At 45.7% G+C, this 144179-nt stretch overlaps 1 protein-coding gene across 1 annotated transcript; it reads right to left on the bottom strand.

Annotated features, from left to right (window-relative positions):
• Window positions 1-41359: 41359 nt before the first annotated feature.
• LOC144686332 (NACHT, LRR and PYD domains-containing protein 3-like) lies at window positions 41360-98289 on the bottom strand. Its single transcript, XM_078551414.1, is given in 13 exon segments — window positions 41360-42332; window positions 42431-42546; window positions 43482-43649; window positions 53190-53360; window positions 54836-55006; window positions 63886-63972; window positions 68263-70000; window positions 73511-73576; window positions 73682-73853; window positions 79763-79929; window positions 83709-83804; window positions 95347-95467; window positions 98272-98289. Coding segments are annotated over 10 exon segments (2892 nt in total). The 5' UTR covers window positions 83773-83804; window positions 95347-95467; window positions 98272-98289; the 3' UTR covers window positions 41360-42332; window positions 42431-42458.
• Window positions 98290-144179: the final 45890 nt, after the last annotated feature.

Here is a 144179-nt window from a genome sequence, read left to right on the forward strand (position 1 = left end):
TGAGTGGAGGATTCCGCAATCTTCCTCGCTGATTGATCGCGCACAGGCTGGAAATCCCGGATTTGCCCAGTTGAAAGTTCAGGTTACCAGCGAGCTGTGAGTGTATGTTTCTCCCAGAGCTGCTGAATGATCCGATCTTCACAAAGCTGTTCAGCAACAGATACCTTCTCCTCCTTGTCAATGATGAAAATAATCTGCTCAAAGCAAACCTTAAACTGCAAAATCTCCCGTCAATAGGCTGGTATCTATGCAATCTCTTTTCTATTTATTCCATGGGGTGTGGGCATGTCGCGCATGACCAGTGCAAGTTGCTCATTCACAATTGCCTTCGGAACGATGCTAAATTATATAAAATGTATAAGCACTTCAAACACTGAAGTAAAAATAGTGTGGGAATGTTGCAGTATCTCTAGGATGTAGGAATTGCAGCGTGTGGATTTCATGGCGAATTGGAAGGAAGGTGCTCACAATCGGGCAAACTCACGGCGGGGGCTTCAACGAGAAATTACCGAGTGCCTGTTGAAATTTACATTTGATGCTATCATTCGCGGGAGTTGCAATGTCAGGGAACAAAATATATTTCCGCCTGGCTCTCAATCGATGACTTGAGGCGATCAGAGCAAGTTGGGAAAGCGGCAAGTAACAGGCCAACTGCCACTGTGATTGATGTATTTATCTGATTAACAGTCATACAACAGCGCCGCTTCACAATCCGCAGAACAACATTGTGGGGGGAGCTCAATCTTGTTTTGCCTCGGGTTTACCCTCTTCTGGCTGTCTTCATAACGAAGCGTTCGGGATGGGTTGGAATTAGATGGGGGCGGCATTGATTTCTGAGCCCAGGAGGTTATGTGTCACCAATCAACGGCGTGTAGTTATAATGCAAAGGTTTCAAATCCGTTGCACTGTTTTGCTGCAAAGATCATTGGTATTTGTTTATCGGGCTGTATGGCAGAGCCAATGGAGAACTTGCATTTAAAACAGCGCCCGAGCACCGACGTGAATCCTGAAAACATCAGCGTTATGGGTATTTGGGAGATGGATTTGTACCAACCAGATTTCTCTCCTGAAAAAAAAAAGCCACATGTATATTTAGCCGCGCTTTTCATGGCACATATTAACTATTTGGAAATATATATAGGGGGAATCTTCATGAAGTTTTTAGGCAACGAGAAAAGTGGCTGTGTTTGATAGTGAGGAGGTTTGATAGCAGGGAGATATCAATTGACTGGTTAGATGGTCATAAAAATGCCAAATGGAATTCAACCCGGGGGAGAGCAATGTAATGCAGCTGGGGAACTCAAACAGGTCGCAGGGAATACACAATTAATGAATAGATTATTGGGAGGTTTCGAGGAAGTGATGGACATTGGAGCGAATCTCCACAGATTCCCGAATGTTACATGAAAGGCCGATGAGGTGTTTAAGAAGTCAAGTAGAATCATTTCGTTTATTAGACGAGGCTTAAATATACTTGCAGGGAGGCTATGGTGGAGCTGTATGAATCATTAGTTAGGCCACAATTTGAGTACTGTGTGCAGTCCTGGTCACCTCATGGAAATTACCAAATTACAAATCGATGGTGGAGTTCCGGCATGATGAACGTGGATATCCTGTGGTATCTGCTGCTAAAAATGGGAGCCAACGTTAGATAAAACTCGTCATCCCAGATTCAGCAGTGACCCTCATCAATATTCCATAACCCGAGCTCTGACCGGAGGGATATATTAACTTTGAACGGATCCACACAAATTAATTTTGAAGCCCGCTAAACTGAACAACACAGCAGAATCTTCTATGTATCTATTGCATTTCACAAACTCCCCACCCCTCCCCTTGCCAATGTGCTTGAAAGGAGCGTTATATATCAACATTTAAAACGAAGTTTCACAAGGAGGTATTTAGGAAAATGACGAACTTCTGACCAAATGGGTAGATTTGAACGAGTGTTTGAAAGAAGAGAGAGGTAAAGTGGGACAGAGCTTAAGGGAGGGAATTCCAGATGTCGCGAACGTACAATAATTCTCTTAACATTATTGTGATTTATTGTCAAGGTAGGACATAGTGGGATTTGATTAGTTTCTCTGAGTGTGTGTGGGATGTAATTGAATTGGAAACAGCTTGTCTGGAGTCTTTGACTCATCAACTGAATCAAGGTTTGAAATGCTAAATGGGAAAACATGGCTGAAGTCTTAGAATGTGAGGTGAGCAGAATTTGCAGTTTTAGGTATATCACAGTAGTTTTAATTTCAAAGAGATGGTTGGATGTTGCACTTAGCCGGAGAAGGCAAGCAATCAGCATGTTTATTTTTCCAAATGTTCCTGATAATATTAGCACTATGATTAGCAATATGATTCATATTATGAGAAAGGTAAGTTTCAAAGACATATGGGAACAATGAGGTTTACATTAAAAAAGACAAACATTTATAAAGGAAAACGATGCCAGGGAAGGCATTCTAAGGTCGACGGGAAGTGCAAACAGCCTTCAGTATTTGTGCATTAAGCCTGCTGTCTACACAGACCAAAGCTTGGAATAGCCACTTTGAATACTTCTGCCCAGGGTATTGTGTCGACTTGCTGGGGTCTGTTTAAATATATTTGTTTTTACTGTTTCCTTAACGGGAGTGTAAGTGGAAGCGAGGTTAATTAGGGGTTTTAGGAGTTAATATACTAGTAATTTATAGACTTGTGCTGTGCTTGAAATCCTCCTACATGTATTACATGTTCGGCACACAACATCAGACAATTACCTGTAACCATTCGGTCATCACCTTCACGTCTTCAACCATTTTCTAATCTCCCGGTCAACGCAGAAATTAAAGATGTGATTCATCAAATCCTGCAGCTCAGAAGGAGGCCTGTCGGCCCATCACTCTGTGCCCGTTCTTGGAAAGAACTGTCAATTTAGTTCCACAATCAAGCTTCCCACGTCACCCTGTAAATTAGTTCCCTTTAAATTCAGATTGAATCTGATTCCACCAACCTTTCAGACAGTAAAGCAATGCACCGTAATTGCTGGGAATATTAAAAAATAATCCTGTGAATACTCAACCGGTCAGGGAGCACCTGTAGAGGCAACAGAGTGAACTGTGCAGGTCGATGACTTTTCATCAGAAGTGAAGAAATATATAAATATATTAAATGTTAATCCTGTGGAGAGGAAGAAGGGGCAGGACAAATCGAATGTCTGTGAGGGTGGAGGGAAGGAGGAAAAAGGTTTCTTGATGTAAAATCCATAGAGAGTTGTAATGGGCATGATAAAGAAACAAAGGATATGTCCAGATGGGGCTGTGAATGGCTGCATTGCAACCGTCCGAAAATAACATGAAGGAATAAAGATAGAAACGTGACAAAACTAAATCAGTAAAACCCAGCAAGACATCAACTGGAGGCAGATGTTATGAAGTTTACATCAACGTAACAAAGCCCGAAAAAAGCATTTGGGTTTACGTGCCAATATTAAGAAGCCCAAATGGACCAATATTACCTTTGGAGGTGTTTACTTAAGGAAGCACTTTGATTTATTCCGGGTTTAGCAGAGCAAGGGAAGATGTTGATTGATCTATGTTACCGCACGTTATGCAGGAAAGAGTGGGGAGGGGTGCATGGTGAATCTTTTTAATCGTGCTCTCGGGCTTGCAGATCGATTTAGACACCTACACTTAGTGCTTCACACTATTTAAACGTTACTCCGAATGAGCTGTCTTGATTTTAAGGGGATGGTATTACGCTTTCCCACATCAAACACCATTACAAATCATTTACCCACTCGTGAAATCCATCCCTGTGACTTTAGAGCTTCCCCCTTCAATTTCTGCAACTTAATAGCTCCCTGAAATGAATACACTCTTCAAACCTTTGAAGGTCTAATGCACAGACCAGGATAACAACAATCATCACATCACACGCCACTGGTTAGGAGCGAATAGTTGATGCAAGTTGGAAGGTTTGTGAAATGAAGCCAAAGTGACGCTGCCGGTCTGTCTGTGAGGGAAACGCGTTGTAGGGGCTGAAATACAAAGAAGGGAATGGAAAAAATAGACGCTGTAATAACTCTAGTTAGACAGTGAAGGCTGCTATGGGAAACATGCTCAATGGAGGCCGGATAGCCGAGTCGGTACAGCATCAGACATTTAATCTGAAGGTCCATGGCTCCAGTCCTTATCCAATTGCATCCTTTTGGGACAAAGGTTACAGTCCCATTGAAATGTCGGGAAAAAAGAGCAAACTAGGCTGAATTATTCAAGAGAACAGAAGAGAGGTATAAGTTTCTTCGATTTGCAACAAAAAAAACTTTCTTCTCGAAATTGTGGCGTTCTCGATGATTTTTAGGAATTATTTGCAGATTTCCAGCTACTCTAAGTGTGAAAGGTTCTTCCAGGCTTTTCCCTTGGCTGGCCGAGGCACTATCGCTATGAATCAGTGACAACAATATGTTCTGATTCAAAGCGGTGAAAGCAGCTTCTCCCTATTTAATCTAACACTAGATTCTAACAAGATAGAAACCTCGATCAAACCACCCTTCATTCTTCTTTTCTCAAGAGATTAGAAACAGTTAGAAGACCCGAAAACGAAAGAAAGTTGCAGGAAACGTCGAGGGATTGACACTAGGTGATCGTCTCCTTCAGAGAAGCAGCACAGAACGGACGGGCACCTTCTGTGCTTTACCCACCCTATAATTATACAAATCTAGGATTACCAAAACTGAACTTCTAAAGTGACCTACTAAACTCCGGAATCAGCACTGCTTCCACTCCAGGGTCAATGTAATCCTGGTGCTTCCTCTGAGTAGCGTCTGGAGGAACATGAGAAATAGGGACAGGTGTATTATCTATTTCACAACTTCTCAATAATTCACGAACTTTCTGGCTGATCTCCTGTTTCAATTGCACCATCCTGAGAATCCTCAATTCGCACCTTCATGCAGCACCATCACAGGTAAAGAATTCCTAATGCGTTTGCGGCCCCAGAATCATGTTCACAGCAAAATAGTGGGATGCAATTCACAATATTGCATTACAAAACTCGCTTGTAGCTTTTATGCCACTCCATCTGTTACATAGATCTGCGTAGCTGCAGATTTAAGACAGTTGTCTAACTACCTATTGGAATGAGTGGCACCTCGGATATTACAGCCTGGAAGTCCAGATCTTAAAATGATTGTTTGTGCATGTGCACTGGCGATTAGTGAGCCCTGTACCTGTAGAACGAAACCCTTTTGCTTCTCTACGGTCCCCTGTTTCTCACCACCTAGAAAATACGCCCATTGCTCACTGGATAAGCTCTTTGTGTACTCTCCACATGCTTAATGACTGTCTCTACATCGACTGTTCAGCTGGAGGCACTAAAATCGTTTGCTTCGATGTGCTTTACAAGCGTCGTACGACAGGGTAATAATTTATTGCGAATTGCTTTAAACCACGTCCGAATGAAACAAAACACCGATATTGCAAAATGTACTTCATAGCTCAGATATTTGTCGGCGACACATAATTCACTGACTGAGAAACCAACGCTTTCGCCGTATAACGTTTTTGAATTAAATTTAACTCGGTTCACTTCTTATAAAGAACACACAGCGCAGCGCAAATACTAGCGGAAAGCAGTGAGAACTCTCCACAGTGTTGTCTTCTCTTCTGTCAAGCGGTGCTGCCACAAGCTGGCACTGAGATCAACGCATAAATGACAACTGCAGTTGGATTATTTTTCTTTCTGGTTAGTTGTTACCATATTTGCTATAAACACAACAAATCTCTGACTGAAAGCCAGGTAGAAAGATCTTCCAGTTCCCTCTCCTTGCAACTCCGCCGAATGCTGGGAGTGAATTGAAAATTCACCGCACAGTCGGTGACCCACTTGATTTTGCTCTGAACCGCCGGTCAGTAATTCATCTAATTTCCCGACATGTCCTTCCAACTTCAAGACATTTCTCCAGCCCCCTCGGCTCCTTCATCTCATTTAGCATTGACTAGTGTACCTTATATCGCCATTCCTCGCCCTGCCTGAAAAAATGTACAACTTCACTCTTCTCCGCGTTAAATTTCACTTCATGCCATCTGTCCCATCAGCCTGCCTCTGTCCTCTGGAAGTTTATCATTATCCTCCTCTGAATTTTACAACATTTCACAAGTTTTGAAATGGTGCCCTCCACGTCGACGCTTCGGTCCTATGTTGAAGAAAAACAGCATTGATGACACTGCTGATGGCTGGAGAATCCCATTATATAGCAATTCACCACGGCTCTTTGTTTCTTTTCATTCAGCTGACTTGGTGCCCATGCTCCACTGACAGTCTTCATCCCAAAACAATCGAGTTAACTGAACGCTAACTGCTTTTAACACATCCAGACATGTTTACCTGAATGAATCCGCACTTATCCATGTGGTAATACATTTTGTCTCTGGATATCGTTTCCAAAAGCTCTTCCAGCACTTGAGGTTAAACTGGTGTGTGTGTGGTTTACAAAATGATAATTAGCTACATTTTGTGAACAATGGTATACCATTTGCAATTCTACAATCCTCTAGCATCGTCCGTTAAAACTAAGCAGGATTGGAAATTTGTGGCCCACTGCCCTCCGCAATTTCCAAACTTACTTTCCTCAACACCCTGCCCCTGAACCAATCCTGGTGAATTATCAACATTTAAGTAAAACCAGGTTTATAATGCCTCCTCTATCTACAATTGTCGTCCACCCAATTTCACAACTACCTCGTGTTTCACTCTGCCTTTGGCAGTGTTTTTCTTTCTTGGCAAACACAATATAAGTCCTCTGGCTCCAGGCGCGAAATTCCGTTATAGTCCCTATTCGGCCCGTTCCTGTTTTCGCAACCTTTTATATTTATATCCATAGAGCAAAAAAAAAAAAAATCTGATAGTCTATTCTCCCAGTCTCCCCTTTCTACCTATATTTATTCTTCACTTCCCCAATGAATTTTCTGTTATTTTCCATGATTCTCACTTGCGGTTTAGTGTCCCCAGGGTAGTGTCCTCGACCGAAACATCATCAGCTGCTTCATCAATGATCTTCTGTCCAACATAAGGTCAGAAGTGGGGATGTTCGCTGATGACTGCAAAATGTTCAGCACCATTCACAATTCCTCGGATACTGAAGCAGTCCATGGCCAAATGCAACAAGACCTGGACAATATCCAGGCTTGGGCTGACAAGTGGCAAGTAACATTTACAGCACACAAGTGACAGGCAATGATAATCTCCAACAAGAGATAATCTAACCATCGCCCCTTGACGTCCGACTGCACTTCACTGAATCCCCACAATCAACATTCTAGGGTTTAACATTGAAAAAGAAACTGAACTGGACTAGCTATATAAATGCTGTGGCTACAAGAGCAGGTCAGAGGCTGTGGATCCCGCGACGAGTAACTCACTCCCTGACTCCTGAGAGACTATCTGCAATCTACAAGGCACAAGTCAGGAGTGTGATGGGATACAACCCACTTGCCTGGATGAGTGCATCTCCCAAAACACTCAAGTAATTTGATACGGTCCAGTTCCACGCAGCCAGCTTGAGTGGCACCCCACGCACAATCATTCACTCCCTCCACCACTGACAGACGGTAGAAGCAGTGTCTACCTTCTACAGGATGCACTGCAGGGATTCACCAAGTCTCCTTATGCAGCACCTTCCAAACCCACGACCACTACCATCTAGAAGGACAAGGGCAGCAGATAAATGGGAACACCACCACTTGGACGTTCCCGTCCAAGTCACTCACCAACCTGACTTGGAAATATATTGCCGTTCCTTGACTGTAACGTGGTCAAAACCCTGGAACCCCCTCCCTAACAGAACTGTGGGTGTACCTACACCAGAGGAAGTGCGGCTGTTCAAGAAGGCAGCTCGCCATCAACTTCGCAAGGACAATTAGGATGGGCAATATAGGCTGGCCCAGCCAGCAAGCCCTCATCAGGTGAAGGAATAAAAGAAAACAATCTGACAGCATTTACTTCTTTCATTTTGCTCGATACATATTTCCTCATCGATAATCTTAGGTTTTGTCTGGCCTTCCTTTCCTAATCGTGGCAAGGAACCACGACTGCACCCAAACAATCTCTTTAAAGGCTGTCACTGTGGCTTTCCTGAAAATATTTCGTTTCAATTCGTTTGGGCCAGAATAGGAATAAAGCGTGTTAGCATCAGTGTGCGTTTGTGTTTGCGTGTGTGCGCGTGTACGTGTGTGTGCATGTGTGTGTGTGTGCTTGTACGTGTGTGCGCGTGTACGTGTGTGTGCGTGTGCGCGCGTGCACGTGTGTGTGCGTGTACGTGTGTGTCCGTGTGCGTGTGTGTGCGTGTACGTGTGTGTGCGTGTGTGCGCGTGTACGTGTGTGCGCGTGTACGTGTGTGTGCGTGTGCGTGTGTGAGAGAGAGAGAGGGAGACGTGTTGAAGGGGGGCAGGGATGTTGGGGGTTGAGAGGGAGAGATACATAGAGAGCCAGAGGGAGAAAAATGGAAAGAGAGAGATAGAGGGATATCGAGGGAGAGAGAGCTGGAGAAGAGACAGAGAGGTTGATGCAGAGATGTTTGCTATTCATTTTATCCATTCGCCCCGTGACACTGGAAGTGGCTGGGCCCTGTGGAGTGGGAAGCGAATAACCCAGAGAATATTGGTTGATGCCTGTGACTCATTCAGTTCAACATCAAACTGTGCTCCTTCATAAAATGAAAGCAGATAAAATTCTGGGGTCACGTCAGTAAAAATCACTTTGGCAGATGAATAAACATAGAGCTGGTGAAGCAAGAATAAGATGGCGGCCGGAGATGAAGTGTCACCGTATCTTTGGGAAAAGTTAGAAACTTAAATCGTGTCCCCGCCTTCCACACCAGAGCTGTAATAAGGATTGTGTGTGAGGTTATTGTCATCTCTGCCCGGTGCTGAATAATTTACATTTACAGCGTTATCACAGGACGATATCACATCGATCCAGAACTCAGGCGACTCTGAAGCACCCCTGTCGACACCTTATGCTACTGTGACTCTGTGATCTGCCAGTAAATTCTTAATCAGGAGCGATCTGATGCTAAGTCTGTTACCAGCAGCTGAGGTAGTGGAAGCTGGAATAGTCTTTGTTAAAGCTGCTGCAGTTATATATTTGGCAGATGGATCTTGGATGGAGCTACTGGTCAGCACTGAGATGATGGAGCTCTTGTCGCAGCTCCTGACTCTGGTGTTTCCCGTGATTCTGTAACCTGGAGTGTTCTGAGATTCAAATCTTACTGAAAATAAAGTTTTCAAAGCAGGCCGGTCACCTGAGTACAGGCCTAGCTTAAACAGTCCCTCCTCACACACAATCATCTCCTCCCTTGAACCAGTCCAATGAAGATACATTGTCCTTTCTGTGAGGGAAAGCTGCCCTTCCTTAGGTAAGGAGACCGAAACCCTGGCAGGTTGGATCTCTATGTTATTCTGCCAGTCAGGGATCAGAAGGAAGTTCAGGACCGAGAATGCACTGTTCTGCCTACAGTAGGAGATACTGCACCAAGAACCTGCTCCAGTTAAACAGAAGTGACAAGGTTTGGACCAGGCACCTTGAAAGAGCGGGCATCATAGACTGGGGAGGTGATGATCAAGCAAGATCATACCTGTTATATACTCCAGAAGGTACAATCCGCTGGAACATGATTCTCCTCCTCATCTGTTGAGAAGAACCTCCTATCATACTTTTAAGTTAATCAGGTAGAGACAGTCAAGTGGGTGTACCTACATCACATCCATTGCAGCGGTTCAGTAAAGCAGCTCAGCACCACCTTATCAAGGGCAATTGGTGATGAGTAATAAACACCGGCCTAGCCAGCCGCCTGCCAAATCCAATGAATGATTAAAAAAATGTGCCAGAAAGAAAGGATACTCTGATTTTTCAACTCCAAACCAATAAAGCTGGCCCAAAACAACTGGGCCTACAACCCTCCAGATGTGACCAGAACGAAATCTGGTAGAATTGTCAGGCCTCCAGACTGTCTGAATTTATAAAGTCATAGGCTTGAAGAAGGAGAAAGGGTAGCTGTAAAAAATATTGTAATGCAATTATGTTGGATTAAGAGTGGAGGGAACGGTACGGCGGGTATGTTCGGCATAGCAAGAGTTAATGTGAGACTGGAGAACAGCACTGCCCACAGCGTGATAGAAAGAGTGACATGACAGTATACCTAAGATAGACAGGTTAGCGCATGGGACAGGCATGATCAGGAGACTTGAGCAGATGTCAGCATGGCGATAGCTCTTAGTCTGGCCTATAGTTTGTACACAACCACACAAAAACACACACACACGCACGTAAGCACACATACGCGCGCGCGCACACACACACACACATACATACAGTTATGTGTTGCCAACAAACGGCTATTGTTCAACATTACAAGCCTCTGAACACCTACTGAAAAGAACTCTTACAACACAAAGTATCCAAGTTTACTGACGATGAAAAATGGCGGGAAAGTGTGTGTTGGAGATAACGCAGAAAATTTGCAGAGGGAGATGGATGGGCTGAGTGTGTGGGAAAGAACAGGGCAGGTAGAATACAATATGCCGAAATGTAAACAGATTCAGCTTGGTAACAGAAACTAGGAGAATTAAGTTCTACCAAGATTATGTGGGACATTGCTCAGCTCCTGCCTGTTGCACTGAGGCAAGTTCGATCTCAATGTTCAAAGCGTCTATGGGACGTATTTTCTATATCTCAGAAGAGGGTTTAATGGTGGGCCGCCACCTTCCGCCTCACCATTTGATTGTGGAAAATTTAGGGAGCAGCTAAGTTGCTGAAATCCGTAATGGATGGTGAATTGAGTGAAGCCTTCACGAGTGAATTGCGGGCCGTTATCGGACACCACCAGGTCCAGGATGCCAATGGACTCTCCAGGTTGTTGGACTTGTTGTTGAACTTTCCTCGCACTAAAATTGTATTCCCTCTTAAATTAAAATAGGTATCGAAAGATTTCAGAACAGCTTCAAATTTACCCGGAGATTCATTTATTCCTTGACTCACAATGACGTCATCGGTTATCGGACCTTCTGTTTCCAAAAGTGTTTTCAGTTCTTCAACCTGTGTCTCCTTATCTAACCCTAAAGCTATGGTATATCTTTTAAAAATGCCCGCCAACGCCACCAATTCTGTGCCTGAATTGCCCCTTGGATCAGCAAAGATCGACCTGTTAGCTCTGATTTATTATCCAAGGCTGTGTTTCTTTCAGCAGAGGGGAGTTCAGATTTAAATGCTGTTGCACTTTTAAAGATGGATTTGCAGAAACCGTTTAGTTCACTTCACCCCGCGCTTTTTGGGGTTTGGCGGGCTCCAGCGGCGATGTCGGACCCGACCTCAAAGTGATCTACTTTCTTAGCAGCAAGTCTTTGAATCGAAATTTTGGGTCTTCTCGCGAATTTCCCAGAGTAGAGTCTTCAATTCATCAAAGGGGATTTCCGGCTTTCACTGAGGCGTCAAATGCTTTTATTTCAACGGTTCTAGGCTGCCGACTCTGGACTTGGGCTGGGGGCGGTGATTGAAAAAATAGACAATTCTGCCTGATTAATGCCCTCAATTCTTTTAAAAACCCGTTCAGCCTTTGTACCGATTTCTAAATATTATTTAGCTTGCTCACCCTTGCGATCTGGCTCGGTTATTTGACTCTGTATTGGGTGGGGATTCACAATGCCCGGGGCGGGCTCTGCTGGAGTCCTTCAGCTACACAGTGGATTTCTCTTCTGCCCTTGAGCCTCCAGTTCTGCAATGGGGTTTCTTCTTAGGCGATCTTCATCTGTTCTCTTCAGTTTTGGTGAATTCGTCAGGTCAGGATGTTGTTCCTTTAGTTTTTCAGATTTTGGGGTCTTTCCCCAGCTTGTCTTGAGTTCTGGGTTCGGTCATTAGTTGCTACCAAGTTGTAAGAGTTCTGTCCATTGGTCTTACGAAGAAAGTTCAACTGTTGAACAGTCACTGTTTATTGCTAACATACAGCTGTATACATAACCACCAGTATAGCCCAGACTAAGAGCTATCTCCATGCAGTTTTCTACACGAGCGTCTCTAGTTCACGTCTTTCCGATGTCCGAACCTGTCTATCCCAGGTTTACTGTTATGTGACTCTTTACATCACACTGTGGCGGTTCTGTTTTCCAGTCTCACATCAACTCTTGCTGTGGGAAACAACTTTATCCTACACTTCGAACTCAGTTCCATCATCTCAGCCATTAATATCGAATGTACATAGCTGAGACCGAAGTATTCATCCATCCAGCACCCCACTAATTACAGCCTGCCAAGGTGAAAATGTCACTTTTCTTCCTACTCTCTGTTGTCTGTCCATTAGCCAATTCATTTTCCATGCTAGTATTGACGCCAAATCCCACAATTCCTAAATTTGTATAAGAACCTTTAAGGATTCTTTAATGGATGCTTTCTGAAAATCCAAATTTAGTGCATTCACTTGTGTTTCCTTTATCCCCCTCATAATTACATCCTCAGAAACGCTGATAAGATCGCCGTACTCAATTTCCCCTTCAGAATCTTGTGTGGAGTTTATTGAATAACATTATGATTTTCCAAGTGTTCTATTAGCACATCCCGAAAAGAAAGGAAAATATCATTTTGCCTGGCAGTGATGTGAAGCTAATAGTTCCCCGTTTTCTTTCTTGTCCTCTTCCTAAATATCGGGGTTTGTTACTTTCCAATCCTTGGGAACTGTTCTGGATTCTAAGTAATTCTGAAAGATCGAATCCAATACATCTGCTATCTTTGCAGCTACCTCTTCTGTCAAACTCCATGTTGCAAGTGGAAAGGTCTAGGAGATTGCTTGCAACTTACCCCATGAATGTCTCCAGAAATCTTTCTTTCCTGGTACAGATTTACACAAGTTCAATATATTGACTTGATATTTGGTTTCAGGTTTATTCTGAATCGTTTTTGAGCCAAGTCCCGATTCCCCATTATAATTCCACCTTTCTCTGAGTCCAAAGGGTCAATGTTTACTCTCACAATTATTTTTTTTCATCTGCATAATTTATAGAAATGTTTACAAACTTTTTTTAAAGTTAGCAGTTGGTGTAATATCATATTCTCTTTACTGTATCCTTGTAAATTGTAGATCCTCTTTGGCTGAAATCTAAAAGCTTTCGATTTCCGCGGTTTATTACTATGGTATCTTTAAGCACTCTTGTTCGTAACGGTTGCGCTGTTCTTCTTCTGTCTTGGGGCTCATACATCTTAAATGGATGTATACGTGTTTAAAATTGTACAGTAAGTATTTTAATGAGAACCATTGTTTGTCCAAAATCATATCTTTAAATGTGGTGACCTAACTTACATTTGACAGCTCGAATTCAAAAGCTATTTGTTTGCTATTTTGAGACTCATCATCCGAGATTGAGCGTAAACCAAATCATTTACAAAAACAAAATCTAATCTTCTACCTTATTATTTTCAGTCTCCCTTAGAAATCGCGTTCTATAAGATTATTAATTAAACCGTCTTCATTGCACACTACTAGATCTAAAAGGCATCTAAACTAGATCCAGAACCTTTTTTTGGGTCGTTGAAATGCTGATCCACAAAATTATCATGTATATATTGAGGCACATCTCCCCTGGGATTTCATTCTGATGATGAATTTCAATGGCAGGCGTTTTGTGGACTGACCTGCTCAACTTTGCCATTGCCGTTCTGAAGTCACTGAAGGGGAAGCGCTGTTTGTTTGTTAAGTGACTGAAACTAACGCCAAATGTTATGCAAGCTGCTTTTCTCAGCTGGGCACGGATTGTAATATAAAGGGGATCACTTGAGGATCTCAGATACATTCCAATGGGAACTGCAAAACAGGGCAGGAGGCGAAGATTCTTCTAAAGAATGGAACGGTCAATAATTCTACAGATCAAGGATATTTACTATCCCGTGCTGGTAGCCATTGGTATTCATGGTAAGTCAGTATTTCCTGCTGTCTGATAGCTGTTGAATATCTCACTGTTAATGATTATGTAACAGAATGAGAATTTCCTCCTTGCCTTGACACTTGTCCAGCGGGATCATTTGATGAACATAAGCGGGAAATTTAGGTGTCCACCTCGCCGGTGAGAGGCTCTGCTGGTGGGCAAATTGGGAGAATCGATTTGCTCTCTATGATTTTCGCTACTCCATTATTTTATCACAGCATAAAATCCAGTGACTTTATTTATTCATTCCTGGGATGTGGGCACCGGTAGGTCTGTCTGCAGATGGCGTTGACCAAGACATCCCCCTCCATTGTTTTACATTGTCTTGTAGTGAACTGGGACCGCACTCTCTTGGTTCAATTAGCATGGATCGATTCTTTAATGGATAATCTTGTTCCACGAAATTGCTGCAGATTTTTTTAAAGAGCTAACAGAGACGGTTGATAAGGGCACCACTTTTGATATGGTGTTCATGGTCTTCCAAACATCATTTGACACAATATAACGCAACATAATTGTGAGCAAGTTTGCAACTCGTGCAATAAAAGGGACAATAACAAGGTGGAGATGGAACTGGCTGAGCGAAAGGAAGCGGGAAGTTTTGGTGAATGGATTTCTTTTCGGGCTGGATGAAGGTTTGAACTGGAGTTCCCCAGGGGTCTGTGTTGGGACACGTGCTTTCCCTGATATGCATTAATGACCTAGACCCTCGTGTATAGGACAAAATGTTAATCCTTGCAGATATAGAAACCCTTGAGGTATTCCGAAATGTGTGGAGGATAGTATAGAACATCAAAGGGACGTCGAGAATTTGGTGGAATGGCCGGACAAGGGGCAGATGAAGTTTAATGCAAAGTGATGTGAAGTGATTAATTTTGGTAAGAAGAAAATGGAAGGTCATTATAAAATAAAGCGTACAACTCTGAAGGGTGTGGAGGGACAGACAGACTTGGTTGTATGTGTTCATAAATTGGTTAATGCTGAAAAAAGGCATTTTGTCAAAGATTGTTGCCTTGCAATGAGAATGATAATGACAATCGCAAGACTACCAAAGTCAGGGAAGTAACAACTTTATAATGTCTGATAAGAGAGTGCTGAGTGACTGGCAAGTGGACTCTGATTGGTAGAGGTGTTGCCGTGGAGAAAGCACTGGTCGATGGCTACTGAATTGTTTCAAATTTTAAACCACGTGGCTTGGAATTCACCAAGGCATTGCACCGAGGAAAGAAGGAACGAATGGCTATCAGTTATTTTGTTTCACTGAAACAGGCGCATTGTGTGTACATGTTCTTTCTGGCTGCAAAGAACACTGCTCTGGGTATTGATATATGTAGCTCTTTGTACACACAGAGCCCAACTCTCAGTCTTAAATTGGTTTTCAGCATAATTTTTTTCTCACTGAGGAATATTTAGCAAATGTTGTTCAATCGCAGAATCACATCTAATTTGGACACTGTGTGTTGAGTTTTGCGAGCACGGGCTGGTTGGGTACGGTCTGTACCTTGCCCATTGTGAACAGGAGAAGGGAGATGCTGTTTGATAGGAGACCTATCAAATCGTATCAAACAGCACGTCACTTCTGCTGTCGGAACGGGCAAGGTACAGACTGTACCCTAACAAACCGTGGTTGCAGAACTCAAAATACAGTGTCTGACATTAGATGTGATTCTGTGATCGGTCAGCATTTGCCAAAAATTGCCCTGACATTGTTATTCATGTGATTGTCCACATGAGTGCAAGACGAAAAGCATCGACAAAATGTCTTTTTTCAACAGTACTCAAGTTCTGTATTACTAAGCGACCGATTGTTCATGAATATTGAAGGGAACTGGGCATGTTGACAGTGCTCTGTCGTATCCTTGGGTTTATCAATAGAGTGCAATAGCAAGAAGTTAAAGTTGCATTTGTACAAGGCCTCAGTTCGGCCTCAGCTACAGTATTGTGTCCAGTTCTGGGCGCCACGCTTCAGGAAGGATGAGAAGGCATTAGAGAGGTTGCAGAACAGATTGACTGGAATGGTTCCAGGGATGAGGAAATTTGGTTATGAAGATAGATTGGATAAGTTAGGACTGTTTTCCTTAGAGAAAGGAAATTGAGAGCAGGTTTGATGGAGGTGTTCGAAATCATGAGGCGTTTGGACAGAGTAGATAATTGTCCCATTCGTGAAAGGATCGAGAAGGAGAGGGAAAATGTTTGGAGTAATTACTAAAAGAAGGAGAAGTGATATGAGGAGAAATATTTTGGTGCAGCGAGTGTTCGGGATTGTAGTGCACTGCCCGAGGCTGTAGAGGAGACCGATGCAATTGAAACACTCACAGTTAATTAGACTGTTATCTGAAAAGGAAGAATGTGCAGGGTTACGGGAAGTAGGGGTGGGGGTGGGGTAGGGTGGAGGGGGGGAAGGTGGGATGCGGGGAATAATGTTAGATGGGTTGCTCATTCAGAGAGCTGGTGCAGACACGAGGGGCCGAATGGTCCCCTTCTGCACCATAACAATTCAGTGATTCCGTGCGATTCCTTTTCATGTAATCACAGCCAGAGCATCGATTGCAAGGGCTTCTCTTCCCTTTTCTGCGCCATTACCTCTGATATCGAAACCGCCGCGAGGACCTATTCCTGTCCGTTTCCTATTTCCCATCAACATGCTGCCACTCGCCGACATTACGCTCAAACAGAGCAATTGTTTTCACATGAACAGGGACTCAATCAGGAACTCACCCAGACTCCTTCGGCCGCAGCTTCAAAATCCACGACCATTTGGAAGGACATGGACAACAGAATCGAGGGAACAACACGACGTCGAAGTTCCCCTCCAAGCCACTGATCATTCTGACTTGGAGATCTATCGTCATTCCCTCATTGCCGCTCGGTCAAAATCCTGGAACTCCCTCTGTAACAGCACTGCGGGTACACCTGCACCACATGGACTGCAGCCGTGCAAGAAGGCGGTTCACCACCACCTTCGCAAGCACAACAAGGGATGGGCAACAAATGCTGGCCTAGCTCGGAAATGAATAAAACAAATGTCCGCTGTTGACACCCAGATCTGCCTCGCAATCGAACCTGTAGATTGCTCCACCTCGACCGATTCATCAGGCTGCTTATCACAGATCCAGCAGCGAATGATCCTAAATCTCCACCCATTAAATATCAGGAAGACAGAAGCCATTGTTACTGGTCTCTTCAAAACTCCATTGCCTAACTTTGACTCCTTTCCCCTGCTGAGAAATTGTATTGGACTAAGGAAGTTTGTTTTCAAACTTGATGTCAGAATTTCACCATGAGGTGACTTTCTGACCACAGTTCCAATGTATTTCGTGACCAGTCTTTGATCATCTCCGTAACATTGTCGGACTTTGCCTTGTCTCAGTTGATCTGCTGTTGAAATCCTCATTCCAGCCTTTGTCACCTGCAGACTTTGCTATTCCAATGCACACCCGCCCGGCCTCCTACATTCTGCCTTCCATTAGCTTGTGGTCATAAAATCTCTGCTCCCGAACCCTTATCCACAACGAGTCGTGTTGACATATCATGCCTGTGCTCGCTGGTGTAAATCATCTCCCGGTCAAACAATGCCTCGATTTTAAAATCCTCATCCTTGTTTGCAAATCGCCACCTCCCCCACCCACCCCCACCACCCCACCGGCTCCCCCCCGCCCCCCACCTCTCTACACCCCGGCCCCCCACCCCCGCCGCTCCCCACACCCCAACACCCATTACTCCCTGGTCTTGCCCATTGTAAACCTGAAATCCCCTGCAACCCCACAGACCGCGGTGAAATTTGCAATCTTCTAAATTTGGCATCTTGGATATCCCCAGTTTTAGTTGTTCCACGATTCGTTCCCGTATCTTTGGTGCTTAGGTCCAAGTCTCTGAATTTCCCGCCAAATCGCCCCTTCCCCCGCCTCTCCACGTCTCGTCGGCCTTTCAAGATACTTGTTAAAGTTTCACTCTTTGACCAAGCTTTTCGCCACCGTCCTAAAAGCTCCCCACGTGTTCCCTGTCTAGTTTGCTTTTACGGCACTTCCTTGAAAGCGCTAGATAAGTATTTATTGTTTAACTGTTGCTGTTCACACCCCATCTTTCCTTAATCGCACAGCAATGGAAGTTATGTGGACTTTTTTGCAGTTTAATTGTGTTAAGCATGGAAAACAAACCATTGTAGAAAAATGACAGATAATTGACTGATCCCTCATGTTTTACTATATCGTCCCAAGTCGGTTAACCTCCGCCGCCACCCCACAGTGAACCATCCCCCTCCCCCCGCTGCACACCACGGCCCCAGCACCCCGACCCCTGCCATGTGTTATCAGCGTCTGGGCCTCAATGTTGTGGACCGTTCTCTTTGACCATTCCCCTTCCTGAATCCGAACGAACCTGTTACCTCCTAAATTAAATGTGTTTGAAGGTAATTGAGTCTTCAGTGATTTACTTGATTCAAAAGAAATGTCATCAATGCTGGCCGAATATTCTAAAAGGAAACCGTGTTCCCAATTGAAAGTAGCAACAAATCTGTACGTTGCCCCACAAATTGTGACCGGAGGTTTCTGAGTGCCACCCCCACTCCCCAACCTTATTTAACTCTTCTTCCTCTTTCTTACGGTGAATCTTCTGACAATAGTGACCGTCTGCAGAGGAAAGTGCCACCTTCCAATAAGTATCTCCATTCACATGGTGGCCATGGCGGCTGTGCACCTACTGGCCACGCTCGTCTATAGAGTTGCTCAACAAATTCTCAAGAAACGTTTTCCATATTCATTCCTCTCCTACACTGTCATTTGCAAACTTATGGTGTACATGACTTGTACCAACGTCGGCTTGTCCGTGTGGTTTACTGTCTGCTTCACATTTGACCAGTTTGTAGTTATATGCTGTGAGAAACTGAAAACCAGGTATTGTACAGTGAGAACTGCGTCCATCGTCATAATAATTGTTTCTGTGATAATGTGTTTAGAGAACATCCCTTTCTGGTTTGCATTTGAACATAAAATAATAATGAACAATATTCAGTGGGGTTTCAGCACCAATGTGGCCTTTTTCAGATCGCCTGCAGGCGGAGCCTACTTCAGATTACAAAGTTTTCTATTTTCATTGGTTCCTTTTGCATTGATATTGCTGTGTAATTGTTTAACGGTCAGGCGCATTGTAGTAACCAATATTGCCCGCAGGAGACTCCGGACTCCCAGGACTTGGAATCAGCGCGATCCAGAGATGGAGAACCGAAGGAAATCCATTATTTTTCTGTTCGCCGTGTCGGCCAATTTTATATTGTTGACAAAACAAAAACAGAATTACCTGGAAAAACTCAGCAGGTCTGGCAGCATCGGTGGAGAAGAAAAGAGTCGACGTTTCGGGTCCACACGACCCTTCAACAGAACTGAATATATTGTTATACTGAATATATATATTATATTGTTGAGTCTGATATCAGTGGTGAGTCAGTGGACTGGTGCCCTGGTCCTACGTATCCAACCAGTATATACAGATCCTAAATATATTGCCAATGAGACCGGATATATGCTCACCCAGTTGAAGTCTTCTATAAACACGTGCATTTATGCAGCGACACAAGCGAAGTTCGTGGAAGAGCTCATTAATGTTGTAAAATCTCCTTGGATATTTATTTTGTCCGTGGTGAAAAATATAAAAAAACAAAGCCAAACGACCTGCCCAAGTTAGAGCAGAATTACAGCCCGTGATTCCGTACAGAATGGCCACCTTCCGTTTGGATCAAAGGGATTTGTTGTCATTGAAAATGATCAGGCATCAGAAAACATTTCCTGACCTTAGAGCCGTGTGTTTCATGTCTACTCTCCGAAACTGTGCAGCTCAATTTCCTGCTGAAACCTTCCACCTTTTACCCCACATCCAAAGGGAACAGTCATACTTGAGGTTCAGATATGGAGTCGAACACGTGGGAGTTAGCGCTTAGTGCCTTCCACTCCAGCTACAGGAATAATACTCTCTGTAATATTAAGTGATAGATTCCTTTAGAATAGAAGCAACGAAGTGGGTGTTGAAATCGTGGTTGTTTATAGTTTACCTGTAATATTGATGTGAATGTTACAAACCCTGGACCCCAGTCAGGTTTCACTCTCCATTGTTTCCAGAAGTAATAGACGAGCGTCCTGTCTCCTGATCAGTATCTAATTATAACGGTAGCAAGAACTTGACTCATCGTATTAACTTCAACTCTCAATTGGTCGTGAACATGTCGGTATTTTGTAACAAGGAAACAGATCTTTCCAACCAGCCAAACCTTTTGGGCCTTTACCCTCCAGCCAAGAAAATAGTCCCAATAAATTTTACCCGCCTTGTAAGAACATCACCTGCTTATTTTTAGTCACCAGCTTATTTATTTTCCTCTTTATTTTGGAATAGCTTCTGAATTTGCGAATTCCACCATCTCCCAGTTCTCCAGTAAAGACCATTCTTCACCATAATTTCTAAATCGTTCTGACATTTAATATTTTATATCTGGCGTTTAGTTCTTGATCCCTCGACTGACGGGCTCTATCTGCATCTATTTATCCAGTCCTCCTGAATATAATCCAGATGGTCACGAATCGACAAATAAAATCAACCTGATATCAATAACCAAACTAGTGCGTTTCTGGGAAGTGGAGTTAAGAGAGTTCATTCATAGCTCTGTCTTGCAGTTGGTTGTAATATTGGTTATACTGATTAATGTGAACATAAGCTTTCATAACTTCAACAGTACCCTAAACATCTGGGGAATGGAGGGCGAGATTCCAAACAATTGACTCCAGGCCACCCCCAACACCCCACCCCCACCCCCAACCCCACCCCCACCGCTATATTCTCCTAGACAGACAGAAAGGAGAGCATTTTCTGTATTGAACATAATGATGTCCATAATCTTGAGGCTATCTATGGACACGCAAAAGTGAAACTATGATCACGTAGCGCCAAGGATGATTGAAATGTTCAAAAGAGCAGTTCCAATGTAAGACCATAACTACCAAATTAAATGCTTAACCTGGTTCTGAAGAGCGGAATTCACCAAACGAGCGGACGGAGGACACAGACATAATATAGGTCGTAGTAAGTATATGATCTTGAGGAGATCTAATTTAGTGTTGAATTTAAATACTTTAACCTCAATAACAGGCACTTAAACAAAAAGGTTGATCAGTCTATCCTCTGGTGCGTTCAAGCTATAGTAGTTTTCCTTTATTTTTCAGCTATATTAACATTAATCTTTGCCGGTTAAACAGGGAAGTAACAGTCTATAGAAAGTACTTTTGGAATGGCCTGAGCCGACCCTGCAACAATAGTCAGTTCTAGGATGAAATAATAAGGTATTTAATTTGATCCACCCATTGCCTATGACGTCAACATTTTAAGAGGACGGAATGACATCGCGATATTTTCACTAAATTAGTATTCAGAGACCTGGGGCAATGTTCTGGTGACCGGGGTTCGAATCTCGCTAAGGCAAATGGTGAAAAATAAATTCCTCAAAATAATCTGTAAGCAAAAGTTTGATGATGACCATGAAACCATTGCCGATCGTCATAACAACCCACCTGCTTCACTGATGTGCTTCAGGGAAGGAATCTTCCAGACATTAGCTGGTGTGGCCTACGTGTGACTCCAGACCCACAGCATTGTGGTTGACACTTAAACGCTCCCTGAACAATAAATGGGCAATAAATGCTGACCGAGACCCTCACACCGCATGAACGAATAAAAAAGTCAGATTTGAAAACCGTCTTGTGTGGTTCTCCTGAGGAAACACCTGAACGGGCACCGTTTTATGTAATATGATAGATACAAAAATAAGGACAGACTTGCTTTTAAAATGTTTTATTCTTGGATATTTATCACGAGTGAAATTATCAATAAATAAATATTTCAGCTTCAATGCAATCAAACAATGCATGTTAGGGGCATTGTCTAGTACGCGGAAACAAACGTCCACTGACTCAAAGCTTTACTGTCTATTCGGCTTCAGATACTGAACTCAGCGCTCTGCTATGTTTGGGTCGCCCACCAACAGTAGCTCGGAGTGATTGCAATTTCAAATCCCCCCTTGTGTATTATTGCATCCTTAATAAACCTATGGCAGATCACCTCAATGTTCAAGAATGTTATTGTAAACCTTACATGTACAATGGATTTTGAACTTCAATTGTGAAAGAGCTACTTTTGTTGAGTTCGGTGACCTAACCCTTTACCCGTCACACTTTAATGTTCCACATAATCGTGAGGCTCTCCGAAAGCCAAAGTTTAGATTGTTGGCGGATCCCGTGGCGGCCAGACTCTGCCAATCCCACTGGCAGCCTGATTTGGGGAACTGTTGATGATCTTCTTTTATTCCTGCGCAATAACGACATTTTCCTTTAAGATAAAAGCAAAATACTGCGGATGCTGGAAATCTGAAGCAAAAACAAAAATTGCTGGAAAAACTCAGCAGGCCTAACAGCCTCTGTGGAGAGAAAGACAGAGTTAACGTTTCGAGCCCGTCTTCTTTCAAACTAAAGAGGTGAAAATGTGGTGAAGTGTAAACTGTTTAAGGCGGTGGGATAGTTGAAGCTGGGTAGAAGGCAAGTGGTAGGTGGCGGCAAAGGAGAGATTGCAAAAGATGTAATAAGCATAAATCCGAAGTGGTGATACTGGCTAAAGGTGGTGCTAAAGGTGGTGCTAAAGGTGACATTAAGAGTAGAAAGCAGAAGAAAACAACGAATACATTTTTTTAAAAGTAATTGAAATAGGTGGGGAGAAATTATATATATAAATTAATAAAAACATATTTGAAAAAAAGGATCAAAAAGGCGCGAGGTTGCAGGAGAGAGTTCATCATATGAAGTTGTTGAACTCAATATTCAGTCCAGAAGGCTGTAAAGTTCTTAGTCAGAAGATGAGGTGCTGTTCCTCCAGTTTGCGTTGGGCTTCACTGGAACAATGCAGCAGGCCAAGGACGGACATGTGGGCATGAGAGAAGGGTAGAGTGTTGAAGTGGCAAGCGGCAGGAAGGTCTGGGTCATGCTCGTGTCCAGGCCGTATTTGTTCCACAAAGCAGCCACCCGGTCTGCGTTTGGTCTCTCCAATGAAGAGAAGACCGCATTAGGAGCAACGAATGCAGTAGACTAAGTTGAAGAAAGTACAACTGAAGCGCTGCTTCACTGGGAAGGAGTGTTTGGGCCTTTGGACGTTGAGGAGGGGGGAAGTAAAAGGGCAGGTGTTGCACCTGCTGCGATTGCATGGGAAGGTGCCGTGGGAGGGGTTTGAGGTGAAGGGGGTGATGGAGGAGTGGACCAGGGTGCCCCAGAGGGAACAGTCCGTACCAAATGCCAACAGGGTCGGTGAAGGGATGATGTGTTTGATGGTGGCATCATGCTGGAGTTGGCAGAATTTGTGGAGGATAATCCTTTGAATGCGGAGGCTGGTGGGTTGAAAAGTGAGTACATGACCTATCAAGGTTCTGGGAGGGGGAGGAAAGTGTTACGGCAGAGGCGTGGGAGATGGGTGGGACACACTTGAGGGACCTGTCAACCACCGTGGGTGGGAAACCGCGGTTCAGGAAGAAGGAAGAAATGTCAGAAGAATTATTTAGGAAAGTGGCATCATTGGAACAGATGCGACGGACTGGAAGTAACTCAGAGAATGTGATGGAGTCCTTATATGAAGCAGGGTGTGAGGAGCTGTAATTGAGGTAGCTGTGCGAGTTGGTTGGAGTGTAATGAATATTGGTGGACAGTCTATCACCAGAACTGGAGACGGAGAGGTGAAGGGAGGGAAGAGAAGTGTCGGAGATGGACCATGTGAATGTGATGGAGGGTGGAAATTGGAAGCAAAATTGATACATTTTTCCAGGACCAGAAGAGAGCATGAAGTGGCACTGAAACAGTCATCGATGTACCGGAGAAAGAGTTGTGGGATGGGTCCTGAGTAAGACTGGAACAAGGAATGCTCCACATATCCCATAAAGAGACAGGCATAACTGGGGCCCATGTGGATACCCATAGCCACACCTTTTATTTGCGGAATTGAGGTGAGTTTAAGGAGAAATTGTTCAGTGAGAGAACAAGTTCAACCAGACGGAGGAGAGAGGTGGTGGATGGGGATTGTTCGGGTCTCTGTTTAAGAAGAAGCGGAGAGCACTCAGACCATCCCGGTGGGGGATGGAGGTGTAGAAGGATTGGACGTCCATGGAGAAGAGGAGGCGGTTGGGGCCAGGGAACTGGAAATTGTTGATATGATGTCGGGATCAGGGGAATCGTGGATGTCGGTCGGACGAGACTGGAGAAAGTGAGAGAGAACGGGGTCAAGATACGAAGAAATCATTTCCATGAGGCAGGAACAGGCTGACACGATCGGTCTACTGACACAGGTCTGTTTGTGGATTTTGGGGAGGAGGTAGTAGCGTGCTGTCCGAGGTTGGGAGATTATGAGGTTGGGAGACTATGAGGTTGGAAGCTGTGTAGAGAAGATCCCCAGAGGTGTTCAGGCCAGGCACCGCCTTGGAAACAATGTCCTGACGTTTGGTGGTGGGGTTATGGTCCATGTGGAGGTAGGAGGAAGTGCCTTTGAGTTGGCGCTCAGCCTCTGCGAGGTAGAAATCAGTGCACCAGACAACAACAGCGCTACCCTTGTCAGCAGATTTGGTAACATAGTTAGGGTTGGGCCTGAGAGAATGGAGTGCGGCAACTTCAGAAGAAGACAGGTTAGAGTGAGAGAGAGGAGCAGAGAAATTGAGACGGCCGATGTCACTCTGACAGCTCTCAATGAAAAGATCAAGAGCAGGTAAGAGGCCGGAGAGAGGGGTCCAGGTGGAGGGAGAATACTCAAGGCGGGTGAAAAGATCCTTTGAAGGTGGTGGGGGAGAGCGGGGGTGGGGGGGCGGGGGTTGGTGTGGGGGTGGTGGACCCTTGCCCAAAGAAGTGAGCACAGAGACGAAGGCGCCGGAAGAAGAGTTCAGCATCGTGCCGAGCCCAGAATTCATTGAGGCAAGGGCGTAAGGGTATGAACCTGAGTCCTTTACTGAGCTCTGAACGTTCAGCATCAGAGAGGGGAAGGTCAGAGGGCATGGTGAATACACGGCCGGGGCTGGGATTGGAAGACTGGATGCGGCCAAAGGGGTGGGGAGGGGTGGAGGGTCCTGGCTGGGCTTTCATATCAATGATTTGTTGGAGCTTGCGCCGCTTAGCACCTGAAATAGAGAGACAAGGTTTATTTTTAAGGCATCGGATGAGGGGAAGAATACAATGAAACTGGGGACAAGGACAGCTTTGAGATAGGCTAAGTCGGTGGTGTTGGATGGAAAGGTCGTGTGTGATCATATAACAGCGCACGGCACTGAGTGTGGATCTCAGGATGCAGCGAGAACAGCAGCCCAAGGAGGGTTGTATGTCCCGGGGATACCTGTAACCCTGGGCGGTTTCAAAACATGAGGGACGGAGCTTCAGTTGGAACCACGAGGGGTAAATTGGAGGCGGGGACAGTCACTGAGGAAGGAAGAATGGCTGTGAAAGCGAGTTTTACTGAACACCTTGTCAAACACCAGAAGGGAAATGGAAAGCAATGAAGGTGAAAAGAGGAAAAGAGACTCGCGGAAATCCTGTCGGAGTGAAGAACAGTACTTCAGCAAGGTAGGCATTCCTGGAAGAGAGCGGAAGTCAATTAAACACTAAGTTAAAACCTAAATAATGCGGATGCTGGAAATCTGAAACAAAAACAACAATTACTGGAAAATCTCAGCAGGTCTGACAGCATCTGTGGAGAGTAAGACAGAGTTAACGATTCGAGACCGTTTGACTCTTCTTCAGAACTAATGAGAAGTGGAAACTTTTTTTTTCCTCTCCACAGATGCTGTTAGACCAGCTAAGTTTTTCCAGCATTTTCTGTTTTTGTTATGTATAATTAGACGTGGAGTAATTGAGACAAAGGGAGAGGGGACCAGAAGGAAACATGTCACTAATTTGCTGAATTTATGGCAGAAATTTCGTAATTATACGCAGATGAACAATAATGGGAGGGAATATCTCCTGTTGTTCTCGGTGCGGTAGCATTCCACGTCAGGTATAATACATCATAAACTAACTCTGTCAAATATTGAAACTGATGGAGCAAATGAAACCGCGTAACCAGCCGGATTTGAAACTACGCAGGCAAACCCTGATGGACTTTGTAGGCCATCGCCTCAACCACTAGGCCATGACTACGCTATGGGGGAGCGCAAATTACCCTGATATCGGCTCAAAACAATTCTCAGCGCGAGACTCGCGATGTGATTTTGACTTGATCTGCTGGATCTAAATGCGTTACAACACTCTGCTGCTTGCATGGATCTGTATTTTTCCTCATTTCGGCTGAATGTGGTCTGATCTGGGAAGATTTTTATAGTTCATTATTCTCGAAAACTGCATGTGTACCTGTGGGTTATTTTTCAATGTATTTGAAATGTAAAGGAGAATTAAACAGGCAGAAAAAAACCCTTGCAGATTGAAGTCAGATGCAGCCGGAGAAATGAACAAGAATAGAGGAACACGTAAACAGATCTTTAAATAGCAGATTCATGAAATTAATTTTCATTTAATGCACAAAATCAAAAGCACATCCAAATCGTCATTTCAACTACATTTAGGTATCCTTCCCTGCCCACCTAATGGTTAGGATTTCCGCGGTTCTGGTTCGATTTCGATTCAGAAAAGTGCATTTTCCAAAACGGTTAACATGTCAGATCACATTGTGGATGAAGGACAATTGCATTCAGCCTATGAATAGCCGCCGCATGCGGAAGCAGATTTCTCTCAAGTAATAAGGGTCCTTTCACGTGTCAGGCGAAGCTGATAACATCGACCCGATGTAAACACCCATGTTTTTGGTCTCAGCTCGAAGAAAATGTTAAGAGAGGCAGTGAAATGTTGAATCCACTGCACTCACTTCAGCAAGTGTCACAACGTTCAAAGCCATACAAGTCACAGAGGGAAAAAATATACTTTACATTTTTTTAAATTCCTGACTCAACTTCCGAATTTCCTTCCCGGAATTTTCGGCAGGAGATCACTCTCTTTCGGATACATTTGGATGGAAAGCGACCGCCCTCCGGCTCCGGAAAGCTCCGTTCCAATTCTGTGAATGGGGTAAACTTTGTTTGGACGGTGTATTACGAGTTCCCATAACCACATAAATCTTATGAACACGACCCTAGAAGACGACATTCATGGACAAATTGACCAGGTTACACCGCTGACAGGTATATCCAGGCACTAGCACCTCTGAGCAGATATACACAGGGGGACCACGGATGCACACAGGAACCTAGGGCTACCACAGTGGAAGTAGGGGTTCCTACGGCTACCACAGTTGGACAGGAATACACAGGAACAACAGGAACAACTGGAGAGGGGTGCACAAAACCTCGCACAACTGGTTGGAATATTCATGGGTTGGAACAAATTGGAGCCGATGCCTAAGGATTTTGGATTTTTAATTTTCTATCAACAAAAAATAATTATAAGATGCAAATAAAATTTATCACATTTTTATTCATTTTACGGGATGCCGTCATCGTTGCCAAGGAGATCGTTTAATGCCAATCCCCATTTGCCCATGAGGAGGCGGTGGTGAACTGACTTCTTGAACTGCTGCATTCACTGTAGTGTAGGCACATCCATAGTATTGTTAGGGACGAAGTTCCAGGATTTTGACCTAGTCACAGTGGAGGAACGGAGATGTATTTCCAAGTCAGGAATGCGAGTGGCTTGGGAGGGACTTCCAGGTGGTGGTGTTCCCATCTGTCTACTGCCCTGTCCAACTAGATGGGAGTGGTCGAAGGTTTCGAAGGTGCTGCCAAAACAGCCTTCGTAAGTTTCTGCATTGCATCTTGCAGATGGTAGACACTGCTGCTGCTGTTTGTCGGTGGCACAGGGAGTGAATGTTTGTGAAAGGGGTGCCAAGCAATCGGGCTGCTTTGCCACGGATGGTGTCAAGCTTCTTGAATGTTGTGGGAGCTGCACTCATCCAAGCCAGAGGAGAGTATTCCATCACACTCCTGACTTGTGCCTTGTGGATGGTGGACAGGCTTTCGGGAGTCAGGAGGTGAGTGACTCGCTGCAGGATTCATAGCTTCTGACCTACTCTTGTAGCCACAATGGTTCGCCCAGCTCAGCTTCTGCCAGGTATGACTCCAAACAGTGAAGCATTTTCCTCCTGATTCCCATTGGTTCCAGTTCTGCTAGGGCTTCTTGATTCCACACTCGGTCAAATGCAGCCTAGATGTCAAGGGCAGAAATTCTCACCTGTCTTTGTTGATCATCTTCAGAAATGCTTTGTCTTCACTTATACCCCCTCTCTGATATTCAGAGCAAATGAAGCTTCACACAGTGCGATGACATATTCTGGTTCTATATATGTAGACATGGGCAATTTCCATTAATTACTTTGTACCCCATATCTCTAATGGCTTTGACGTAGATGCATGGTACACCTGTTCCTTTTTCCGGTTTAATTGAAATTAATGCTTCCAACAGATTGATGGGATGTGTCCAATGTGTGGGTGAAGAGAGTGAGCATGCTTTCTGCTTTTGTGCGCTGAATGTCATCTCATTTTCAGCCCACACTGCTGGCTTACAACAATGAGAAATGTGTAAATCTCCCTCTGTCGGTGCAGGGCCTCTCCATGAGCAAGTTCTCAACTGTGTCAGCTGTGGCTCAGTTCATAGCACCCTCGCCTTTGAATCAGAGGGTTGTGGGTTCTTGTCCCACTCCTGGAAAACGAAGAACTGGGATTGTACTCGAAAGAGTTGCAATCTGTGACTGCTGATAACTCGAAAGAGTTTCCCAGTGACCATGGAAACGGGTTCCTTACAGCCCCAGGCTTAAGTTTCAGAGAAACACAGAGCGGGTTAGCCCCAGACATGCCGTGTCCAGGCCCACTGCCATGTGGACTCAGGAACCAAACTCGCAGCTGTGGGACAATAGCTCCACTGCGATATGGATGCCTCGGGAGAGCTAAAGAATATGCGAATAACCCCTGTCAAAATATCTGGACTGGAACCCAAAGGCAGACTGATGTCTGAATATGGCACATTCCTGGCTACCTTTGCAACCAAGCTGGTGCCAGTCGCAGTCTTCAGCATTGATGCAGATTCAACCGCGGAAGTCAAGAGTCGCACCCTGCCGTTTGGGCAGCCCAGATCTACATACATTTTGCCAAACCTGGAGCCCTGGAGAGAGGGCACCCCATTTTCATTGCAGAATGTTAACACAACACGGGAAACAGTAGCTATGAGTGATAACTCCAATTTGATTGCCATAATGAACGAGTGCTACAGGCAGCCTCTGGCGGCGGGATGGACAATCGTATCTCTCTGGTCATTCGCCAACCACCTCACATCGGGCAGCACCCGACTACTAAGGTGCTGACCCACCACAGCCCAGCTGCTTCAATGGGTTCTTCTAGATTAGAGTCTCTCCACAACAGGTTGATAGAATCCATTGCACCAGGCAAATAAATGAAACAAACTAAAATATAGGAGATGTCAACTCGTCGATTCGCAAGCGGGAACGTCAGGACTATGCGCATGAATCAGACTGACAATTTGAAGTTGGTCGATAACAGATGCAAGATAGCTCTGATCGACATGCAACTTAATAGGCTGAACAACAACACAGCATCCCACCAAGAGAGAGTCTCGCGGAGAGTGGATCAGTGAAAGGAAAACATGGCACGTTGACCTGGTAGCGGAAGTGCTCTGTAGAAACGTGTATTGAGAAACTAGACTTTGCTGCAAGGAACTTGCTACTCTCGATAATAGAACACACCACAAATGCGGCAGAAGGTATTCTCTCGATTAGTTCCTGTGATGGAATCTCTCCTTTCAAAGCTTGTTTTATTTTATTGAGCCAGGCCCAATCTGAAAAAGGAAACAGAGAAAGAAATCTGATCCTCCCATAACCTAAGGAAACAAAAATTAAAACTGAAATTTGGAAACCAAACCTTCTGTGCAAACTGAAACTCGTTGGGGTGATGTAAAGGGATGCAGAGACATCCAGGTTCGGCTGTGGAAGTTGAGGAGTCAAGTGATTCAATGTAGAAAATTCTTCCCACACTCATTCCTCTCCTACACTGCCGTCGGCAAGCTAAACATGTACGTGAGTAATAATGACATCTAAACGTCTGTGTGGTTTACAGTCTCCTTCAGTTTTGACCGTTGTTTATCTATGTGCTGTCAGAAGGTTAAAATAAAGTGTTGCGTTGTCAAAATTGCTACAGTGACCTTAATAACGGCCTTTGTGCTGAACTATTTGGAGAATATCCAATTCTGGTTTGCCTATGAACACAAACTGATCATTAACAATGTTCACGGGGGTTTCCGCCCAAGCTGGGATTTATTTTTTATCACCTGCCGGGTAGTGGACTATGGGATCGGAAGTATTTTCTCTCTTTGACTTCCTTTTGTTTACATATTGTTATTCAATTGACAATCAGATGCAATTTAACAGCTCCCAGAGCCCGCAGGGAACTCCGGGCTCACAACACTAAGAGTCACAATGATCTAGAGGTGGAAAACGGAAGGAAATTCATTATTTACCTGTTCATTATATCAGGCAGTTTTATAGTGTTGCGGTTGACAGCCGCTGTCTGTTCTGTAACTCACAACCTAGCCGTGCATTACCGACCCGATTATATATGTTTCACATACATCGCTCCTCAATCAGGTTAGATGCTGATGTTTTTGTGTCCCTGTACAAACACGTGTCTTCATGCAACTACACAAACTGAATTCAGGGAAGAACTGAAGAAGGCGGTTAAATCTGTTTGGGCCGTTATTCGGGTATTGGCTAGAAAAGTGAAAAACCGAACCCATGTTTCCTGTCCTAACTCGAGTTCAATTAACGCCCCTGTTCTAATTTATATTGACTGTATTTCTACTACGGCGAAAATAAATTGTTCTTGTGAAATTGAAAACATTTCCTCAACTTCCTGCCTTGCGGTGTCTGCTGCTTTCCCGCGGTGAACATCGTGTTTTCCTGTTAAAACAACACAATAACAAACAAGATTCATAGAAAACAGTCAGAATTCAGCTTCAGGAGTGGATGAGGACTCGGGGGCAAAGTGCGCTACTTACAGTGTGAGTCAGGGTCTTGAATGTATCGATAACATTTATTCACAATTGTTTGCTGGAGGTTTGGCTTGTCTCAAGGCCGAATAGCTACGGCTTATAAGCCCCGTTTATCATGCAACGTTATGAGGAGAATGTAGATTCGAGCCCTATTGCGGTCGCTTTACACAGATAAAACTGAATGAAATCAAATCCCATTAACGTACATGAGCTGAAGGCGCTGCTTTTCCCCCCAACCTGGTTCTCTATTAAAATACATTTCAACCTATTTCTAACCATGTTGTTCACCGGCTTTAGAAGTTTCTTCAGTATCTAACAAATCAACATTATTCAACTGATCTGGATAACTTATTTGTATTTCCAAGCTTTGCGCCAATGGATTAAATGAAATGCATTCTCGAGTTAAGAAGCTGGTAGAAGAAGATAATCATTTCAATCATGGGGGCTGCGGGCAGTGTTTGAGCATTCACACCGAACCCATGGACAACTCTCATGTACAACAACTTAGACCTTCGGTCACCACAGCTGGACATGTGTAACCTTGTTACATGCCGGTACAAAACATCAGGCACAATAGTCGGTACAAAGCATGGGGGAACTGCCCGGAATCACTCATTACCTTCGCGTCTTGAGCCGTTTTCTAATCTCCCAGTCCGTGTAGAAATGAGACTCGTGAATCATAAAACCCTGGTGTTCCAGGAGGAGGCCTGTCGGACACTGTCAGATGGTCAGGACTGAGGTAGTGCCGAATTGTGAGGGGTCAGGAATACGGGGGCGCTGCTCTGTCAGAGATGAGGACTGCAGTTCCGCTGCATTGTCAAAGGATCAGGATTGAGGCAGCGCTGCAATGTCAGAGAATCAGGACGGCAGTACCGCTGCACTGTCAGAGAGTCAGGTTTGAGAGAGCACTGCATAGTCAGTAGGTCAGGAATGAGGGAGCGCCGCACAGTCAGTGGGTCAGGAATGAGGGAGCGCCGCACAGTCAGTGGGTCAGGAATAAGGGAGCACTGCACAGTCAGTGGGTCAGGAATGAGGGAGCGCCGCACTGTCAGAGGTTCAGGAATGAGGGAGCGCCGCACTGTCAGAGGTTCAGGAACGAGGGAGCGCCGCACAGTCAGTGGGTCAGAACTGAGAGAGTTCTGCAAAGTCAGTGGGTGGGGACGGAAGGCCTGCTGCATACTCAGTGGGTAATGACTGGAGGAGCACTGCACCGTCGGAGGGGCAGCTCTGAGGGAGGGCTGCAGTGTCAGCGGGTCAGGCCTGAAGGAGCACTGCATTTTCAGAGGGACAGGCTGAGGGAGCGCTACCTTGTCTGAGGACCAGGACTGAGGGATTGCTGCACTGTCAGAGGATTTCGACTGAGGGAGCCCTGCACTGTGTGTGAGGTTGGAGGGAGCACTGCGTTGCTAGATTGTCAGCACTGAGAGAGCGCTGCCCTGTCAGATGTTCAGGACTGAGGGAACGCTGCACTTTCAGGGGGTTAGGATTGAGGGAGCGCTGCACAGTCAGAGGCCAGGCCTGAGGTGGCACCGCAGAGTCATGGGGTCAGGCTTGATGGAGCAATGCACTGTGAGGGGGTCGGGAATGGGGGAGCGCTGCACTATCAGAGGTCCTGGAATGATAGAGTGCTGCACTGTCAGATTTTTACGCATGAGGGAGGGCTGCGTTGTCAGGGGGTCTGGAATCAGGGAGTGCTGCAGTATCAGAGGGTCAGGACGAGCGCTACATTGTCAGAGGGTTAGGAATCAGGGTGCGCTGCACAGTCAGTGGTTCGGGATTGAGCGAGCTCTGCACTGTCAGATGTCAGGACTGAGTGAGCTCTGCAATGTGAGTGGGTCAGGGCTGAGTTAGTGCTGCAGTCTTAGGGAGTTACGATTGGAGGAGCGCTGCACTGTCAGAGGGTCAGGTCTGTTGGAGCACTGCACTGTCAGACGGTCAGGTCTGTTGTAGGACTGCATTGTCAGAGCTGAAGGAGCACTGCACTGCCAGAGGGACAGGGCTGAGGGAGCGCTACATTGTCTGAGGACCATGAATCAGCGAGTGCTTCACTGTCAGAGGGTTTGGACTGAGGGAGCGCGACACTGTCAGTGCATGAGGATTGAGGGAGCGCTGTGTTGCCATATGGTCAGGATTGATAGTGAGCTGCACTATCAGTGGGTGAGGCGTAAGAGAGTCGTTCAATATCAGATGGTTAGGACTGAAAGAGCACTGCACTGTCAGATGCTCAGGACTGAGGGAGCGCTACACTGTCAGATGCTCAGGACTGAGGGAGCGCTGCACTGTCAGATGTTAAGGGCTGAGGGAGCGCTGCACTGTCAGATGGTTAGGACTGAACGAGCACTGCACTGTCAGATGTTAAGGGCTGAGGGAGCGTTACATTTTCAGGGGGTTAGCAGTGAGGGGCGCCGCACGGTCAGAGGCTAAGCCTGAGGTGACACTACAGCATCATATGGTCAGGGCTGATGGAGCGATGCACTGTCAGGAGGTCATGAATGGGGGAGCGCTGCACTATCAGAGGGTGGACTCATTGAGCGCTGCACTGTGACAGGTTTGGGCATGAGGGAGCTCTGCTTTGTCAGAGGGACAGGAAACAGGGGGTGCTGCATTGTCAGGGGGTACTGACTGAGACAACACTGCACTGTCAAAAGGTCAGTGTTGAGGGAGCTCTGCATTGACACGGGTCAAGGCTGGCGGAGCACTGCACTGTCAGAGGGTCAGGACTGAAGGAGCACTTCATTGCCAGAGGATGTGGATTGTGGGAGCGCTAAACTGTCAGATGGCAGGGATTGGCGTAGCTCTGCAGTGTAAAAGTGACAGGGCTAAGGAACGCTGCACTGTCGAGAGTCAGGAATGCAGCAGCGTTTCACTGTCAAAGCTTCAGGGCTGAGTGTGTGCTGCACTGTCAGAGAGTTTGGACTGAGGGAGCACTGCACAGATAGATGGTCAGTATTGAGAGAGTGCTGCACTGTCAGACTGTCAGGACTGAGGGAGCGCTGCACTGTCGGAGGGTCGGGGCTGAGGCAGTGTTGCACTGTGAGATTCTCACGACTGAAGGAGCCCTGTCCTGTCAGTGGGTGAGGACTCGGGGAGCGCAGCACTGTTAGAGGGTCAGGACTGATCGAGCGCTGCACTGTCAGAGGGTTACGCATGAGGGAACTCTGCAGTTTCAGAGGGTCAGGAATAAGGGAGCAGTATGCTGTCAGAGGGTCAAAACCGATGGAATGCTGTGCTGTCATTGGGTGAGAACTCAGAGAGCACGACATTGAGAGTGGGTAAGGACTGATCGAGTGCTGCACTGTCAGAGGGTTAGGCATGAGGGAACGCTGCACTCTCGGTGGCTCAGGAATGAGGTAGTGCTGAATTGTCAGGGGATCAGGAAAATCAGAGCGCTGCAATGTCAGAGAGTCACGGCTGCAGCACTGCTGCACTGTCAAAGGCTCAGGATTGAGGGAGCGCTGCACAGTCGGAGGGTCAGGAATGAGCGAGCGTTTCATTGTCAGAGGCTCTGGAATGAGGGAGCACCGCACAGTCAGTGAGTGAGGACGGAGGGAGTGCTGCACTCTTAGAGTCACGACTGGAGGAGTGCTGCACTGTCGGAGGGTCAGGACTGATCAAGCGTTGCAGTGTCAGATGGTTAGGCATGAGGGAACGCTGCACTGTCAGAGGGTCAGGAATAAGGCAGCGCTATGCTGTCAGATGGTCAAAACAGAGGGAGAGCTGCACACACAGTAGGCCACAAATGAGGGACCGCTGCACTTTCAAAGCGTCAGGAAAACAGTAGCGCTGCACAGTCAGTGGGTCAGGAATGAGGGATCGCTTCACTGTCAGAGTTTTGGGAATGAGGGATCGCCGCACAGTTAGTGGGTCAGCGCTGTCAGAGGGGAACTGAGCCCTGGACCGAGCTCATAAACTGACCCTATTCCGCTCCTTAATAATCCCATTTGGAGCTGGAACACTGCCGGCAATTTTTTGATCATAAGAGCAATAGCCAGTGAACATTTCAGGAACTAAATTCAGACAGACAGAGAGAGAGAGAGGCCTAAATAGAACAACTGGAAGAAAGCTGAAAGCTTTGTTGAAGTCGAAGTAGTCTACGTCAATTGCATTGCTCTCATCTGCACACCTGGTCACCTCTTCGAAAAATTAGCCCTCCCAACAATTAGCCGTCTCACAAACAGATTTCTGGTTAGTCCATCTATTTCTAACCTATAACCTTCTTTTCCTAATTACTTGATCACAAACTGTAGATAACATACTAAAGGTATTAAAATTATCAAAATCAACAACACAAACCTTTGTGCTGCCCCCAAGAATACATTTAAAACCTTTTCCAGTAAAATGTGGTAACTATTGACTTTGATTCATCCTCTCCACCTGCACATCACTCACACAATTCTAAATTATTGGAATGTCCTAAGTACTTAAAGTTCAAACAGAAGTTTATGCATGGACTTTAAATATTCTCCAGCTGTCTTCAGCTGCATCCACCTTGTGGATATTTTCTAAATCAAAATCCCTTTTCATTTAAATTTTCCTCCTCCTGGTAGATACCGGTGTGTTTAATTGTACCCTGATTTTTTCTGTGGAATATCTATTTTATGCCTTGGTGATTTATAATGTTTTATCACGCTACTGATCACATTAATGCATTCATGTGGTTCTGTTGCCAAGTATCTGAGCAAGTCTGGGGCCCATTCTTCAGTGCAGGAGCATCATTCATTTCCTCATGATAGTAACTGCACATTAACATATCATATCTGCACACGCATACCGAAATGCCAATATCATGCCATCTAATACAAGCCGCTATTCACTCTTAGGTAATCTTACCAGAAGTTGTTTAGGGGCAAGGGGGTGATGGGAGGAGGGGGTGGCATCTGCCTGTAGATATTTGCTTATCTCCCCCCGTGCGCTGCAATGCCCGAGGGAGTGGGCAGACTATCAAAAGGAGTTTCCTTAAATCATTCAGAGGCAAAGACACAAAGACCTCAAGATAAAGCACTCAACTTACTAGTTTCATCTACCCTTTCCTGACTTTTATTAAAATGTACATAGATCCATATGGATTGATATATTCCATTCAACTATAGCCAGGAAGAGTTATTCATTTCCATTTGTTGGTGTTATTTCGCTCCTATATTCTAAGTGGGACATCCCATTAATTACTCTTCTCTCTCATGAATGAGCCCTGGAGGAAGTTATCGTCCAATGATATTCACATTATCCGGTGTTTTACTTCAGAGACAGAAGTTTTTGCAATCAGTTTAGGGATAACTCCCATATCACCTGTTCACAAACAGTTTGTTCTGTAAGATAACAAATGGGATGAAGCCAAGTCTTTAAAAGGGAAAGTTTTTAGTTCAATAATCACTGGGCTGTCAGTGGAAAGGGGGAACTTCTCTGCTTCTTTTCAAAAGGGTGGAGCAAACATTCCCAAATGTGCACAACTGTGTAAACTTTTTGTAATCAGGTAAAAGACAAACCAAAAACTATTTTAATCTTTGTTTTTTTCCAATCCTATAGGTATTTTTCTCAGCTTTGCTCAAAAGTTTATTTTTGCTCTTTCATCAGGCACATTTCGAAATGCCTGTAATATTACTGAAAATAAAACTAAAACAGTTAGTTTGCACTGGTGGAGAAAACCTTCAACCTTGTTAGACCAATAAGAGTAAAAGCGGGTGGAGCTTCCCAGAGCTTGTGAGCTGCAATAAAAGAGGCCTGAATTTGATGCTGTGTCTGGCTGGTTTGTCGGTGGTTGGCCGGGCAGGGGAAGGGGGCCGAAGGGGGTGGCCGGTTGAGCGCGCAGTATCACAGATAGGCTTCCCACTGAATTCACGCCTGCCCGATCTCTCAGCAATTTAATGCTGGGGTGGACGAGGTCTCAGATGGGCTGCCCACCCCTGCCCCAATTGAGAAACATAGGAAATAGGAACAGGACACGGTCATTCGGCCCTTCGAGCCTGCTCCGCCATTCAGTATGATCATGGCTGTTCCTCTATCTCAACGCCATCCTCCCGCTCTCTCCCCAGAACACTTGGCACCTTTAGAGTCCAGAGATCTATCAATTTCCTTCTTAAATATATTCCCTTAACGGCCCTTTCCTGCCCAGCCTCAATTTTTAATCTGGCGGGAGGACTTCCCGAGTCTGGAGGAAGCCCGACAATGATCCAGTTCAGGCCTTGGGCGAGGGATGGGGGCGGCGTGAAGGTACCTCCATCAGGGGTGGGTATGGTGCTGTAGTGGTATTGTCGCTGGTCTAGTAATCCCTATTCCTAGGCTACTGCTCAGGGGATACGGGTTCAAATCCACCACAGCAGCTGGTGGAGTTTGAATTTACTTACACAAATTCTGGAATAGAAACTAGTCTCAGTGATGGTGACTATGAAACCATTGTCTATTGTTGTAAAGACCCATCTTGTGCACGAATGTCCTTTAGGGAAGGAAATCTCTCATCCGTCATCCTTACCTGGTCTCGTCTACATGTGGATCCACATTCCTACATTACTCCAGAGTAATGTGGTTGACTCTTAAATGGCTTCGGAAGTGGCGTAGTCAGTTACTCTGTTCAGGGGCAATTACAGATGGGCAATAAATTCTTTCTTTCCTGGGACACCCACACCCCATGAACGAATAAAGAAAAACTTTGCCCCCACCCCTTAAGCCCGGTAGCTGCAAGGCCGCCCCCCACCCGGCCTGAGGGCCCCAGAAATTACCTGTTGCTGGAATTTTGGGATTGAGGCTCTGGGAGCTACTTCCAGTCCCGGTCCTTTCCACTCCTGGAGCCTCAGGGACCAGAGAGCTCTCGGCCAATCAGAATAGCCAACAGCTCTCTGAGGCGGGACTTCCTCCCAGTGAGGGGCGGAAGTTCCATCAGCAGCCAATTGACACTCATCCCAGAGTGAAATGGCTGCGGGGCAGTGGGAGTTGGCGGGAATGTGTTCACCACCAACTCTGCGGATGGCGGGAAGGGAATCCTGGCCCTGACCATATGAAATAGCGGAGCGGGCTGGACGGGCTTTGTGGTTTACTCCTGCTCCTATTTACTCAGTTCTTGTGTCAAATTTGTCTGTAACCCTCCTGCAACTTGTGACATTTTACTTTGTTAAAGGCGCCCTATAAATGGAAGTTATTGTTGTTGCTGTAGTTCTGTATCTTTTACGTTTTATTTATGGTCGTTTATGATGAAGTGAGGAGAGTGTCTGAACCGCCCTTGTGGATAACCATTAGGAAACGGCTGTTACTGGTCAGGGTCACTGATTCCTTCCTAACCTGATTAATAGTCTTAGAGACCATGGGAAAGAGAGCAGCAGTTTAGACCTTGTGAGTGTGACAATAAAACAGGATTAACAGGAAGAGTCCCAAACAGACAGCTCACAGGCAAGAAAGAAGCAGAGAGTTCCTATTTACTGCCTAGTGTCATCCCCAAGACACCGGGGAAGAACAACTCAGGATGTGGAATCAGGAAAATCCTGTCCAGCTCCCTTGACCCTTTGAATAAGGAAAGTCCCCGAGTCAGGACTTCCGCAAGATCCTAACACACATCTTCTCACAAACGTCCCATATCCGACCATCCGGAGACAGGAAGATTTGGGCCCATGGAATTTACAAAAGAATATTTCTATACCAAATAAGCAACTCTGAAATCAAAATAAAACATTATTAAAATAAAGGAGGCGAATGTTCAGATCTCTCTGTGGAGAAGCTGGATTATCTTTTCAGGTCTAGAGAAGGTTCAGGGCCCTGAACTGTTAACCCGAACTTCTCCACAGATTTTTCAGGATCAGCCTGTCCAGCATTTTCAGATTTATTTCATTTTATTCTGTTTGTATTTCACCCCCATTTCTTTTGCTTTTATTTCCTGTGAAGCCATCAGCTTAGTTTTTATTCTATTTGTGTTTGTTTTTTTCAGTCATGTAAACCTGAGAAATCAGACAGAAATGGTGCTTAATGTCTAGTAAAGAATAAAATGGTAAATTCACAATAATCCAAGGAGTGAAGCAATGTCGTTATTATTTCTCGATTCTATTCATTTCTCACTATAAAATGTGGAACAATACAACATAATTAACAGACAGAAACTATTTGCTTACATTGCACAGTGTGGCTGTTTTTGTAACACTGACTGTAAATGTGAATCTGAGCCGCTCTGTTATAGTTCTCAGTTCCGGCCAGTAGATGTTCCCACGCTCCGGAACAATGAAGTTTACAGATTAGAGAAGAACACAACACAATAATTGTTCACATTGTACTGGACAGGGGAAATTTGGGAATAATAGGGAAGAAGATTAGCTCTAGGTCCATTACACAGGAGACGCAACACAATAATTGTTCAGATCTGACAAAGAGAAAGCGCGGGTGTAGCACATGTTTCTTACTGATCTCTATTGAGAAGGAGCTGGGCCGCAAGTGCCATTTTCTTGTGGTCTCAGCTCTTTTAAGAGAGATGTGGTGATGCTGAGGAGAACCTCCAAGCTCAGAATTCAACAACTTATATATTTTTATTTGCATCTTTTTGAGCATTGCTTTCTTTGCCTTTGCCGATTTCGGCGTGGCCTTGAGCCACCATGGGGGTTGGGGGGACGTGGTTGGTCTGGCAACAACTCATCCAAGACTCATGTCTGCAGCCGCAGAAAGGCCAGCGGTCTCCCTGAACTACAGAATCCCCAATTATTGCACCTCCTCACCCCCGGTCAGCTGAACAATCCGTGGCACCATGGGTTTGGCTCTGGCTGCAAACCCCAGTTGACCCGTCATTCTCACCAGTATTCAGGGCTGAATAAATGTTGTAGAGCGAGATGCGCTGAGGGGATTAGTGCACTACTAGCCTTGTCCTCCTTGACACCCATTTCCTATGAGGAAAGACTGGATCGGCTGGGGTTGTTTTCTTTGGAACAGAGGAGACTCAGGGACCATTTATTTGAGGTGTTTACAATTATGAGGGTAGAGCTGGAGTGGATCGGGAGGACCTATTCTGTATAGTTGCAGACAGGGTCACCGAGGAACATTAATTACACAATTAATAGGCAGGTAAGTAGCACAATGAATGAGAGGCTGCTAACTCAGTCTATCACCATCAAAAAGTATTCACTAGATCACTGATTATAAAATTATAGTTTAGATCAGATTGGGGAGATTCATTTATGAACCATTCAGGAATCTAATTCATCCATTCCGTAGTCTGTCGATCTAATACTGTTGATTAGAGAAGGTTTGTCTTGGGATTTTGCCCATAACGGGGTATATAGTAAACCGGCCGGGTTTTTTGGACTCGGCCCGATTCTCTTTTCCATTGTTTGTTGCTTTCCCCGATGAGGTGTTAATCCCTGGCGCTCTCTGTCTGTTCCAGTGGATACAACACATCCCAGCCGCTTTAGTACAAGAAGATATGGGGAGCACCCCGGTGTCTGCATGAACATTTATCCCCCAACTTGCTCCTCTGGTGAGAAACTGGCATTAGAAATCAGCGGCCTCACAGAAACCTTTCAATTTCCATTTCAAGGATCTGAAACACCAGTTTTACACCCGAGTGACAAGTTCCACCCACTTCCCAGCTGTGGCTGTTGCTGGTGAAGTCACTGTAATTGTCGACTCAAATTACCCTGAGATGTCGCTGTTGGGGCATCTCCTTGAATGATCGATGTGACTGTTTGATACAACTAAGCGGAATACTCGGGCACTTCAGAGGCCGCGAACATGACAGTCAATCACATTGGAGAGTCTGGAGTCAGAGACAGAACAGGCCAGATAAGGACAGCACGTTTCCTTTACAAACACTCGGGCAGATTAATGATCAATGACAACAGTTTCTATTTAAAATCCAGCTTCTGTTAAACTGAATTAAAATTCTCAAACTTTCATCTGAACTCATGTTCTCTGGGTTATCAGCAAAACCCCAGGATTGTTAGTCCAGCAACATAACCCAATACACAATCCTCCCCTGATAGTTGAAATCGACTCCATTAAATGGGCCACTTATCTCATTGCAATTTGTGGGCTATGAGCGTTAATTGGGTGTCAGTGACAACACCATAAAAGCGTGTAAAAGCCTTTACAAAGTGTGTTTTTTTGTCCCTGTTACCTGTTCTTTCCATTGTATCAGTATTAATCTCTCATTACTGTATGGTGATTATGTTGACATTTCTGAGTTGATTCCTTACATTAAACCATAGAGTCTTATCTCTCTGTCCCTTGATCTGTCAGTCTGTGGCCCCAGGAGATATCTAATACCAGATCATCTTTCTTGTGTGAGCCTGTTGTTCGAATCTGGTTATTACTGATTTCAAATTATTGGTTCCTTTCCTTGATTTTTTGAAGCCTGATGAACACAGTAAAACTTCACCGTTTATTGTACCAGAGTGAGGGGAGAATAAACAAACTGTATATGATGGGGGATGTAAAATAAATCAGGAAATAATGTAATGTACAACAGGTCCATCAGTATCTGGAAAATAACATCAATCCAACAAAGGTACATCTTAAGGAACCTGACCCAGAACATCAAACTATCTTCTCTCTGTTTAAATGCTGGTGATCCTGCTCTGTGTTTAGACCACAACCCATGCATTCGGCCCACAGAGTTTCAGGCTGTGGGTCCCGACATGGATCCTGTCCATTTACTGCAGTGTATTTTCCACTGGGTCACTTAACTTCCACAACTTGTTACTCTTTGAGCGGGTGGGTGAATTTACCAGGTCACCATCTTTATTTGACACACTCCAGTCCTCTTTGTCATTCCAGCTGTTTAGAAACTCACCCTTCAGTCTGTAAATTACAGCAATATCAATAGGGCAGAGTCTAAATTCAACACATTGTTTCAACAACTGATGATTTCTTTCTTAGGGACGACAGAAAAGCATTGATACTTTCAGTCCAATCCCTCGGTTACAGAATCCGCTGGAACCTCCCCAATAGGATACTCTCTCTGGGACACTCCATGCAGTGGGTGTTTGTCTCTATTGGACAGTGGGATCTATCCCAGCTGAACAGACCCTGTACCCACCCTGAACCCACACAGGTTCACTTCCCAGCAGGGTCACTGGGCAGTGATACTGAGCGGGAGCCCTAGGGGCTTTACCCCCAATCCCAGGAATAATGAGTGTAATTGTCAATGTCCCACTGCAGCCCAGACTGATCCCCACCTTGGGCCCTCCCTGTCTGTACATTTCCCCAGTGACCCATTGAGGAATATTCAGCTCCGGATATCCTGCAGAAGCAGCGCCTGTGGGGCCGGGCAGCTGAGTCTCGTGACCCTGTGGCTGGTCCTCTGACGTCACAATGGGAGATGACGCTCACTCAGCTCGAGCTGGAAACTAGGAAAGGGCCAATAGGATTTAAACCTGGAGCGTGGCCGGTTAAAGGGGAGGGAGAGAAACGCGGTTAAAAATGTTCCTATAATGAGAACAGGAATGTTTATCAATACAAAGGTTCACATTTCCACTCTCAGTCCAGATCTGGTTCCCTGCAGCGACTCCAGCTGATTTTCTCCATTTTGACTGAACTGATTGTACTCCAGCCTGAAAGAGATTAAAGATTAAACAGGAATAAACAGATTGAACAACAGTGTCAATAACAGGGAGACTGGAGTTAATGGGCCAAATCTCCTGCTCACTGGGTCATCAGAGACCAGACATATGGCTGAAGATGGGCAGCGGGTCCCTGGGATGTCCTGACCCGCGGGCCTACGTGGGAATTGTCCCAGAGGTTTAAATTTCCACTGGGCAATACCCCTGCTGCCCGGGACCCTGTGTGAATGTCTCTGACTCTGGGTAAGAATCAGAGACTTGGGACAAATCCACAGGACTTACCCGGGTAGTTACCCAGGAAATGTTAGACTGTAAAACCCGGTCTAATACCCGGGTAGCTCTACAACCGATTCCCCCAATCACCCACCCCCCACTGACCATCATACTACACCCACACTACCCGATTAACCCCTCCAACCACCCCCACCCCCCCACTGACCATCATACTACACCCACACTACCCGATTAACCACTCCAACCACCCCCACCCCCCACTGACCATCATACTGCACCCACACTACCCGATTAACCCCTCCAAACACCCCCGCCAACCCGACTACCTCCTGACCCTCCCAACTCTGTCCTTGACCAAATCTGACTAAACCCCCGGCTTTACAGCCCGACCCAACAACGCCGCTGACCCAGCCCCATTGACCATCAACCTGACCGCATTAACCCCCCGACCCCACCGACCCCACCATTCTCTCCTGACCCGACTAGACTCTGCTCGGGTGGAGCTCCCCGGGAAGGGGGGGTCACTGCTGAAGATCCCGGGAGGAAAATGAAGCAGTTTCAGTTTGGGAGAATCTTGTCAAGCAGCGGCAATCCGCTTTTCATTGCTGCTGTTTGATAGATTCAGGACCATTTATATTTTAAATCCCATTTATGTTTTAATTATTACACTAAAAATTAACACAAACACTCACTTGATCAGATTTGGAGTCCTACAGGTCACGATGAGTCGGCTGAAAGCGGGGACAGATTGGTCTGTGAAGCGGTTGTATACCAGGTTCAGATCCATCAGTGACCGGTTTGTACTGAGAGCGGAGGCGAGATACTCGGCACAAGAATCAGTGAGACGGTTACCCCATAGACTAAGGAACAGGGGGAGAAAAATAACAGGAATCAGGGTAAATCCACAGTGTTTTAACGAATACTATTAATAATAATATACAGTAAGAGACATTCCAAAAGCACAACATCCATTTATAAAGGAAAAAGAAAACACTATTAATGCTGCAAATTAAATATAAATATAATATACTGGAAATACTCAGCAGATCAGGCAAGTATTTGTGAAGAGAGAAACAGAGTTAAACATAGAACCATAGAAACTAGGAGCAGGAGTAGGCCATTCGGCCCTTCGAGCCTGCTCCACCATTCATTATGATCATGGTTGATCATCCAACTCAATATCCTGCTCCCGCTTTCTCCCCATATCCTTTGATCCCTTTCGCCCCAAGAGCTATATCTAACTCCTTCTTCAACACATGCAATGCTTTGGCCTCTACTACTTTCTGTGGTAGTGCTCACCAATTTCTGGGTGAAGAAATTTCTCATCTCAGTCCTAAATAGTCTATCCCGTATCCTCAGAGTGTGACCCCTGGTTCTGGATCCCCTACCATCCGGAACATCCTTCCTGAATCTACCCTGCCAAGTCCTGTTGGAATTTGATAGCTTTCTTTGAGATCCACCCTGATTCTTCTGAGCTCTAGCGAATATAATCCTAACCGACCCAATTCCTTCTCATATGTCAGTCCCGCCATCCCAGGAATCAGTCTGGTAAACCTTTGGTGCACTCCCTCTATAGCAAGAACATCCTTCCTCTGATAAGGAGTCCAAAACTGCACACAATACTCCAGGTGTGGTTTCACCAAGGCCCTGTATAATTGCAGGAAGACATCCCTGCTCCTGTACTCGAATCCTCTGGCTATGAAGGCCAACATACCATTTGGTTTATTTGCCGCCTGCTGCACCTGCATGTTTACCTTCAGCGACTGGTGTACGAGGACACCCAGGTATCGCTGCACATTCCCCTCTCTCAATTTATAGCCATTCCAAATATAATCTGCCTTCCTGTTTTTGCTACCAAAGTGGGTAACCTCACATTATACTGCATCTGCCATACATTTGCCCACTCACTCAGCTTGTCCAAATCACACTGAAGCATCTCCACATCCTCCTCACAGCTCACCCTCCCACCCAGCTTTGTGTCATCTGCAAATTTGGAGATATTACATTTAGTTCCCTCATCTAAATCATTAATATATATTGTGAATAGCTGGGGTCCCAGCACCGATCCCTGCGGTACACCACTAGTCACTGCCTGCCATTCGGAAAAAGACCTGTTTATTCCTACTCTTTGTTTCCTGTCTGTCAACCTGTTTTCTATCCATCTCAATACACTACCCCCAATCCCATGTGCTTTCATTTCACATGCTAATCTCTTAGGCTGGACTTTATCGAAAGTCTTCTGAACATCCAAATAAACCACATCCACTGACTCCCCCTCATCAACTCTACCAGTTACATCCTCAAAAAATTCCAGTACATTTGTCAAACATGATTTCCCTTTCGTATATCCATGCTCACTCTGTCCGATTCTGCCACTGTTTTCCAAGTGCTCAGCTATTAAATCTTTTATAATGGACTCTAGAATTTTCCCCACTACCAACGTCAAGCCGACTGGTCTATAATTCCCTGTTTTCTCTCTACCTCCCTTTTTAAATGGTGGGGTTACATTAGCTACCCTCCAATCTGTAGGAACAGTTCCAGAGTCTATATAATCTCGGAAGATGACCACCAATGTATCCACTATTTCTGGGGCCACTTCCTTACGTACTCTAGGATGTAGATTATCAGGCCCTAGGGATTTATCGGCCTTCAATCCCATCAATTTCCCCAACCCATTTCCCTACCAATACCGATTTCTTTCAGTTCCCCCCTTTCACTAAACCCTGAGTTCCTCAACATTTCTGGTATGTTAATTGTGTCCTCCTTTGTGAAGACATAACCAAAGTATGTATTTAATTGGCGGCCACTTCTTTGTTCCCCATTATAAATTGCCCTGTTTTTGACTGTAAGGGACCTACATTTGTCTTCACCAATTTTTTTCTCTTCACATACCTATATTTTACAGTCAGTTTTTACGTTCCCCGCAAACTTACTCTCATGCTCTATTTTCCTCTTCTTAAACAATTATTTGGCCCTTCTTTACTGGATTCTAAACTGCTCCCAATCCTCAGGTCTGTTGTTTTCTCTGGCCAATTTGTATGCCTTTTCCTTTTATTTAATGTTGTCTCTAAATTCCCTTGTAAGCCATGGTTTGTACACCCTTCCTGTTTTACTTCTGCGCATGCCAGGAATAAACAATTGTTGCAGTTGACCCACATGCTCTTTGAATGTTTGCCATTGCCTATCCACCGTCACCCCTTTAAATAACATTTTCCCAATACATCACAGCCAACTTGCGCCTCATACCATTGCAGATTCCTTTATTAAGATTCAGGACCCTAGACTCAGAATCAACTTCATCACTCTCCATCTTGATGAAGAATTCTATCATATTAAAGTCTGAGCTGTTATTAGAAGTGGGAAATAGCAGTGAATTGACAGGTTATAAGCTACGGTATTTGGGGGATCTGGGGGCAAGGAGAGATCAGAATGGGATTTGCGGTGTGATTAACTGACAGAAGGGATGATGGTGCAAGACAGCAACACAGTATCTCCATGTCACTCGGGGGTGGGGGGGACATGGGATGGTCCGTGACTCAGGAATGAAGCTTGTGGTCGGGTTGTGGATATGGCTGTGATTTTGCTGGAAGCTATGAAGGCAACATCCCTGGTTTACTGATGTCTCCCTGGAGGCGCTTCTCCAGGCTGCTCGGGCTCGGAGGGAGGTCTTGTTTCCTCAGGACGGGAGGAGGAGATCGGCCCAGTCAATCCAAGCAAGCCTGGGTGGAGCTTGCTGAGGGGGTGAGCAGGTGTGGGGCACGTGGTTGCAGTGACACAAAAGGATCAAAGTCCTGATGTGTTCTGGCACGGTGAGTGCAGCAAACAATGTTAAACGTACAGCCTTATACGTGACTATGGATGCCCAGGTAGCAGCATTGACTGTCAGAGACATGTCAGCCTCTCTGTGGAAGGCCCTGGCCAGTGAGAATTGACCCTGCACTGCCGAGACTGAGTGTCCACATGCAGGAGGTATCTCTGTGGTGACATGATGGACAGCCAGGCTGACATCAGCATAGACTAATGTGTATCTTTGATGGGTGAGTAACCATACAAATATATGTGCTTGTAGAAGAGAGCACATGATGTCAGGGAAGGAGTCACTAAGAGTGCTGGCGTCCAGGTCTTGCCATCCTTACACCAATGGAAGATGAAGTGCTGCAGCTGGGAGTCCTGAAGGCCGGGCAGATGGTTGGTGGAGCTGAGAGATCGAGTGGCCTAGTGAACGGGCACAGGAGAGCCTCTGGGGTCCACAAAAAATAATGCTTCTCTATCCATCACTGGTCACAGATTGTAGTCTGAAGAACGTGTTGGAATAAGAACAGAATAACTAGGAGCAGGAGTAGGCCATTCAGCCCCAAAGCCTTCTCCGTCATTTGATAAGATGATGGCTGATCTGATTCTGGCTGATCTGATTCTGGCCTGAACTCCGCTTTCCTGTTGGTCTGCGTAACCCTCGATTCTCTTGTCAATCAAAAATCTACCTTAACTCAGCCTTCAATATATTTAATCACCCAGCCTCCACTCGCCTCTTGGGAAGAGAATTCCACAGACTAACTAAATTTCTTCTCATCTGAGTCTTAAATGGGAGACCGCTATTTTTTAAAACAGTGTCCCTAAGTTCCCCTCCTACAAGAGGAAAAATCCTCTCAGCACAAACCCTATCAAGTCCCCTCAGGATCTTCTGTGTTCAATAAGATCACCTCTCAGCCTCCTGAACACCAATGGGTATAGGCCCAATCTGCTTAACTTTTCATCATAAAATAAATCCCTTCATCCCAGCAATCAGTCGAGTGAACCTTCTCTGAACTGGTTCTAATGCAATTATACCCTTTCTTAAATAAATACACCAAAACTGTATAGTTTACTCCAGATGCTGTCTGACTAAGGCCCTGTTTAGCTGCAGCAAAACTTCCCTACTTTTACAATGCATTCCCCTTGCAATAAAAACATATGAAATAGGGGCAGGAGCCAACTATTCAGCCCTTCGAGCCCACTCCGCCATTCACTGAGATCATGGTTCATCTTCCACTTCAACAACATTTCCTTTTATTAACCCCATGTTCCGTGATGCTTTCAATGTGTAGAAATCTATAAATCCCAGTCTTGAACATACTAAATGACTGAGCCTCCTCTGGGCAGTGAATTCCAAATATTCACCACCCTCTGAGTGAAGAGATTCCTGCACATCTCAGTCCTAAATGGCCTGCCCCTTATTCTGAGACTGCGTCCCCTGGTTCTAGACACCCCCAGCCTGGGGCAACCTCCTACCTGCATCTACACTGTCAATCCCCGAAAGAATTTTGTATGCCTGAATGAGATCACCTCTCATTCTTCTAAACTCAAGAGAATAGAGGTCCAGTCTATTTAATTTTTCCTCAGCACGCATTGCTCCAGGGATTATTTTAGTGGAACCTTCATTGCACTCAGTCTAAGACAAGTATATCTTTCCTTAGGTAAGAAGACAAAAACTGCATAGAATGCTCCTGTTGCCGTCTCACCAAGGCAGTGAGACATCTTTACTCCTAAACTCAAATACACTTGTAATAAAAGCCAACATACCATTTACCTTTTTAACTGTTTGCTGTACCTGCATGTTAGCTTTAAGTGAGTCATGAACAAGGACATTGAAATACCTTGGAAGATCAACGCTTCCCAGTCTCTCACCATTTAACAGATGTCTGTATTTGTTATTTCCTGCCAATGTGGATGACCTCACATTTCTCCATATTGTATTCCATCTGCCAAATTTTGGCTACTCTCTTATCCTCTCCAGATCCCATCGAAACATCTTTGCATCCTCCTCACAACTCACACTTCCACTTAATTTCCAGTCACCTGCAAACATCTAAATATTACATTTAATCCCCACGTCCAAATCATTGATATAGATTGTGTATAGCTGCGGCTGTGATCCTTGCGCTACCTCACTGTACCACATCCATGGGTCTTCCCTAATCTATTCTGCTGACTGCATCCTCAAAAACCCCAACAAGTGTGTTAAACATGATTTCCCTTTCATAAATCCATGTTGAATCTGCCCAATGCTACCATTATTTTCTAAGTGTTCTATTATCACATCCTTTGTTGCAGAATCTATCATTTTCCCTACTACTTATGTCAGGCTAACAGATCTCTAGTTCCCAGTTTACTCTCTACCTCCTTTCTTAAACAACGGGATTATATTTCCCACCTTCCAATCTGCAGAAACCATTCCAGAGGCTACAGAATTTTGAAATATGATCAACAACGCATCTACTATCTCTGCAGCCACTTCCTTCAACACTCTGGGATGTAGAACATCAGGTTCAGGGGGTTTATCTACTTTAGGTCCCAGTAATTTTTCGAACACTTTTTTTTTAACAAATATTAATATCTTGCAGTTCCTCGTTTACACTAGTCTCTTGATTCTCCTTTATTTCTGAGCGATTTTTTAGTATTTTTCTCTGTGAAGACAGACACAAAGCATTTGTTTAATTTCTCTGCCATTTCCTTATTCCGCATTGTAAGTTTTCCGGACTTTGCTTGAAATGGACCCATGTTTATTTTTACTAATATTTTCCTTTTTACATACCGACAGAAGCATTTACAATCAGTTTTTGTGTTTCTTGCTAGTTTACTCTCATATTCTATCTTTTCTTTCTTATTCCATTTCTATGTCCTACTCTGCAGATTTCTAAAATGCTCCCAATTCTCAGGCTTTCCTTTTTCTGGTAACTTTATACATCTCTTCCCTTGATCTAATACAATTCTTGATTTCTTCCGTTGGAACACTTTGGTTGCTGGGTTTTTGTGCATCAAAGTATTTTTGTTGTAAACATATCACATTTCAAAGCCTTGAATGGAAATTGGGGTAAAGGCACCACTGAGATTCACACTCAGGATCTTCGGTTTACTAGACAGTCATTGGAACTGTTTCAGCCACAGCATCCACAGAAACGCCAGCAGACCAATTGTCTCCCTAATCACTTGCTCCACTGCATGACTAGCGATTCATGGACTGGGGCTCCCAGATCCCTCAGTACCGTACAGTCTGCAGTCTTTCTCCATTCAGGTAAGATATTGCTTTTCTATTCTTACAGCCAAAGAGGACAAATTCACATTGTCCCACATTAAACTCCATCTGCCAATTTTTTGCCCATTCACTTCACCTCTAAATCCCTTAATAGACTCTTTATGTCTACTTGACAAGCTACTTTCCTACCTTTGCGCCATCGGCAAATTTAGCTACCATGCATTCAGTTCCTTCACCCAAGTAATTTACACAGGTATTTGAGGCCCCAGCACTGACCTCTGTGTCCACTAGTAGCAGTTTGCCAAACCGAAAATGACCCTTTACCCCAACTCTCTGTTTGTTGTTAGCTAATCAATCATCTATACATACTAATATGCTACTACCTATATTACAAAATCTTATCTTGTTATCTTTTATATCTTTAATGTCACACCTTATCAAATTGCTTTTGGAAATCCAAGTGCACCAAATCTACAGATTCTCCTTTATCAATTTTCATGTTACTTCCTCAAAGAAATCTAATACATTCGCCCCATGTGATTTCCAATCTGCTGGACCTTCCATGAATCCAGTGAATTTTGGAAGATCACAATCAATGCATCTACTCTGTCTGCAGCCACTTCCTTTAAGACCCTATGATGAAAGCCATCAAGTCAAGGGACCTGTCAACCTTTGGTTCTAATAGTTTCCCTAATACCTTTTCCCTCGGAACCCTGATTGTTTTAAGTTCCTCCTTTCTTTTCACCCCTTGATTTCCAAATATTCTTGGGATGTTTCTTGTGTATTCTACAGTGAAGATGGACACAAATTGCCTGTTCAACACTTCTGCCATTTCCTCCTTTCCCAATATTAATTTCCCAGCCTCATTCTCGTAGAAACCTGTGCACACTTTAGTTCTCATTTCCTATATAAATATTTGGAGAACCTTTATCAGGTTTTATACATCTAACTTGCTCTCATACTATGCTAATTATAGGCATCTTTACTAAGATGTCATTAATTAATCCAGTCTCATTGAACATTCCCAGGTCTAAAATAGCCGTTGTGTGGTGGGTAGTAGGATATACTGACTAAGAAGTTGTCTTGAATACACTCTACGAGCTCATCTTCCAGGAAACCTTTGCCATTCTGCTTCATCCAATATGTATGAAGATTAAAATAACCCGCGGTTATTGCAGCACCATTCTTACAGGCGCACATGTTTTTTTTCTGTATATTCTGTCCGAAAGTGTGAAGGTATTAGGGGCCTATAAGCTACTCCCACATGGACTGCTGTGGTTCAAGAAGGCAGCTCACCACAACTTTTCCAAGGACAATGAAGGATGGGCAATTAATGTTGGCCTAGCCAGTGATGCCTGGATCCCATGATTGAATAAAAAAGTGACATGTTACCTTTGCTAATTCTTATTTCTACTCAAACTAATTCTACATCTTGATCTTCTGAACTAAGATCATCTCTGACTACTGTGCTAATGTCATCAGTTATTAACAGAGCGACCCCAGGACCTTTTCCTCACTTTTGCTATCTAATCACTTATTTCTTTTTCGCAAATTATTGGCCACAGTGACCGGGGACAGGCACCCAACTCTGAGGAGGAGGGGAGACCTCGCAATATTCCCCTACACCCGAGACACAAAGATCTTTGGGACTGGCATCCCATAGCCTAGGGTTCAGAGAGAGAAATAACATGAATCAAACTAAATGTTTCCTTTTATTCATAGCTAACACTAATAATAATGGACAGTGTTTTTTAATACTAGTATCATTGCACAAATATATTGTTAAATATTCAGTTATTCTAAACACAATCTCACACTGTCTAGTACTTTCTCCAGTTTCTGTATTTTACAGTCCGGTCTCCTCAGAACTACAGACAGTCGTTTCATTCCTGAATCTCCCAGTTCGTTTGCAGTCAGGTCCAGATCTGTCAGTGAGCGATTAAAAACAGAGGCAAGATCCTCAGCACAAGAATCTGTCAGATTGTTGCCCCAAAGACTGGGGGGTGGGGGGAGGGTTCGAGAGAGAAAAAATAACAGGAATCAGAATAAATTTCCAGTTTTTTTCAAAGAATGTAACTAATTAAAATAATAATATACAGTGTGAAACATTCAAGAAACACAACTTCAAACCATAAAAGCAATCTCTAATTGATGCTGTGGATGTGAAATATAAAGGAATGTTCTGTAAATAGTCAGCCTGGGAGACAGTATCTGTGAAGGGAGAAACAGAGCCCAGAGTCCCGCAGGCGGGCGCGTGCCTGACCCAAGCAGGCGGGGAATCGGGCGAGATGATGTCGGACGAGCGTCCTGACGTCATCGCGCACTCGCGCGATATTTCGCTTGGCGGGCATGTGCAAATGTTGAAGAGCCCCCGCGGACAATGAAGCGGGAAATTAAACCCATTAACGTCCCAACTGTTCTATTGGGTGTTGAACCACGTCATACTCGCTGTAATTCTAGGGTCACGACCTCAAAGGGATAATTTCCCTGCTTGCAAGACACATCCACAGTATCCCCAAGTCCTTGCCCGGGGTCGCTAGAGGACATGGGACATCAGTGATCAGGGGATGGAGTTTGTGGTGGGGATGAGGATAATGGCCGTGAGTGCTGCACACAGGGTGAAGCTTACAACTTCACTTATGGCTTATGATGAAAGTGAAATTGGTAGAAAGGTCATTCCCTCCCAGCCACTGGCAATGCCCAGGCAGCAGCATTGGCTGTTAGAGACATGTCAGCCTCTCTGGAGGGCCCAGTCAGAGTTGATTTGTGATGACCAAATGGCTCCAAGCAGGACCCATCCCTGTGGTGTCATGATGGACAGTCAGGCTGCACCAGCTTAGGCTCATTCCGGACTTTGATGGAAGGTGAAGCGCTGGAGCTGGGAAGCCTAGAGGCTGGGCGGCAATTATTGATGGTGAGATGGGTTGTGGAGCTGGGAGAGAGAGTGTTTAAATAGATGGACAGAGGAGATCCTCTGGTGACCACAAAACATTGTGTTCATGTGTGCATCACTGTTCACACACAATAATCTGAAGGGTGTGTTGTAATGTGCATTGCCCTCGAATCACTCTTCTCGCTCTCACGAATCAAGGACTCCTGTGACCGGGGGACAGCTCACCTCTGAGGAGGAGGAGGGGTCCTCAGAGGGTGCACCATCACTTTATTCCCCTGCACCCTCAGCACAAACATCTGTGGGACTGACATCCCATAGATGGGATTAGAGACAGAAATTACATGAATCAGAGTAAATGGAGATTTTTAAAATTAATAGCTTTATCACCGGCACTAGTAAAATTGGACAGCGTTTATTTATTATACCAGTAACAGGGCTGACATTGTTTTGTTTTCTATCCTATTATAAACACAATCTCACACAGTTTGTACTTACCACAGTTTCCGTATTTTACAGTCCGGATCCCTCAGAGCCTCAGACAATAGTTTCACCCCTGAATCTCCCTGTTTATTAAGATCAAGGTTCAGATCCGTCAGTGACCGGTTTGTACTGAGAGCAGAGGCGAGATCCTTGGCAGCAGAACCTGTGAGACCGTTACAACACAGGCTGAAGATCAGAGGGAGAAAGATAACAGGGATCAGTGTAAAGTCAGTGTTTTAAAGACCATTAATGACAATAATAATATATAGTGTGAGAAATTCAAGAAACAACTTCCATTAATCTAGTAGGTAAAACGTTGGTGTAAATCTGAAATCTAAATAGAATATGCTGGAAATACTCAGCAGGTCAGGCAATATCTGTTCAGAGAGAAAAAGAGTTTAATGTTTCTGTCAATGCACTTTCATTAGAATTGAACAAAAAAAATCAGCGAATCAACAGGTTTTAAACAACAGGGAAATGGGGATGGGAGGGTGGCAAGGAAAGGACAATATGAAAAAGGATGATGATAGAAAACAAAAGCACAGGATTCCCATGTCCTTATCCGGGTTGCTAGGGAGGGGCTTGGGATGGTCAATGGCTTGGGAACGGAGTTTGTGATGGGGCTGAAGATAATGACTGGAATTTTACCGGAGGCGGTGAAGGCCTGATCAGATTGTAAGTGGGTGTTTGGACGGAGGGTCAGGGTAGTCAGAGTTACGAATGCGATTTTATCAGAGCTGACAGGTGGGAGGAGCCGTCCACTTCGGTGGTGCAGACGGGGGACTTCCCGGTTCAGACAATGCTGGCGCCATCTGTAAAGGCAGCCAGCAGTACTTTCAAACACAGCAGCTCTGGAGGGAATAGCAAGTGAGCCCTGGTTACTGAATGAAGAGCTGAAATGGCAGATGACAGATCAAGTGTTGCACGCTGATGAGTGCTGCATGCAGGAGACATGCATGTGGTGCCATGCGGGACAGTCAGGCTGCCACCAGTATAGGCTAGTGTGTGTCTTTGATGGGCGAGTTACATGAAGATTTCTATGCTTGCAGATGAAACAGCTGACGAGAGGGCCTGAGCCAAGATGGGTCACTGTACCCCAGATCTCCTCAACCTTACACCCATGGAAATTCAGACACATGAACTGGGAGATCTGGAGGCATGGCGGTCAATCACTGATGTTGAGGTGGGTTGTGGGGTTGAGAGAATAAGTGCCCTAATGGATGGACACAGGAGAGCCTCTGCTGACCACAATACATCTTGTTCATTTGTCCATCACTGGTCACAAACAATAATCTGAAGGATGTGTTTTAATATGCATTTCCCTCCATTCACGATTCTCGCTCTCGCAAATCAAAGACTTCTGTGACCTGGGGCCAGCTGTCCACCTCTGGGGAGGAGGAGGGGTCCTCAGAGGGTGAACCATCACTTTATTTCCCCGCACTCTCAGCACATCTATCTGTGGGACTGACATCCCATGGACTGGATTAGAGACAGAAATAACATGAATCTGAGTAAATGTAGATTTACTCAAAAATTAATAACTTTATCACTGGCACTAATAAAATTGGACAGCATTTATTTATTATACCAGTAACAGTGCTGACATTGTTTTGTTTACTATTCTGCTATTATAAACACAATGTCACACAGTCTGTACTTACCACAGTTTCTGTATTTTACAGTCCGGATCCCTCAGAGCCTCAGACAATAGTTTCACCCCTGAATCTCCCTGTTAATTATTATCAAGTTTCAGATCCGTCAGTGATCGGTTTGTACTGAGAGCAGAGGCGAGATCCTCGGCACAAGAACCTGTGAGATTGTTATAACACAGGCTGAAGATCAGAGGGAGAAAGATAACAGGGATCAGTGTAAAGTCAGTGTTCTAAAGACCATTAATGACAATAATATATAGTGTGAGAAATTCAAGAAACAACTTCCATTAATCTAGTAGGTAAAATACTATCGTTGGTGTAAATCTGAAATCTAAATAGAATATGCTGGAAATACTCAGCAGGTCAGGCAATATCTGTTCAGAGAGAAAAAGAGTTTAATGTTTCTGTCAATGCACTTTCATTAGAATTGAACAAAAAAAATCAGCGAATCAGCAGGTTTTAAACAACAGGGAAATGGGGATGGGAGGGTGGCAAGGAAAGGACAATATGAAAAAGGATGATGATACAAAACAAAAGCACAGGATTCCCATGTCCTTATCCGGGTTGCTAGGGAGGGGCTTGGGATGGTCAATGGCTCGGGAATGGAGTTTGTGATGGGGCTGAAGATAATGACTGGAATTTTACCGGAGGCGGTGAAGGCCTGAGCAAATTGTAAGTGGGTGTTTGGACGGAGGGTCAGGGTAGTCAGAGTTATGAATGCGATTTAATCAGAGCTGACAGGTGGGAGGAGCCGTCCACTTCAGGAGTGCAGCAAGGGGACGTCCTGGTTCAGACAATGCTGGTGCCATCTGTAAAGGCAGCCAGCAGTACTTTCAAACACAGCAAATCTGGAGGGACCAGCGAGGGAGCCCTGGTTACTGAATGAAGAGCTGAAATGGCAGAAGACAGATCAAGGGTTGCACGCTGATGAGTGCTGCATGCAGGAGACATGCATGTGGTGCCATGCGGGACAGTCAGGCTGCCACCAGTATAGGCTAGTGTGTCTCTTTGATGGGCGAGTTACATGAAGATTTCTATGCTTGCAGATGAAAACAGCTGACGAGAGGGACTGAGCCAAGATGGGTCACTGTACCCCAGATCTCCTCATCCTTCCACCCATGGAAATTCAGACACATGAACTGGGAGATCTGGAGGCAGGGTGGGCAATCACTGATGTTGAGGTGGGTTGTGGAGCTGAGAGAATGAGTGCCCTAATGGATGGACTCTGGAGACCCTCTGGCGAGCACAAAACAAACATTTCCCTAGAAACACTATTTTTTATTTCACAGATCGAGGCCTGTGACCAGGTGACAGCCATCCACCTCTGAGGACGAGAAGGGGACCTCAGAGGGTGCACCGTCACATTATTCCCCTCGCACCCTCCACCAGTGCAGGTACTATCACGTCGGGAGATAGTCACATTCCATTAGTAAAGGATTCACAATCTGGTGAACAGTACAGACACGCCCGAGCAGCTGATGGAGACAGTAATAGCCAAGGTCACTCACACTTGGAGGGCTCTGGGAGGGAAAGGCAATGTCAAGCTTCAGGCTGATGACATGTCACCAGCATCTTCAACAAGGTAGCAGATGTTGGAACTGCAGCATGAGGTATGTTAACATAAAGAAGCTGTGCGTAACCAGACACAAAGAATGTAGGAGTTAATCCAAGCGATGAGTATTGCTTTGTCCCAGGCATGAGTGCCCTAGGCATCCTGTACTGAGAGATTGGTGACCTTGATGGACAGTCAATCCAGCAGACCAACGATTGAAGATACACACTGACCTGCATGTCATCACCACCTCCATGAGCAATGGCTGGGTGAGAGGGGGTGAGGTGACTGGAGTCACCACCAAGTCCTCGGACTCCTCAGGTGAGCAGGGAGGGTCCAGTGTGCCCTGAAAGTGTATAGGAGAGACTGCCTGCAGCATCTGGGGGCTCCTCTCAGAGTGCTCCTGGATTTGACAGCGGGTCCTCCACTGCTCTGACCGGAACACCAGCACCTCACAAACCCACGATAACAAAGCCTATTCCAGTATCTGTGCAGGAGGCCCTCAGTATGCTGGGTCCCTCCAGACCTCAGGGAACCAGAGGACAACCACCATGGTCATTGAAATCCTCGGAGGAGAAAGGTCAGCACCCTGCCTCCACCTCAGCTGACAGCGCAGGGGGAGTGCAATGTAAGAGCCCCCATCATCACTTTAAAAGGTTCATCTCATTGCACTTGGGTTTCACAGGGTTATATTTTGTTGTGACATATCACCTTGCTGTGTATGTGTCTTCAATGAATTTTAAGATGGTGCATCACAAAATTAATCTTTCACCATTATTTTAAGGACATTACTGGGCCTTTAACAGTTCACTGCCTCCTGCAAAGGGTGACAATGGAAGGACAACACAGAATAAGTTCAATTCATTTCCAGCATTTTTGCCTCATGTGCTAACGGTTCAAGGGAAATGTTAAAGACATTCAAAGAAACAGCAACAGAGCTGCACAAGGTGGGAGATTAATTATATTAAATGGGTGTCTAAGTAAAGACTCATATGGAACACGTCTGTATGTTGAATCTCAAGCTTCACTTGCACGTTTTGACCAGGTGACAGTGCAGGGACGGGGATATAGTTCCAAGTCAGGATGGTGTGTGACTTCGAGGGGCACTTGCAGTTTGTGATGCATCTGCTGACCTTGTCCTTCCAGGTGGTAGAGGCCACGGTTTTGGAATTTGCTGTTGAAGGAGTCTTGGTGTGATGCTGCCCCCAATGCGGGTCGGTGGTGGAGGGAATGGATGTTAAGATGGTCAATGGGATTCTGTACAAGCATGCTCATTTACCCTGGATGGTGTCGAGCTTCTTGATTGTTGTTAGAGCTGCACTGATCCAGGTAAGTGGAGAGCATTCCTTCATATTCCTGACTTGTGGCCTTCTAGATAGTTAAGAGATTTTGGGGTGTCAGGAGGTGAGTTACTCACTGCAGAATTCCCAGCCTCTATGGGCTGGGAGGTGGGTGGAGGTGGTGGTGGAGTGGTGGTGAGGTTAGATTCTCTGTTGTTGGAGATGGTAATTGCCTGGCTCTTGTGTGGTGCATTTGTTATTTGCCACGTATCAGGCCAAGCCTACAAATTCTCTAGGTCTTGCTGCACAAGAACAAAGAAATAGGAGCCGGAATAGCCTGCTCAGACAATATGATCATGGATGACCGAGGGTTTCAACTCCACTTTCCCACCCACTCCCCATGTTGCTCAATCCCATGAGGGACCAAAAACCTGTCCATCTCAGCCTTAGAATTATTTATTCAACGATGGGCATCCACAACCCTCTGGGATAGAGAATTCGAAAGATTCATAACCCCTTAAGTGAAGCATCAGTCTTTAAAGTTCAGTAGCCTATACTGAGACTGTTTCCCTGCAGACAGAAGTTAGGGAGCTAGGTAAGAAATTAGCAAGCGCAGCCTGAAAAGCAGTAATCTCTGGATAACTCCTTCTATCCCGCACAAGTGAACACAGAAATAGGAGGGTAAGCAGATGAATTAGTGGCTGGAAAGATGGTGCAGGGGAAAGGGATTTAGAATTGCTGGGACTTTGTAAGCAGCTCTGAGGGAGGTGGGACCTCTACAGGTCAGATGGATTGCACCGAAACAGAGCTGGAGCTGAGTTCCTGGTGATTTGCTCCTGGTATTCGGGAGGGTTTAAACTAACTTGGCAGGAGTGTGGGAACCAGCAGGTAATAACAGAGAGGAATACCAAGGAATACTGCGAGAAATATATAGCACTAGAGTAGGAAATAATAAGTTATTAAGTCTGTACAGAGTAAGGGAGAAGACACTAAAGTCTAAATCAGCGTTACAGAGCATGTTTGTGAATGCATGGAGCATGATAAATAAGATTGGTCTGAATATAGGGTATTCAGGAAAGATAGGAAAGGGAGAAAATGGAATGGGGTGGTTGGAATGATTAAGCAGAATATTTCAATGCTGGAGAAAGGGGATGATCCAAAGAGGACAAGGACAGAATTTATATGGCTCGATCTATGGAACAAAAAAGGTGCAATTACATTGCTAGTCTCTAGGCTACCAACTAGGGGAAAGATGGAGAAGAACAAATTTGCAAGGAAATTCCAGAGAGGTGCAAGAATTATAGAGTAGTTATAATGGGGAACTTTAATTTTCCAAATATAGACTGGGATAGTATTAATGTGACAGGCAGAGAGGGGCCAGAATTCCTAGAGTGACCAGGAAATTGTTCTACAGCAGTGTGTTTCCAGTGTGAGAAAGGATGCACAGCTTGACATGATTCTTTGGAATGAGATGGGCCAAGTGGATCAAGTCTAAAGGAGTGATCACCGTATCATAAGGTTTAAGCTGACTATGGGATAAAACAAAGAACAGTTGAGTAAGAATAATTCATATGGGGAAAGCCAACTTTAATGGTCTAAGAATGGGTCTGACCCAGTTAAATTGGACTGTTTGAGCCAATAATCGTCAGACGTGTCTGGCCTCCCCCATTGAGGATGGGAATATTGGTGCAGCCTTTTCCTCCAGTGAGCTGTTTAATCGCCCGTCACCATTCACAACTGGATGTGACAGGTGTACAAAACTTTGATCTTATCGGTTGGTTGTGGGATCATGTTCTTCTCCCATTAGTTGGCCTGCAAGTTGTCCTGGGTTGTAGCTTCACCAGTTTGGTGCCTCATTTTTAGGTGCAACCAAGTCTAAGTCATTAGCATATATCAAGAAATGTAATACTGCTCGTCCTGAAGCAACCGGTGGAGAGCTCCACTGTCTGCTTCCTCGAACTGAAAAACAACCATTAACAACTATTTTCTGTTTCCTGTCACTCAGACAACATTATATCCATGCTGTCACAGTCCCTTTTATTACTTGGGCTTTAACTTCGCTGCCAAGCTAATTATGTGGCTATTAATAAGTTTTATTTTAAATAACACTATTCCCAATACTAATAATAACAACGTGTTTATGTTTCAGATTATTAAATATGGAAATTATTGTCATTGGCAGCTGCGCCTTGAGCTCTTCAGCCCCAAGCTTTGGATTTCCCTTCCTAATTCCTTCCACCTCTCTCCCCCTCTCTTCTCCTTTAACACTCTCGTTAAAACCTTCCTCCCTGACTTGGCTTTTAGTTGCCTGTCCTAATATCTCATTTTCCACGCAGCCCAAGTCTGTTAGATAACACTCCTGTGAAGTGTCTTGGGACAATTAACTATATTAAAGCTGCTATATGAATGAAAGTTGATGTTGTTGTTGATGACACCATGACTGATACTAATGATACCGTACAGTGTTCGACATCCTGTTATCAGAAACAACATCTCACACAGTTTCTGAATTTTACTGTTGGGTTATTGGGAGCCACAGACTGTGATAGCTGATTCATTTTGATAGTTTATTATCTGCCTTACCAATATATTTGTGAATGTTTTACACTTTTATTACAAACTGAGAAGCTTTCTAGTTTAAAGATCTATAAGCTGAATGTCTAATTAAGCTAAGCTAAAAATGTAAGAATACAATATGGGGGGGAATTTTACTGCACGGGAGGGGCTGTAAAATAGGATGGGCCGTTCACAATCCATTGACTTCGGCGGGGTCTGGAAAATCCCGCTGGCGAGGGGGGCCATAAAATTCCACCATGGGAATTGTAGAAGCAATAATCGTTTTGTCCAGTTTTTAATTCTGATTCATGTCTTTGAGAATGACTTGAAATGATTTTTGAAGGTATTATTCCTGAATCTTGCAGTTTGTCGTAACTCAGGTCCAGGCTCATCAGTGCCCAATTTGTGCTGAGAGGGGAGCTATGAATATGTGAGGCTGTTACTATCCGGCTGGAGATCAGAGAGAGAAACATTTCATGAATCAGAGTAAATCCGTGGTGTTTATTAATAACACTAATACTTGTAGTAATGATAATGTGCAGTGTTTATTAGTGACACTATTACTGATAATCATAATACTTTACAGCATCAGACATGCAGTTATTATAAACATAATTCCACAGTCTGGTACCTTGCTGGGAGACAGAGCAGAGCTGCAGGAGACAGTTAGGTTCTGAGAAGCGCCTGTAAATAAAGACCAAGGATTGCAGTGTGGCCGACCTTGCTGGGAGTGGGAGCGGAGCTGCAGGGGGCAGTCGGGAGCTGAGGAATGCCTACAAATAAAGACCAGGGATTGCAGAGCGGCCGACCTTGCTGGGAGTGGGAGCGGAGCTGCAGGGGGCAGTCGGGAGCTGAGGAATGCACCGTTTCAGCTGCTGTCAGGCAGCAGTGTGGGGTAAAGGCGATTGTGACGTCACAGGAAGCCAGTGCGTTGATTGGCCGGTAAGTGCCCAGTGGGAGGGACAGTGTGCAGGCTTAGACTGGTGTGGGAGTTAAGGTAGATCTATAAATAAAAATAACTAAGACTTTGAAATTAAATAACCCGAAACTTTAAAACCTTGAGCGAGGCACAAAACAGGAAACTATAGGTATTTGTGGTGGGGAAGTTGTTAAAATTGATCATTAAGGGGGTGATAGCTAAACACTGAGAAAAACTCGGGTAATCAGGTAGAGTCAGCATGGTTTTGTGAAAGGAAAATCATGGGCAGAAAGGGATGGGGGTTGGGTGGGGTCGGGCGCGATCCCGATGGGCGCCCCAGATCGAGGCTGTGCCGCCATTTTACATGGGCGGGACAATTAAAGCCCACCCAGCGTGACGCACGCCCCCGAAGCGCTGAACGCTCCCTGTGGGTGCAGCGGGAGTGGGGAGGGGGGATTCCCTGAGTCGGGGCCTGCACTCTTTCACACATGCGCGGGTGACAGAGGCAGAAATCTCCCTGAGGCACAGAGCGGCCTCACCGAGATTAATTGTGGAATTCAAGTTTTTATTAAAGACACAAAAAATTATTTCAACATGTCCCCTCATGAGACAGTGTTTATCAAATGTTTTAAAATGTTTTATTTAATTAATAAACCCTTCATGAAACCTAATCCCGCCCATGGATGAGGTTTTATGAAAAATGTGAAGGCCACCTGGACTCTTTGCCTGCCCTCCAACCTTAAGGTTGGACAGGCAGCATTCTGAACTACTTTCATTACTTTCTTAAAGGCCTCAATAGGCCTTTGACAGTTTGGCTGCACACCCGCCAAACTGAAAATCTAAATAGCGCGCGGTGACGCTGAGACTCCCGTCCAATGTCACCGTGCGTCATTTTATGTGTCGGTGAGCAGGCCCCACCCACGCTCGCCAACCCGAAAATTCTGCCCATATTTAACCAGTTTATTGGGAATTATTTGAAGGAGTAATATGCACTGTGGATAAAGGGAGCTTGTAGACAGACTGTACTTGAATATCCAGAAGGCATTTGATAAGGTGCCATGCCAAAGGTTACTGTGGACAATAAATGCTGGTGGTGTAGGGGGTAACATATTAGCATGGATAGGAGATTGGTTGGCTGGCAGAAAGCAGAGGATGTATAAATGGGTCTTTTTTCTGAAAAGCAGGATGTGTCGAGTGGAGTCCCGCAGGGATCTGTGCTGGGGTCTCAGCTTTTCACAATTTACATCAATGATTTACCTGAAGGGGGTGATGGCATGGTCACTAAATTTTCAGATGATACAAAGAATAGGTTGGAAAGTATGTTGTCAAGAGGATAGAAGGAGGTTGCAGATGGATATAGATAAGTTGTGAGCAAAAATCTGGCACATGGATTATAACGTGGGAAAATGTGAAGTTGTTCACATTGGCAGGAATAATAAAAAAGTAGAATATTATTTAAACAGAGAACGACAGCAGAATTCCGAGGTGTAGATGGATCTGGGTGTTCTAGTACATGAGTCATAAAAAGTTAGTTTGCAGGTACAGCAAGTAATTCAGAAGGCTAATGGAATGCTGTCCTTTATTAAAGGGGAATTGAACAGAGAAGTAAGGATGTTATGCTTCAGTTATACGGGGCATTGGTAAGACCGTATCTTGAATAGTGTGTAGTTTTGGTCTCCTTATTTAAGGAAGGATGTAAATGCGTTGGAAGCAGTTCATAGGTGGTTTCCTGGATTGATACCTGGAGTGAGTGGGTTGTCTTGTGAGGAAAGGTTGGACAGACTGTGCTTGTTTCAATTGGTGTTTAAAAGCGTGAGGGGTGATTTGATTTCAGTACAATAAGATACTGAATGGTCTTGATGAGGTGGACATGGAAAAGATTTTTCCTCCTGTGGGTGAGTCCAGAACTCGGGGTCACTGATTTTAAAGTTAGGGTTTTTCATTTAAGGACAGATATGAGAATTTGTTTTCTCTCAGACAGTTGTGAGACTGTGGATCTCTCTGCCTCAGAAGGTGGAGGAGGCGGGGTTATTGAATATTTTTAAGGCGGAACTGGATAGATTCTTGTTAGGCAAGGGAATCAAAGATTATCAGCAGTAGATAGGAATGTGAAATTCAAAACACAAGCAGATCAGCCATGATCTTATTGAATAACAGAGCAGGATTGAGGGGCCAAATGACCAACTCCTACTCCTATTTCTTATGTTCTTATGTACTAAACTCAGTTTCTGAATTTTACTACCTAGATTCCTCAGAGCTGCAGACAGAAGTTTCACTCCAGAATCTTTCAGTTTATTATTACTTAGGTCCAGGTTCGTCAGTGACCGGTTTGTACTAAGAGCGGAGGCAAGATCCTTAGCACAAGAAACTGTGAGAGTGTTGTCTCACAGTCTGGAGATCAGGGGGAGAGAAAACAGTGGAAATCTGGACAAACTACAGGCGGGGGTGAAATTGGACATGAATGGAGCTGCAGAATAGTCAGCACTGCATCGGTCATCTGCGATATGGATCTACTTCAATAGTCCTCAATATCAGGTGTTCCTATAGACACCAGAAAATGTGATTTTACCTGTTTTACATCCCTGCCATTTCCATGTCCATTTTCACCCCACTGATTAATATTAATCCTATTACTAATACTCATAATAACGTACATAGTGCTATTAATAACCAAAATCCTGAAACCAATAATAAAATACAGTGTCAGACATCCGGTTATTATAAACACAAACTCACACAGTCTGGTACTTACTCCAGTTCCTGAATTTTACAGCCTGGATTCCTCAGGACCGCAGACAGTAGTTTCACTTCTGAATCTCCCAGATTATTATGACTTAGTCTAAACAGAGAAGTGAGAAACACATTAAAACAGGCTGAATTTTCACAATGGAGGCAAGGAACAGGATTATTTTGGGTCCAAAACCCACAACCAGTGGGAAAGTGATTAAAGTTATGATTTTTAAATGGGGACATCATTATTTGTCATGGAGACAGATTTCCTGTTCACTTGGCAGCCATCACTGAGGCTGCTGGTTGTCCTGAGGGAGAGATCAGGAGATTGTACCAAAGCCTCCCACAGCACCAGAGGGAGGTGAGATGTCACAGGGAAGCCCGAGGCTTGGTACCCAGGGCAGGGAATCCCCTCACTTTATCGTTGCCAAACTGGAGGCCATGAGGGAGGGGGCGGGGGCGAGTTCCTCTTCCCCGAGGGGGGCAGGAAGAAGCCACCTCATCATGCAGCAGGGGCTCCACTTTGTTCAGCGTCCTCTCCCTTCACCTCCTCTCTCACAGCCTGCTGTTCCCTCGATGAGCTGTGTCATCCCAGTGCCTCATTCTCCTCAAGGTCCACACCTCTCTGGAGAGCCATGTTATGGAGAATGCAGCAGATTTCCACACTGACAGAGACACTTGCAAGAGGGGAGTGGAGGTCACCACCCGACTGGTCCAGGCACTGGAATCACATCTTCAGAAGCCTGATGTCCTGTTCAATGGTTGTCCAACCATTGTGCCTCTTTCTGGGACTCCCACGGAGAGCTCAGTAACATCACTTCGAGGAATATCCGTTATCCTCTAGGACACAGACTTTGGAGGATGAAGTATCATGGCAGTTTCCGGGAAAGTGAGTGCACACATGGAGGAAGTTTTTGTTGTGGTCACAGACGAGTCATTGAGGAAGTGGAAGCCCTTCCTGTATGGATCTCCCTGGCCAGTCACTGGGTGCCTTGATGGCCAATGGGTACAATCAGTGATACCCTGCCCCTGGGGGAATACCTGTGTCCCTGCAAGGCCTCCCTGTTATTAAATGAATGCGCTGTCCAGCTCTGGCTAAAAGTGAATCCATGACCTGTGGGATGGCCTGGTGAGCAGCCACATGTGACATGTCTCTAAGGTCCACACCCGATCCTTGGAAGGAGCCAGAAGTGAAGGAGTTCAATGCCACAATAACTGTGACCAGCGCTGTGAGGTATTCAGCATTGAGGACACAGATGTATGTGGGCACTGCCTGAAGGGTCACAATATCCACCATCACTGGGCCTTGATAGCTCCGTCTTCAGCAACAGTTCCTGTATTGAATGTTCGGCCTCTGTTACCTTCCTGCCCCTCTTTCCTCTCCTGTGCCCTTCTGATGCCTGGCGTTCTGCCCTCCCTGCGGAGGGTGTTGCCCCTCATCCAACATCTGACAGCTGGAGCCTTCCTTCTGGGAAGGTGGCCTCTCAATTGTTCTTGGCAGCCTTTCTCCCTCTTTTACCCCCACACTGCTGGGAGTGCCAATCCCATTCAAATCCTGAGTTTCCCTCTGCACTGCTGGGAGTGCCAATCCCATTCAAATCCTGAGTTTCCCTCCGCACTGCTGGGAGTGCCAACCCCTTTCAAATCCTGAGTTTCCCTCCGCACTGCTGGGAGTGCCAACCCCATTCAAATCCTGAGTTTCCCTCCGCACTGCTGGGAGTGCCAATCCCATTCAAATCCTGAGTTTCCACCCTCCCTGCCACCTCCACAGCACCAAGGCACCTCCTTACTAAGTGCCTACCCCACTGACCTTCTTATCGGGCTGTGGCAGCCATGTGTGGCTCCCACTTTGTGCCCACTTTCCTTCAGATGAACAGGTAAACTGTCCACCCCTTTAGAACTTTAAATCTCAAACCTTATTATCTGCTGAACAAAGTTCTCAACTGTCTTACTTGACATTCCTGTCCCAACCCGCCTACTCTTGGTGATTCACGATGAAACGAGCATCAGCATCTTGAAATTGACACACTGCCGGTGCCAGTATTCTTGGCAATTTCACCTCCTCCCTCCGCTGCCTCTGTTTCCCTCCTTCGGGGAGCCCCGAAATGTAATTACATTGAATAAAAACTCAGATCAGATTCAATTATTTTTCCCAATATCACAGGAAACATGAAAGCAACATCAGAAATCAATGCAGAGATTTTACTGTTACTGTAAATTAAATCTATTGGGGGTAATTTGATCTTTTGTTGATAGTGTATGATGGGTGATATTGGATCACCCCCCCATACTACAGCTCACCCGATTTTCCTTTCAATTGAAGGGAAAAGGAAACAGTGAGCAGTGTAAACTGGTGAACAATTCACTATCACTAATTTAACTACTGGTGAATACCACTTTCACCCCTCTCAATGTTTATTAGACAGAGAGTTGTCTGTGTGCAGCATCTAAATGTCCCCCTGTTTGGCCTCAATCCCTGATGATCAGAATTACTCTCCTGAAGCTCAGTGACTGGCCGGTCAAGTTTGAGGAAACTTGTCTCATTTCTGTTCTTCGTTAATTCTGGGGCTTTTATAAGAACGGTCCAATTTTCCAAGAATTAAAGCAGTGATTCCATGTCCTTCATAACTCTGTGCATGACATTACTCTGTATAACACCTCGGAGTGAATTATATTGTGAAACTCTGCTAACTGTTGCTTTAAAATCCATCCCCCTGGATTTTATACAACAAGGAAATTTTATTCTCTCCCCTTAACAAAGTTGAAGTGTCCCTGTTCTCCTCGTTAACAGGGAAGGGCTGTCCCTCACTTTATTTAGCATTAAACAGGCTCTACCTTTACCGCAGGTGAGACTATTGCTATAGTTCAGAGAAATTTCCGGAGTTTTCCTAATCCCATCGATTTTATGCAATAACCTTTGATGTGGCACTTTAACAAATGCCTCTGGAAATCCAAGCACAGTATGTCTACAGGCTTCCCTCTATCCACTGCACATCTCACTCCTTCAAAGAACTTCATTAAATTGGTCATACATGATTGCCCTTTCACAAAACCATGTTTACTCTTCCCGATTACATTGAGTTTCTCTAGATGCCCAGCTATAACCCCCTTAATGATCGATTCTAACACCTTCCCCACTTCAGACGTCAAGCTAACTGATTTATAGTTTCCTGCTTTCTGCCTCCCTCCCTTCTTGAATAGAGGGGTTATATTTGCTACTTTCCAATCTGATGGAACCTTTCCAGAATCTAGCGAATATTGGAAAATTAACACCAGCGCATCCACTACCTCATTAGTCACCTCTTTTAAGACCCTAAGATGAAGCTCATCAGGACGCGGAGTCTTGTCAGCTTGCAGCTCCATCAGTTCACTCAGCACTGCTTCCTTAGTGATTCTAATTTCACCAGGTTCCTCTCTCCCTTCCACATCTTGATTTCCAGCTATTGCTGGATATTGTCAAAGTGTGCTAACTGCTGCTGTAAAATCTATCCGCTGGATTTTATGCAACAAGGAAAGTTTATTCTGTCCTGTTACAAAGTTGACATGTCCCTGTTCCCATAGTTGATCTGGGAGGGATGTTTCCCACTTTATTCCCCATTAAATAACCTCTACATTTACTGCAGGTGCAGCTTTTATGATATTTCCGGGAATTTCCGGGAGTTCCCTGCTTGCAGCACTTTCACAGATGTGGGGTGGATTATCAGAAAATCCTGTTGTAACTGTCCAACTGTCAGTTCTACCAGAGACTGTCCACTCTGTGTAAGAACCAGTCAATGGTACAGATTCCTGAAAATACCTCCCAGTTGTCCAGCATGTCTGCCTGCCTTCTGGGTATGAACATGCAATGGGGGAATTCGAACTTTTAGGTCAGCAGCAGGTTTCCTCATTAAATGAACAGAATTGAGAGTAATTTTAAATAATTTGAATTTGAAAGGTCTTTTTTCGTAATTATCTAAATTTAAGATATTTCACCTGCCCGCCAGAAACAATTTGATTAATTATGATGATATATAGGACTTATTTTCCTTGTGATGAGTACAGCTTACAGTTGATATGGTTTATAATTATTATTATTTAAGTTATTTTTATCTCCACTGGTGTTTATTATCCTTATACTATCTATATTATTTTCCCTTTGTATATAATTAGCCCTATTTCTTATCATCAAAATCCCACGCTTAAACTATTTGATTCACCATTAAGTATCCCAACAATTTGTTCTCAAAAGTATTATTCTTATTTTATAATTTGGAATTTTACACTCATCTTATTTTGTAAAGTTTTTTCTGACTCTGCCTCTTTTTTCTTGAACTGGAAGTTGTTTATTTTTTCATTTATAAGATAGTAAATTTTACTTCAATAATCAAAATACGAGCTCCAGGACCAAACAAGCAATTACCTCAAACTCTGATATTTGTGCAGAACGTTTTCCAGCCGCTGGAGTCCTTCACACTGAATGTAGCACCTGTGTAGATTGAGGTGTTTTATTGTATCACAGAGTCCAAGGACATGAGACAGGACCGCACAGTCAATCGGGCTCAGTCGCAATCCACTAAATGCAAGTGTTCCAACAGATCCCACTGTGGCCTGAGCCAGTGCTTTATTCTGAGACTCAAACAGGTAGTGGAACGTGTTCAGGAGGTTCCTTTTAACAATTTTAGTCCCTTCATTTTGAAGCTGACCGTGAACATTCTCCTTCACCTAGTCAATCACTTGACAGGTTGTTTGATGAAGAAATGGACTCAGAAACTCCTCCAGGGGCCGAGCTGACTGTGGGGAGGAAAGACCAGCAACAAAACGGAGAAATATCTCAAATCTCCCATCTTCCTCACTGTACGCTTCACTGAGGACTTTCTGGATGTCCTTGGGATCGGGAGTCAGGAATAGTGCGAGTGCAGCTACAAACTCTTGGATGGTGAGGTGTGGGAATGTGTAAACCACACTCTGGACAGAATCATCTCTCTCCAAAAGTTCCATCAGGAACCCAGACAGGAACTGGGAAGGTTGCAGATTGTACTTGATCAAATCTCCATTTCTAAACACAATCTTCTTCTCAGAGACTCCTGTGAAGGCCATCTCACCAAGCTTCAGGAACACATCACGGGGGCTTTCAATCTCTCGGCCATGGTTTTTCAGAATGTTGTAAATATAGTAGGAATATAGCTGGGTGATGGTCTTGGGAACTTGCTGCTGTTTCCTGTCTCTTTGTGTAAAGAAGGGGCCCAGTGACAGACCGAGGATCCAGCAGTAGGAAGGGTTGTAGCACATGGTGTACAGGATCTCGTTCTCCTCCACGTGTTTGAAAACAGCTGCTGCCACTGCCTGATCTTCAAAAAACTTGTTGAAATATTCCTTCCGTTCATCACCAACAAATCCCAGGATTTCAGCCCAGACACTAATCTCAGCCTTTTCCAATAAATGCAATGCAGCGGGGCGGCTGGTCACTAGCACTGAACATCCTGGGAGCAGCTTGTGCTGTATTAAACTGTACACAATGTCGGACACTTTACACCTGCATTCAGGATCTGTGCACATGAACTGAGGTTCTGTATTTCTCCGATTGTCAGCAAAATCAATCCTGTCCTTGAATTCATCCAAACCATCGAATATAAACAGCAATCCCTCTGGGTTCTTCCAGAGCTCTCCCAGAACATTCCCAAAGTAAGGATAGAAAAACAGTATCAGATTCCTCAGGTTTATTCTGCAGTTAATGGTGTTCAAATCCCGGAGTTTAAAACTGAAAACAAATTGAAAGTCTGGGTATATTTTCCCAGTGGCCCAGTCATAAACCATCTTTTGTACCATTGTTGTTTTTCCGATCCCTGGGACTCCACTCACTGCTGCTGAACTCCCAGATTTGGATTTTCTCAGGGAAAAACTGCTCTGGAACAATTGATCAGTTCGGATTTTTTCCAGTTCTCTCCGGAGATCTTTCTTTCTCCACTCTTCATGGTCCCGGCCTCTTGCCAACAGTTCATGTTCTACAAGTGTCCGATCTCGAACAGTAGAAATGATCGTTAGCTCAGCGTATCGATCAATCAGCTGGAAAATCTTAACCTTCTCCTTTATTAGGATAGTGTTCACTCTCAGTGTTTCAGTTTGTACCCGGAGGATCTCCTTGTGTTTCTGTTCAACACCTTCAATTAAAGTAGACAGTAAATGTTAGTTGTAATAACATAAAAGGCTTCTTAATATGATTTTGCTGAATAGATTGATTCATTTTACGGTTTCAATCAAAGTTTCTGCTGGAATTAAAGCTCAATTATTGGAAACCTCGCTTGAAAGTGAGCAATGACCAAGAAAAATTTAAAGTCGTCACTTGGTTCTAATATTTACTGAACATGGAGATTTTATAAAGATGATATTTTCTCTCTGATGGTTAACACTTTCTGACCTGCCTTTACTCTGGACACCTCATTACAAATCCACAAAGGCCCTGGTTATATGGTCGTAGATGTTCTTGTCAATCAGTTTATGAAATCCTCAGCGAAGCCAAACTTCTGCAGCAATGGTAAATAGGACATTGGGTAGGAGTGGGAGAGGGAGTGAGTGTAATTGTTCAGGAGTCCCACTGTTATTGTAACCTGCCTTCAGCAAGTTATCTTTGATATCACTGTGCACTTGGAGAGCAAGATTCCTTCTGGTATTCTGTCAGGCTGTGGGCAGGTTATCTGAGATATTAGGGCCGATTGGCTCAGTTTTCTGGGCGGCCAGTGTGGATCAGGTTGGTGCCAACAGCATGGGGTTCGATTCCATTCCAGCTGGGATGGATCTTGGACCTGCCTCCTTGCCCTACCGTGGTTTAGCTGTGAGTCGGACCTGCCTTCAGGCAGAGAACTCAAAAAGAATAATCCTTTTCCTGTTGTCCTGCGTTTCAGAAATCGCTAACAATTTTTCAGGAGTTTTACACATGCATACATTGATTGTGTTTTTATAATAGTCCTGTCATCTTACTGATCAGAACTTGAAATAGAACAACTACCTACTTCACTCTATGTAACATTAGAGCAGGAACATTCACAGTTCATTTGAACTGTTTACAAATAATTAGTTTTGCTTCTAGTTTCCCACAATGTAGTTTTGGGAAATTGAAAATATATTTATTGTAATTATTACATTGGGTTCAAACACAACCCGTGAATTGTAGGATTATTCTTTGAGTAGAATAGTGTGCTCTCTTTCACCGCCATGAGGAAATGGGTCAGTAGATTCCCAGTCACCCTGAATATTCCCTTTTCCTCACATTTCGCCACATTAATGTTCTGTTGTGTGAATATCTGTAGATATTCTCATTTCGGATCAAAGACTTTCTGACCTCTCATCCTGTTCCGTGAAATAATAAAAATGTAATGTTTCAAATTTCATTAACATTATCCATACCATTTAAAAAGGGACAAATAGTGGAAGGGATAATAAGGAATGTTCTTTATGATCACTGGGAAAGGGAAGAGGCCATTAGAAATTCACAACACAACTTCAAAAAAATTAGCTTGTGTCCAACAAATTTGGAGGAGTTTATTGAGGAAGTCACTAGGATAGGGCATGAGAGAAATCTGGTGGACATTGTCACTCTAGACTTTCAGAAAGCCTTCGATATGCATCCTCACACTAGGTTACTTCATTTGATGGAGTGTGAGTTGAAATTTGAAGCTCTGGATTAGGAAATCTCTTCAATCCCGAACCTCAAATTTAATTGGAAGATATGTGACAAGTGATCTCTCCCGAGGGTTGGTCCTACACCTATGACTTTGACAATCTGTATTCATGAGCTGGACAAGGGTGAAAATATGAATCAGGAGCACAAGTAGTAGGGTGTTAGGAGTACAATATATACGTTGTCAGATGACAAAAACATCGATTTGAAGATTAAGATAGTAGAGGACCATCAAATCCAATAAAACGTTTAGATGTGCTACAACTGTGGACACACATTGGCAAACAGTGTTCCATTCAGATAACTGTACCTCATACATATTGATTGGGCCAATATTGAATACAAGCATCACTTGCAGGGAACAATACTGAGACAGGGTGAGATAAAAAAGATCTTGGTGCTACTCTGTACAGATCACTGAAGGTTCATGATCAGTGCAGAAAAACTGTAGTTAAAGCTAACAAAGTATTGAGTTTATATTGATGGAACCAATCAGTGTTAAACAAGGGCTATCACATTGCCTGTACAGGTTCCTGGTCAGACCACATCTCAATAGTATGCACAGTTTTGGTTACCCCTACGTGTTAGATAATATAGTGTCATTGGAAAAGTTCCAAAGGAGAGCTGCAGGAATGATTCCCAGCTTAGAGAAGCTCAGCTACTCAGACAGGCTCAAGGATTTTAATTTGTTTAATTTCAAGCAGCAAAGATTTACGCTAATTTACAGAGGCCTTGTAAATACATGAATGCCTGGATAGAGTCCCTATTGATAGATGATGCTAGTTTATCAAATTGGGGAGGACTAGTTTAAACTATGTAAGTGTAGGAATAAACAGCATGTTCAGTGTTTCTTTTCTCTGCCCGGAGAACTGAGAACCTTTGGAATGAGTTTCCAGTTGCTATGGTGGGTGCTGACACTGAAGAGGGAGCTGGACCAGTTCATGACTTGGACAGAGATCGCATCATGTAGAAAGTAACTGGCTTATAGCTAACAACTGGACAACGCGATTTCCTGAATTGGATTCGATGAACTGAGGAGGTCAGAGAAGAATACGAGTAGAATTGTACTCAAACACAATCTGTAACCTCATGGCCCAGCGTATCCCCCACTCTACAAATACCATCAAGCCAGGGGTTCAATGAAGAGTGCAGGAGGGCATGGCTAACAAGTAGCAAGTAACATTCACGCCGCACAAGTGTCAGGCAATGACCAGCTCCTACTAGAGAGAATCCAACCATTGCCCCTTGATGTTCAATGGTGTTACCATCATTCAATCCCCCCACTACCAACATCCTCGGGGGTTACCATTGACCAGGAACTGAACTGGACTAGCCACAAAAATACTGTGGCTACAAGAGCAGGTCAGAGGCTAAGAATCGTGCAATAAGTAACTCACCTCCTGACTCCCCAAAGCTGTCCACCATCTGTAAGGCACAAGTCAGGAGTGTGATGGAATACTCCCCACTTGCCTGGATGAGTGCAGCTCCCACAACAGTCAAGAAGATGGACACTGTCCAGGACAAAGCAGTCTGCTTGATTGGCACCACATCCACAAACATTCACTCCCTCCACCACTGACGCACAGTAGCAGCAGTGTGTGCCATCTACAAGGTGCACTGCAGAAACTCACCAAGTCTCCTTAGACAGCATCTTCCAAACCCACGAACACTACCACCTATGAGGACCAAGGCAACAGATAGATGGAAACACCACCACCTGGAGGTTGCCCTCCAAGTCGCTCACCATCCTGACTTGGAAATATATCACCATACCTTCACTGTCGCTGGGTCAAAATCCTGGAATTCCCTTCAAACAGCACTGTGGGCGTACTTACACCACATGGACTGCAGTGGCTCAAGAAGGCAGGTCACCACCACCATCTCAAGGGCAACTAGGGATGGGCAATAAATGCTGGCCCAGCCAGCGAAGCCCACATCCCGTGAATGAATAAAAAAAAGTGAAATGGTTTTAAATGTCCATTTCATCTCTTACCTTTCAGGTGACTGGGTACTTCAGATAAGCCTCTTCCAATGTTCATGTAATCAAATGTATCAGAACCTGTTTAAAGCAATTAACTGTCATGAAATCAGATCTGTGTAATGTTATAGCAAAATCTGCAATGTTTGAATCTGAAATTGAATTCACTGTGTGATTTTACCGTACCAAGTTCCTGTATTTCTTTTATTATTTTATCCAACTTTGGGATCCCATGATGCACTTTCACAAAGGATTCCCACATCACCCTTCGGGCCCGAGAGCCTTTCTCCATCACCAGACTTAGGAGAAGCTTGGAACTCTCCGCCCGGTTTCCCTTATCCGTGAGCTCGGTGACTTTCTGCAAAGAATAATAATGAATATATTGAGGATCAGAGTGAAAGATAAACACTGAGAATGAGAAGGAAAGGATCTGCTCAGTGATGGCATTTCCAATTGTTTTGAGCCCAATAAACAGTCACTGGGCTGAGAACTGATACATAATGAACATTCACTAAAAACCATCTTCATCTCATTTCAGTCATTAACAGCAAATAAATGTGAATAAACTAAGCCAGAAGTCTGAAATACATTTTGGGGAGAGTGAGGAATCATTGACAATCTGCAGTATTTTAATGTGATCAGAGTGATGAGTTTTCTTTGTCAAATTATTGATTGACAATATGATCCACTTGTTTCCTCACACTGACTTCTTACTGTTACAGTTTCTCATTTACTCAGCAAGAAAATAGCAGCAAATCAGATCTCTGGTGGAGGGGAAGAGACAATTCTGGTCATTAAGTTATTTTCACAGAAGAATGGGAATCTTAAAATGAAAACTGGCAGAGAAATCACCATTGACTGAACCAAACCAGTACTGTTGATTTATCTGTCAGGAGAATCGACCAATAATAATGGTGAAAAATCCAATCAATCCGATCAATTTCCCCCTCAGTAACTGAAAGTTCAGAAGCTTGATATTTTTGCAAATTTGCTACGAGTATGAAAACTTAGTAAGGAGTGGGAAGTGGATAGGTTTTGAGAGTGAGTGGGACCCAAGATAACTGAACACTGTGGTGGTGTGAAGGAGAGGCTGCTCATAGGGCCAGAGTCAGAGCAATGGAGAATTCCAATGGGAGGTTTCAGGACTCGAGCAGCTTACAAGGATCGAAAGGGTCAAGGTCATTAAGTTATTTAAACAGAAGAATGGGAATTTTAAATTGAAGGCATCTGAGTACTGGGAGATATGATAGGTTTGTGAGCACACAAGTGATATCTGGGACCTGGAGTGGTTCAGGGTAAAGGCAGCAGAATCTGAGTAGCTTAACATTCCAGAGGTTGCAAGGTTACCTGTTCCAAATCCATGGATGAAGGTTGAGGAGAAGTGTTGAGATAGGGGTAGAGACTTGCAGTGTTATGTGGAGAAAAATAGGACATTTTTGTGCTGGCAAGTTTGCAGCAAATTGAGTTCAGCTTGAAGCTGGACACTGAAATCCCAGATAGCCTGGCTAAGCTTTAGTCAGTGACCAGGGGGAGAAATCCAATCAAGTGGTGAGAAGATGGAGTTTGTGGCTGGGAAAGCAGACAATGGGGTCAATTTTTCCAATGTCTAACAGTAGGAAAAGGGAGTTACGTTCCACACCAAGGGTATAGAGGCAGGAAATTACACAGTGAATGAACTCAATTACCTGATGTTCACCCATGAGGGGTGACTGTCAGAGCGAGAAACAGGGACAGGAGTTTTAAAATATTCTTTGACGAGATGTGGGCATCACTGGCTAAGTCAGCATTTGTTACTCATTCTTAATGACCCTAGAGAAGGGGATGGTGAAGGCTTTCCCACTATACCCTCCCTGTTCTCTCCTTTTCCCAGCCTCATCAAACTCTTTCTTTTTATTTATAGAGATAAACCTGAATCATTCCCCTATCCTTTTACAGATAATGATGGATCTGCTGGGTGTTTTCAGTTTCATGTCATTGTGTCAGATTCACAATATTTGCAGTTCTATCCATTTTCCCATTTCTATTCTGTAAGATTTGGTGATTCCGTTATCTAATTTGGGAACAATTCTCAGTGGCAGCATGGAAAGCAAATTAGGTGTTGGGGTGTATTAAGAGGGCAATATTGAGCCAAAAGTGTGAGGTAATTTGCAACTTCCTAAAAACATTGGTGTGACCATACTTAGAATACTGTGTATAGTCATGATTGCCTCAGTACAACAAGGTTATGAGAGCTACTGAAGAGAACAACTAGAACGATTGAGAGGATGGAGGGGTTGGGCGAGGATCTATTGTGTAAACTGGGCATGTCCTCACTGGAAAAAGAGATTGAGAAGTAATATGATTGCTGTTTCCCATTGACTTCAATTTGTGAGGACACCATGATGCCACATTAGCTCAAATGCTGCCTGGATGTGAAGGGAAAGCACCATCACCTTTCCTCTGGAATTCTTTTGGCCATGTTTGAGCCAAAGCTGCGATGAGGTCTGGAACAGAGTGGTCCTGGCAGAACCCAAACTGAGTATTGGTGAGCAGGTTATTGCTGAGTAAGGGCCAGTTCAAAGCACTGTCGATGATACCTTCCATTGTTTTGCTGATGACTGAGAGTAGGCTGATGGAATTGCAATTGCTGGCTCAGATTTGTCCTGCTTTTCATGGATAGGATATTCCCGTGAAATTTTCCATATTATCAGGGAGATGCGAGTGTTGCACTGAGACAACTTGACTAGAATTGCGGCTAGTCCTGGATCACTAATCTCCAGCATTACAGCCGGGATATTGTTGGGGACCTTGTATCCAGTGAGCTCGGTTGCTCCTTTACATCATGTGGAGGGATTTAAATTGGCTGAAGACTTGTTTCAGTGCTGATGGGAACCAGAACCTAGTGGATGAATCATCCACTAAACACTTCGGACTGAAGATAGTTGCAAAAGCTTCAGTCTTATCTTTTGCACTCGTGCTGGGCTCCCCATCATTGATTATGTGAATGTTTGTGGAATCTTCTCCTCCAGTTAGTTGTTTAGCTGTTCACCACAATATTACTGGTCTGGCAGGAATGCAAAGCTATATGCACTGTTGGTTGTGGGATCACTTGCTTCTGAATATCACAGGATCACAGAGTGCAGAAGAGGCCCTTCGGCCCATCGAGTCTACATCGAAACGTGAGAAACACCTGCCCTACCTACCTAATCCCATTTACCAGCCCATAACTTTGAATTTATGATGTGCCAAGTGCTCATCCAGGTACATTTTAAAGGATGTGAGGCAACCCACCTCCACCACCCTCCCAGGCAGCGCATTCCAGACCTTCACCACCCTCTGGGTAAAAACGTTTTTCCTCACATCCCCTTAAACCTCCTGCCCCTCACCTTGAACTTATGTCCCCTCGTAACTGACCCTTCAACTAAGGGGAACAGTTGCTCCCTATCTATTCTGTCCATGCCCCTCATAATCTTGTACACCTCAATCAGGTCACCCCTCAGGTCTTCTCTGCTCCAACGAAAACCACCCAAGTATATCCAACCTCTCTTCATAACTTAAATTTTTCATCCCAGGCAACATCCTGGTGAATCTCCTCTGCACCCCCTCCAGTGCAATCACATCCTTCCTATAATGTGACGACCAGAACTGCACATAGTACTCCAGCTGTGGCCTCACCAAGGTTCTATACAACTCCAACAGGACCTCCCTACTTTTGTAATCTATGCCTTGATTGATAAAGGCAAGTGTCCCATATGCCTTTATCACCACCCCACTAACATGCCCATCCTCCTTCAGAGATCTATGGACACACATGCCAAGGTCCCTTTGTTCCTCAGAACTTCCTAGTGTCATGCCGTTCATTGAATACTTCCTTGTCAAATTACTCCTTCCAAAGTATATCACCTCACACTTTACAGGGTTAAATTCCATCTGCCACTTATCTGTGGATTTGACCATCCCGTCTATATCTTCCTGAAGCCCAAGACACTCAACCTCACTGTTAACCACTCGGCCAATTTTTGTATCATCCGCAAACTTACTAGTCCTACCCACATTGTCATCTATGTCATTGTTATAAATGATGAATAATAGGGGACCCAGCACAGATCCCTGTGGTATGCCACTGGACACAGGCTTCCAGTCACTAAAACATCCTTCTGTCATCACACTCTGTCTCCTACAACTAAGCCAATTTTGAATCCACATCGTCAAATTACCCTGTCTCCCATGTGCATTTGCCTTCTTTATAAGTCTCCCATGTGGGACCTTGTCAAAGGCTTTGCTGAATTCCATATAAACTACATCAACTACACTACCCTCATCTACACACCTGGTCACCTCCTCAAAAAATTAAATTATATTTGTTAGGCATGACCTCCCTCTGACAAAGCCATGCTGATTATCCCTGATCAAACTTTGTCTCTCCAAGTGGAGATAGATTCTCTCCTTCAGAATTTTCTCCAATAGTTTCCCTACCACTGACGTGAGGCTCACTGGCCCGTAGTCCCCTGGCTTCTCTCTATAACACTTCTTAAATAGCAGAACCATATTAGCTGTTCTGCAGTCCTCTGGAACCTCCCCCGTGGCCAGAGAGGAATTAAAAATTTGAGTCAGAGCCCCTGCGATCTCCTCCCTTGCCTCCCTCAGCAGTCTGGGACACACATCATCCGGACCTGGAGATTTGTCCACTCTTAAGCCTGCCAACACCTCCAATACCTTGTCACTCCCGATATCAATTTGCTCAAGAACCTTGCAGTCTCTATCCCCGAGTTCGATACCTTCATCCTCATTCTCTTGGGTGAAGACAGATGTGAAGTATATATGTTATGGTGATGTGTTGTGGCCTCATCAGGTTGGCATCTCATGTTTATATACCCCTGATGCTGATCCTGCAATGCTCTCCTACACATTAATTGAACCAGGGTTGAGCCCCTGGTTTGACTGAAATGGTGGAGTGATGGATATACCTTCCCACAATTCTGCAGCTGATGGCCCACAGCGCTTCGTGGATAGTGAGTTTAGAGACAGTAGATCTATTGTGTATCCATCACATTTAGCACGGTGATACTATCGCACAACACAATGAGAGGTGTCTTCAATTTGAAAACAGTACTTCATTTCCTACGAGGACTGTGCGGTGGTCACTCCTGTCGTGTCATAGACAGATGCATCTGCAATAGGTAGATGGGTGAGGACAAATAAGGTTTCACCTCCTGTTGGTTCTCTGGCCAACTGCTGCAAGCCCAGTCTGGCAGATATGTCTTTCAGGACTCAGAAAGCACTGTCATTAGTGGTGCTACCGAGCCATTCTTGATGGGAGAAATTAAGTCCCCACTTATAGTGAATTCTCTGCCCCTGCTTTTTCTAATTAACCTGGAGGAGTCCATATTCATCGACTGAAGGAGGGCAATAATCAGCAGGTGGTTTTGTTGTCTATCTTTGGCCCCATGCCAAGAGATTTCCTGGGGTTCTGAGTCTATATTGAGGACTCTCCCTGGTTACTGTATACCCCTAGGCTGCCATCTCTGGTGGATCCATCTAGTGGGAAAGGGCATACCCAGGAATAGTAGCAGAAGAGTCTGGGATGTTGTTTGATGGTCATATTGACAGGATTATTCTTATGTCAGGCTGTTGTTTTATTAGTCACATTTGTTACAAGTCCTTCAATGTTAGTGGGGACTTTGCATGGTCGACTGAGCTGTGACTGAATCCAATGCTGGGTGCTCTTATTACACCTTTTTATAGCTGTGTTGCATGTTGATCTAGACCATTTCAGAGGGCAGTGAAGAGTCAGCCATGTTGCTGGGTATCTGGAGCCATATACAGGTCAGGATGAGTAAGGACAGCAGGTTTCCTTCCCTAAAGGACATGAGCCACCCAGATGGCTTTTGACGACAATTCAATATTATCTAATTACCTTAGATCAAATTCACAAACTGTCACAGTGAGATCTAAGTTCAGGTCTCTGGAGTATGAGTCCAGGCTACTAGTTTGTTAATTCAGTAACATAACCACAATGCTGCTGTATCTGTATGTGGTAAGTGTTGTATGCTTGGAAGAAACAGATCACTTTGGGTCTACGGTTCCCAAAGCTCTGAGGCTTTCCTCACCTCATGCTTGGTTCTGTTGTAGGCTAATTATTGGAGGTTGATTTATCACCATTATCAGCATGTGACTGCCCGGGTGTTAGAAGATGATCTAGATAGATCTTGGTCTTCTATCATCCTTACATTCTGCAACTTCTGTAATGTTTAAATAACCCAAACTCATTGCAACCCTCCCACTTACCCGATGTTCTTTTCCATTGAAAATCTTCTCGTATGTTAACAATGAGCTGATTCCATCCACCCCTTCTTCAATCGCCTGTTCTAGTCTATCCCAGTAAAATTTTGTCAACTGGAACAGCTGGAAATCATCCCACTTTGTCAAGAACTCAGTGATTCTGGAGTTTGGATCTGTGAACACAAAATGGAGAAAAACAAACATCATTGAATTTCTAGCCACGTTGTTCTACTTCCTTTACAGGAAGCGACTGAATCCTCCTGTGAGCCACATTATCGAACAAAGTGTGAAAATCCAGAAACATTAAGTGATAGCATAGCTGATTTGTGACCTAATTCCTAACCTTGCCCCAAATCCCTTCATACCCATGGTTAACAAGAAGCTATCAATCTCAAATTTAGACCCAGCAATTGTCTTTATTGTTTGCTGGATGTGGGAGTCGTTGGCAAGGCCAGCGTTTGTTGTCTATCCCAAATTGCCCCAGAGAAGGAGGTGGTGAGACACCTTCTTGAATCACTGCAATATATCTGGTGCCTGTATGCCCACAGCGCTTCTGGGAAGGGAGTCCCAGGATTTTGACACAGTGACAGTAAAGGAACAGTGATTTTATTCAAGGTCAGGATAGTGTGTAGCCTGGAGAGGAACTTGCAGGTTCTGGTGTTCCCATGCATCTGTTGCCCTTGTTCTTCTTGGTGGCAAAGGTCATGGATTTGGAAGGTGGAGTCAAAGGAGCCTTGGTGAGATGCTACGGTGCATCTTGTAGACACTACACACTGCTGCCACTGTGCATAAGTGGTGGAAGGAGCTAATGTTTTCACATTGAGGATACCCTCCATCATCGTGCTAATTGGGATAGATTTCAAACAGATCTAGCAACTCAAGGCAGGGCAACCATGAGGCGCTGTGGGCGATCAGCAGCAGCAGAACTGTACTCAGCCACAATCTATAACCTCATGGCCCGGTATTTCCCACACTCAACCATTACCACCAAGCCAGGGGATTAATCCTGGTTCAATGAAAAGTGCAGGAGGGCACACCTGGAGCAGCATCTGGCATAGCTAAAAATGAGGTGTCAACCTGGTGAAGCTGTAACACAGGACTACTTGTGTGCCAAACAGCATTAGCAGCAAGTAACAGACAGAGCTAAGAGATTCCGCAACCATTGGATCACATCTAAGCTCTGCAATCCTACCATGTCCAGTCATGAATGATGGCGGACAATTAAACTACTCACTGGAGGAGGAGGCTCCACAAATACCCCCATCCTCAATGATGTGGGAGTCCAGTACATCAGTGCAAAAGATAAGGCTGAAGCATTTGCTACAATCTTCAGCCAGAAGTGCCCAGTGGATGATCCATCTCGGCCTCCTCCAGATGCCCCCAGCATCACAGATGCCAGTCTTCAGCCAATTCAATTCACTCCACGTGATAAAGAAACAGATGCAGGCACCAGATACTGCAAAGGCTATGTGCCCTGACAATATTCCAGCAACAGTATTGAAGACTTGTGCTCCAGAACTTGCCGCGCCCCTAGCCAAGCTGTTTCAGTGCAGCTACAATACTGGCATCTGCCCGACAATGTGAAAAATTGCCCAGTTATGTCCTGTACACAAAAAGCAGGACAAATCCAACCCGGCCAATTACCCATCAGTCTACTCGCAACCATCAGTAAAGTGAAGGAAGGAGTCAGCAACAGTGCTTTCAAGCGGCAATTGCTCAGCAATAACCTGCTCACTGACACTCATTTGGGTTCCGCCAGGGTCACTCAGCTCCTTACCTCATTACAGCCTTGTTTCAAACATGGACAAAATAGCTGAGCTCCAGAGGTGGGATGAAAGTGACTGCCCTTGACATCAATGCAGCATTTGATTGGGTGTGGCATCAGGGAACCTTAGCAAAACTGTAGTCAATGGGAATCAGTGGCAAAACTCTCCAGTGGTTGGAGTCAGACCAAGCACAAATATAGATGGATGTGGTTGTTGGAGGTCAATCATCTCAGTTCCAGGACATCACTGCAGGAGTTCCTCAGGGTAGTGTCCTAGGCCCAACCATCTCCAGCTGCTTCAGCAATGACATTCATTCCATCATAAGGTCTGAAGTGGAGATGTTCACTGATGATTGCACAATGTTCAGCATCATTCACAACTCCTCAGATACTGAAGCAGTCCATGTCCACATGCAGCAAGGCCTGGGTGATATCCAGGCTTGGGCTGACAAGTGGCAAGTAATATTTGTGCCACACAACTATCAGACAATGAGCATCTCCAACAAGAGAGAATCTAACCATCGCCCCTCGAGATTCAATGCCATTGCTATTGCTGAATTCTCCACCATCAATATCCTGGGGGTTACAATTGACCAGAAAGTGAACTGAACTAGCCACATAAATATTGTGGCTAGAAGAGCAGGTCAGAGGCTAGGAATGCTGCAGTGAGTAACTCAACTCCTGACTCCCCAAAGCCTGTCCACCATCTACAAGGCACAAGTCAGCAGTGTGATAGAATACTCTCCACTTGCCTGGATGAGTGCAGCTCCATGAATACTCATGAAGTTTGACAGCATCCAGAACAAAGCAACCCAGTTGATTGGCACCCCATCCACAAACATTCACTCCCTCCACCACCAACACAGTGGCAATAGTGTGTACGATCTACAAGATGCACTGCAGGAACTCACCAAGGCTGCTTAGACAGCACCTCTCCACCAACAGACGCTACCATCTCAGAAGGCAAGGGCAGCAATAGATGGGAACACCACCATCTGGAAGTTCTCCTCTAAGCCACTCAGTATCTTGGCTTGAAAATATGTCACCATTCCTTCACTGTTGCTGGAACTCCCTCCATAACAGCACTGTGGATATACCTGCGCCATATAGACTGCAGCAGTTCAAGGCGGGAGCTAACCACCATCATCTCAAGGGCAATTTAGAACTCAGGATGGGCAATAAATGCTGGCCTATCCAGTGAAGCCCACAACCCATGAATTAATTTTTTTTAATGTTTTAAGTGGTGGATGGGATGCCGATCAAGTGGGCTCTTTGTTCTGGATGGTGTAGATTTTTGAGTGTTGTTGGAGCTGCAGACATCTAGGCAAGGGGAGAATATTCCATTGCACTCCTAAGTTGTGCTTTGCAGATGGTGGGCAGACTTTGAGAAGACAGGAGTGAGTTACTCTCCTCATAATTCCCAGCTTCTGACATGCTCTTGTAGCTACAGTATTTATATGGCGAATCCAGTTCAGTTACTGGTCAATGGTAACCCCCAGGATGTTGAGAGCGGGCGATTCAATGATGGTGATGCCATTAAATGTCAAGTGGAGATGGTTATATTCTATCTTGTTGGAGATCATCATTGCTTGGCACTTGTATGGCATGAATGCTACTTGGTACGAGGTAGCTCTCGGAGGTGGGACATCCTTTCTGATAGCAGCTTAAGTCTTGTTCTGAGCCAATTAATGGCCCTATGGCTGTTAATTTGGCTCGGACACTCCCAGTCACATGGAGCTTGGTGCAGCTTAATTTTAATCCAGGGAGGTGGTGCGGGTCACTGCCTTGGTGTGGAATTCTCCCCATGGCTCTATGACTAGGGAGTATAGTAAAAAAGATTGGAGCCAGACCTTTCAGGAGTGAAATTATAATAAAAACTTCAATACAAGGGAACCCTCTTCTGTAAGCAGCCTATTGATTCTAGATCTGAGATGAGGTGACTGTCCCTGCCATCATGGCAGCATTTGACCACACATGGCACCAATGCCAGGTATCTACTCAACAGTTCCAGAACTCAGGGGCTTCCTCAACCTGTGACTGTGATGTCCCTTTAGAGAGTCACTCATTTAACTCCTTCTACTCGGTCTCTGTCCTGTTCCCTCTTCCTGTCTGAGCTGCAGGTCTTGCACAAGATATGGTCAATCTATTAGCATAGAAATTTTATTCTGAAGTATTTTATGAACATACCTGTGCCCATTTTCATTCTTTTTGTAGTTGTTGGATATTCTGTCTCGTTTGGACCTTCAGCCATGGTGCTGACAGATGTTCCCAGATTAGGATGTTCTGTAATAAATCTTAGACGAATACAAGGATTAGATGGATATATTAAAATCAGAAGAACATTGGCAGCTTCAAACAGTGAGGCGATGCACAGCATTTATTTGCAGGATACCGTTAGAGATTTTACAATCTCACAAATGTCACGGTGATACAGATGGTAGATTTTTTGGCTGCTAGACAATGTGCGACCTGCTCTCATCCTTGTCCTCAAAAAACCCACGCTTGACCTCTTTGTCCTTGCAAACAACTGTCTGAGCTCTGGAATTCCCTTCCTGAGCCTCTCAGCCTCTGTTACTTTTCTCTCCTCCTTTCAAATTCTCCTTAAGAACACTAACTCTCTGACCAAAGTTTTTGGTCACCTGCTCTGGTACTCCTTCAGTGTCTCGGTGCCTTTTTAAAAAGGAATTGTACTGGTTTTGTTAAACAGCACGGGATGTTTTGTTAATGAAAGTTGCTATACAAATGCAATTTGTTGCATTTTCTCCACTTGTGTGTCTCACTGAATGTCTGCCCATACCCTTGTGCCCAATCAAACTATCAGCCAGTGTCCTATCATTTCTTCACTGTCGAAGTATAAAAATGATTCAGTCTCGGATCAGTCTTTTCTCCAAATTACAAATTAAATTATTCTCCACGTTAATTTGTAAAGAAGTTTGAGACAATGTAAAATTTAGTTATCTGCTGTTTAACTCACATTACACCCACCCCCCACTGAACCAACCCCGAAACCCCCACTGACCCAGCCCCGCACCCCCCACTGACCCGGCCCCGCACCCCCCACTGACCCAGCCCCGCACCCCCCACTGACCCGGCCCCGCACCCCCCACTGACCCGGCCCCGCACCCCCCACTGACCCGGCCCCGCACCCCCCACTGACCCGGCCCCACACCCCCCACTGACCCAGCCCCGCACCCGCTTCCCACTGACCCAGCCCCGCAACCCCCACTGACCCGGCCCCGCACCCCCCACTGACCCAGCCCCGCACCCCCCACTGACCCAGCCCCGCACCCCCCACTGACCCAGCCCCGCACCCCCCACTGACCTAGCCCCGCAGCCCCCCCACTGACCCAGCCCCGCACACCCCCCACTGACCCAGCCCCGCACCCCCCACTGACCCAGCCCCGCACCCCCCACTGACCCAGCCCCGCACCCCCCCACTGACCCAGCCCCGCACCCCCCCACTGACCCAGCCCCGCACCCCCCACTGACCCAGCCCCGCACGCCCCACTGACCCAGCCCCGCACCAAACCCCCCACTGACCCAGCCCCGCACCCCCCACTGACCCAGCCCCGCACCCCCCACTGACCCAGCCCCGCACCCCCCCACTGACCCAGCCCCGCACCCCCCACTGACCCAGCCCCGCACCCCCCCACTGACCCAGCCCCGCACCCCCCACTGACCCAGCCCCGCACGCCCCACTGACCCAGCCCCGCACCCCCCACTGACCCAGCCCCGCACCCCCCACTGACCCAGCCCCGCACCCCCCACTGACCCAGCCCCGCACCCACCACTGACCCAGCCCCGCACCCCCCACTGACCCAGCTTTGTCCTATCTTCATTCCATTTGCCTTCCTAATCACTGGCTGAACTAACATGCTAATCTTTAGTGATTCATCTCCCAGTGCACTCAAATCCCTCTGTACACAGAGCTCTGCAATCTCTCTTAATTTAAATAATATTCTGCTTTTCTATTCTTCCTGCCAAAATGGACAAGTTCATTTTTTTTCTATATTGTACGCCATCTGCCAAATTTTTGCCCATTCACTTAACCTGTATAAACCCTTTCGTAAACTCTGATGTTCTCTTAACAACTTATTTTCCTACCTATTTTTGTGTCATCAGCAAACTTAAGCTACCATGCATTCGGTTCCTTCATCCAAGTTATTGATATAAACTGGATATAGTTAAGGCCCCAGCACTGATCCCTGTGGCACTCCACTAGTTGCAACTTGCCAGCCTAAAATTGAACCACTTATTCTGATTCCCTGCATCTTGTTAACTAACCAATCCTCCACCATGTTATTGTGTTACCCCCTCCAACATGAGCTCCTATTTGGTGCTGTAACCTTTAATGTGGCACCTTATCAAATGCCTTTTGGAAATCCAGTGCACCACATCTACAGATTCCCCCTTATCATCCTTGCTTGCAACATAGAAAGATTACAGCACAAGAGAACAAAAACAAAAATACCTGGAAAAACTCAGCTGGTCTGGCAGCATCTGCGGAGAGGAACACAGTTAACTTTTCCAGTCCGAATCACTCTTCGTCAGAACTAAGGAAAATAGAAAAGAGGTGAAATATAAGCTGCTTTAAGGGGGAGGGGGGTGGGGGGGTGGGACAGGTAGAGCTGGATAGAGGGCCAGTGATTGGTGGAGATTGCCAAAAGATGTCATAGACAAAAGGACCAAAGAGGTGTTGACGGTGGTGACATTAGCTAAGGAATGTGCAAATGGTGACATTAAGGGTAGAAAGCAGGACGAGCGAGGTACAGGTAGCCCTAGTGGGGGTGGGGTGGGGGGAAGGGATCGAAATAGGCTAAAATATAGAGATAAAACAATGGATGGAAATACATTTAAAAATAATGGAAATAGGTGGGAAAAGAAAAATATATGTAAATTATTGGAAAAGGGGGGATCGGAAACGGGGTGGGGATGGAGGAGAGAGTTCATCATCTAAAATTGTTCAACTCAATATTCAGTTCAGAAGGCTGTAAAGTGCCGAGTCGGAAGATGAGGTGCTGTTCCTCCAGTTTGCGTTGGGCTTCACTGGAACAATGCAGCAGGCCAAGGATGGACATGTGGGCATGAGAGCAGGGTGGAGTGTTGAAATCGCAAGCTACATGGAGGTCTGGGTCATGCTTGCGGATAGACCGAAGATGTTCTACAAAGCGTTTGGTCTCTCCAATGCAGAGGAAACTGCATTGGGAGCAACGAATGCAGTAGGCTAAATTGAGGGAAGTGCAAGTGAAATGCTGCTTCACTTGAAAGGAGTGTTTGGGCCCTTGGACAATGAGGAGAGGGGAAGTGAAGGGGCAGGTGCTGCACCTTCTGTGGTTGCATGGGAAGGTGCCGTGGGAGGGGGTTGAGGTGTAGGGGGTGATGGAGGAGTGGAACAGGGTGTCCCGGAGGGAACGATCCCTGCGGAATGCCGTCGGGGGGGGTGAAGGGAAGATGTGTTTGGTGGTGGCATCATGCTGGAGTTGGTGGAAATGGCGGAGGATGATCCTTTGAATGCAGAGGCTGGTGCAGTGATAAGTGAGGACAAGGGGGACCCTATCATGTTTCTGGGAGGGAGGAGAAGGTGTGAGGGCGGATGCGCGGGAGATGGGCCAGACACGGTTGAGGGCCCTGTCAACAACCGTGGGTGGAAAACCTCACTTAAGGAAGGAGGAGGACATGTCAGAGGAACTGTTTGCCTCATTTCTGTCTTCACCCCTTCCCCTGTCTCCCAGAACCCTGATAGGGTCCCACGTGTCCTCACTTTTCACCCCACCAGGATCCATATTCAAAGGATCATCCCCCACTATTTTTGTCATCTCCAACATGAGGCCACCACAAAACACATCTTTTCCTCACCCCCTGTCAGCATTCCATAGGGAGCATTCCCTCTGTGACACTCTGGTTCACTCCTCCATCACCCCCCAAATCCTCATCGCCTTTCAATGGCACCCTCCCATGCAATTGCAGATGGTGCAACACCTCGTCATTTACTGCTTCCGTTCTCATGATCCAAGGCCCCAAACACTCCTTTCAGGAGAAAGGGCGCTTCACTTGCACCTCCTTCAATTTTGCCGACTGTATTCGCTGATCCCGAAGCAGTCTCCTCTATATTGGGGAGACTAAACGCAGACTGGGGGATCAATTTGCAGAACACCTTCACTCAGTCTGCAAGCATGACCCAGACCTTCCTGTTGCTTGCCAGTTCAACACACCACCTTGCTCCCATGCCCACATGTCCGTCCATGGCTCCTGCAATGCTCCAGTGAAGCCCAAGGCAAACCGGAGGAACGGCACCTCATCTTTTGATTGGGTAATTTACGGCCTTTTGAAGTGAACATTAAGCACAACAACTTCAGACCATGAACTTTATGCTAGTGAGTATAGGAATAGGAGATAGAAAGGATGAATGCGTGGCTGAAGAGATGGTGCAAGAGGGAGAGCTTTAGTTTCCGGAATTATTGGGTCTGTTTCTGGCGAAGTTGGGGCCTGTACAAGTCGGAGAGTTGCTCATGAACTGGAACAGGACAAACATCCCAGGGTGTAAAAGAGGAGGTGCCATTGCCCTATTGATCAAGGGTCAATTGCTGCAGTAAAGTGGGATGGTATCATAGAAGATTCCTCAAATGAAGCCATATGGGTAGAACTTAAAAAACAAAAAGGGGGGCAATCTCTTTGCTGGGAGTGTACTTTCGGCCTCCAAACATTCGGGGGGAGAGAGAGGAGCAGATATGCAGGGAAATCTCAGTGAAATGTAAAAGTAATAGGGTAATAATAGTAGGGGATTTCAAATTCCCCAATATTTACTGGGCTGGTCATGATGTGAATGGTGGAATTCTTAAAGTGCATCCAGGAGAGCTTTTTGAGCCAGCATGTAGAAAGTCCCACAAGAGAAGGGGTAGTCCTGGCCCTAATCTAAGGGAATGAAGCCGGGCAAGTGGAAGAAGTGTCAGTGGGGGAGCATTTCGGCGACAGTGACCACAACTCTAAAATTTAAGGTAGTTATGGAAAAGGACAAAGATGGGCTGGAAAGAAAGTTACTGAACTGGGTGAAGGCCAATTTCAATACGATCAGTCAGGATCCGGCCAAAGTGGAGTGGGAGCAGCTACTTGTATGAAAGTCTACATCAGAGCAGTGGGAGTCATTCAAAAAGGCAATAGTGAGAGTTCAGGGCCAACATGTTCCCCTGAAGGTGAAGGGTAGGACCAACAAGTCCAAGAAACCTGCATGTCAAAGGGATATAGCACATTGAATAAGTTTATAAAGGTGGCTTATGTCAGATACAGAGGGCTGAAAACAACAGAAGCCCTCGAGGAGTAAAGAAAGTGTGGGTGGGTGTGGGGTGGGGCGCAGGAGTAATTAAATATTTAGGAGAGCAAAACAGGGGCAAGATAAAACACGGGCGGACAAGGTAAAGGAAAATCCAAAGGCATTTTATAAATATATTAAGGGCAAGAGGATAACCAGGGGAAGAATAGAGCCCTCTTGGGGCCAAAGTGGCAATCTGCGTGGAGCCAGAGAGTGAGGTTTTGAACGATTACTTTTCAGCCTTGTTCACTATGGAGAAGGACAATGTAGGTGTAGAAATCAGGGAAGGGCACTGTGATATGCTTGAAGAAATTAACATTGAAGAGAAAGGTATTACTAGTTTTAGCAAGCTTAAAAGTAGATACATTCCCAGGCCCAGGTGAGATGTACCCAAGGCTGCTTTGTGAGGCAAGGCAGGAGATTGCAGGGGCTCTGGCACTAATTTTCAAATCCTCTCTTGCTACAAGGGAGGCTCCAGGGGACTAGAGGACAGCGAATTTGGCACCATTATTCAAGAAGCCTAGTATGGATAAACCAGGTAATGACAGGGCAGTGAGTCTAACATCAGTGGTAGGGAAACTATTGGGAAAAAAATATGAGGCACAGGATTAATTTCCACTCGCAGGGGCAGGGATTAATCTGGGATAGTCAGTATGGCTTTGTCAGGGGGAGATCATGTCTAACAAATTTGTTTGAATTTTTCGAGCAGGTGACTAGTTTTGTAGATGAGGGTAGTGAAGTTGATGTAGTCAACGTGGACTTAAGTAAGGTTTTTGACAAGGCTCCAGATGGGCGAATGGGCAAGAAAGTAAGAGTCCATTGGATCCAGGGCAATTTGGCAAATTGGATCCGAAATTGGCTTAGTGCCAGGAGGCAGAGTGTCAGGGTCAAAGGTTGTTTTTGCAATTGGAATCCTGTAACGAGTGATGTACTGCGGGGATCAGTTATGGGACCCTTGCTGTCTGTTCTGTACATTAATGATTTAGACATGAATATAGGAAGTATGATCAGTAAGTTTGAAGATGACGCGAAAATTGGTGGTGTTGTACATAGTGAGGAGGAAAGTCCTGTAATAGTGAGATATAGGTGGGCTGGTAAGATGGGCAGAGCAGTGGCAAATGGAATTTAATCCTGAGAAGTGTGAGGTGATGCATTTTGGGAGGACTAACATGGCAAAGGAATACACAATGAATGGTAGGAGCCTAGGAAGTACAGAGGATCAGAGGGACCTTGGTGTACATGTCCAAAGATCCCTGAAGGTAGCAGCACAGGTAGATAAGGGGGATTAGAAGGCATATGGGATACTTGCCTTTATTAGCCGAGCCATAGAATATAAGAAGAGGGCGGTAATGTTGGAGCTGTGTAAAACACTAGTTAGACCACAGCTGGATTACTGTGTGCACTTCTGGTTGCCATAGGAAGGAGGTGATTGCACTAGAGAGGGTGCAGCCAAGATTCACCAGGGTGTTGCCAGGGCTGCAGCATTTCAGCTTTGGAGAGAGACTGGATAAGCTAGCGTTGTTTTCCTTAGAGCAGAGAAGGTTGAGGGGGGTCCTGATAGAGGTATACAAAATTATGAGGGGTGTAGATAGGGTAGATAGGAAGAAACTTGTCCCCTTAGCAGAGTTGTCAATAACGAGGGGACATCAATTTAACGTGAGGTGCTGGAGGTTTAGAGGGGATTTGAGGAATTTTTTTTTCACCCAGAGGGTGGTTGGAATCTGGAACACACTGCCTGAGGGGGTGGTAGAGACAGGAACCCTCACACCATTTAAGTAGTGTTTGGATAAGCACTTGAAACACCATAGCAGACAGGGCTCCAGGACAAGTGCTGGAAAATGGGATTAGAATAGATAGGCTGCTTGATGGCTGGCACGGACATGAAGGGCCTGTTTCTGTGTAACTCTGTCTCTCTCTCTCTCTCCTCCATCTTTACCCCCATTTTTACTCATTTAAAAAAAATACTTCTTTACTTTTATTTATTTTTAATCTATATATTCTTTGTTTTATCCTTTTTCACCACCATCCCTCTCCCCCCCACAGGGACCATCTGTCCCTGTTTTCTGTATATGTTGTGCTTTTACACAGCGCTATGCCTTGTTCTTCTATTACCTTTCTGCCATGATCAGCACCTTCTTTAGCTCTTACCACCACCATTAACACTCCCTTTGTTTCTGTCCATGACATCCTCGCCCACCTCTCCTGAGCTCCCACCTACCCTAACCTTCTATTTTGCTCCACCTGCTCCGCCCCCTCTTAAATAGTATAAAATCCATCACATTTCCACTTCTCTTTAGCTCTGAAAAAGTCATATGGACTGGAAATGTTAACTCTGTTTCTCTCTCCACAGTTAGTGACAGACCTGCTGAGTTTTTCCAGCATTTTCTGTTTTTACCTCCAACCTGGTTCGGAGAGTTAATCTATGCAGATGTTATCTGCGGTGTCCTACAGAGTCATACCCCGAAGCTCGAAGATTCATTTAACTATGGTGCAACAAAGCTGGGTGACAACCACAAGACATGGTACCTATAACCGAGCACCAGTAAAACAGCTTCTAGCATATTCTACCTGCAATGCCAACACAACGGCATAGTGAGATTCCTGCTATACTTGTAATACAGAGACCCAGGAGGCAGATGTTGTAGTTTGAATGCAATAAAAATCTGGAATTAAAAGTTTATTGAGCACGGAACCATTGACGAATGTTGTGAAAGCCCATTTGGTTCACTAATAACCTTTAGGGCAGGAAATCTGCCGTCCTTACCTGGTCTGGCCCACATGTGACTCCAGACCCACAGCAATGTGGTTGACTCTTAAATGCCCTCTAGCAAGCCATTCAGCTGAACCAAACTGCTCCAAATCCCCAAAAAAGGATCGAAACTGGACCGTCCACCTGGCATCGATCTAGGCACCGGAAATGACAACGGCAAACTCAGCCCTCACAATCCTGCAAAGTCCTCCTTACCAGCAGACTGCGGCTAGTGCCAAAATTGGGAGAGCTGTCTCACAGGCTGGTCAAGCAACAGCCCTGACACAGTCATCCTCACGGTATCATATCTTACAGATAATGTCCCAGACACCATCAACATCCCTGGGTATGCCCTGCCCTGCCCTATTGGAAGGACAGGCCCAGCAGAGGTGGTAGTACAGTGGTATACAAAGTCAACAGGGAGTTGCTCTGGGAACCCTCAACATCACCTCCAGACACCATGAAGTCTCCTGGTCAAACATGGGCAAGGAAACCTCCTGCTGAATTCCACATACCGCCCTCCCTCAGCTGATGAATCAGTGCTTCCTTCCTGCCTAAGTAGGGATGAGACAACTCCCCGCAAACCTGCATTGTTTCAGTATATTTTTATATAAACTAACACACAGGGCATAATGTGTTACTCAGTAGGGACACAGTGCTTGAACACCACTTGGAGGAACCACTGAGGGTGGAAAGGGTGCAAAATGTACTCTGGGAGGGAGACTTCAACATCCATCACCAAGAGTGGCTCGGTTGCTCCCGACCGAGCTGGCCGAATACAAAAGGAAGTGACTGGCAGCAGACAGTTAAAAAATTCACTGGAGGCTGCACAAATATCCCCATCCTCAAATGATGAGGAAGCCAAGCACATCAGTGCATAAGATAAGGCTGCAGCATTTGCTACAATCTTCAGCCAGAAGTGCCGTGTGGATGATCCATCTCGGCCTCCTCCGGAGCTCCCCAGCATCACAGATGCCAGTCTACAGCCAATTTAATTCACTCCACGTGATATCAAGAAATGACTGAAGGCACTGGATACAGCAAAGAATATGTACCCCGGCAATAATACTGGAGACTTATGCTCCAGAACTTGCCCTGCCCCTAGCCAAGCTATTCCAATACAACTACAACGTTAGCATCAACCCAGCTACGTGGAAAATTGCCCAGGCACATCCTGTACACAAAAATCAGGACAAATCCAACTCGGCCAATTACCTCCCCATCAGTCTACTCTCGATCAATAGTCAAGGAATGGAAGGGGTCAGAAACAGTGCTATCAAGCAGCACTTGCTTAGCAGTAACCTGCACAGTGATGCCCAGTTTGAGTTCCGCCAGGGCCACTCAACTCCTGACCTCATTACAGCCTTGATTCAAACATGGACAAAAGAGCTGAACTCGAGGTAAGGTGAAAGTGGTTTCCCTTGACATCAAGGCCACATTTGACAGTGTGTGACACCAAGGAGCCCTGGCAAAACAGGAGTCAATGGGAATCGGGGGAAAATCTCCACTGGTTGGAGTCATGCCTAGCACAAAGGAAGACGGTTGTGGTTGCTCGAGATCAGTCATCTCAGCTCCAGGACATCACTGCAGGAGTTCATCAGGATAGTGTCCCCGGCCCAATCACCTTCAGCTGCTTCATCAATGACCTTCTTTCCATGATAAGGCCAGAAGTGGGGATGTTCGCTGATGATTGCACAATGTTCAGCACCATTCACGATAATGGAGCAGTCCACGTCCAAATGCAGGAAGAGCAGGACAATATCCAGACTTGGGCTGACAAGTGGCAAGTAACACTCACACCACACAAGTGCCAGGAAATGACCATCTCCAACAAGAGAGAATCTAACCACTTGACGTTCAATGGCATTACAATCACGTAACCCCCACTATCAACGTCCTTGAAGGGCGGGGGAGGGGGGGCGGGGTTACCATTGACCAGAAACTGAACTGGACTAGCCATATAAATACAATGGCTACAAGAGCAGGTCAGAGGCTTGGAATCCTGTGATGAGTAACTCATCTTCTGATGCCTCAACGCCTGTCCACCATCTACAAGGCACAAGTCAGGAGTGTGATGGGATACTCCCCATTTGCCTGGATGAGTGCAGCTCCCAGGACACCCAAGAAACTTGACACCATCCAGGACAAAGCAGCCCACTTGATTGGCACCACATCCAAAAAATATCCTCTCCCTCCACCACTGACACACAGTGGCAGCTGTGTGTACCATCTACAAGGTGCACTGCAGGAATTCACCAAGGCTCCTTCAACAGCACCTTCCAAGCACACAGTCATTGCCATCTAGATGGATAATTGCAGCAGATAGATGGGAATATCACCAGCTGGAAGTTCCCCTCCAAGTCACTCACCATTCTGACATGGAAATATGCCACCATTCCTTCACTGTCACTGGGTCAAAATCCTGGAACTCCCTTCCTAACAGCACTGTGGGTGCACATATACCACATAGAATACAGCAGTTCAAGAAGGCAGCTCATCAGCACCTTCTCAAGGGAAATTAGGGATGGGTAATAAATACTGGCCCAGCCAGCGAAGCCCACCTCCCATGAATGAATGTTTAAAATGCCAGCACTAACAGGAAACTGAACATCACCCTGGATGGCCAGAGTCTGAACAATCCCCACCTTTTCTATCTCGGCGTCATCCTTGACAGAAGTCTTACATACAAGCAGCACGTCATCAAGACAGCAGAAAAATAACCTGCAACAGGCTCACAGTAAACTGACAAGTTCCTCATGGGGATCACAGGCCAACATCCTGAGGATCTCTCCTCTTGCCATCATGTACTCAAGTGCAGAATACTGCAGCCCAGTAAGATACCAATCTGACCACAACAAACGTACCAATGTACATCATGCAGGACTCTTTGACCAAATCACCTCCCTTGGTTCCCTGCTCTGAAGAGCAGCACCCCCGCCCCCACCGCCCCACACCATCCCCAAAACCAGAAGGATAATTGCAACTGGCAAGCAATTGGCAAGTCTAGTCTAACCTAGAATGCTCTAAGTCAACAACTTCCTCAACCAACCAGCAGTATACCTTCCATCACGCCGTCCCATATGGTTCAACACACGACAGCGAGAAGTAACATCTGTGGACCCGGGGCAGGAGGATTAGCAGGAGAAAACATCCATCAGAAACCACTCTTGTTGTAGAGCCCACTGCTCATCCACCCAGCTTTGACCTCCTAGAGTGGGTCTCTAAAACCATTTCTAGACTGACCAATGCTCTGTGCAGCACTCAACATTAGTGAGGTGATCTCATTGAAACATAGAAGAATCTGAAGGGGCATGACCGTGTAGACACTGAAAAGCTGTTTCCCATGGCTGGGAATCTAGAAGATGGGATTACAGATTATTCAGGATTGAGATAAGGAGGAACTGATTCACTCAGAGTTGTGAATCTTTGGAATTCTCTACCCCAGAGATTGTGGATGCTCGTTTGATCTTGCACGGACAGCACTGGTTCAAGAAGGGACCTCACCACCACCTTCTCAATTGGGGATGGGCAATAAAAATGCTGCCTAGACAGTGACACCCACATTCAATGAAATAAAAAAAGGAAGGATATAAGGAGCAGGCAGGAAAGCAGAGTTGAGGTAGAAGAGTCATTATGATCAGGCATAGTGCAGCAGGCTCAAGAGGCCAAAGGGTCCACAGCTTATGTCCACAGCTACTTATGTTCCTGTGTTAAAATCATGGCATTGCCAGATCAGGAGCCAATGCAGTAACACACTAACAGAGACTTACAGTTCACTGCCCGGCAGACAGGAAGAAAAGACACTGATGCCTGTAGAGGAGCAGTCAGGGTCACAGCAGCAGTCCAGTTCACAGACTCTGCCAATCAGGCCACAGGTACAAATCGGAACAGCTGGAACAAGACAGAGAGAGAAATGTCTTACCACAGAGCACAGAAAGTATCAAAAACCATCTCCCTCCCATGTCTGAATCCACAATAATTTTCTTCTCCATTTCCCCATATCAATCTGCAAACTTATACTCCCATTGCTTTCTACTTATTCAATTACTGGAGCCAGATATGCTCTCAAACCTTTGAATTAAAAATAACACGGCGAATTTGTGGTCCAATTTTAATCGTGATGCAGGACCGAAGAGACTTCAAAGAAAACACACAGATATTGAGACATTTTTTTTCTACATTATAAACAGACTTATAGATTACAAAAATGAGGAAGTTATGTTCAATTTTTATCAATCACAGGTTGGGCCTGAGCGAGAGTTTCCGGGTCCCACACTTAAAGAGCTGGAGCAGAATTAACAGAATGGTAGCAAGAATGAGAAACTTTACAAGATAAACTGCAGTGGTTAAAGAAGGTGACTAACCACCAGTTTGTCAACAGCATTTAGGAACATGCAACATATGCTGGCCTTGTCAGTGACACCCAAATCCCATGAAAGAATTTTTAAAAAAACGTCATTTATGTGAAGCCCTGGGAAAACTGGTGCTGTTTCCCTTAGAGCAGAGAAGGCTAAAGGGAGATTGAACCGAGGAGTTCAAAATGAGGAAGGTTTTGATAGTGAGGGAGGAAGTTTTTCCATTGGTAGAGGGGTCGGAAGCAGAGGAGGACAGATTTATGGAATCTGTAATTGGCAAAGGAACCAGAAGGGAGATGAGTTTTTATTTTAAATAGTGAGTTATGATGATCTGGAAGGAGCGATATGAAAGAGCGGGCGCAGAAGTAACTCCCCATCCTGCACCACCCATTCTCCCCACACTATCCTCCCCCACCCCCTGCCAAATACCTGCTCTGATTGAGGATCTTAGGAATGTGAAAAGAATTGCTCAGTTGACATAAACTTTAATGACTAATGTGGGAGGCCAGGGCAAGGGGACAACTTTCCTAATATCAGAGTCATGATATTCAGGAGAGCAAGTTAGGAAACATTTCCTGACACAAAGGGTGGGGGAAGTGGAGAACTCTGTCCCAGAAAATTTGTGCTCGAGAGCATTCCGCACCATATCCAAGCTGTTCCAGTAAAGCTACAACAGCTACAGCTACCTGGCTATGTGGAAAATTGTCCAGTTATGTGCTGTACACAAAGAGCAGGACAAGTCCAAGCCAGCTAATTACTGCCCCATCAGTCTACTCTCCATCATCAGTAAAGTAGCAGAAGGAGTCATCAACTGTGCTATAATGCAGCACTTTTTTAGCAATAACCTGCTCACTGACGGCCAGTTTGGGTTCAGCCAGGGCCACTCAGCTCCTAAACTTATGACAGTGAGATGAGAGTGACTGCTCTTGAGATCAATTCTCCATTTGACTGAGTGTAGCATGAAGGAGCCCGAGCAAAACTGGAGTCAACGGGAATCAGGGGGAAAACTCTCTGCTAGTTGGAGTCATGCCAAGCACAAAGGAAGATGGTTGTTGGAAGTCAGTCATCTCAGCTCCAGGAGTTCCTCAGGGTAGTGTCCTCAGCCCAACCATCCTTAGCTGCTTCAATGACCTTCCTTCCACAAGATCAGAAGTGGGGATGTTCGCTGATGATTGCACAATGTTCAGCACCATTAGTGAATCCTCAGGTACCGATGCAGTCCATGTCCAAATGCAGCAAGACCTGGACAATATCCAGGCTTGAGCTGACAAGTGGAAGTAACATTCACACCACACAGGTGTCAGGCAATGACCATCCCCAACAAGAGGGAATCCAACCATCGCCTCTTGATGTCCAATGGCATTCCCATCACTGAATCCCCCAATATCAACATCCTGGGGTTTACCATTGACCAGAAACTGAGCTGCACCGGCCAAATAAAAACTGGCTACAAGAGCAGGTCAGAGGCTGGGAATCCTGCAGCGGGTAACTCGCCTCCCGACCCCCCCAAAGCCTGTCCATTGGGCGGGGATTTGATGATGCGGGAGGGGGTCTTTGTGAATGACGGTGAGAAGGTCAGTGTTTCTGGGGAATTTACAGTATTTCTAGAGAGTGAAAGCTTTGTATTGAAGTCAGATTGTTGAATAGAGGGGCGGCCCGGGATTAACCTGCAGCTTTGGAGAGAAAAGGGCACATTTGCGCCTCTCCTGAGGAAAATGGAGCAATGAGAGGCGGGGAGAATGGAGAAAGGCGAAAGGCTGCTTTTCCCTCCTAGACCCAGCTTCACTCTCGCTCTGAAGATCGTGTCCCCCAGCCCAAGGTGAAGAATGGGAACAAATCCAAACAACATCACCAGGGCTGAGTGAGGAAATCGCTGCCATGTCGGCAATGCCGCCTTTCCAAGGTCCCAGGAAGATGAGGGGATCCTCCCAGTCCCGGGACTCACATTGAAAACCCGCAAACTATTTACAGGCGATTTAAACTCTTCCCGCTTTTTCTCCCAGGCTCCGCTTTATTGCAATATCTGCCCGGCCCCGCCCCCAGCCCGGCCCCGCCCCCATCCCGGCCCCGCCCACAACCCGGCCCGCCTCCCCGCCGGCCCCTAGGCCCCGCCCCCTAGGCCCCAGCCCCGCCCCGCCCCCAGCGGCTCTCAGGTTAAACACACCCCGGCCAGCGGAGCGGGAAGTGGGTTGTAAACTGGGATCTCCGGCTGGAGCGGTTCCGGATGGAGTCTCTGCAGCTCCAGCCCCCATTCCCGCATTCACATTGGGCCCCAACTTCCAACTCCCGCCGGAAATTGCTGCCCCGCTGAATTTACACTGAAAATAACCGCCCGCTTACCGGGTCCACAAAACTGCGGCCGCTCCCCAGAGCCGCTCGGGGCGGAAAGGGAAAAGGCTCCTCGCGGGCCCAGCGCAGGCCCCGCCCCCGGTTACACAGCACCCGCTGATTGGCTAAAGGGCCAGGGAGATTGACAGGCCAGTGACAAGCTCAGTGGGCAGGAATTGGGGGGGTGGTCATGTCTGGAGTTTGGGGGCTGGGGGGTGGTCATGTCTGGAGTTTGGGGGCGGGGGGGTGGTCATGTCTGGAGTTTGGGGGCGGGGGGGTGGTCATGTCTGGAGTTTGGGGGCGGGGGGGTGGTCATGTCTGGAGTTTGGGGGCGGGGGGGTGGTCATGTCTGGAGTTTGGGGGCGGGGGGGTGGTCATGTCTGGAGTTTGGGGGCGGGGGGGTGGTCATGTCTGGAGTTTGGGGGCGGGGGGGTGGTCATGTCTGGAGTTTGGGGGCGGGGGGGTGGTCATGTCTGGAGTTTGGGGGCGGGGGGGTGGTCATGTCTGGAGTTTGGGGGCGGGGGGGTGGTCATGTCTGGAGTTTGGGGGCGGGGGGGTGGTCATGTCTGGAGTTTGGGGGCGGGGGGGTGGTCATGTCTGGAGTTTGGGGGCGGGGGGGTGGTCATGTCTGGAGTTTGGGGGCGGGGGGGTGGTCATGTCTGGAGTTTGGGGGCGGGGGGGTGGTCATGTCTGGAGTTTGGGGGCGGGGGGGTGGTCATGTCTGGAGTTTGGGGGCGGGGGGGTGGTCATGTCTGGAGTTTGGGGGCGGGGGGGTGGTCATGTCTGGAGTTTGGGGGCGGGGGGGTGGTCATGTCTGGAGTTTGGGGACGGGGGGGTGGTCATGTCTGGAGTTTGGGGGCGGGGGGGTGGTCATGTCTGGAGTTTGGGGGCGGGGGGGTGGTCTTGTCTGGAGTTTGGGGGCGGGGGGGTGGTCTTGTCTGGAGTTTGGGGGCGGGGGGGTCCTCATGTCTGGAGTTTGGGGGCGGGGGGGTGCTCATGTCTGGAGTTTGAGGCGGGGGGGATGCTCATGTCTGGAGTTTGGGGGGGGGGTCCATGCTCATGTCTGGAGTTTGGCAGGGTGCTGGCCATGGGTGAGCAAGGCGGTGTGGGAGAGTCCGGGGTGTGGGTTGTGGGTCGTTCCGGGGGGGTGTTGGTGTGTGGGAGAGACTAGGGTCTTGGGGTGCGGGATATTCGGGTGGGTGGTGGTGTGGGTGAGTCTGGAGTGTGGGGGTGCAGGAGAGTCCCGGGTGGTGTGGTTGCGGGAGAGGCCGCGGTGTGGGGGTTCAGGTGTGGGAGTCTCTGGGGTTCATGGTGACCGGAGGTTAAGGGGGGTTTTTGCTGCTGTCCGGAGGTTGGGGGAGGTGGAGTTTGAGGGGGCCTGGAGGCTGGGGGCACCCGGATGTTGGGTGTGGATTTGTGGGTGTCCTGGTCGGTGGGGCTTGAGGTGTCCCGGTGGGTGGGTGTTGGGGTGCCTAAAGGGCGGGGGGAAGAGTGGGGGTTTGGGGGGGTCTCGGCGTTGGGCAAGAGTGAGGAGTTGGATGTGTCCGGGTGGGCGTGGGGGGTGTCTGGAAGTCAAGGGTGTGGGGTTTGGGGTGTCTGGAGGCCGGGGGTGCAAATAGAGGGTTGGGGGTGTCCTGGGGACTGGAGGGTGGGGTTGGCGGTGTTTGGAGGTCGAGGGGCAGGGGCGGTGGGTTTGTGGATACCTGGAGTTCGGGGCAATGAGAATTGAGTTTGTCCGGTTGTTGGGGACTAGGAGTTAGGGTGCCCAGAGGTCATGGGGTAGATGTTGGTGGTGTCCAGAGGTCGGGGAATGTGGATACTGGTTGGGGTAGCTGGAGATCAGGGGTGGTGCTTAGCAGCCGGCAATGTCTGGAGATGGGGGGGCACGGCTGGTGGTTGAGGCTATCCGGATATAGTGAGGGAATTGTCAGGGGGTGTGGTTCTGGAGATCAGGAGGGGGTTGTGAGGTCCAGAGTTTGGTGGGGTAGGGTTTGGTGGTCGGCTGGTGATGGGGTTTGGGTGTGTCCAGAGGTCAGGGGTTGGGTGTCACGGGAGGTAGGAGGTGTTTGGGGGCGTCTCGGTTGCTGTGGGGGTTGGGTTGTTTGCGTGTGAGTCGGGGGTGTCTGGAGGGGCTGCGGTTGTTGGGGGTGTCCAGGGTGTGCGGTGGTTGGGGGTCTGTCGAGGGGCGGGTGTCGGGGGCGTCTGGGCGGGGAAGGGGGCTGGGATTGGGTGTCTCAAGGGATGAGGGTTGGGCCCCGGGGGGGCTGTTTCCACGTGGTGATCGTTGTCTGGGTTGGTGGTGTCTGGGTGGAGGGGGTTGGGGGTGTCCGGGTGGAAATTGGAGGGGAAGGTGTCTGGGGGGTATTGGGGGTGTCTGGGGGATTGGGGGGTTGGCAGTGTCTGGAGGGGTGAGGGTTGGGACCCGGGGGAGGGTGTTTGGGACTGTGTGTTTACGCGTGGGGTTCGTTTTCTGGGCTTGGCGTGTCCGGGGCTGGGAGTTGGGTGTGCTCAGGGGTGGGGATTGGGGTTGTCTGGGTGGGTGGGGGTTGCCTGTGGGGATTTGGGGTTGTCTGGGTGGGTGGGGGTTGCCTGTGGGGATTTGGGGGATTGGGGGTGTCTGTGTGGGTGGGTGTTGCCTGAGGGGATTTGGGGGATTGGGTGTGTCTCTATGGGTGGGGGTGCCTGATGTGATTTGGGGGATTGGGGGTGTCTGTGTGGGTGGGGGTTGACTGTGGGGATTTGGGGGATTGGGGTGTCCTGAGGTTGAGGGGTCAGGGTTGAATGTGTCCGAGGTGAGGTTGGGGTTTTGGGGTCTCCGTGGGAGGCTGGGTGTTGGGGGTGTCCAGATTCTGGGGGTTCAGGTTATCTGGGGGTGGTTGGCGTTGACCGGAGGTCGGGTGTAGTGCTGCGTCATGGGGGTGCCTGGTGTGGGTTTTGGTGGTATCTAAGGGGGGTGCAGGTTGGCAGTGCCTGGGTGTAGTACGTTTTGGGGTTCTCCGGGGGGGTGGGGGCTGTGGGTACGCAGAGTTCGGGGAGTGGTGGTGAGGCTTGAGGATGCCGGGGATGGGGGTAGGTCTAGAGGGAGTGCTGTGGGTGGAGGTGTCCGTTGTTGGTGGGGTGGGGAGCTTTGGGATTCGGGGTGTCCGACGTCGCGGGGTTGTGGTTGGGTGGGGGGGTGGTTCTGGACGTCTGAGGGGCCTGAGTTTGGGGGAGGTCGCAGAGTCCTGGAGGCTGGAGGGCATCCGAAGGCTGGTTCCGGGTCTTGGGAGGTCAGGGGGGGTTTCGGAGGTTGGAGGGGATTCCAGTGGTCAGCAGGTCGCTGTTATGATACGGAGGGAGAGGTGGGGGAGGTGGGGCGGTGTTCCGTTGGTCAGGATGGGTGAGGATGCCTGGAGATCAGGGGGCGGGGGTTGATGTTTGGGGGATTCGGAGATCAGGGCTGAGGTCCAAGTTTCAGGGTTGTCCAAAGATCCGAGGGTGAACCCGGGTGGTAGGGAGGTACGGAGGTCAAAGGGGGCGGGGCAGTGGGAGGGTCCTGAGGTCAAGGTGATTTCGGGGCGGTGGGGGGTCCTGAGGTCGAGGTGGGTCCGGGGCTGTGGGGGGCTCCTGAGGACGAGTTGGCTCAGAGGTGGTGGGGGGTCCTGAGGTCAAGGTGTGTCCGGGGTACTGAGGGGGTCCTGAGGAAGAGGTGGTTCCAGGGCACTGGGGAGCTCCTGAGGTCAAGGTGGGTCCAGGGCGCTGGGGGTGTCCTGAGGTCGAGCTGGGACCAGGACGGCAGGAGGGTTCTGAGGTCGAGGTGGGTCTGGGGCGGTGGGGGGGTCCTGAGGTCATGGTGGGTCCGGGGCTGTGGTGGGAGTCCTGAGGTCGAGGTGGGTCCTGAGGTCGAGGTGGGTCCTGAGGTCGAGGTGGACATCATGCTGGAGTTGGCGGAAATGGCGGAGGATGATCCTTTGAATGCGGAGGCTGGTGGGGTGATAAGTGAGGACAAGGGGGACCCTATCATGTTTCTGGGAGGGAGAGGAAGGTGTGAGGGCGGATGCGTGGGAGATGAGCCGGACACGGTTGAGGGCCCTGTCAACAACCGTGGGTGGAAAACCTCGGTTAAGGAAGAAGGAGGACATGTCAGAGGAACTGTTTTTGAAGGTAGCATCATCAGAACAGATGCGACGGAGGCGAAGGAACTGAGAGAATGGGATGGAGTCCTTACAGGAAGCAGGGTGTGAGGAGCTGTAGTCGAGGTAGCTGTGGGAGTTGGTGGGATTGTAATGGATATTGGTGAACAGTGATGCCAATGATTGTTGCCACTTTCAAAAACAGTTCCTCTGTTCACTTATCACCCCACCAGCCTCCACATTCAAAGGATCATCCTCCGCCATTTCCGCCAACTCCAGCATGATGCCACCACCAAACACATCTTCCCTTCACACCCCCGGCGGCATTCCGCAGGGATCGTTCCCTCCGTGACACCCTGGTCCACTCCTCCATCACCCTCTACACCTCAACCCCCTCCCACAGCACCTTCCCATGCAACCGCAGAAGGTGCAAAACCTGCCCCTTCACTTCCCCTCTCCTCACCGTCCAAAGGCCCAAACACTCCTTTCAAGTGAAGCAGCATTTCACTTGCACTCCCCTCAATTTAGTCTACTGCATTCGCTGCTCCCAATGCAGTTTCCCCTACATTGGAGAGATCAAACGCAGACTGGGTGACCGTTTTGCAGAACACCTTCGGTCTGTCAACAAGCACGACCCAGACCTTCCTGTCGCTTGCCATTTCAACACTCCACCCTGCTCTCATGCCCACATGTCTCTCCTTGGCCTGCTGCAATGTTCCAGTGAAGCTCAACGCAAACTGGAGGAACAGCACCTCATCTTCTGACTATGCACCTCATCTTCTGACTATGCACTTTACAGCCTTCTGGACTGAATATTGAGTTCAACTATTTTAGATCATGAACTCTCTGCTCCATCCCAACCCCCTTTCCGATCCCCCCTTTTTCCAATAAGTTATATAGATTTTTCTTTTCCCACCTATTTCCATTATTTTTAGATGTATTTCCATCCATTGTTTTATCTCTACCTTTTAGCCTATTTGGATCCCTTCCCCCCAGCCCACCCCCACTAGGTCTATCTGTACCTTGCTCCTCCTGCTTTCTACCCTTAATGTCACCTATTAGCACATTTCTTAGATAATATCAGCACCGTCAACATCTCTTTGTCCTTTTGTCTATGACATCTTTTGGCAAACTCCACTTATCACTGGTCTTCTATCCAGCTCTACTTGTCCCACCCCCACCCCCCTTAAACCAGCTTATATTTCACCTCTTTTCTATTTTCCTTAGTTCTGTTGAAGAGTCACACTGAGTTGAAATGTTAGCTCTGTTCCTCTCCGCAGATGCTGTCAGACCTGCTGAGTTTTTCCAGGTATTTTTATTTTTGTTTTTATTTTAGATTTCCAGTATCCACAGTTATTTGCTTTTAGCTTATTCCTTCTTAAACGCCTGCTACACCTCGATGCTTACCTTCCGTGAATGGTGTACGAGAACACCTAGATCTCATTGCACATTCCCCTCTCTCAATTTATAGCCATTCAGATAATTATTTGCCTTCCTGTTTTTGCTACCAAAGTGGATAACCTCACATTTATCCACATTATATTGCATCTGCCATGCATTTGCCCACTCACTCAGCTTCTCCAAATCACACTGAAGCAGCTCTGCATCCTCCTCACAGCTCACCCTCCCACCCAGCTTTGTGTCATCTGCAAATTTGGAGATATATTTAGCTCCCACATCTAAATCAGTAATATATATTGCGAATAGCTGGTTTCCCAGCACCGATCCCTGCGGAACCCCACTTGTCACTGCATGCCATTCGAAAAAAAAACCTGTTTATTCCTACTCTTTGTTTCCTGTCTGTCAAACTGTTTTCTATCCATCTCAATACACTACCACCAATCCCATGTGCTTTCATTTTACACGCTAATTTCTTATGTGGGACTTTGTCGAAAGCCTTCTGGAAGTCCAAATAAACCACATCCACTGGCTGCTCCTCATCAACTCTACTAGTTACATTCTCGAAAAATTCCAGTAGATTTGTCAAGCATGATTTCCCTTTCGTAAATCCATGCTGACTCTGTCCGATTCTGCCACTGTTTTCCAAGTGCTCAGCTATTAAATCTTATAAAATGGACTCTAGAATTTTCCCCACTACCGACGTCAGGCTGACTGGTCTATAATTCCCTGTTTTCTCTCTACCTCCCTTTTTAAATAGTGGGGTTACATTAGCTACCCGCCAATCTGTAGGAACTGTTCCAGAGTCTATAGAATCTCGGAAGATTCAATCCAATGCATCCACTATTTCTAGGGCCACCCCCTTAAGTACTCTGGGATTTAGATTATCAGCCCTAGGGATTTATCGGCCTTCAATCCCATCAATTTCTCCATCACCATTTCCCTACTAATACTAATTTCTTTCAATTCCTCCCTCTCACTAAACTCTGTGTTCCCCAACATTTCTGGTATGTTATTAGTGTCCTCCTTTGTGAAGGCAGCCAAAGTATGTATTTAGTTGGTCAGCCATTTCTTTGTTCTCCATTCTAAATTCTGCTGTTTTTGACTGTCGGGGACCTACATTTGTCTTCAACAATCTTTTTCTCTTCACATACCGATAGAAAGTTTTACAGTCAGTTTTTATGTTCCCCGCAAGCTTATTCTCGTACTCTATTTTTCTCTTCTTAATCAATCCCTTGGTCCTCCTTTGCTGAATTCTAAACTGCTCCCAAACCAGAGGTCTGTTGTTTTTTTTCTGGCCAATCTGCATGCCTGTTCCTTGGATCTAATACTATCTCTAATATCCCTTGTAAGCCATGGATTTTCCACCTTTCCTATTTTACGTTTGCGCCAGACAGTAAAAGTCAGTTGTTGAAGTTCACCCATGTGCTCTTTGAACGTTTGCCATTGCCTATCCACCGTCCTCCCTTTAAGTAACGTTTCCCAATCCATCATAACCAACTCGCGTCTCATACCATCATAGTTTCCTTTATTAAGATTAGGACCCTAGTCTCAGAATCAGCTACGTCACTCTCCATCTTGATGAAGAATTCTATCATGTTACGGTCGCTCATCCCCAAGGGGCCTCGCACAACTAGACTGCCAATTATTCCTTTCTCATTACTCAATACCCAGACTAGGGTGGCCTGTTCTCTAAAATAGGCATAGGGCAAATAAGATTAAAGAAACTAATGCGTGTTTCAAAGACTGGTGTGGGAGAAGTGGGGTTTGTGGGGCACTGGCATCAGTATTTGGGAAAGCAGGAACAGTACCATTGGGGTGGTCTACACCTGAACTGTGCTGGGGCAGGTGTCCTTGCGAGCTGCCTAACTAAGGAAGTAGAGAGGATTTTAAACTGAATAGTAGAGGCAAGGGATCAAATTTGGGAAGATGTGGTAAACTAAAGAGTAGAGACAAGGCAAGTGAGACAGCTATTAATATGCGAAATAATACACAGGCTGAAACAGGAAGGGACACAGAGTGCAATTCTCAGGAGTAAATCGGCAGGAAAAGCTAGATGCTGCAAAAATAATCAAAACTAAAGGCTCCGTATCTAAACACGCGTAGCATTCGAAACAAAACAGATGAACTGACAGTGCAAATAGAAATAATAAGTATGATCTGATAGAAATTACAAAGACATGCTACAGGATGACATAGATTGGCACCTGAATATTGAAGTGTATGTGACATAGAGGGAGGACAGAAAATTACGAAAAGGTTGAGGAGTGGTTCTGTTAATTAATGATGGTATCAGCACATTAGAGAGGGATGACCTAAGTTCAGAAGCCCAGGATTTGAAATGGTTTGGGTTGAGATGAGGAATGATAAAGGCAAGAAGTCACTTGTGCTAGTGGCGCACATGCCCTCTAATTGTAACTACACTGTAGGACAGAGTATAAAAAAGGAGATAATGGGAGTTTGCCAGAAAGGTACAACAATACTCACGGGGGATTTTTATCTACATATGGACTGGAAAAATCATGGGCAAAGGTAGCGTAGATGAAGAGTTCATAGAATGTTTTCAGGATAGTTTCTTAGAACAGCACATTCTGGTGCCAACCAGAGAGCAGGGTATACCAGACCTGGTATTGAGCAATGAGATAGGATTACTTGATAACCTCCTAGTGAAGGCACCCCTAGCTAGCAGCAATCATCGTTTGATTGAATTTTACATTCATTTTGAGGGAGAAATGAGTGTATCCAAGACTAGTATTTTAAACTAAAATAAAGGCAACTATGAGGGCACAAAAGCAGAGCTGGCTAAAGTAAACTGGAAAATGAGGTTAAGGAATAGGTCAATAGAAGTTCAGTGGCAGACATTTAAAGGGATATTTCAGAATATATACATTCCAATGGGAAAGGAAAATTCCAAAGGGAGGGCCCACCATCTGAGGTTAAGTAAAAAAAGTTAAAGACAGTTTCAAACTTAAAGAAAAACCATATAGTTGTGCAAAGATGGGCGGTAGGTCAGAAGATTGGAAAGAATACACAGAACAGCAAATGATGACAAAGGTTTATAAGTAGAGAAATATTAGAGTATGAGAGAAAGCTATTTAGTAATATAAAGATGGATAGTAAGAGTTTCTATAGATATTTAAATAGGAAAAGAGTTATAAAGTAATAAAGTGAGCATTGGTCCTATACAAAGTGGGTCTGGGGAATTGATAGTGGAAAGGAGGGAGATGGCGGACAGATTAAACAGGTATTTTGCTTCAGTCTTCACTGTAAAGGACACATGTAACATCCTGGAAGTAGCTGTAAATCAGGAAGTGGAAGGGAGGGAGGAACTCGGGAAAATTATAATCACAAAGGAAGTGGTATTGAGCAAATTGTTGGGGCTGCGGGCTGACAAATCCCCAGGTCCAAATGGACTTCACCCTAAGGTCTTGAAAGAAGTGGCTAGTGAGATAGTTGATGCACTAATTTTAATTTTCCAAAGTTCCCTAAGTTCAGGGAAGGTTCCATTATATTTGAAAATAGCAAATATATCTCCTTTATTCAAAAAGACAGGGAGACAGAAAGCAGGAAACTATAAGCCAGTCAGCCAAACATCTATCATAGGGAAAATGTTATACGCTATTATTAAACATGTCATAGCAGGGCACTTAGAAAAAATCAAGGCAATCAGACAGAGTCAATATGGTTTTGTAAAATGCAAATCATGTTTTACCAACTTATTGGAGTTTTTTGAAGGAATCACATGTGCTGTGGATAAAAGGAGCAGGTGGATGTCCTGTACTAAGATTTAAAGAAGGCATTTAAGAGTCAACTGCATTGCTGTACGTCTGGAGTCATGTGATGGCCAGGTAAGGGCAGCAGATTTCTGTCCCTATAGAATGGAACATAGGATATTGGCGAACCAGATGGGTTTTTACAACAATTGGCAATAGCTTTGTGGTCATCATCAGACTTTTAATTCCAGATTTTTATTCAATTTAAATTTCACCATTTTCCATGGTGGGATTTGAACCTGGGTCCCTCAGAGAATTATCCTGGGTCTTACTGGAATACTAGCCCAGTGACAATACCACTATGCCACCACCTCCCCCATTGAAAGATGATCTGTTGCTCCCTGATATTACACTGAGCTTCAGTGGGTCAGAGCAGGAGGCCCAGGACACAGTTGGAGTGGAGACCAGAATTAAAATGCCAGGAGATTGGGAGCTCAGGGTCATGCCCACAAACTAAATTGGAGGAGTTTGCAAAGTGGGCATCCAATCTGCATTTGCTCTTCCCCAATGTAAAGGAGACCGTGCTGAAAGTAGCAAATACAGTTGCTAAACTGAAAGAAGTACAAGGACATCACTTTATCATCTGGGAGGAATTGTTTAGGAGCCTGGACAGTGAGAAATAAGGAGGTAAAAGGGCAGGTGTGGCATCTCCTGTTTACCTTTCATTTACTCTATCTTTCCTGTAGACCTTAAAACTGGGTATATTTAATTCCCAGTCCTGACCATCTTGCAGCCATGTCTCCATAATGGGTAGTGTGCCATAACCTCCAAGTTAAATATGCACCTGCAACTAATTGAATTTGTACTTTATACTCTGTGATTTCTACACACTAACCGGCACTTCTGTTCTTACGTATTTCTTATTTTTTTGTCCTCATTTCATTTCTTTACATCTTTTATTTTCCTTTCATCTGTCCAGGTTTGAATGCCTGCCCCCATCGACACTGTTTCTACTGGAACTTCCGGAGTTCAATACCATCGCCGACAAGGCTAATTCATCTCTGCAAACCTGTCTCATTGTAGAAGTCAACTCTACTGGAAACATGAATTATCCAGCATCAGCTCAGCCTGCCGACCTCTGTGAAGGAATTCATCACTGAGCTTTTGATTCTGGACTCATGTGAAACAACAATACTTTGCTCTGTGGTCTTTGCCCTGTAAATCAATCTTTCTCTATCCCTCATTTATTGTATGAATGCACAGGGAGCTACATAGCGACACCCCCCTCAAGCGTTTTGAGTGTGTGTAAATAAACTAATGCTCTGAGTTCACCCTTCCTCTGGGGTTATTAATAGAAACTGCATCACACCAAAGCTGAGGGGTTGGGAAATACACCACTGCTTATAAAGGAGAAAATCAAAATCAAAACAGCTTTCTGTTCATGGACGGGTGGTGAGAGGAGAAATCAGGGCTGCTTAAATTCAATCCCCACCTGTCAGTAACACTACAATTCTCAGAACCACATTTCAGGAACAATATCAAGGCCTTGGATTGGATTCAGAGGAAATTTACCAGGATGATGCCAGGAATGAGGGTCACCTTTTACATGGAGAGATTGGAGAAACTTGGATTGTTCTCTTTAGAACAGGGAAGGTGAAGAGCAGGCAGGGCAGAGAGATTCAAAGTGGAGGGGTTTTAATGGAAGAAGAGAAGAATCAAGCGAATGGCAAGTGTAGGCAACGATTTAAAGTAATTGGCAAAAGAACGGGAGGAGAATTGAAAAAAAATCAGTGGGTTGTTTAAAATCTGGGTGCACAACATGAAGGAGTAATGGAAGCAGATTTCAGAGAAATTTCAAGTGGCCAGGTCAGTGGGGTACAGGTGTGGGCTGGGTCAGTGGGGTGTGGGCTGGGTCAGTGGGGTGTGGGCTGGGTCAGTGGGGTGTGGGCTGGGTCAGTGGGGCACAGGTGTGGGCTGGGTCAGTGGGGTGTGGGCTGGGTCAGTGGGGCACAGGTGTGGGCTGGGTCAGTGGGGTGTCTTAAATTCACTTGTGACTGTGTTTTGTGACAGAAAATGATCTCAGTTCAGGTTCCATTGTACGGCCTCATGCTGGATAATTGTGCTGGGTGGCCAGACTCTCTCAGTCTCATTCTCGCCAATTCCTGCCTTACCTTGTAATCTTTGTATACTGTCTACAGGACCAATGTTTATCCGAGTAAATAGGGCTTCCTCTCACCTTTCTCCCCAAGTCAGTCTATGACAACTCTTTGAATTGGAAAGGTTCTCTCCAGTTGGTTCTCTCTCAATCCTGTACTGTTTCACCTGTTGCTCCTCAGTCTACAATCCCTGTTTACTTCCAGCTGTGTCCTTCACTCCATCATTCATTGGGAGATCTAATTATTACAGGATATAAAATCTGATGACAATTGACAATGTGAAGTAGAATGTCACTTTCCCCAGATCCCTGGCCCGTCCTCCTGGGCTTACAGCAAATAGCTAGAATTTGGGTGAAAATGTTTTGATTACTGTCCCGCCACTGGCCTCCCGCCACCTCCTCACATCTGTCAACCTCTGATCTTTTTTTTATATTCGTTCACACGATGTGGGCATTGCTGGCTAGGCCAACATTTATTGCCCATCCCTAATCGCCCTTGAGAATGTGGTGGTGAGCTGCTTTCCTGAATCACTGCAGTCCATGTGGTTTCGGTCTGTGGTGATCTGTCTTACTCTCTGTCTCCCACATGTGCATGTGGTACTGTCTGTGAGGAGCTGTAGTCGAGGTAGCTGTGGGAGTCGGTAGGCTTGTAATGGATATTGGTGGACAGTCTATCATCAGAAATTGAGACAGAGAGGTCAAGGAAGGGAAGCGAATTGTCAGAGATGGACCATGTGAAAATGATGGAGGGGTGGAGATTGGAAGCAAAATTAATAAATTTTTCCAGGTCCCGACGAGAGCATGAAGCAGCACCGAAGTAATCATCGATGTACCGGAGAAAGAGTTGTGGGAGGGGGCCGGAGTAGGACTGGAACAAGGAATGTTCCACATACCCCATAAAGAGACAGGCATAGCTGGGGCCCATTCGGGTACCCATAGCCACACCTTTTATTTGGAGGAAGTGAGAGGAGTTAAAGGAGAAATTGTTCAGTGTGAGAACAAGTTCAGCCAGACGGAGGAGAGTAGTGGTGGATGGGGATTGTTCGGGCCTCTGTTCAAGGAAGAAGCTAAGGGCCCTCAGACCATCCTGGTGGGGGATGGAGGTGTAGAGGGAATGGACATCCATGGTGAAGAGGAAGCGGTTGGGGCCAGGGAACTGGAAATTGTTGATGTGACGTAAGGTGTCAGAGGAATCACGGATGTAAGTGAGAAGGGACTGGACAAGGGGAGAGAGAAGGGAGTCAAGATAACGAGAAATGAGTTCCGTGGGGCAGGAACAGGCTGACATGACCGGTCTGCCAGGACAGTTCTGTTTGTGGATTTTGGGTAGGCGGTAGAAGCGGGCCGTCCGAGGTTGGGCGACTATCAAGTTGGAAGCTGTGGGAGGAAGATCTCCAGAGGAGATGAGGTCAGTGACAGTCCTGGAAACAATGGCTTGATGTTCTGTGGTGGGGTCATGGTCCAGTGAGAGGTAGGAGGAAGTGTCTGCGAGTTGACGCTCAGCCTCCGCGAGGTAGAGGTCAATGCGCCAGACAACAACAGTACCACCCTTGTCAGCGGGTTTGATGACAATGTTGGGGTTGGACCTGAGAGAACGGAGTGCAGTGAGTTCAGAGAGAGACAGATTAGAATGGGTGAGAGGAGCAGAGAAATTGAGATGGCTAATGTCACGCCGACAGTTCTCAATGAAAAGATCAAGAGAAGATAAGAATCCAGAGTGAGGGGTCCAAGTGGAGGGAGAATATTGGAGGTGGGTAAAAGGATCCGTTGAACGGGGAGAGGACTCCTGCCCAAAGAAGTGAGCATGGAGACGAAGACGGCAGAAGAAGAGTTCAGCATCATGCCGAGCCCGAAATTCATTGAGATGAGGGTGTAAGTGTATGAAACTAAGTCCTTTGCTGAGCACTGAACGTTCAGCATCGGAGAGGGGAAGGTCAGGGGGTACAGTGAATACGCGGCTGGGGCTGGGATTGGAAGATGGGGTGAGGACGGTGGGACAAGCAGGGGTGGAGGGTCCCAGATGGGTGTTGGTGTCGATGAGTTGTTGGAGCTTGCGTTCCTTAGCACTTGAAAGAAAGAGAAAAAGTTTCTTGTTGAGGCGACGGATGAGGCGAAGAATAAAATGAAACTGGGGGCACGCGCAGCTTTGAAAAAGGGTGCGGCGGTGCTGCTGGAGGGAGAGGTCGAGTGTCTTCATATGGCGGCGCATGGCACTGAGTGTGGATCTCAGAATGCGACGGGAACAGCAGTCCGAGAAACGTTTTATGTCCCGGAGATACCTGTAATCCTGGGTGGGTTCGAAACAAAAGGGATGGAATTTCAGTTGAAATCCACGTGGGGTGAGTCGGAGACGGAGACAGTCACTGAGAAAGGAGATATGGCTGTGAAAGCGGGTTTTAGTAAACACCTTGTCAAACACCAGGAGAGAAATGGAAAGCAATGAAGGTGAGCAGGGCAGAAGAGACAGGCGGAAATCCTGTCGGAGAACAGAACCGTACTTCTTCAGAGAGGGCATTTCTTGAAGAGAGGTGGCAGTCAATTAAACACAGAGATAAAAACAAAAAGCTAAAAGCTACTGCGGATGCTGGAAATCCAAAACAAAAACAGAATTACCTGGAAAAACTCAGCAGGTCTGGCAGCATCGGTGGAGAAGAAATCAGTTAACGTTTCGGCATTCCGTAGGGATCGTTCCCTCCGGGACACCCTGGTCCACTCCTCCATCACCCCCTACTCCTCAACCCCCACCTATGGCATCTCCCCATGCCCACGCAAAAGATGCAAAACCTGCCCCTTCACTTCCCCTCTCCTCACCGTCCAAGGGCCCAAACACTCCTTTCAAGTGAAGCAGCATTTCACTTGCATTTCCCCTAACTTAGTCTACTGCATTCGTTGCTCCCAATGCGGTCTCCTCTACATTGGAGAGACCAAACGCAAACTGGGCGACCGTTTTGCGGAACACCTGCGGTCTGTCCGCAAGAAAGACCCAAACCTCCCTGTCGCTTGCCATTTTAACATCCACCCTGTTCTCTTGCCCACATGTCTGTCCTTGGCTTGCTGCATTGTTCCAGTGAAGCCCAACGCAAACTGGAGGAACAGCACCTCATCTTCTGACTAGGCAGTTAACAGCCTTCCAGGCTGAAAATTGAATTCAACAACTTTAGATCTTAAACTCCCCCTCCCCCCATCCCCACCCTGTTTCTCCACCCCCCCACCTTTTTTTTCAATAATTTATATAGATTCTTCTTTCACCACCTATTTCCATTATTTTTAAATCTAAAACTAAAACCTTGTTAGTCTTTTCCACCCCACCCCCACTAGAGCTGTACTTTGAGTGTCCTGTCTTCCATTCTTAATTAGCACTTTTCTTAGACAAATATCACCACCTTCAACACCTCTTTGATCCTTTTGTCTGTGACATCTTTTGATTATCTGCTCCTATCACTGCTTGCTTATCTCCACAATCACCACACCCTCAACTTCTCTCTCCCCCCCCACCTTAAACCAGCTTATATTTCACCCCTCTCCTAACTATGCTTCAGTTCTGCCGAAGGGCCGTGAAGGCTCGAAACATTAACTGATTTCTTCTCCACCGATGCTGCCAGACCTGCTGAGTTTTTCCAGGTAATTCTGTTTTTGTTTAGGCACTTTACAGCCTTCCGGACTGAATATTGAATTCAACAACTTTAGATCTTGAACTCCCTCCTCCATCCCCACCCCCTTTCCGTTTCTTCCCCCTCCCTTTTGTTTTTTCCAATAATTTATATAGATTTTTCTTTTCCCACCTATTTCCATTATTTTTAAATCTATACCTGTAATGCCCTCAGTCTTTCCACCCCACCCCAACTAGAGCTGTACCTTGAGTGTCCTGCCATCCATTCTTAATTAGCACATTCTCTTAGATAGTATCACCACCTTTAACTCCTCTTTGTTCCTTTGTCTGTGACATCTTTTGATTATCTGCTCCTATCACTGCTTGCTTGTCCCTACAACCACCCCCCCCTCCAACTTCTCTCCCCCCACCACCCCCCACTCCGAACCCGCCACGTTAAACCAGCTTATATTTCACCCCGCTCCTAACTTTACTCAGTTCTGTTGAAGGGTCATGAGGACTCGAAACGTGAACTCTTTTCTTCTCCGCCGATGCTGCCAGACCTGCTGAGTTTTTCCAGGTAATTCTGTTTTTGTTTTGGATTTCCAGCATCCGCAGTAGTTTTTTGTTTTTATCTCCTTGTTTCTCTGTCTCCCCAATTCGCCTCTCTGTCCGTCTACCTCATCTTTCTCTCTCACTGTCTCCCATATCCATGTCTGTCTTACCTCAGCCATGTCTATCTCCCCCATCTGTCTCTATCACCGTCTCATCCTTTGTCTATCTCCCATGTCTGTGCCTTACCCTCCCCACATCTGCCTCCCTATTTCTCTGTCTCTCCCTGTACCTCTGCACCTCTCTCTGCCCTTTGCTCATCTGTAGATCCCTCTTTCACTCCCATGCACCTCTCTCTCTATCCTTTCCTTGTCTGTCTCTCCATCTTTCAACCATCTTCCCTGGCTCTGTATATCCTCCATCTGTCTCCCCATCATATGGCCCCCAAATACTTATCTCTCCACTCATGCTTCTCTTTCTCTTTGACTCCACCCATCCCTCTCACTCACTCTGCCCCCATACCCCCAGTATATCTCACATCTCTCTCTCCATGTCCCCCCATCCAGCTCCTCCATCTGCTTTCGCTTCCAGTCTGCCTCTCCCCAGTTGACTCCCAGTCTGCTTCTCTCTTTCTCCCCCATCTATCCTCCCACAGTCTGTATCCACAGGTCTCTCTTTCTATCCCTCTGGCTGTTTCTTATGTATGTCTAGCCAGGTTGTCTTCACATTTCTGTCTCTCTTTCCCACCTGTCTGATTAAATCTTATTTAATAGTTACTGCTTGACTAATCACATTGATTCTTTTTGATGACATAGCAGAGAAGGTTGACAAAGGGAATGCAGTGGATGTTGCCTATATGGATTTTAAGAAAGCCTTTGACAATGTACCATAAAAAAGGCTGGTTAAAAATTGAGGCTCATGGAGTAGGAGGGTCATTGTAAGCTTGGATAAAAAACTGGTTTAAGAATAGTATAAAAAAAGGTCATGGAAAATGGTTGTTTTTCAGAATGGAGGAGGGTAGTGTTGTTCCCCAAGGATTAGTGCAAGGACTACTGCTTTTTAGATATAGAATATATATATATATATATATATATATATCAATAACTTGGGTATTGGAATATAGGGTAAAATTGCAAAAATTTTCAAATGTTACCAAACTTTGAGGATGTGGCAAACAGAGAGGATGATACCAATTGACCGCAACAGGATATAAATAGGTTAGCAGAATGGGCAGGCAAGAGGTATTTGGAATTTAATACAGAGAAGTGTGAGGTGATGCATTTTTCCAGAAGGGAATGGGAGAGGACGTATAGACTAAATGTCACAGTTCAAAAGAGTGTTCAGGGACAGAGGGACCTAGGGGTTCACCAGCAGAGATCTTCAAAGCTGGAAGGATATATTGGGAGAGCAGTTAGCAAAGCATATGGGATCTTTACCTTCATCATCAAGGTATTGAGTAAAAAAGCAGGGATGTATTACTGAACTGGTTAGGTCACAATGAGTGTATTGTGTTCCAGTTCTGGTCACCACACTTTAGGAAGGATGTAAAGGTCCTTGGGAAGATGCGGTGGAGATTTACCAGAATGGTTCCAGGGATTTAGGTTAGGTTTGAGAATCTGGGGTTTCTTCCTTGGACCAAAGGAGGCTGAGGGGAGATCTGGTAGAGGTGTGCAAGATTGTGACAGACTTAAATAAGGTAGACAAAGAAAAGCTGTTACCCTTAACTGATGGCACAAGGACTTCGAGATACAGGTTTAAGGTTTTGGGCAAGAGATGCAAGGGAATGTGAGGAAAAAGATTCTTTATGCAGCCTATGGTAATAACCAAATTTAGCCAAAATTAGATGACTGAGCAAGTGAGTCTGGAAGGCATAGAAATTGTAGGCCAGTTAAGGCACAAGGGATTTTGGCAAGGTTGGATGGTGTTTATTTTAATGCAAGGAGTCTGACGAATAAGGCTGATGAGTTGAGGGCACAAATTAACACATGGAAGTATGATGTCATTGCTGTCACAGAAACATGGTTGAGAGAGGGGCAGGATTGGCAGCTCAATATTCTAGGATATAGGGTCTTCAGGCAAGACAGGGAAGGAGGTAAAAGAGGAAAGGTATCACAATATTGATTAAGGAATCAATTACAGCAGTAAGGAGGGATGACATCTTAGAAGGCTCCGCAAATGGAGCCATATGGGTAGAACGGAAAATCAAAAAATTGCAATCACATTGGTGGGAGTCTACTATAGGCCCCCAAACAGTCAGAGAGAAATAGAAGAGCAGATATGTAGGCAAATTTCAGAGAAATGTAAAAATAATAGAGTAGTAATAGTGTGGGATATCAACTTCCCCAACATGAACTGGGTTAGTCAGACTGTGATAGGTTTAGAGTATGTGAAATTTTTTAAATGCATCCAGGAGAGCTTTTAAGCCAGTACGTAGAAGGTCCGAAAGAGAGGGGGTGGTCCTGGACTTAATTTTAGGGAATGAAGCCGGGCAAGTGGTAGAGGTATCAGTGGGGGAGCATTTTGCAGACAGTGATCAAAACTCCATTAGATTCAAGGTTGTTTTGGAAAAGGACAAAGATGGGCCAGAAATCAGAGTTCTAAATTGGGGGAAGGCCGCTTTTAATAAGATCAGATTTAATTTGGCCAGAGTGGACTGGGAGCAGCTACTTTTAGGTAAATCTGCGTCAGAGCAGTGGGACTCATTCAAGAAGGAAATGGGGAGAGTACAGGGCCAACATATTCCAATAAAGATAAAGGGTGGGACCAACAAATTCAGGGAACCCTGGATGTCAAGGGATATACAGGATTGGATAAAGAGAAAAAGAAAGGCTTATGGCAGACACCAAGGGCGCAAAACTGCGGAAGCCCTAGAGGAGTATAGAATGTGTAGAGGGGAACTTGAAAAGGAAACTAGGAGAGCAAAAAGGGGGCATGAAAAAGCATTGGCAGGTAAAATAAAGGAAAATCCAAAGTTATTTTACAAGTACATTAAGAATAAGAGGATAACTGGGGAAAGAGTAGGGCCAATTAAGGACCATAGTGGTAATTTGTGTGTGGAACCGGAAGACATAGGTAGGGTTCTAACTGAATACTTTGTGTCGGTGTTCACAAGTGAGAGGGTCGACGTAGGTATGGAAATCAGGCAGAAGGACTGCGATATAATTAAAGAAATTAGCATAGAAAGGGAGGAGGTTCTAAGTGGTCTGGCAGGCTTAAATGTAGATAAGTCTCTAAGCCTGGATGAAATGTATCCCAGGCTGTTGAATGAGGCAATGAAGGAAATAGCAGGGATGCTGGCAATAATTTTCAATACCTGTCTGGCCACAGGAGAGGTGCCAGAGGACTGCAGGACAGCTAATGTGGTACCGTTATTCAAGAAGGGAGGAAGGGTTAAAACAGGGAACTACAGGCCAGTCAGTCTAACCTCAGTGGTGGGGAAACTATTGGAAGCAATCCTGAGGGACAGAATTAATCTACACTTGGAGAGGCAGGGATTAATCAAGGACAGTCAGCAGGGTTTTGTTAAGGGGAGGTCATGTCTGACCAATTTGATTGAATTTTTCGAAGAGGTGACCAGATGTGTAGATGAGGGCAATGCATTTGACATAGTCTACTTGGACTTCAACAAGGCTTTTGATAAGCTCCCATATGGGAGACTGATAACGAAGGTAAGAGCCTATGTGATCCAAGGAAATTTGGCAAATTGGATCTAGAATTGGCTGAGTGGCAGGAAGCAGAAGGTGATGGTCGAGGGGTGTTTTTGTGACTAGATGCCTGTGTCCAGTGGGGTTCTACAGGGATCAGTGTTGGGTCCCTTGCTGTTTGTGTTATATAGCAACAAGTTAGACTTGAATGTAGGAGGGTTGATCAGCAAGTTCGCGGATGACATGAAAACTGTTGGGGTGGTAAATAGTGAGGAGGATAGCCTTAGATTACAGAAGGATATAGATGGGCTGGTCAGATGGGCTGATCAGTGGCAAATGGAATTTAATCCTGAATATCTTTATACAATCCCGTAAGTGTGTGGTGATGCACTTGGGCAGCACAAACAAGGCACGGGAATACACGATGAATAGGACCCTGGGAAGTACCGAGGATCAGAGGGACCTTGGCATGCAGGTCCACCAGTCCCTTAAGGTAGCATGACAGGTAGATAAAGTGATTGAGAAGGCATATGGGATACTTGCCTTTATTAGCCAAGGCATAGAATATAAGAGCAGGGAGATTATGCTGGAACTGTATAAAATGCTGGTTTGGCCACAGCTAGAGCATTGCGCACAGTTCCAGAATCTGCATTATAGGAAGGATGTGATTGCACTAGAGAGAGTGCAGAGGAGGTTTACCAGGATATTGTTTGGGCTGGAGAATTTTAGTTATGAGGAGAGATTGGATAGACTGGGGTTATTTTCCCAGGAGCAGAGGAAATTGAGGGGAGACATGATTGAGATTTAAAAAATTATGAGGGGCAGAGATAGGGTAGACAGGAAGGAACATTTCCCCTTGGTGGAGGGATCAATAACCAGGGGGCATAGATTTAAGGTAAGGGGCAGGAGATTTAGAGGGGATGTGAGGAAGAATTTCTTCACCCAGAGGGTGGTGGGAATCAGGAACTCACTGCCTGAAAGGGTGGTAGAGGCAGAAACCCTCAAAACATTTAAGAAGCATTTGGATGTGCACTTGCGATGCCATGGCATACAAGGCAATGGGCCTGATGCTGGAAAATGGGATTAGAATAGTTCGGAACTTGTTTGACCAGCACAGACTCGATGCCGAAGGGCCTTTTTCTGTGCTGTAGACCTATATGCCTGCCTCTCATCTCTCCCACACCCACCCCTCATCCCGGATGCCTCCCCCCATTGGTCTCTTTCTGTGTCCCTTGTTTGACTCCCTCACTGTCTCTCTCTCTATTTCCTCTTCTCTGCTTCAGCCCATCAGTTTGCCCCTGACCTGTCACTTTGTGCCTCCCACATCCGTCTGCCTCTGTCTGTCTCGACAAGTCTGCCTGTCCCCTTCCCTCAGGATTTCCCTCCACCAGTTGCTGTCCCCACCATCTGCCTCTTGTACTGAATCTGTCAGATTGTTACTCTGGAAATAGAGGAAATGGCTCAGCAAAAATAACTGAAAATGGAAATAACAAAAGCACCGTCACGTGTGCAGAGCTCAGTAAGAGGAAGGTTAACCCTGAACATCCAGACAGGTGTTTTTATTTAACAATGAAGTTGTGATGCCAGTAATGGGATCCCTCCACAGACACAGCTGGACGAACTTTGTTTTTCAAGGAGTTTCTATGTTTATTATAAACAAACCGCTCACTGGAAATTCCCCGAATCATGGCAGGATGCAGCAATGCGCCTGCGCGGGACACTGATACACCAGCGCGTGCGCAGTAATGTTTCGGTCCCGCCCCCTTTCCAGTGAATATTGATTGGCTACCAGCGCCGGCCATGCGCAATCGGTTCTGTTGCTCCTCCCTCAGCTGCACGTTGAATATCACAGTCACCAAAACAGCAGAGAGAGAAGCAGAGTGAATCCCACATTGACACAGATTAGTGAGTCTGACAGTAACAGAGATGGACAGACATTGAAATGTTCCAGCTCACAGACAGTACCAGACACTGAAACATTCAATCATATAAAAGCAAAATATTACAGGTGCTGAAATGTGAAATTATAACCGAAAATCCTGAAAGACTCAGCAGGTCTGGCAGCATCTGTGGAGAGAGAAACAGTTAACGTTTCGAGTCCGTGTGACTCAGAATGAATTTCACACTTGGACATAGTGCAGAGATTGACAATTCCTTTAAGAAATGAGTGAGGCAAAAGACGGGAAATTACAGGCCGATTAACCTGACCTCGGTTGTTGTTAAGATTTTAGAATCCATTATTAAGGATGAGATTTCAGAATACTTGGAAATGCATGGTAAAATATGGCAAAGTCAGCATGGTTTCATCAAGCCTGACAAATCTGTTAGAATTCTTTGAGGAGGTAACGAGTAGGTTAGACAAAGGAGAGCCAATGGATGTTAACTACTTGGACTTCCAGAAGGCCTTTGACAAGGTGCCGCACAGGAGGCTGCTCATAGATAAGAGCCCATGGTGTTAGAGGCAAGGTACTAGCATGGATAGAAGATTGGCTTTCTGGCAGAAGGCAGAGAGTGGGGATAAGGGGATCTTTCTCAGGATGGCGGCTGGTGACTAGTGGAGTTCCGCAGGGGTCAGTGTTGGGACCACAACTTTTCACTTTATACATGAATGATCTAGATGAGGGCATCCTGGCTAAGTTTGCAGATGATACAAAGATAAGTGGAGGGACAGGTAGTATTGAGGAGGCTGCAGAAGGATTTGGACAGGTTAGGAGAATGGGCAAAGAAGTGGCAAATGGAATACAACTTGGGGAAGTGTGAGGTCATGCACTTTGGTAGGAAGAATAGAGGCACGGACTATTTTCTAAATGGGGAGAGAATTCAGAAATCTGGAGTGCAAAGGGACTTGGGAGACCTAGTCCAGGATTCTCTTAAGGTTAACTTGCAGGTTGAGTTGGTAGTTAGGAAGGCAAATGCAATGTTGGCATTTAATTCGAGAGGACTAGAATATAAAAGCAGGTAAAAGCAAAAAACTGCGGATGCTGGAAATCCAAAACAAAAATAAAAATACCTGGAAAAACTCAGCAGGTCTGGCATCATCTGCGGAGAGGAACACAGTTAACGTTTCAAGTCCATATGACTCTTCCACAGAACTAAGTAAAAATAGAAGAGAGGTGAAATATAAGCTAGTGTGAGGGGGGGGGGGGGGGGGGGTGGTGGGGGTGGTGGTCGGACAGGTAGAGCTGGATAAAGGGCCAGTGATAGGTGGAGGTAAGCAAAAGATGTCACAGACAAAAGGACAAAGAGGTGTTGAAGGTGGTGATATTATCTAAGGAATGTGCTAATTAAGGGTAGAAAGGACAAGCAAGGTAGCCCTAGTGGAGGTGGGGTAAAGGAATCAAAATAGGCTAAAAGGCAGAGATAAAAGAATGGATGGAAATATATTTTAAAATAATGGAAATAGGTGGGAAGAGAAAAATCGATATAAATTATTCGAAAAAAAAGGGGATTGGAAAGGGGGTGGGGATGGAGGAGAGAGTTCATGATCTAAAATTGTTGAACTCAATATTCAGTCTGGAAGGCTGTAAAGTGCCTATTCGGAAGATGATGTGCTATTCCTCCAGTTTGTGTTGAGCTTCACTGGAACAATGCAGCAGGCCAAGGATGGACATGTGGGCATGAGAGCAGGGTGGAGTGTTGAAATGGCAAGCAACAGGGAGGTCTGGGTCATGCTTGCGGACAGACCGAAGGTGTTCCGCAAAGCGGTCACCCAGTCTGCGTTTGGTTTCTCCAATGGAGAGGAAACCACATTGGGAGCAGCGAATGCAGTAGACTAAATTGAGGGAAGTGCAAGTGAAATGCTGCTTCGCATGAAAGGAGTGTTTGGGCCCTTGGACGGTGAGGAGAGGGGAAGTTAAGGGGCAGGTGTTGCACCTTCTGCAGTTGCATGGGAATGTGCCGTGGGAGGGGGTTGAGGTGTAGGGGGTGATGGAGAAGTGGAACAGGGTGTCCCGGAGGGAACGATCCTTGTGGAATGCCACCAGGGGGGTTAAGGGAAGATGTGTTTGGTGGTGGCATCATGCTGGAGTTGGCGGAAATAGCGGAGGATGATCCTTTGAATGCTGAGGCTGGTGGGGTGATAAGTGAGGACAAGGGGGACCCTATCATGTTTCTGGGAGGGAGAGGAAGGTGTGAGGGCAGATGCGCGGAGATGGGCCGGATATGGTTGAGGGCCCTGTCAACCACTGTGGGTGGAAAACCTCGGTCAAGGAAGAAGGAAGACTTGTCAGAGGAACTGTTTTTGAAAATGGCATCATCAGAACAGATGCGACGGAGGAAAAGGAACTGAGGGAATGGGATGGAGTCCTTACAGGAAGCAGGGTGTGAGGAGCTGTAGTCGAGGTAGCTGTGGGAGTCGGTTGGCTTGTAATGGATATTGGTGGACAGTCTATCACCAGAAATTGAGACAGAGAGGTCAAGGAAGGGAAGGGAAGTGTCAGAGATGGACCATGTGAAAATGGGGTGGAAATTGGAAGCAAAATTAATACATTTTTCCAGGTCCAGACGAGAGAATGGAGCAGCACTGAAGTAATCATCGATGTACCGGAGAAAGAGTTGTGGGAGGGGGCCGGAGTAGGACTGGAACAAGGAATGTTTCACATACCCCATAAAGAGACAGGCATAGCTGGGGCCCATGCGGGTACCCATAGCCACACCTTTTATTTGGAGGAAGTGAGAGGAGTTTAAGGAGAAATTGTTCAGTGTGAGAACAAGTTCAGCCAGACGGAGGAGAGTAGTGGTGGATGGGGATTGTTTGGGCCTCTTTTCGAGGAAGAAGCGGAGAGTCATCAGACCATCCCAGTGGGGGATGGAAGTGTAGCGGGATTGGAGGTCCATGGTGAAGAAGAGGCGGTTGGGGCCAGGGAACTCGAAATTGTTGATATGATGTAGGATGTCAGAGGAATCACGGATGTAGGTGGGAAGGGACTGGACAAGGGGAGAGAGAATGGATTCAAGATAGCAAGATATGAGTTCCGTGGGGCAGGAACAGGCTGACACGATCGTTCTGCCAGGACAGTCCAGTTTGTGGATTTTGGGTAGGTGGTAGAAGTGGGCCATCCGAGTTTGGGAGACTATTAGGTTGGAAGCAGTGGAAGGAAGATCTCCAGAGGAGATGAGGTCAGTAACAGTCCTGGAAACAATGACTTGACAGCATGGTTCAGGTCAAGACCGTCCCAACGGTACAGATCCTACTTTCCCCAATACTGGTGCTAGTGCCTCACGAACCAGGACCAGTCTTTGAGCCACATATTGATTTTTCTAATCTTATTTGCCCTATGCCAATTTTCATGTGGTGCAGGTTATAATCCAGAGATTATTATCTTTGAGATTCTGTTTATTAATTTGGTATATAGGTGCCATGCTCAGTCAGGACATCCACCCTGCAGTCCCTACTCTCATCCAAACAAGCTGAGGGAACCTCAAAGCTGCTGGACAATTGCAAAGGCTGAGCCCCTGCGTTCAGGGTTCCCTTACCTTCCTCATTCGCAGTCACACTCTCCTGTCCCTGACCACTGCCCAAATCAGAAGACCCTGTCCTAAGAGATGTGACTGCCTCCAGGTACAAAGTATCCAGGTAACTCTCCCCCTCCCTAATGTGTTACACTGTCTGCAGTGCGGCCTGCAGCTCAATGACTCTGAGCTAAAGTTGTTCGAGCCGCAAACATTTACTGCAGATGTGATTGCCATGGAGTTACGCGATTAGGAGGATGAGAATTGTCCGGCTGGAAGAGGTTACAGGGATAGGGAAAAGAGGGGCTTTGTAGGAATGTCAACAGGATGATGAGAGGGTTGTCCTATGATGGCAGGTTGAGTAAATTGGGCCTATTCTGAGTTGAGAACAATGAGAGGTGATCTCATTGAAAGATACAAGAGTCTGAAGGGGCTTGACAGTGTAGACACTGAGAGGTTCTTTCCCCTACTTTGGGAATCTACAACATGGGGGCACAGTGTCAAAACAAGAAGTGGATCTTTTAAGACCGAGATAAAGAGACACAAATGTTGTGAATGCTTGGAATTCTCTACCCGAGAGGTGGTGGATGCTGCATTGTTGAGTATATTCAAGACTGAGATTGAGATGTTTGATCTCTCATGAAATCAAGCAAAATGAGGATCGGGCAGGAAAGTGGAGTTGAGACAAAGGAGCAGCCCTGATCATATTGAATGGCAGAGCAGACTCAAGGGTCCATATAGTCGACTCCTGCTCCTATTTTTTACATTCTTAAGTTAAAATCCAGGCATCTCCTGATTCAGAGCCAATATAGTAACATTCTAATAGACACTTACAATTCACTGCCTGGTAAACAGAAAGGGAAGGCATTGATGTCTGTGGAGGAGCAGTAAGTGTCACAGCAGTAATTGAGTTCGCACACTGGGTCAGTCAGATTACAGGTGCAAATCGGAAGAGCTGGAACAAGACAGAGAGAGAGAGAGAGAAAGATCTTATAATGGAGCATGAACAGTCTCAAAAACCACCTCCCTTCCTTGTCTGAATTTACAATCACCACCTTCTCCATTTCCCAAAATGAATCTGCAAACTTATCCTGCCACTGCTTTCTACTTATTCAATTAGAGATTCCAGATATGGAACTGAACCCTTCAAATTAAAAATAATGTTAATTTGAGGTTCAATGTTAATGGTATTGCAGGAACAGCGACACCTGGGGGATAACAAACACAGATGTTTAAAGATAACACGACAAGTTGAGACAATTGTTTTAAAAGCTAGGAATCTTCAGCTTCATAAACAAATCTATAAATTACAAACACGAGAAAGTTATGTTAAAAGTTATGTTATCAGTCATCGGTTCCGCCTCAGCCGCGTCCAATTCTGGGTTCGTAGACCGGATTCCCACAACAGTACCAGGAATCAAGAACATTACCAAATGAACTGCAGCGGTTCAAGAAGCTGGTTCAGCACCACCTTCTCAAGGGTAATTAGGGATGGGCAACAAATGCTGACCTTGCCAGTCACATCTCATAAAAGAGAAAAAACTTCAGTTATGTGAAGACCCTGGGGAAACTAGTGCTGTTCTCCTTAGCGCATAGAAGGGAGATTGAACAGAGAAGTTTAAAATGAACAGTGTTTTGATAATGAGGGAGAAAGGATTTCCACTGACATAAGTGTTTCGAATGACAGAGGGTGGGAGGCAGAGGACGACAGGTTTATGGTATTCTGTAATTGTGGTAAAAGAAGCAGAGGGAGGTGAGTTTTTATTTTAAACATTGAGTTATGATGATCTGGAAGGAATTATCTGAAGGAGTGAGGGCAGAAGTAACTCCCCATCCTGTCCCCTCTCCAACTGCCAGCTCTGACAGAGGGTTTTAGTGTGTTTAAAGGGATTGGTCAGGAGACAGAAACTTTACTCACTGGTGGGGGAGCCCAGGACAAGGGGACAAATATCTTAATATCAGAGTCAGGATATTGAGGAGAGAAAGTTAGGAAACGCTTCCTCACACAAAGGCTGGTGGAAGTGGGGAAGTCTCTCCCACATAAAGCAGCAGACATCAGCTGAGTGAATAATGTTCAGCCTGAGATGGGGATATTGTTGCTGCCCGAGGCTGTGGATATGAAGCCCAGGCGGCCGGATGGAGTTTGTCTCCCGGATCAGTCATGATCTGAGTGAATGGGCGGCTCAGGCTGGAGGGGCTGAATGGCTCCTCCTGTTCCCGCTGCCAGAGCTCAGAGCCCGCTTTACCCCCGGGGCCGGGCCGGCGGGCGGGGGGACATTGCCGGGTCCTGGAGCTGGGGGTGGCCATTCGGCCGCTTTGATCCGGGACAGCCCACCTTTCAGATACTTTACCCCTTGTCTGATGTCGGTTACCTTTATGTCTGTTATTTTTATTTTAGGGTCAGGAACAATGCCCAGGTTCACAGAGACTCAGCCCCAGACCGTGTTGCTGGTTCCCCCTCCCCCGAGCGCGGACACTCTCAGTAACGGGGCTCCCGGCTCCCCCGACACTGAAAACGAGGCGGCTCATCAGCCGGGCCCGGCCCGTTGCTAAGGGAACGCGGCTCAGTGGCGGCAGGGCGCAGGCGCGGCGTCTCAGCTCGGAAAGGGGGTGTGACGCTGCGGCGGGTCACGTGGGGGAGAGAGAGAGAGAGAGAGAGAGAGAGAGAGAGTGACTGTCAATCAAAGGAGCTGCTGTGGGTCCCCAGTGAGCTTTCAACACAAAATCTGCAACTCTGAAATCCAATGAGAAATTTACAAAAATAAAGGGGGAAAATGCAAATATGTCAGTGGACAGGAAGATCAGATGAAACTTTCAGCTCCAAGGAATCCATTCCAAGCCCACTGACTCCCACAGCGACATCGACTACAGTTCCTCACACCCCGCTTCCTGTAAGGACTCCATCCCATTCTCTCAGTTCCTTCACCTCAGTCGTATCTGTTCTGATGATGCCACCTTCCAAAATGGGGCTCCTGACATGTCTCTCTTCTTGCTTAACTGAGGTTTACCCCTCACTGTGTTGACAGGGCCCTCAACCGTGTCCGACCCATCTCCCGCGCTTCTGCCTTCACACCTTCCCCTCTCTCCCAGAACCATAATAGGGCACCCCTTGTCCTCGCCTTTCTCCCTACCAGCCTCCGGATTCAAATGATCATCCTCCACCATTTCCGCCACTGACTCCCACAGCTACCTCGACTACTGCTCCTCACACCCCGCTTCCTGTAAGGACTCCATCCCATTCTCTCAGTTCCTTCACCTCAGTCGTATCTGTTCTGATGATGCCACCTTCCAAAATGGGGCTCCTGACATGTCTCTCTTCTTGCTTAACTGAGGTTTACCCCTCACTGTGTTGACAGGGCCCTCAACCGTGTCCGACCCATCTCCCGCGCTTCTGCCTTCACACCTTCCCCTCTCTCCCAGAACCATAATAGGGCACCCCTTGTCCTCGCCTTTCTCCCTACCAGCCTCCGGATTCAAATGATCATCCTCCACCATTTCCGCCACTGACTCCCACAGCTACCTCGACTACTGCTCATCACATCCCGCTTCCTGTAAGGACTCCATCCCATTCTCTCAGTTCCTTCACCTCCGTCGCATCTGTTCTGATGATGCCACCTTCCAAAATGGGGCTCCTGACATGTCTCCCTTCTAGCTTAACTGAGGTTTACCACTCACTTTGTTGACAGGGCCCTCAACCTTGTCCGACCCATCTCCCACGCCTCTGCCTTCACACCTTCCCCTCTCTCCCAGAACCGTTATAGTGCCCCCTCGTCCTCACTTTTCTTCCCACCAGCCTCTGCATTCAAATGATCATCCTCCACCTTTTCCACCAATTGCAGAATGATGCCAACACCTAAAACATTTTCCCCTCACCCTCCCTGTCAGCATTCTGTATGGACCATTCCCTGCATGAGACCCTGGTCCACTCTTCCATCACGCCTAACACCTCACCCCCTTTCCACAACACCTTCCCATGCAATCGCAGAAGGTGCAACACCTGCCCCTTTAGCTCCTCCTTCTCACCATCCAAGGGCCTAAATAATCCTTTCAGCTGAAGCAATGCTTCACTTGCACCTTCTTCAATTTCGTCTACTGTATTTGCTGCTGCCAATGCAGTCTCCTCTACACTGGCGAAACCAAACGCAGACTGGGTGAGTGCTTTGCAGAACACCTTCAGTCTCTCTGCAAGCATGATCCTGACTTTCCTGTCACTTGCCATTTCAACATGCCATCCTGCTCTCATGCTCACATGTCCATCCTTGGCCAGCTAGAAAGTTCCAGTGAAGCCCAACGCAAACTGGAAGAACAGCATTGGATCTTCCAATCAGGTACTTCACAGCCTCTGGACTTAACATCGTCTCCCACAACTTCAGACCATGAACTCTCTCCTCTATCTTCACCCCTTTGTAAATCCCTTTTTTAAAAAAAATCTTTTATTTACTTATTTTCATTTTCATTCTTGTTTTAACCTTTTTTAACCCCCTTTTTAAAAGCCTTTTCCCCCTCCCCTCACACCTCATTTCCTGCCAGTACATGTCCCCACACTTCGGAACAATGAAGTTGACAGGTTAGATTTCTGGGAATGGTGTGATTTTGGATATCAGCACTCTTAGTGAAAGATTAACAATTCGGATTTGAGTATATTGAGTGTGAAACAGCAGCTGGTAGCTGGAAAGTAACATCTATATACTCCATATCAATAACTGCTAATTTTGAAGTCCCAAACATTGTGCAGAGACATCGCTATTCACAATTCATTTAGGATGGGTTTTTTTCTGCTTAGTGTCTCTGTGCAGCTTCAAAAAAAACAAGAAACCTACAAACTGTGACTGAAGAACTGATCCAACAAGGACACAACATACAATAATTGTTCACATTTAATAGGACTGGGGAAAATTGAGAATTATGGGGATGGAGATGAGATCTAAGTGCATTTTGTTAGATTAAACAGTTATAATATTATTTAAACTTTTCCATCTATTTTACAGTATTTTCTTCTCATATTTTACCAGTTTTGTACAACAAAAACTGACTGTCTCAGACATTAATATTTCAATGGTCATGGAATGATGTTTGTACAGATTGTTTTGTATATGGTACATGACTCTGATTTAGTGTAAATTGTCAATCTCTGCACTCTGTCCAAGTGTGAAATTCATTCTGTGTCTTCTTTGTCATACGGACTCGAAACTTTAACTGTTTCTCTCTCCACAGATGCTGCCAGACCTGCTGAGTCTTTCAGTATTTTCTGTTTCAATTTGTCATTTCCAGCACCCGTAATATTTATAATAAAATGTTTATAATAAAATAAAAGCAAAATACTGCAGATGCTGGAAATTTGAAACAAAAACAAAAATATCTGGAAAAACTCAGCAGGTCTGACAGCATCTGCGGAGAGGAACACAGTTAACGTTTTCAGTCCGAATGACTCTTCATCGGAACTGAGTGAATATTGAAATGAGGTGAAATATAAGCTGGTTTAAGGTGGGGGGGAGGGGGGAGGGGTAGGTAGAGCTGGATAGAGGGCCAGTGATAGGTGGAGATATCCAAAAGATGTCATAGACAAAAAGACAAAATGGTGTTGACGGTGGTGATATTATCTAAGGAATGTTCTAATGCTGACAGTAAGGGTAGAAAGCAGGACGAGCAAAGTACAGATAGCCCTAGTGGGGGTGGGGTGGGAGGAAGGGATCAAAATAGGCTAAAAGGTGGAGATTAAACAAGGGATGGAAATACATTTAAAAATAACGGAAATAGGTGGGAAAAGAAAAATATATTTAAACTATTCGAAAAAGGGGGATTGGAAAGGGAGTGGGGATGAATGAGAGAGTTCATGATCAGAAGTTGTTGAACTCAATGTCAAGTCCAGAAGGCTGCAAAGTGCCTAGTCGGAAGATGAGGTGCTGTTCCTCCAGTTTGTGTTGAGCTTCAATGGAACATTGCAGCAGGCCAAGGACGGACATGTGGGCATGAGAGCAGGGTGGAGTGTTGAAATGGCAAGCGACAGAAAAGTCTGGGTCATGCTTGCATACAGACCGAAGGTGTTCTGCAAAGCAGTAACCCAGTCTGCGCTTGGTCTCTCCAATGTAGAGACAACCTTATTCGAAGCAGCGAATGCAGTAGACTAAATTGAGGGAAGTGCGTCTTTACTTGAAAGGACTGTATGGGCCCTTGGACAGTGAGGAGTGGGGAAGTAAAGGTGCAGGTGTTGAACCTTCTGTGATTGCATGGGAAGGTGCCGTGGGAGGGGGTTGAGGTGTAGCGTGTGATAGACGAGTGAACCGAAGGGAATGATCCCTGCGGAATGCCGCCGGCAGGGTGGAGGGAAGATGTGATTGGTAGTTGCATCATGCTGGAGTTGGTGGAAATGGCGGTGGATGATCCTTTGTTTGCGGAGGCTCATAGGGTGATAAGCGAGGACAAGTGGAACCCAATCATGGTTCTGGGAGGGAGAGGAAGGTGTGAGGGCAGATGTGCAGGAGAGGGGCTGGACATGGTTGAGGGCCCTGTCAACCACAGTGGATGGAAAACCTTGGTTAGGGAAGAAGGAAGACATGTCAGAGGAACTGTTTTTGAAAGTGGCATCATCAGAACACATGCGACAGAGGCGAAGGAACTGAGAAAATGGGATGGAGTTCTTACATTAATCAGGGTGTGAGGAGCTGTAGTTGAGGTGACTGTGAGAGTCGGAAGGCTTGTATGACTCAGATAAGGAGACTCAAATATAGTGAATCCTTGGAATTCTCAACGCGAGAGATGGTGGACGCTCCATTGCTGAGTATATTCAAGACTAAGATTGAGATGTTTGATCTCTCAGGAAAAAAAGCGAAATGAGGATCGGGCAGGAAAGTGGAGTTGAGACAAAGGAGCAGCCCTGATCATATTGAATGGCAGGAGCATTCCTGCCAAGGGGAGCATACAGTCGATTCCTGGTCATAGTTTTTACATTCGTAAGTTAAAATCCAGGCATCTCCTGATTCAGAGCCAATATAATAATACTCTAACAGACACTTACAATTCTCTGCCTGGCAAACAGAAAGGGAAGGCATTGATGTCTGTGGAGGAGCAGTCAGTGTCACAGCAGCAATTGAGTTCGCACACTGGGTGAATCAGATTACAGGTGAAAATGGGAACAGCTGGAACAAGATAGAGAGAGAGAGAGAAAGATCTTATAATGGAGCATGAACAGTCTCAAAAAACCACCTCCCTCCCTTGTCTGAATTTACAATCACCACCTTCTCCATTTCCCAAAATCAATCTGCAAACATATCCTGCCACTGCTTTCTACTTATTCAATTAGAGATTCCAGATATGCAACTGAAACTTTCAAATTAAAAATAATGTTAATTTGAGGTACAACATTAATAGTATTGCAGGAACAGCGACACCTGGGGGATAACAAACACAGATGTTTAAAGGTAACACATCAAGTTGAGACAATTGTTTTAAAAGCTAGGAATCTTCAGCTTCATAAACAAATCTATAAATTACAAACACGAGGAAGTTATGTTAAAAGTTATGTTATCATTCATCGGTTCTGCCTCAGCCGCGCCCAATTCTGGGTCCCTGGACCGGATTCCCACAACAGTACCAGGAATCAGGAACTTGACCAAATGAACTGCAGCGGTTCAAGAAGCTGGTTCAGCACCACCTTCTCAAGGGTAATTAGGGATGGGCAACAAATGCTGACCTTGCCAGTCACATCTCATAACAGAGGAAAAACTTCAGTTATGTGAAGACCCTGAGGAAACTAGTGCTGTTCTCCTTAGAGCATAGAAGGGAGATTGAACAGAGAAGTTTAAAATGAACAATGTTTTGATAATGAAGGGGAAAGGATTTCCACTGACATAAGTGTTTCGAATGACAGAGGGTGGGAGGCAGAGGACGACAGGTTTATGGTATTCTGTAATTGTGGTAAAAGAAGCAGAGGGAGGAGAGTTTTTATTTTAAACATTGAGTTATGATGATCTGGAAGGAATTATCTGAAGGAGTGAGGGCAGAAGTAGCTCCCCATCCTGTCCCCTCTCCCACTGCCAGCTCTGACAGAGGGTTTTAGTGTGTTTAAAGGGATTGGTCAGGAGACAGAAACTTTACTCACTGGTGGGGGAGCCCAGGACAAGGGGACAAATATCTTAATATCAGAGTCAGGATATTGAGGAGAGAAAGTTAGGAACCGCTTCCTCACACAAAGGCTGGTGGAAGTGGGGAAGTCTCTCCCACATAAAGCAGCAGACATTAGCTGAGTGAATCATGTTCAGCCTGAGATGGGGATATTGTTGCTGCCCGAGGCTGTGGATATGAAGCCCAGGCGGCCGGATGGAGTTTGTCTCCCGGATCAGTCATGATCTGAGTGAATGGGCGGCTCAGGCTGGAGGGGCTGAATGGCTCCTCCTTTTCCCGCTTCCAGAGCTCAGAGCCCGCTTTACCTCCGGGCCCGGGGCCGGGCCGGGCCGGCGGGCGGGGGGGACATTGCCGGGTCCTGGAGCTGGGGGTGGCCATTCGGCCGCTTTGATCCGGGACAGCCCACCTTTCAGATACTTTACCCCTTGTCTGATGTCGGTTACCTTTATGTCTGTTATTTTTATTTTAGGGTCAGGAACAATGCCCAGGTTCACAGAGACTCAGCCCCAGACCGTGTTGCTGGTTCCCCCTCCCCCGAGCGCGGACACTCTCAGTAACGGGGCTCCCGGCTCCCCCGACACTGAAAACGAGGCGGCTCATCAGCCGGGCCCGGCCCGTTGCTAAGGGAACGCGGCTCAGTGGCGGCAGGGCGCAGGCGCGGCGTCTCAGCTCGGAAAGGGGGTGTGACGCTACGGCGGGTCACGTGGGGGGGAGAGAGAGCGAGAGAGAGAGAGGGAGAGTGACTGTCAATCAAAGGAGCTGCTGTGGGTCCCCAGTGAGCTTTCAACACAAAATCTGCAACTCTGAAATCCAATGAGAAATTTACAAAAATAAAGGGGGAAATTGCAAATATGTCAGTGGACAGGAAGATCAGATGAAACTTTCAGCTCCAAGGAAGCTGAAAGCTGCTGTGGTGATAGACTGTCCACCAATATCCATTCCAAGCCCACTGACTCCCACAGCTACATCGACTACAGCTCCTCACACCCCGCTTCCTGTAAGGACTCCATCCCATTCTCTCAGTTCCTTCACCTCCGTCGTATCTGTTCTGATGATGCCACCTTCCAAAATGGGGCTTCTGACATGTCACTCTTCTTGCTTATCTGAGGTTTACCTCTCACTGTGTTGACAGGGCCCTCAACTGTGTCCGACCCATCTCCCATGCTTCTGCCTTCACACCTTCCCCTCTCTTCCAGAACCATGACAGGGTCCCCCTTGTCCTCACTTTTCTGTCCACCAGCCTCCGCATTCAAATGATCATCCTCCACCATTTCTGCCAATTGCAGCATGATGCTGTTAGGGGAAAGAAAGTTAATAAGAATTTATGGTAAGGGAGAATTCATTATGAGGGAATAAATTGCTTAAATTAGAATCTATAGTCAGGACAGCGCAAACCAGCGCAAATCAGTAAATCAACAATTAAACAGTTAAACCAGATGAACCTTATACACCCTCATACTTTGTACACCCTCAGGGTTTGCAATCACTAGCAAGGTCCTGGGAGTTAGACTGGAGACTTCGGTTGGAAAACAACCAAGATTAAATGTGCTCTTCAACAGATAGGGGAAGGACAGATTGTACCAGCTTAGATGGGAGGGAAGGTCTCTGCCTGGGTGAAAATAGGAACATGCATGTCCCAGAGATGTCTGTTTAATGTAAACCTGAATGTTGACGTGATCAGAATCTGGAAACTGTTCTTGTACGTGATCAATAATGTAAATATGTTGAACACTTGTAATTTAGCAGAGTGCTATCTCAAGTTGCATTGAGATGGCTCTCTCCTTGCAATTGCTCAAATAAACGATCGTGACCTGTACCTGAGACTCCTGTTGTGCATTTGTCAAAGTGACCACATCAGTTTGGCGTAGTCGGCAAGATACTCGGATTGGACACTCAGGACGGCTCTGCAAAGTAGGTGAGTATATTTCATTTACCACCTGTAGTTAGTGCATTAAGCCTACCCGAGTATAGTCCGGCCGAGTATCAAATAATCAGGGGGAGGACTCGGGGCAGGACAGAGATAGGAGGTGCTGAGAGGAGGGGGAGACACGCATACGGCTAGCGGGGCCAAAGCTGCGCAGGAAGGAAAGACCCCAGTTAAGAGGAGGCGGAGCTGTGCTGGCGAGTTACGGTTTGAAATATAACCATAACTGAAGCCGTGCAGGAAGGCCAGACCCCAGTTAAGAGGAGGGGGAGCCGTGCTGGGGGGTTATGGTTTGAAATATAACCATAACCGAAGCCGCGCAGGAAGGCCAGACCCCAGTTAAGAGGAGGGGGAGCCGTGCTGGCGGGTTACGGTTTGAAATATACCCATAACCGAAGCCGCGTAGGAAGGCCAGACCCCAGTGAAATAAGTGAAACCGCACATACCGCAAGTAACTAAGTTGTTAGGGCCGTGTGAACGTACCGCGCAGAGATAGACAGGAATAAGAACAGAGGGTGGTCAGGGAAACAGAATCATGCTATGGAACTCGACTGGGGACCCACGGACTCCATTACGAGGTTCATAGCTGAAAAACAGTTAGGACTAATCACAAAAATGCAGAAGGAGGGGTGGAATCCACAGGGAACCCCCGGAGAACTAAAACAGTGGTGGGTAGAACTAAGAACTAAAAGGATAAGGAAAAGAAAGGGGTGATGGATATTATTACCTTGTATAAGTGACATAAGTTACAAGAGCTTGAGCTGAGCAGAGAGAGAGAGAAAAGGGAGTTAATAAGCACTGACAGGCAGGAGCTTTCGTCAGTTTGATGGTCCCTATAGGTGGAGCCTTCAAGATCACTTTATTTCCCCCACTGCTATTTGAAGTTTAGTTTAGAATATGAGAATTTTAAGTCATTAAGTTAAGGATACAGGAATATAAATACATACCTCTAAATATAAGTTTCTTTGTGTGCAAGGAAGCATTTGTATGTGAGTTTTAATGTGTTTTCTTCCGTAACTTGTTATTTATGTGTGTAGTTCCGCACTTTAGGGTTGAAAGCCCCATGTTAGATTAAAGGAAAAGTATACTGAAACATTCCAAAGTTTTGAGTACAAGGTTTGAGTTGAGATTTCTGGCATAAAAAAATCGCAATTTGAAGGTATCATAAAGCTAAACAGGGTTAGATGAACCAACCTTCGTACCACCCCCTTGCAGACTAGTATTACAAGCTTCCAACGGATTGGGATTGATACATACGAGTTACATTAACTCAGACGAGTTAGTTTTCTAAATTTCTGAGGGAGAAAATTACCTGAACCTCAAGTGATTCTAGGATAACCAAAAGGCATAAACACATGGCCTAGGTGGTTCCAATGGATAAAAAGGGGTTTCTTTTGAAGAGATGAATTAAATATGAAAGGAAATCTGCATCCCAACAGCACTGTTATTTGAATATAAAAACAAAAAACTACTGCAGATGCTGGAAATCCAAAACAAAAACAGAATTACCTGGAAAAGCTCAGCAAGTCTGGCAGCATCAGCGGAGAAGAAAAGAGTTGACATTTCGAGTCCTCATGACCCTTCAACAGCACTGTTATTTGAAGTTGGGACAAGGCTTGAGGTGTAAAGTGCAGTGTAGTTTAGAAGATTACTTTGAATAACGAGGATGTTATCCAACGATAGAGAATGTGTCGATAAACATATGGGAATTATAACTTGGATACAAATCAAAACACATAAGAAAGAGGTAGTTTTAATTTTGATAGCGTAAATTACATTTCTTTCAAAGTTTACAATTTTGAGGTTTGGTTCGTGATAAAGTTCTCAAAAGGAATTTTACATATTAAAGGGTTTTTCACAACAATTGACATTAATTCAAATGCTACAAGCTTTTGTAATTGTAAGTCTGTTCCCAAAATATGAAGATAAGCTCAAGACCTTGACAGAGTTTGGCAGAAATCCAATTTTTGGCCGAGTTAATGAATCTGGGATAATTCTAAAAGAAATGGGTCAGACACAATTTAGTGGGTTACCTTTGAGACAATAAAATGTTGTTTGAGAAGAAGATAAGGAGCATGTCAATGCCTGATTTCTGTTTTTAAAACTGTTATGAGAATATTTTATTTAATTTAAAGTCTCTCCAGGCAACCTGAACAAGATAAGATGGTAGCTGTTGCATGTGTAAAATCTTATGAGGCAAATAGGAGAAAGAGTTAGGGCAAGGGGACACAATATACAAACTGTTTCAAGGGAAGTGAATTTGATAATCTGGCCATCAACTGACACATTGGAAACGCACAGGGGGAGATAAGCAAGGATCTAGAGACAGAGATCCTCATTGACATAGAATAGTTAATCTGGCCTAAAGAGCAAGGAAACATTATAAACGATCAAGGCAATAGAGAAACTGACACCAAGAGAATCTTAGGATGATCATGGTCAGGGGAAAAAAACTTAGAGTTGTAACTATGTGGAATCTGTAGTTCAGGAATTGAAATGTAAGGGGAAATAATACTTAACAACAATTTACCACAAGATAGGTAAAGGGAAAGCTGGAAAAAGGCTAAATAGATGTATCACTGATTGTATTAATGTGCCTGTGAGCTGCAAAAAGTAAGATCACAGGTTTAACACTATGATGACAGGCAGAGTTAAGCGGCTCCCAGAGAGAACCATCACTGGAAGTGAAGATACTGAGCCATTGAAAGATAGGATAAGAATGTGAATTGTAGAGTGGTGTTGGCAGTTTAAGGAACTGAGGTCCAACGTGGGACAGCAGCAAGAGACAGTAGATTGGAAGGAGTGGGGGTGCCTATCCAGATGGGTTCAGATCAGGGAACTCATCTCACAGGAAGAGTCATTAAAGAAATGTATAAATTTAAATTTAAACAGAAATTCCACATTCCCTACCAGCCACAAAGCTCGGGGATGTTGGAAAGGATGAACCTTACTTAAAAAAAACATCAATAGTAAAAGCAATTCAAGAGACAGGGAATAGCCCAATATTCTAATGCGCCTTAGGGCTGCCCCAAGCAGGACCACCAGGTTCACCCCATTTGAAATAATGACAAGGAGAGCAATGCAGTTACCCAAGGGAATCATAGTAGGAGTAGGAGATGTAGGACCACTAAAAGGAAGGATGCGAGACTATGTGAGGGAAATAAGTAAGCAATTGCATGAGTTAAGGATGGAAGTCAGAGACCGACAAGTGATTAAGGATATGGAAACAGGTAAATCTAAAGAGCAACAATGGACCAAGTGGAGGATAAGCTGATCGTCAAGGTGAGCCCGGAGCGAACAGGCATGGACCATTCGAGGAAATTATGACAGGTGATACATGCGCACTTGTAGATATGAGAATCGGAAGTAAATGAAGGCATTACACACAGTTAAAGATACATGACAATTGACCAAGCGGTAACCCGGAGAACGGGAGCCGATGTTAATGTCTCCAAAGACCTACAATCCTGGTCGTGGGCGTATCAGTACTGGCAACAAGGTCGGGGATCATCACTGCTCATCCTGCATCGCAGGAGGAACTTTGGTACAGCACGGACAGTGCCGAATGTGACACGCAACGGGGAATAATAAATGTAACAGTAGGAGAACAAATGCTTTCGAATTGTAGTAAGGGTTTGCTTTAGGTCGGGCGTGGGAGGTCCGCCCAAAAGAGCCACTATCTAGCCACCTCCCACCTCTACTTCCACAGTCCGAGTAGAGATAATTAAAACTTCTCACACCACACTGACTGATCCACCTTGTCCAACTATGCATCCAGGACCGACGAATGGTTCGGTACTGGTTAATCAGAAGTTTTGTATGGACAATGTACACCTCGAGCTGGTACCCGTGGTCTTGAACATATCCGGAATTGCCACGCCCCAGTGGTGCTCAACTCATATTCGAAAACTATATGCGGCTCTGATGGGCCAGCTGATGACTGAAGCATCTCAGTTCAACAGCGGGATGCGATCAGGCTTGGGATGGAACTGCGTTAAGCACAGCCTGATAAATGTTGCCGCTACGATATTCAGTACAGGGACATCAGTGGTTAATTCAGAAGCTGGCAACTGTTGACCAGAAGGTCCGGACCTTGAGCTTTAAGCTTAAGGAAATTTTAGAGCGGGGACAGAGAATTCATAACACCCAATTAAACACAGACCAGGACATGACATGGTTAATCCAAAACCTGGCTGCCATGCTCGAAAGTCATGCAGGGACTATCAATAAACTGATTAACATAGGGGAAAATATTTCAGACAAAGCAAGCAGAAATGATGTTTGCAACACATGTGAATCCTGGGCACTGCAACAAGCCTGAGAGAATTTAAGACAGATTAATGAAGGGGTAGTTCCTTTATGGGTTACTAATGAGCATGTATTTAATTTTTCACGACATAAGGATCATGACTTGACCGGTTGCCAGCTCTGAGGTTTAGCACGCATATGTAGAATGAATGTTGAATGTATAGTCAATAGTAATATGCTGATAGGCATTGTATTAGTAACACCTGTCATACCTATGTCAACAAACGGCAGGACATTATATAGAGTAGAAAATATTGGGGTTATAAGGGAGCATTATTATATTAGGTATCATGACATTCCACCATATGCAGTAGACATAGAAGGAAATATAGTTCGTACCACATTAGAAGAGTGTAGGATAGAGACCACCGCAGTAGTAGGCGCACCCAATATATGAGGCAGAATGAGCTAAGTGCCAGTTTAAAGCAGCAACAAGTTGTACAATGGAAAGTATATGGGCTGCCAAGAACCGACCCATGTTGCATATACGGGGAATGGGAGATATTGTATTACCACGTGGCAGGAAAAGGTCCAGTACAGGAGCAACCACATGTGCCCAATCCACAATCAATCAGTGTGCCTACACCCACAGGTGACGGCAAGGGTAGGGAAAGTGGAACTGGTCGAGATATCCAGGAGAGGAACGACTACTGTTTAGGTCAAGAAAAGTCTTAAGGATAACCTGACCCAGTATTTGAACCAGTTGTCCTATAAAATTCCCTTATTACCTAAGCACCTAACCATGATTCGGAGACAGGCTCAGCAGATATACTGAACTTACTATACACTGCAGCAACAGGTTAGAGCCTTAAAAGAGGATATCGAGCAAATAATTTCCTCCACATGGTGGTGGTGGAACTGAGGCTCAAATGTACAAATGCACCCGTGGATTCAAATGATCTCCTATGCCCAGGTGGTGATTCAGCTGATACTAGTTATATATTTAACATGCTTGATTCATTGTACCCAAAGGTGGCAATAGAGGTGGTGCTGGGGGAGTTTTAGAAGCCAGAGGCCTGAATTGAAGGGCCAGATGATACAGATGGTCTGACGATACCTTTTACAACCCAAAGCTGAATGGCTGGCTACCATCAATGGGCGGTGGTGTGTAAAGGGACAGACAGTACCACTGTCGTTGGCTACGTTGGGCTAGGCCAAGGGCCAAAAGAGGGGACCGTTAGGGGGAAGAGAGTAAATGAGAATTTATGGTAAGGGAGAATTCATTATAAGGGAATGAATTTCTTAAATTAGAATCTATAGGCAGGCCAGTGCAAATCAGTAAATCAACAATTAAACAGTTAAAACATATGAACCTTATGCACCCTCAAACTTTGTGCACCCTCAGGGTTTGCAATCACCAGCAAGGTCCTGGGAGTTAGACTGGAGACTTAGGTTGGAAAACAACCAAGATGAAGTGTGCTCTTCAACAGATAGGGGAATGACAGATGGTCCCAGCTTAGATGGGAGGGAATGTCTCTGCCTGGGTGAAAATATGGACAGACGATGCATGTACCAGAGATGTCAGTTTAATGTAAACCTATATGTTGACTAGATTGGAATCTGGAAACTGTACTTGTACGTCACCAATAATGTATAAATATGTTGAACACTTGTAATTTAGCAGAGTACTGTCTCAAGCTGCATTGAGATGGTTCTGTCCTTGCAATTGCTCGAAAAATGATCATGACCTGTACCTGAGACTCCTGTGGTCCGTTTTTCAAAGTGACCACAACAATGCCAACACCAAAAACATCTTCCTGTCAACCACCTAGTCAGCATTCTGTAGGGACCATTCCCTCCATGAGACCCTGGTCCATTCTTCCATCACTATTCCCTAACACCTCATCCCCTTCCCACAACACATTCCCATGCAATCGCAGAAGATGCAACACGTGCTCCTTTACCTCCTCCTTCCTCACCGTCCAAGGGCCTAAATACTCCTTTCAGTTGGAGCAATGCATCACTTGCACCTTCTTCAATTTGGTCTACTGTTTTTGCTGCTCCCAATGCAGTCTCCTCTACACTGAACCAAACGCAGGCTGGGTGACTGCTTTGCGGAACACCTTTGGTCTGTCCGCAAGCATCATCCTGACTTTCCTGTCAATTGCCATTTCAACGTGCCATCCAGCTCTCATGCCCACGTGTCCATCCTTGGCCTGCTGCAATGTTCCAGTGAAGCCCAAAGTAAACTGTAAGAACAGCATCTGATTTTCCAAACAGGCACTTTACAGCCTCTGGACTTAATATTGACTTCCACAACATCAGGCCATGAACCCTCTCCTCAAACTTCACCCCTTTTTAAATCTTTTTTTTTAAAAAAAGTATTTTATTTACTTATTTTGATTTTCATTCATTCATTGTTTTAACCTTTTTTAACCCCCTTTTTAAAAATCATTTTCCCCTACCCTTGCACCTCAGTTCCTGCCAGTACATGTCCCCACACTTCGGAACAATGAACTTTACAGGTTAGATTTCTGGGAATTGTGTTATTTTGGATATCGGCACACTTAGTGAAAGATTAACAATTCTGTTTTGATGACTGTTGGTTTATTGAGTGTTAAACAGCAGCTGGTAGCTGGAAAGTAACATCTATATACTCCATATCAATAACTGTTAATTTTGAAGTCCCAAACATTGTGCAGAGACATCGCTATTCACAATTCATTTAGGATGTTTTTTTTCTGTTTAGTGTCTCTATGCAGCTTCAAAAACAACAAGCAACCTACAAACTGTGACTGAAGAACTGATCCAAGAAGGACACAACATACAATAATTATTCACATTTAATAGGACTGGGGAAAATTGGGAATTATGGGGCTGTAGATGAAATCTAAGTGCATTTTGTTAGATCAAACAGTTGTAATATCATTTAAACTTTTCTATGTACTTTACAGTATTTTCGTCTTATATTTTACCACTTTTGTACAACAAAAACTGAGTGTCTCAGACATTGATATTTCAATGGTCGTGGAATGATGTTTGTAGAGATTGTCTGGTATATGGTTCATGACTCCGATTTAGTGTGAATTGTCAATCTCTGCACTATGTCCAAGTGTGAAATTCATTCTGAGTCACACGGACTCGAAACGTTAACTGTTTCTCTCTCCACAGATGCTGCCAGACCTGCTGAGTCTTTCAGGATTTTCTGTTACAATTTCACATTTCCAGCACCTGTAATATTTTGCTTTTATATGATTGAATGTTTCAGTGTCTGGTACTGTCTGTGAGCTGGAACATTTCAATGTCTGTCCATCTCTGTTACTGTCAGACTCTCTAATCAGAGTCAATGTGGGATTCACTCTGTTTCTCTCTCTGCTGTTTTGGTGACTGTGATATTCAACGTGCAGCTGAGGAAGGAGCAACAGAACTGACTGCGCATGCCCGGCGCTGGTAGCCAATCAATATTCACTGAAAAGGGGGCGGTGCAGAAACAATGATGCGCATGCGTGGGGCGTGTAGCTGTCTCCCGCGCATGCGCGTTGCTGCTCCCTGCCATCAATTGGGGGATTTCCAGTGAGCGGTTTGTTTATAATAAACATAGAAACTACTGGAAAAACAAAGCTCGTCCAGCTGTGTCTGTGGAGGGATCCCATTACTGGCATCACAACTTCATTGTTAAATAAAAACACCTGTCAGGATGTTCAGGGTTAACCTCCCTCTTACTGAGCTCTGCACACGTGACGGTGCTTTTGTTATTTCCATTTTCAGTTATTTTTGCTGAGCCATTTCCTCTATTTCCAGAGTAACAATCTGACAGATTCAGTACAAGAGGCAGATGGTGGGGACATCAACTGGTGGAGGGAAATCCTGAGGGAAGGGGACAGGCAGACGTGTGGAGACAGACAGAGGCAGACGGATGCCTCATTCAACAGCCTGGGATACATTTCATCCAGGCTTAGAGACTTATCTACTTTTAAGCCTGCCAGACCACTTAGAACCTCCCCCCTTTCTATGCTAATTTCTTTAATTATATCACAGTCCTTCTGCCTGATTTCCATACCTACGTCGACCCTCTCACTTGTGAACACCGGCACAAAGTATTCAGTTAGAACCCTACCTATGTCTTCCAGTTCCACACACAAATTACCACTATGGTCCTTAACTGGCCCTACTCTTTCCCCAGTTATCCTCTCATTCGTAATGTACTTGTAAAAAAAACTTTGGATTTTCCTTTATTTTACCTGCCAATATTTATTTCATGCTCCCTTTTTGCTCTCCTAGCTTCCTTTTCAAGTTCCCCTCTACACATTCTATACTCCTCTAGGGCTTCCGCAGTTTTGCACCCTCGGTATCTGCCATAAGCCTTCCTTTTTCTCTTTATCTGATCCTGTATATCCCTTGTCATCCAGGGTTCCCTGAATTTCTTGGTCCCACCCTTTATCTTTATTGGAATATGTTGGCACTGTACTCTCCCCATTTCCTTCTTGAATGAGTCCCACTGCTCTGACACAGATTTACCTAAAAGTAGCTGTTCCCATTATCTCTGGCCAAATCATATCTGATCTTATTAAAATCGGCCTTCCCCCAATTTAGAAGTCTGATTTCTGGCCCATCTTTGTCCTTTTCCATAACAACCTTGAATCTTTCTGCAATCACTATCTGCAAAATGCTCCCCCCACTGATACCTCTACCACTTGCCCGGCTTCATTCCCTAAAATTTAGTCCAAGACCACCCCCTCTCTTTAGGACCTTCTACATACTGGCTTAAAAAGCTCTCCTGGATGCATTTTTAAAAATTCACTTCCTCTAAACCTATCACAGTCTGACTAACCCAGTTCATGTTGGGGAAGTTGATATCCCACACTATTACTACTCTATTATTTTTACATTTCTCTGAAATTTGCCTACATATCTGCTCTTCTATTTCTCTCTGACTGTTTGGGGGCCTATAGTACACTCCCAACAAGGTGATTGCTCCTTTTTTGATTTTCTGTTCTACCCATATTGCTCCATTTGAGGAGCCTTCTAAGATGTCATCCCTCCTTACTGCTGTAATTGATTCCTTAATCAATATTGTGATACCTTTCCTCTTTTACCTCCTTCCCTGTCTTGCCTGAAGACCCTATATCCTAGAATATTGAGCTGCCAATCCTGCCCCTCTCTCAACCATGTTTCTGTGACAGCAATGACATCATACTTCCATGTGTTAATTTGTGCCCTCAAATCATCAGCCTTATTCGTCAGACTCCTTGCATTAAAATAAACACCATCCAACCTTGCCAAAATCCCTTGTGCCTTAACTGGCCTACAATTTCTATGCCTTCCAGACTCACTTGCTCAGTCATCTAATTTTGGCTAAATTTGGTTATTACCATAGGCTGCATAAAGAATCTTTTTCCTCACATTCCCTTGCATCTCTTGCCCAAAACCTTAAACCTGTATCTCGAAGTCCTTGTGCCATCAGTTAAGGGTAACTGCTTTTCTTTGTCTACCTTATTTAAGTCTGTCATAATCTTGCACACCTCTTCCAGATCTCCCCTCAGCCTCCTTTGGTCCAAGGGGAAAAAAAAACAGATTCTCTAACCTAACCTAAATCCCTGGAACCATTCTGGTAAATCTCCACCACATCCTCCCAAGGACCTTTACATCCTTCCTAAAGTGTGGTGACCAGAACTGGAACACAATACCCTCATTGTGACCTAACCAGTTCAGCAATACATCCCTGCTTTTTTACTCAATACCTTGATGATGAAGGCAAAGATCCCATATGCTTTGCTAACTGCTCTCCCAATATATCCTTCCAGCTTTGAAGATCTCTGCTGGTGAACCCCTAGGTCCCTCTGTCCCTGAACACTCTTTTGAACTGTGACATTTAGTCTATACTTCCTCTCCGTTTCCCTTCTGGAAAAATGCATCACCTCACACTTATCTGTATTAAATTCCAAATGCCTCTTGCCTTCCCATTCTGCTAAACTATCTATATCCTGTTGCAGTCAATTGGTATCATACTCGCTGTTTGCCACATCCTCAAAGCTTGGTAATATTTGCACATTTTTGAAATTTTACCCTATATTCCAATACCCAAGTTATTTATATATTTACCCAAGTTATATATATATATATATATATATATATATATATCTAAAAAGCAGCAGTCCTTGCACTGATCCTTGGGGAACAACACTACCATCCTCCATTCTGAAAAACAACCATTTACCAAGACCTATTTTGTTTACTATCCTCAATCCAATTTTTTATCCAAGCTTACAATGACCCTCGTACTACATGAGCCTCAATATTTAACCAGCCTTTTATGTGCTACGTTGTCATAGGCTTTCTTAAAATCCATACAGGCAACATCCACTGCATTCGCTTCATCAATCCTCTCTGCTATGCCATCAAAAAGAATCAATTTGATTAGTCAAGCAGCAACTATTAAATAAGATTTAATCAGACAGGTGGGAATGACAGACAGAAATGTGAAGACAAACTGGCTAGACATACATAGGAAACAGCCAGAGGGATAGAAAGAGAGACCTGTGGATACAGATTGTTGGAGGATAGATAGGGGAGAAAGAGAGAATCAGACTGGGAGTCAACTGGGGAGAGGCAGACTGGAAGCGAAAGCAGATGGAGGAGTTGAATGGGGGGACATGGAGAGAGAGATGTGAGATATACTGGGGGTATGGGGGCAGAGTGAGTGAGAGGGATGGGTGGTGTCAAAGAGAAAGAGAAGCATGAGTGGAGAGATAAGTATTTGGGGGCCATATGATGGAGAGACAGATGGAGGATATACGAGCCAGGGAAGATGGTTGAAAGATGGAGAGACAGACAAGGAGAAGATAGTGAGAGAGGTGCATGGGAGTGAAAGAGGGATATACAGATGAGCAAAGGGCAGAGAGAGGTGCAGAGGTACAGGGAGAGACAGAGAAATAGGGAGCCAGATGTGGGGAGGGTAAGGCACAGACATGGGAGATAGATAAAGGATGAGACGGTGACAGAGACAGATGGGG

This window comes from Cetorhinus maximus, chromosome 11 (genome assembly GCF_964194155.1).
Source record: "Cetorhinus maximus chromosome 11, sCetMax3.hap1.1, whole genome shotgun sequence".
Lineage (NCBI taxonomy): Eukaryota > Metazoa > Chordata > Chondrichthyes > Lamniformes > Cetorhinidae > Cetorhinus > Cetorhinus maximus.